The 132,050-nt window shown below is 49.6% G+C and overlaps 2 protein-coding genes across 7 annotated transcripts; one reads left to right on the forward strand and one right to left on the reverse strand.

Moving 5' to 3' along the window:
* The first annotated feature begins 7,716 nt into the window (after positions 1-7,716).
* SKP1 (S-phase kinase associated protein 1) lies at positions 7,717-23,742 on the forward strand. The gene is made up of 6 exons (XM_046667891.1): positions 7,717-7,870; positions 10,907-11,003; positions 16,499-16,572; positions 20,682-20,825; positions 22,620-22,760; positions 23,452-23,742. The coding sequence occupies exons 2-6, from the start codon at positions 10,907-10,909 to the stop codon at positions 23,485-23,487; spliced, it is 492 nt and encodes a 163-aa protein (XP_046523847.1). The 5' UTR covers positions 7,717-7,870; the 3' UTR covers positions 23,488-23,742.
* A 6,988-nt stretch (positions 23,743-30,730) lies between these two features.
* TCF7 (transcription factor 7) lies at positions 30,731-64,818 on the reverse strand. Of its 6 annotated transcripts, XM_046667884.1 has the most exons (12): positions 64,380-64,818; positions 64,169-64,235; positions 63,537-63,661; positions 41,209-41,320; positions 40,276-40,366; positions 38,696-38,788; positions 37,327-37,446; positions 36,696-36,858; positions 36,477-36,584; positions 35,895-35,943; positions 34,621-34,693; positions 33,291-33,354 (listed from the first exon to the last, which is right to left on the reverse strand). In XM_046667884.1, exons 1-12 carry the CDS (start codon positions 64,629-64,631, stop codon positions 33,351-33,353), a joined length of 1,257 nt encoding a protein of 418 aa, XP_046523840.1. In that variant the 5' UTR covers positions 64,632-64,818; the 3' UTR covers positions 33,291-33,350. The 6 variants fall into 6 exon arrangements, with proteins under 6 accessions (XP_046523839.1, XP_046523841.1, XP_046523842.1 ...); XM_046667883.1 differs by lacking the exon at positions 34,621-34,693 and having other exon boundaries at positions 30,731-33,331; positions 64,380-64,817; XM_046667885.1 differs by lacking the exon at positions 34,621-34,693 and having other exon boundaries at positions 30,731-33,354; positions 64,380-64,817.
* Between the last annotated feature and the right edge of the window lie 67,232 nt (positions 64,819-132,050).

Below are 132,050 nucleotides of genomic sequence, written 5' to 3' on the forward strand. Positions count from 1 at the left end.
CGTCCACTAACCTTTCTGCAGCTGTATCTATGTCAACCTCTGCAGTTAGATTATTCCCAGTAGCATAGAAACATGGCTCCAGTATCTTCAATCCTAAAAACAAACTCCTTTGAGCTCACAGCCCCCTTAAGTGTCTGCCTCTTTTCTGTGCTCCTCTTAGCAAAACTCCTTCAAAAAACTGTTATCTGTTCTCCGTCCATCTTCTCATATTACACTCTTCTCACACCATTCTACTGAAATAATTGGCTTTATCAAAGTTTTTATGTTGCCAAACATAGTAGATCTTTTTTACTTTATTAAATTCCAGTTTTTAGCATTTGAAGCAATTGGCCAAAACAATTTTCTGGAAATAATTTCTTTCCTTTTGTACCATTACACTAGATTTGCTTGTTTTCTTCCACTCCTTTTGACTGCTACTTCCTAAATCCCTTTGCTAATTCTTCCTGTCCTTTAAATGTTAGAGTGGCTCAGTGCTTAGGTCTCTCTCTACCTAGGTGATCTCATCTAGTCTCATCTACATGCCGAAGAGTCCCCAGTTTATATCCTTAGCCCAACTTCTCCCCTAAGCTCCAAAATTATTTATCCAACTGCCTCCTTGACGTGACTCACGTGTCTAACATGCATCTCAAACTGAATTCCTGATCTCCTCCCACCCGAACTCCTGGTGTTCTCTATTTCGGTAAATAGTACCACCGTTCACACGGTTAGCCTCCACATGTAGCCCATTAGCTAGACCTCCAAATACATCTTTCCCCTCATTTCCACTGCCCTTGCCCTAGTTCGAGCCTCCTAAAAGATTTTACTACTTCCCTCCCCCTCCAATCCATTCTCCACAGAGTGATCTTTCTAAACCGTACATCAGATAATGCCACTTGCTGCTTACCCTCCGTCCCCTGAGGTTGCTTAATGCAAATAGAATAAAATCCAGCGTTCTTAAGATGCCCCCCAAAAAGCTCTTCATGATTTGGTCCTTACCTTCATCTCTTTTCACTCTCCCCCCATTCGTTAAGCTCTAACGATGCTGGCCTTGCTCTTCCTGGAAGATTCCAAGTTCATTCTTACCTTAGAGCCTCTGCATGTGCTCTACTCGAACACTTCTCCCACTTTCCATGGCGGGTACTTCTTCAGCAGGTTTCTGCTTAAATGTATGGCTGCCCCTCGCCCCCGCTCCCTCCTTCACTTTCTAGATCAACTCTTATTTTCTTCACAGTACCTATCTACCTAAAATTCTCTCATTTGTGCTTATCACATTTAACCCACTAGAAGACAAACTCCCTGAGGGCAGAAGTCCTTTTTCTGTCTTGTTTACCACTTCCTACAACTAAGGAGGGCAGAGAGGGTACCAGATACATATTCATTGACTGCCTGGCGCTGTCCACACTGGCAGCTTTCTGGGCCTGTTAGTGAGTCATTGGCTGGGCCTGGACTCGAGATTCTCCTGGGGAAATCCTTGCCACTCAGTGGCCCCTTGGCAGACAGGCCTTCCTGACTGGGCATTAAGCAGTCACAAACGGGCACTTGGCTTGTAGGACATACTCAAGTCATATTTGCACTCAACTCACTCAGGTCTCCCTGAGTCTGGCTCCTGTAATGCTCAGCATCTCAGGGCCTATCCTGGAGCTCCATAGGCAGCCAGCTGGCAGGCCCAGCTGCGCTCTTTCAGACAGATTGCCCTCTCTGGTGATCTTTAACCCAGTGTGCTGGCTCCAGATGCCACGTTGGTACTGGGGTCCTTTGGAATCGCACAGGGGCAGATGGGTGGGAGGACATACCGGGAGATGGTAGGTCATGCCTGTCATGGCTTTGTTATCTGCAAAAGAGCCCTTGATGCACTGCACTGTCCTGCTCCTGACTGAGTCTACCCAGCCCCTGTTGCCAGGGCTTGCTGTGTGTGAACTCAATTTCACAGAAGGACATTGTGGCCCACGGGGCTGGAGGCTACTTCCAGGGTCACACTGTGGGTGTGTGATCAAGCTGCACTGGCATTCAGCCTTTGATGGCTAGACCAGGGATCTGGACAGGAGAGAGGGCAGCTTCTGGAGGCATCTCAGTGAGGGGGCAGGCCCACTGAAGATGCTCTCTTTGGATGGCCGTCTGGCTGTTTGGCACCATCTGCTGGCTGGAGCCGATCAGTGCTGGTAGTTCTTGGGGATTGGCCAGGACCAGACTGTAGCGCAACCCCATTCCTGTGCCTTCCTTTGCTGGGCCCACTGTGGCCACTCTGAGACCACAGAGGGCACCCACATATCCCCACAGACTTTCCCTCTGGGGAAGAGGGTGGAACAAAAGCTTTGACTCATCTGTGGTGAGTCAGCCAGACCTAGGTTCAAATTCCACCTCCCCATTTCCCTGCTGTGTGGCCCGGGGTAGGTTACATAACCTATCTCAGCCTCATGGCCAGGTCCTCTCTGACAACTCTCCACTCCAGCCTGGCGCCCTGGTTCTCTGATGGTGCTGGGTGCAGAATGGGTCAGGAAGTTTTCTCCTCTACCATTTGGGTGGGGATGCCACTTCTGCCTAAAGCTTCCATGGCAGCTTCCTGGGGAGGCACTGCACTGGCTGGCTGAGGTAGAAGCAAGGAAGCTGACAAGTGGCCCTTTCTGCAGCTTTGTCCAAGGCCTCATTTGGACTCTTGGGCCCCAGGCAGATAAGTCCTCCCTGGGCACAGGGGCCTTGCAACAATCCCCCACGTTTCCTCCCAACATCTTCCATTACTCCTCCAGGCTTGGCTGTGAAGGGTTGGGCAGCCATGTGAAGGAGAGGTACAGGGGCTCAAAGTTCCTTCAGGAATTGACACTGGCACCATGCTAAACATGCAACATACATTATCAAATTTTTCACCCCCCCCCTTTTTAAAATTGAATTATAACTTGCATGCAGTACACATATATAATTATAGCTCAGTGAATTTTTATATATGCATACACCGATGAAACTACCACCTGGATCAAGATAGAGAATTTCTGGCACCCTAGAAGCTTCTCTCATCAATACCTGCCTCCCTGCCAAAGGTAACTATTATTCTATCTTCTCTAATCGAGGTTAGTTTTTGCCTGTTTTTGGTCTTCATTTCAATAGACTTGTACAATTAAGTACTCTTGTTTTTCTTCTTCTTCTTCTCCCCAAAGCCTCCCCACCCCCCTGGTACAGAGTTGTATATTCTAGTTGTGAGTGCCTCGGTTGTGCTATGTGGGACGCTGCCTCAGCATGGCCTGACGAGCAGTACCACGTCGACACCCGCAATCCGAACCAGCGAAACCCTGGGCCGCTGAAGCGGAGCATGCAAACTTAACCACTCAGCCATGGGGCTGGCCCCACAATAAGTACTCTTGTGTCTGGCTTCTTTTGTTCAACATTATGCCTGTGAGATTCATCCATGTTATCCTTATGTCAGTAGTTTCTTTTTCATTGCTGTTTAGTATTCTACTGTATGAATACTATACGACAGTTTTATTTTGTTCACTTTACAGTTGATGGCTTTGTTATTTCTAGTTTAGTCTCATGAATAAAGTTGCTGTGAACATCCTTAAACATATCTTTTGGTGGACATAAGGATTTATTCCTGTTGGGTGTTTGTCCAGAATTGGAATTACTGAGCCATTGGGTATAGGTATGTTTAGGTTTAGTAGATTTTAGCCAATTTTCTGAAGTGTGCCAGTTTGAACTCCCACCAGCAATGTGCGAGAGTTCCAATTGTTCCACAGTCTTGTCAACACTTGATATTGTCATTCTCTTTTTTTTGTTTGTTTTTGGGTCGGGGGTGGTTTGAGGAAGATTAGCCCTGAGCTAACTACTGCCAAACCTCCTCTTTTTGCTGAGGAAGACTGGTCCTGAGCTCACATCCATGCCCATCTTCCTCTACTTTATATGTGGTACGCCTGCTACAGCATGGCTTGCCAAGCAGTGTCATGTCTGCACCCGGGATCCAAACTGGCGAACCCTGGGCCGCCGAAGCGGAACGTGCACACTTAACTGCTGCACCACCGGGCGGGCCCCTCTCATTCTCTTAAGTTTAGCCTTTCTGGTGACTAAAAAACTGATTTTCAGAAAAATCCTGTGAGGTCACAACTAGAAGGACCTGCAACTAAGATATGCAACTATGTACAGGGGGAATTTGGGGAGTAAAGCAGAAAAAAATAAAATCCTGTGAGGTAGGTACTGCTATAAGCACCATTCTAAAGACAAGGAGACTGAGGCTAGACAGAGGAAGTCATATATCCCACCCAGATCACACAGGATGTGAGGAGCAGCAAGTGGGCAGTTCTGCATGATTCCCATGCACCTGTGGCCATATGAAACTTTAAAGTTAGAAAACTTAGGTATGCCAAAATGATAGCTCACTTATTTTCTTAATTACTTTGTATAGTACCTATTTCCATTTGATAGCAGAAATATAATCTGGTCACTTCCTGGCAAATTCAGTCAAGTGACTGTATGATCACTCAGTCATTCCAGTCAAGTTGAGGGTTCTGTCCCTCTTCTGATATCCAGGGTCACAGCTACATTCTGCAGAGTTTATGTGGTCATGGCCTGGAGCGGGAGGTGAAGGGGCTCGAGGTTGTCTGGTCCTTAGTCATCATCCATCTTCCTCTACTGCTCAGGGAGGCAGGCAGACCTCACCCCTACCAGTTGTGAGCTGCCATCCTTGGTTTCTGCTGTGCCAAAAGATGTCTGCATTTGTGCCATGGTCTCTGGTTTGGACTGTCTAGGTTTATCTGCTTTAGTTCTCCCTTTATTACATCCCAGAAGCCTCTTTCTGGTCATCTGCCTCCCCTTTGAGCAAGATCCATTCTGTTTTAGGGCCTCAGAACATATTTTGATGCTCCTTGGGATCCTCACACATTAGGCACAAGCCCGAGATGCTCCCAGACCCACTACCCTAGGCCCCCTCAGCTGCTATTTCTACTACCACTGCTATAACTTCTCACCACGAGACTTTAGACCTTACTCTCAGACCAAGGCAGATTCTCTCCACTCTCAGAGACCCCATATCTTTCTGGGGGTCCTAATCTTTTCATATCCCTGGGTTGAGGGGATAGGAGGAGGGAGTGGGAGAGAGTTCCCTTCAGAGACCCGCCCCAGTAGCTAACTACAATGCTGTCTTCTCTGCCTCGATTTCATCCCCACTCCCAGCCTTTTGTAAAAGTGGCTCTGGCATCATCATACCTCTTCTTCCCAACTCTGCTGTTGCTGCTATAGATTTGAGTCCTTCAGCCTCTTGAGCTCTCAGTGCTTCACAAAACCTTCTTGTCTAAAAAGCTGTGGGTTTTAAGGGTCCATTTTGCAAGTCAAGATCCAAGAATTTGACTCTTTTTCCTTTGCATTCAGCACCCTCTCCTCTGGAGTAATATGGTGGTCTGATGTTAGGTGGAAGGCTTAGAGTTTGGCAAAAAGGAAGGAGGAGAGGCTAAGCAGAGGAAGGTGAGGTTCAGAGAGGTGAAATAACTTGCCCAAGATCACATAACAGAGCCGCTGTGCTTACCACTCTATCAGGGGAGCAAGAGAGCAGCGGAGTGCAGCCAGATCTCTGGCCACGGGACTGGATTACTTCTTAGCTTACATGCTGTCCTATGGGTTGGAACACACATTCAGAGTCCAGAGTCTGTCCCATGGGTAGGGTCCTGAGAAAGCTAGTGTGAACTGAATTCTGGGCTCCCAACTCTGTGGGAGCCAGTCCTTTCTGACCTGGGCTGGTGACTATGGATAAATAAGTGGAGATGAGTGACCCCAGCGTGCACCCCACCGTCCTGCAACTGCCTCGTCCCTCCTGAGTGGAGGGTTTGAGGAGGGTAGGGTTGATTCAGAAAGTGTAGAGCTAAACCAGTCACCTTTGACAGACACTGCCGGTCCCTTCTTAGCAGTGCTTCCTCACCGAGTCCCCACGACAGAGGTTTCTCAACTTTCCCTGGGCTTAAGCAGCTCTTGGAGAACTTGCTTAAAAGGCAGATTCCCCAGGAAATCTGATTCATTAGATCAAGAGTGGACCCTGGAATCTTCATTTTTCTTGACCTGAGGCCAAATTTATTTTTGAAGTAAAAAAATTTTGAATATGTAATACATTTATATGGACCGAAATCCAAAAGGTAGAAAAGGATATAAAGTGAAAAATCACCCAAACCTCTGTCCCCTAGTCATCTAATTTCCCCTCCCCTGAGGCAAATACAATACACAATTTCTTGTGTATCTTTCCTGAGATAACATGCATATAATAGCGCATATGAGTAAATGAAATACACATTTTAAAAACAAGCATCTCTAGGTGATTCCAATATTGTGGGTCCCCAGACATACTTGGAAAAACATACCCCTCCTTTATGACAGGCCCTGTGCTGGGTCCCCAGGCAAGATGTGCAACCTGGCACTGCCCAGTTCTGCTTAGGATGCTCAACAAGAGTTTACTGAGGTGCCACGCTGTATGCCGCAGGCAGGGGAGCAAAGGGGCTCCAGGGGGCCTTGCCTGGGAGACCTGAAGCTCGAGCTGCTGAGGGCAGGGCTGTGTTGTGGAGGAAAAGTATGAGACCTGTAGGTCCTTTCATCTTCCCGTCGTCGGCTGTGGCACCGGGCAGACACTGGATACCACAGCTTGTAGACAAAGCCCTGGTAACCCAAGGAGCTGCTTGGCCTCCCTGCCCAGTCTCATCCCAGAAGAGCTGTAGGCCTCTGATTTCTTTCGGTGGCCCTTTGTGGACGGGTCTTTTGTCTCCCTGGCGTCAAGAATACCATCCCGTGCCTGCTGGTTAGGTGAGCCTGGCGCCTTAGCCTCCTAGGGAGGGGTGGCAACGTTCCCCACTCAGAGCAGGGGAGGGCGGGCAAAGTCCCTGCCTGGGGGGTGGGGACGGGGGTTTCAGACTAGCCCTTTCCCTTTAGAGCTGACTTCTTCCAGGGGCACCTATCCCAGCCTTCAGGGAGCATCCCCTACAGGAGTTTGGTCCAGGCCGGCCCCTGGCTGCCTGGGTCACTGCCGAACCCCCAGCACTGTGACACACGCACACACACGGGCTCAATACACCTGCTGAACGAGTGGATATTCACTGCCAGAGAGAGGCCTCCTCTCAAGTCTTGGGGTTTCCCTGCAACAGCGGTTACTACTGGCCTGGAGGCCTCTTCAGAAATAACCGGTAGGAAATAAGGGTTAAGAGCACCAAACTGCGGCATAAGGTTCAAATCCCGGCTCTGCCACTCAACCGTTCTGAATCTGGTCCCTCACATACAAAGGAGAAAAAGGGGGGCAATATTTCACCTCCCGGGTTATGGTGGAGGGTGAGCTAACTCTTGCTGGCTTCAGGGGACACTGAGGCCCTGAGCAGAACCTCAGAACAGTGACGGTAAAGCCCATCCGCCCTCCTCCGAGCCCCCATTTTCCCAACATGAAGCGGGGAGCCGCCGCCCTGCTCAAACACCACCCTCCCAGCTCCACACACGCTGACAGCTTCTAGGCTTTTCAGGACTGGGGTCTTTAGCTCGGCTCAGCACAGCCGCTGCCTGAAGGACCCTTGCAGGCCGCGGAGCGCTCCATCCAGCCCCTCGTTCCCGCTTTGAGGCGGGCGAGTCGCGCCTTCGAGGGTGGGGGTGAGAATGAAGCCCCGCCCCGTCCCGCCGCGCCCGCTCGCCGCCGCAGCCGCCGCCGCCACCTCTCCGCCCGGCCCGGCCCCGCCGTCCTCCGCCTGCCGTCAGGCGATCTCGGCGGCCAGCTCCGTTGGCTCTGTGACGCCGCGGTCCGCGGGGTCCTCGGCGCCTGCGCCCGCCGTATAAAGGCCGACGCCGCGCCGCGCCGCTGTAGTGGCCTTGTTGTCCGCCTTTCTGTGGTGTGTGCTGACGCCGCCCAGCCCCCGTCAGCCTCCGGCCCGCTGTCTCCTTGAGACCTGACACCGTGAGTAGCCGCCGACCGATCTGGAAGGGGCGGTGGCGCCGCGGATTGCAGGTTGGGCGGCCGCACCGAGGCGGGAGGCAGCTGGGCCTGGCCTTCCCTTAGGCCCGGTGGGACCCGTTGTCGACCCCGTTCTCCCGGAGGTGCCGGCGAGCCCCCTTCTCCCGCCCCGCCCCTCCGCTCGGCGAGGCCTTGTCTGCTCGCGCGTCCTCACGACCCCGGGTGGGCGCCCGGGCGAGCGGGCGGGAGGCAGGAGGTGCGAGCCGAGCCCGGGATTGGGCCTTTTCTGCACCGAGCGAGCGTCCGCCGGCGCTGAGCTCGGCTGCAAGGCCCAGGCTGCGGCCTGGGGCCTCCCTTTTGCGTTGAGCCTACCGGCCCCGGTGACCCCGGGCGGAGCTGGCAGCGAGGCTTTTAGTGGAGGTCCCTTGGCTGCCGTGAGTGTGGGCCCGTGTGTGGTTTTGGTGTCCAGGGGGAGCGTGGCGGCGGTAGTCCGGGAGCGGTGGATTCTCGGCTCTCATCCTTTCTGCCCCCTGGGTCTGGCGTCACTAGTCGCCGGTCCTGGCTACCTGTGCTGGGGCCGAATCTTTGCAGATAACCGCCTGCTTCTCCTGAATAGTTCTCTCCATTATTTTGCCAAAGCTTGGAGTTGCTGAAACGACTGTGGTAGTAGCAGATACTATCGTCATAGTGGTGTGACTTTTAGGAGCCCTAACTCTGTAAAACTTAAGGTGTCTGGCTTTTAAAGGGATGGGACGTTCGCCTGCTTTGGTTCACTTTTTAGTGGAGACTTCAGGTTTGGGTTTTTGGGTCATGAAGTTTTCACTAGAGCGTCACAATATAAAGTCATAGAGTGTCGTAGAGTAATGCAGACTTTTCCACCCTTCCCTCTAAAAAGCGGTGTCAGGATTTCGGGTCACTTGAAACACAAGTCTTTTTCTTTATGATATTGATAGAACCCACTTCATGCCAGCCATGGAGGATGATTTAATTTCCAAGTACAGGAGCCTGAGGAATTGAAGAAATGGTCTTGAAAGCGTGTCACGTCAGAATTTCATCCGTTATGATCTGAAATTTTTGCACTGAATTCCAGCTGGATAACACTCAAAAAAGTTCTCTTTGAGTATTAAGTCTAGGATTGCAAAGTGCGTTGAATTACAGATTAACCGATTGCCTCCGTGCTATTTAATAAGATCTCACCTCCTTTAAGAGTAACCTAATACACGAATTTGACTATGACTAAGCATATCTTGCTATTTATTGAGAGTTATTTGAAACAAATATGAAATGGTCGTCTTGCTTAAAAGTAATTTTATCAGCTGCATTGCTAGACTCATGTTCCTGTAATGTTTATTCTGATGCTGTGGACTATAAAAAGAACATAGAATGTTTTGTAATTAGAAATTGGGCTCTATTGGGGATACCTTTTGTTGTTCCTTGTCACAGGGAAGGTCCTCTGCTCTGGGCCCTTCTCTATTGAGCAGGACAACTGCATTATTGGCAAGCACTAAACAACATGGAGAAGCAGACATATTAGTGAACTGAAAAGTGAAATCTGACTCTCTCCAACCATAGTGTAGTGAGAGCAGGATATTTCAATGGCTGGTTTGAAAACATAGCTTTACCGTTTTGCTTCCTTTCCTTACCAGCTTGTCTGTTGGGGGATGAAAACAATTGTCTGGGAAAAAATGAATGTTTTTTTGTCAGGTTTAATGGGTCTTAAGCCTTTGAACCTAAAATGGGTGCAATGAATATTTTAAATGCCACATTCTACCCTCTCAAGTTAATAGTGACATCACAGGATTATGAATACCTCAAAAGCATGGGTCTTCAAATGCTATGCTTAAAATTTGAAGAGGTCTTGAATTAATCTTTACGGTCAGATATTGCTGCCATTTCTCCCCTACCAAAGAATCTGAAGATGGTAAGAAGTTGCTGGCTTAGAATTCTTAATTTTAAAGAGATTTTGTTGTTTTTCTGGAACTGAAATTCTTTGAAGGTAGTTGCTTAGTTAACTTTTATGTAAGAAGTGTCTTTTTCCTAATGACTCATAATTAATTCGAGTTAATAAATACATTTTTGGAGCAAGTAATAGGTTATTACTATGAGGATTTTGGCAGAAGATCTCAAACTTGAATACCTTGGTCAGTAATGAAAGATAAGGACTCTGAAATTTTTGTTTGTTTTTTAAAGATTGGCTCTGAGCTAACATGTGTTGCCAATCTTTTTTTTTTTCTTCTTCCCTCCAAAGCCCCCCAGTACACAGTTGTATATTCTAGTTGTAGGTCCTTCTAATTCTACGATGTGGGACACTGTCTCAGCATGGCTTGATGAGTGTTGCTAGGTCCACGCCCAGGATCCAAACAGGTGAAACCCTGGGCCACTGAAGAGGAGCATGCAAGCTTGACTACTGGGCCACAGGATGGCCCAGGACTCTGAAATTTAAGTTTCTTATTTGATTTAGGGAATCAGATCAACATATGCTTATCCTTAAATCTTTTATTCTCTTATATATGGCCTTGCATTGATCCAAACATAAATAAGTATATCCTGATCTACTCTTTGGATCTGAATGCATTTTTCACTGGAAGGTCTCACAATGGGAAATTACTATCTTTTTTGGTGGCTTTGTTTATTTTGGACTGACCTTCCTCAGGTTTGCAGGTGGTTAATTCTGATAGTTAACTATTCAAATGGGAGTAGTCAGTATTCAGTGAGAGCAGAAAGTAAACAAGTCCATTTTAGATCTATTTTGCAGCAAAAGTGTAGAACTTAACCCTTAAATTGATACCAGTAATGAGTTTGGTAGGGCAGGCCTTAAGCTTCTGTTCCTAGCAGTTATTCTTTGAAAAAATTTTATAGAAACACTTGCATGCTAGCCTATGAATTACCACTTACAGTGTTTTACAGGATTCTGTACTACAAATCCTTAGGATTTTATACTTAATAAGTTAGAGGCCTTCTAACAGACTGAAGTTGATGAAATGTTGTATAGAACTAATATCTCTTAACTTTCAAATTCAATATAATACCTTTTTTTAGATGCCTTCAATTAAGTTGCAGAGTTCTGATGGAGAGATATTTGAAGTTGATGTAGAAATTGCCAAACAATCTGTGACTATCAAGACCATGTTGGAAGGTAAGTTTATGAGAACACCTGGGTCAGGGGAAAGGGGAAGAAATATGTAGTTTGAGATAACCTGTGAACATCAAATTTACATGAGTAACAGTCTGTCGTAACGTGCCAAAGAGTATGCAGTGGTGAAGTTTCCCTTTTTTTCTTTAAAGTATTAACTGCATTTTTCTGATATAGGTCATCCTTTCTGCATTGTCTGAACTAATGAGGTTTTTTTATTTTTTAAGTAGATAAGACCATAAGGTAATATTGAAATGATTTCCAACCTCAGACAATGGCCCATTTCTATTTTAGGTAAATTTGGATTCACAATTTCTAATGACAAAAATTAAAGCCTTTGGAAAAGGGATACTTTCCTATATGGTAGTTAAATAGAGCACCTTGTTTCAACAGAGGGAGTAAGCTGAGTAGATTGTAAACTGAGTAGATGTCTCTTGGCTTTTTTTAACCAAGTTTTCCCTTTTGTCTATTTTGGTCATTCTTCTGAAACTGCTACAAAGCATATATGCAGCATAGCCAAGTAGTAAGGCAGGAAGATGGGTCCTGAAACATTTTGAAACTTTTGCTAGTTAATGTAGGATCTCTTAGCATTACCTAAAATGGACTGGTGGACATTAATAGTATATGGAGACATACAAATCAGCATCTAGAATTGGTGAAAAAAACAACTTAGTAGTAATAAGAATGTTCTTAGTACTCAAATATAAAAGGTTTTTTATGTAGGGAAGATCTGTAGCTTATAGATACTTAAGAGTATGGGCCAAGCACTAGCTATCTGCTGATGAAAAGGAGGTGAGAAATGGTCTTTGTTTTTGGAAGAATTTATAAACTAGGAAGGGAGACAGACATCAAAAAAAGGCAAACTGTCATGTGGTATAATTAGTGGATTAATAAAGTTGTGTGCCAAGTGTTGCCTTGGGAACATGTTGGCTAATCTTATTCTTCAGGCTCGTGGAGAGACTTCAGTGTGTAGTACTAGTGAGGTGATGTTTCAGGTCTAGTAGAATTAGCATGTTTTGGGAGATCATTCTGAGTTTAGACAGAATTAGAGAAAAGTAAAATTGAGGTTTTTGGTTGGGGTTTATTGGAGTGGGATGAGATTGTGATACTTAGTTGGTAGAGCTGAAGAACGAGTTTGAGAGGAGTGGACAAGAAAATGGCTTAGAGTTTGAGCATGTTATGGATGTTTGTGATTCCTTCAAAAGGTCTTTGTAACAATCTAGTAGGCAGTTCTATGTGTAGATTTTGGTCTCTGAGTTGTAGATTGCTGAAGATAAATAGACTTACTTTGTGTAGTGGGTTATGGGAGTATCTGTCTATGGGAGTAAATAAGATAGGCAGGCAGGCAGCCATGTTGGGGCTGTTGGGGCGGCAGGGTGGGTGTTAAGATTTTAGAAGGCAGAAGTGGAGAATCAGTGGAGTAGGATTTGAGGAAGCCAAGGGAAAAAGGGGGGCGTTTTGACCAGAATGATTATTAAATTGGTGTACTGTAGACTGGTCAGTTAGGATTTCACTGTTACTGAGTTCTAACTTCTAGTAGCAGATATTAGGTGTGGTAGAGGCAGAAACTGAATTGCAGAGGATGTCTCTTCTGTTTTCTAAGCAGGACTTCTGTTTGCTGATAAAAGCTGAACATACAGGATTTTTTGGTAATTGATACCAATCATGTGGCACTTACAGTCCTGTATCCTGGTAACTTACATACAAAGATCACTTCTATTAAGTTGTGAACCCCTTGGTACATCCCACAGTCACTGTTCATCAAGTACCTATTGAATGAAGAACTTTGGTATGGTCACTAATAAAGAGTGAAAGCAATCCAAGGGTCCCTAAAGGCAGGTGAGTAAGGCTTTATCTAGAAGATTTAGAAAATGATACCAAAATTGCTGCCTGAATACTTGCTTTGGCAATGAAAGTGTTCTTTATTTCATCTCACTTGGTGCCTGGCACACTAATCTGACCTGTGTTGCTTCAAAGAAGCATTTGCTGCTGTAAGAACATAGGCCTCCTTGAAGGTTTTCTGTGCCAACTTTGGTCACTGAAGCAAGTGGACTGAAAGCAACAGTTAAATGATTCTTTCCCTCTCTAGCCTTTGGGCATCAGAGGTGAATGGCTTTATCTCAGTATCAGTGGTTTATGTAGAATTCTAGCCTCTTGAGGACTAGAGTCCATTGAATTCAGCAACTTAACTGCTTTCCTTATTTTGCATCTGCATTATCTCTGGTTATGGGTTTTTGTGACTTGGAAAACAAAAATAAAACCTAATCATAGGACAATCAAAGTGAAAATCTTGGCATGTGTACATGTGGATTGACTGATTTGTTCAGGTCCGGAGTGTGGTATCAGAATGCAGGTTTCTTTCAGAAGTCCTTGAAACTAAATAGCTTAAAGGAATGACTGTTGCTACTTGTGCATTCAGTTTAAAAAGCAAAAGCATTTCAAATCCTTAGTTTAAATGCTAGAGAAGTAATCCTTTACAACCATAAGGCCCTTATTTTTTATTTTTATTTTTCTTGAGGAAGATTAGCCCTGAGCTAACATCTGCTGCCAATCCTCCTCTTTTTGCTGAGAAAGACTGGCCCTGAGCTAGCATCTGTGCCCATCTTCCTCTACTTTACATATGGGGTGCCTGCCACAGCATGGCTTGCCAAGCAGTGGCATGTCTGCACCTGGGATCCGAACCGGTGAACCCCAAGCCGCCAGAGCGGAACATGCGCACTTCACTGCTGCACCACCGGCCTGGTCCCAAGGCTCTTATTTTTAATGTGACTTAAGTCTTCTTCCAAATAATGTTTGGATCTAAACAAGCTGTTCTTCTGTATTATGTTTCCTCTAATATCTTAATTCCCCAAATACAAATATGTTACATAGTGTAATTTCTTTCTCTCCCCTCTGATTAATAATATTTCACATTAATTTAGGAAAAGCATAAGTGACTTGATCCAAATGAGACCTGATCACTTTATAGTTTTACTCTATGCTGAGATGGAATCAGGGAAAGGCATTGGTGGGAAGGAGGAGAGGGGAGATAAGCAAATCCATCCATATAGGATAAGATACTATTCTTTTTGAATCTACTCTCATCTTTACCACCCCACTGGAACTGCTTGTTAAGCTCAGTGACCTGCATGTCGTCAGGTGCCTTGTCTGTTTCATTTCTCATCTAGACCTATTAACAGCATTTGACACTTGATCATTCCCTTTTACATTTGGCTTCCAGGCTGCTTGACTTACTAGTTACCTCACTCACAGCCTTCTGTCTCCCTATCTTTAAAGCCTGCAGTTCCCCAGGGCTTAATCATTAAATCTCTTCACTATATTTATACTCATTCATTCCCTCGGTCATCTCATCTAGTCTCATACACCAATTCCCAAATTTACCTACAGTTCTGATCTCTTCTCTTGATATTTAGACTTGCATATTCAACTGCTTGGTCTACCCTTGCATATCTTTTTGACAGCCTTCCCCATATCAATTAACGGCAACTCCATCCCTCTAGTTCCTCATGTGTCATAACCTTAGTCTTCCCTGACTCCTTTCACATCCTCCTTCCCATCTATTGGCAAATCCTATTGGCTTTACCTTCAAAATGCGTCCAGAATTGGAGCATTTCTTACTTCTTGATAGCTATAAACCTTGTACAAGCCACCATCTTGTGCCTAGATTATTGCCAGCTCCATAATTGGTTTCCCTCTTACCCACCTGCTCTCCACCATCTCTTCCAACACAGTATCCAAAATACACAAGGCCCTATTAATATCAGGCCCCTTCTTATTGATATCCTCTACTCCTTTCACCCTTGCTAATCCTGCGCTAGTAACACTAGATTCCTTAGTGTTTTTATTTTTTTATTTTTATTTTTTATTTTCTTCTGAGGAAGACTGGCCCTGAGCTAACATCTGTGCCCATCTTCCTCTACTTTATATGCGAGACACCTGCCACAGCATGGCTTGCGAAGCGGTGCCATGTCCACATCTGGGATCTGAACCGGCGAACCCTGGGCCACTGAAGTGGAACGTGTGAACTTAACTGCTGCGCAACCGGGCCGGCACCTCCTTAGTGTTTTTAGAACATGCCAGACACTCCTATCAGAAGGCATTTGCATTTGCCATTTCCTTTGCTTAGGTGTTCTCTCCTCCCTTAGGATTTTACTAAAATGTCAGCTTCTCAGTGAGGCATCCTGAGCAACTCTATCTAAAATTACAACAATTCCTCCCTCCTCCTGTTTTCATTGCTGACTCTCCACTGCCTCGGACAGCACCTGGTATATATCAGGGACTGAAATGTTTGACTCACCACTGGCCATGTCAACACTGCTGATCCTCTGCTACAATCAATGTAGTACTGTAGTAACTTTTGGTCTCTAATCTTGGTACTTGCTAACTGTTAAGTAACTTTCTTTGGCAGCTCTTTTTTAGTCATGTAGAAACTGAAGGACAGACCCATTTGGTTTGAAAAATATTCTTAGTTAAAATCTTTAAGTAACATGGATTTTAATTTTAAGTTTTTTCTTTGGAGTTCACCAACCACTTTGAGAATCTTGAAAGTTAGACCTTTTTTATCAGAGAAACATGTAGATTCAAAATTATAGGTAATATGTATGTGATAAAGAACACTAAAGGGTATACACTGGAATTAAGTCTTTCAACCCAGATACTTGTTAACTTCCCTAGACATAATATTGTTAACAGTTCCTTATGTATCTTTCTGGAGGAGATATTTTAAATATAAGTACACAAGTATATTCCCACTTTTATTCAGATAACATTTATCTTTTTTCTGGTGAGGAAGATTGGCCCTGAGCTAACATCTATGCCAGTCTTCCTCTATTTTGTTTGTGGGATGCCACCACAGTGTGGCTTGACGAGTGATGTGTAGGTCTGCTCCTGGGATCCAAACCTGCCAACCCTGGGCCACCAAAGCAGAGCGTGCACACTTAACCACTGGGCCAGCCCAACATTTATCTTTTTATACCTAGCTTTTAAAAACTTTAATCTTGAATTCATACCACCATGTATGGAGCTGCCTGCCTTATTTTTGTCAGTGGCTGCCTGACCTGTTGTGTGTGTGTTTATACATCTTTGGGCTTCAGATTTTTATAGATTGAGATTGTTGTTTGCAGTACTTTTCATTGTTTTATTTTTCTAAATGCAGTCTGAGAGTTTGGTATAAAGACTAAGGATAAGAGTCTGGCTTTAATTTTTTTCCAAATGAGTGCCCAGTCATCTCAACCCTACTTATTAAATCACTTTTCTTCCTAATTAAGAAATCTATAATATTCCTGTATTTGTCTACTCATACAACTTTATGCATTTTCGGGTGGTTCATGGGCTTCTTGTTAGGAATTGACAATTTTAAATGCTCTTAAGAGAACTATTCTTAGTAAGTCTTTTCAGACAATGTGTCTTGCAAGTTACTTGTTTTAGACATAGCTTGATTGGTGTAAATGTTATAATGGAATTAGGAAATACTGGCAACTCTCTTCTGGTTTTCTTAGATTTGGGAATGGATGATGAAGGAGATGATGACCCAGTTCCTCTACCAAATGTTAATGCAGCAATATTAAAAAAGGTAAGGTAGCAAATGGTACACTTTGTTACGTACTTTTCTTTTTTCATTTAACAGTATCCTGGTGATCTTTCAATAATGATAAATAGATAGCTTCCCTTTTTTAAAAAAAAACAAAACTCTACATAGTGTGATTATGACTGTAAATATTTGTTGCAGTTTATTTAACCAGGCCCTGTGAATATTTGAGTTGTCTAGTCTTTTTCACTAACACATTTAAATTACTGAACTACAACAGTATGTGCTTAGCAGAAAGGAAAATTTTTGTATTGTTTGTCCACTGAATGGGTATACCTCAAAGGAAGCTTGAGAACAAGAGATATGCTTTTGTTTTTGTTTTTTTGTTTTCAGTTGATCACCTTACCTTGTGTCTAAGCATAAGCAGCTCTTCACGTTGACTAGGATTTTAGTGTTTCAGGCAACATGGCTCTTTAGAAGAGCCAGCCATTTACTTGGATCCTTATCTAAAGAAACAGCAACCAGTTTCCACATTGCAGGGAAAACTGGCTAGGCTTAGAGATGGGAATAGTCCACACCGGTTGGCCCCATCCTAAGGGATTTTCAGAGGTTGTTGATCATATGCAATTTCATCTTATGCTTTCTCTTGACCCAGGCATGAGATGTAGCTGGACTGCATATTCTTCCATATTCTTACCATGATTGGCTATTACCTGTCTTTTTTTGTTGTTTTTTAAATTAATTAATTTTTTTTTTTGAGGAAGATTAGCCCTGAGCTAACATCTGCTGCCAATCCTCCTCTTTTTGCTGAGGAAGACTAGCCCTGAGCTAACATCTGTGTCTGTCTTCCTCTACTTTATGTGGGACACCTGCCACAGCATGGCTTGACAAGTGGTGCGCAGGTCTGCACGTGGGATCCAAACTGGCAAACCCCAGGCTGCCGAAGCGGAATGTGCAAACTTAACTGCTGTGCCACCAGGCTGGCCCCTACCAGTCTTTTTTTTTTTTTTGCTCTAGCATGTCATTTAATTTTAAGTTTCAAAAGGATTAGTTTGGAGGCTGGCCCCATGGCCAAGTGATTTGGTTCGCGCACTCTGCTTTTGTGGCCTGGGGTTTTGCCAGTTCAGGTCCTAGGCACGGACCTAGCACCGCTCATCAAGCCATGCTGAGGCGGCGTCCCACATGCCACAACTAGAAGGACCCACAACTAAAATACACAACTATGTACTGGGGGGCTTTGGGGAGAAGAAGGAAAAATAAAGTAAATAAAATCTTACAAAACCTACCAGTCTTTTTAATTGCCCTAGACTAGGTAAAAAGTGATTCTCTAAAGCTGAACATTTTTTACAGATGTTATTGGCCATTTGTGTTTTCTGCATTGTCTGTTTTCCTTTGCCCATCTTCTTAGTGGGCTTTTTTAAAAAATTGTGGTAAAATATACATAACGTAAACTTTACCATTTTAGCTTTTTTAAGTGTATAATTCAGTGGCATTAAGTATGTTTACATTGTTGTGCAATCATCACTACTAACCATCTCCAAAACCTTTTCATCGTCCCAAACTGAAACTGTACCCATTAAACAATAACTCCCCATTACCCTCTCTCTCCAGCCCCTTGTAACCACTATTCTGTTTTCTGTTTCTATGAATTTGACTCTTCCAGGTACCTCATATAAATAGGATCTTACAATATTTGTCCTTTTGTGTCTGGTTTATTTCACTTAGCATAGTATTTTCAAGGTTCATCCATTTTTAGTCTAATGGACTTTTTATAGGTGTTCTTTATGTAAAGTTTCTACTGGTTTGCTTGTCTTATGTCAATTCATAGTGTTTTATGATTTTAGTAGTTTTATGTTTTGTCTGGTTAGATCTCCAGTTTCTGACTTCTGGGTTTTGTCCTTCAGTTAACATTCTATTTTATACTAATGTAAAATGCTTCTAAAAAGGCTTTTGATTGCATTAATACAAATGCCAGGCATTTTTTAGATGTTGGAGGTACAGCAGTGAACCAAAGAGACAAAATCTCTGCCCTCTTGGAGTTTACATTCTAAAGGTGTGGGGAGAAACGTACAACATAGGAAATATGTCAGATGGAAAAGCTGTGGAGTATAAACAGGTTGGTAGGTGGAGAGTTAGCTATTTTTAAAATAAAGACGGTCAGGAAATGCCTTATTGAGAAGGTGATCTTCGAACAAAGAGCTGAATGTGTGGAGGAAGAGAATTTTGGGCAATGGGAACAAGTACGGTGACCCTAAGACAAGAGCATGCCCTACCTTTTGAGGAAAGGCAAGGAGTCTTAGTGTGGTGACTAGAGCATAGTGAACAAGCAAGGTGGTAGCAGAGAAGGTCAGAGTTGATGGGCTGGGTGATAAAGGGCCACTTCTGAGAAAAAGTTTTTTTTAAACCTATTTGCATTATTGCTTAGGAATATTTAAACTTAACTATATTGAGTAATAATCACATAATCCGAAAACTGTAAAAGTAGACAATAAAATCTCCCATCTTTGTCTGTCATCTGACCAGGAATCCACATAAGTAACAATCAGCATTAATTTCTTACATATCCTTTTAAGACTTTTAAAATAATTAATTAATTTTTTGTGGAAGATTAACCCTGAGCTAACATCTGCCACCAACATCTGCCATCTTCCTCCTCTTTGCTGAGGAAGACTGACCCTGAGCTAACATCCATGCCTACCTTCTACTTGATATGTGGGACACCTGCCACAGCATGGCTTGAGCAGTGGTGCATAGGTCCGCACCTGGGATCTGAACCAGCAAACCCTGGGCTGCTGAAGTGGAACGTGCAAACTTAACTGCTGTGCCACTGGGCCAGCCCCTAAGACTTTTAAAAAATACCTTTATAAGTTAATACAAATCGATTTTTTCTTGTACAACTGGAATACTGTTAAGCTTTTCTTTATTTCTGTAAAGCCCCTTATGCTTAGTATGGTTGGCTTTTCTTTCTAGAAATAGTTCTTTCCTTTTTTTGTATCCTGGCAGTATAATTTCTCAGCTTTGCAGTTTTCTCTCAGTGTTGTTCATTTCCCCAGCGTTATACTATGAAAAAATTTTAATCATATAGAAAAATTGAAATATACGGCAAAAACCCATTTACCCACCACCTAGATTCTACAGCTTAACACTTTCAGTGTTGATTTTGGTCTTGATGATGGTGTGCATGGTCTAGCTAATCACCTTCCTGCAACTCTAACTATAATGTGTTCATTCCCCTACTAAGGGAACATTTGGGCTTTCCCTACTTTGTTCTTAGACTGAGTAGTCTTGTGCACATGTCTTGCGTATTTAGAATTGCTTGGTGGTGATATGTGCACATATTCAGCTTCACTAGGTAGTACTAGGTTACTTTTCAAAGGGGTTATACCAGTTTACACTCTCAGAAGAAGAGCTCGTGTTTCCCTCACACTGTTGCCAATGATTAGTATCAAAATCTTGAGTGTTTTTTTTTTTTGGTCGGAGGGCAGTCTAACGTAGTATCTGACTGTAGTGTTAATTTTGCCTCTAACGAGGCTGAGTGTTTCCTTGTTTGACTATTCAGATTTCTTTTGTAAATTGCCTGTTCATATCTTTAGCCCATTTCTTAGTGGCGATTTTTAAGATTTTATATTCTGTAGGGTAATCCATTGCTGGTTGTACATGTTGCAGGTTGTTTTCTCGTCATTGTCTTATCTGACTTTATGCATCTTTTTGCATAGGAGCTTTTTATTTTTATTCTTATTTTTTTTTGAGGAAGATTGGCCCTGAGCTAACATCCGTGCCCATCTTCCTGTATTTTATCTGTGGGATGCCTGCCACAGTATGGCGTGATAAGCAGTGCATAGGTCTGCACCCAGGATTTGAACCGGTGAACCCCAGGCCGCCAAAGCGGAGCATGTGAACTTAGCCACTGAGCCTCTGGGCTGGCCCCTACAGGAGCTTGTTAATGTGGTCAAGTATAGTAACCTCTCTGTGTTGTTCATGGTTATCTAACATCTTCCACTGTCTAAGGTTGTGAAGATTTCTCAAGCTTCATTTTTACTTCCAAGTCAGCTTCTAGTTAGTTCTTGACCTAGTATAGGAATAACTTTTGCCCCAGAGTGAAATGAGTACCATGTGACAAAATGCCACAGAAGAATGAACTTTTGTTGTTGTAGGTCATTCAGTGGTGTACCCACCACAAGGATGACCCTCCTCCTCCTGAGGATGATGAGAACAAGGAAAAGCGGACAGATGATATCCCTGTTTGGGACCAAGAATTCCTGAAAGTTGACCAAGGAACACTTTTTGAACTTATTCTGGTATGTTTTTAAATACATACTGTAAGATATCTCTAGTTCAGAATCTTTAGCACTTATTATAGAGTTAAATTTGTTAAATTCATTGATACTAAGTTTTAACACTCTGAACTTAAATGCAATGCTATATTTAAATCCACATATCAATAATCACATTAAATGTAAATGGTCTAAACACCACAAGTAAAGGGTAGAGGTTGTCACATTGGATAAATAAAGCAAGACGTAGCTATGCTGTCTACAAAATATCACTTTAAATATAAAGACATAATTAAAGGATGGAAAAGGATATATTATGCTAACATTAATAAAAAAAAAACTGAATTGACTATATTAAAGTAGATTTCAGAGGAAAGAATATTACCAGGATTAAAGAGGGTCATTGCATAATGATGATAGGATCAGTTCATTATTAAGAGGACATAACAATCCAAAATGTTTATCTACCTAAAAGCAGAATTTCCAAAAAGTGAAAGAAAAACCAATAGAACTCAAAGGATAAATAGACAAATCCATTATCATAGTTATAGATGTCAACACCTGTCTCTAAATACTTGAAAAAACAAGCAGACAGAAAGTAAGGATGTATAAGACTTGAATAACACACCATCAACCAGCTTGTCTTTTTTTGTGTGTGTGAGGAAGATTTGCTGACCTAACATCCATTGCCAATCCTCCTCTTTGTTTTTGCTTGAGGAAGGTTAGCCCTGAGCTAACATCTGTGCCAGTCTTCCTCCGCTTTGTATGTGGGATGCCTATACAGCATGGCTGAAGAATGGAGTAGGTCTACGCCTGGGATCCGAAGCTGTGAACCTGGGCCACCAAAGTGGAGCACGCGGAACTTCAGCCACTTGGCAACGGCGCCAGCCCCACCAACTTGTCTTAATTGACATTTATAGAACATTACATCTAATGACAGCAAAATACGTATTCTTTTTAAGGTGTATACTACCAAGACAGACATGTTCTGGACCATAAATCAAGTCTCAAATTTAAAAGGATTCAAGTCATACAAAGTGTATTTGTTTTCTGATCACAGTAGAGTGAAATTAGAAATGAGTAACAGAAAACTATTGAAAAATTCACAAATACTTGAAAACTAACACACTTCTCAGTCACCCATGATTCAAAGAAAAAAATCAAAAATTGCAAAGTATTTTGAACTGAATGGAAATAAAAGACGACACATGAAAATCTGTGACATGCAGCTAAAGTAGTATTTAGGGGGAAATTGATAGCACTAAACACCTATATTGGAAAAGAAGAAAAGTCTCAAATCAGTTGTCTAAGCTTTTACCTTAAAAAACTAGTGAAAGATGAAATTAAACCCAAAGAAAAGGAGCAATCAAAAAAATAGAAAAGAGGAAAACAGTAGAGAAAAATCAAAGAAAGCGAAAGCTGATTCTTTCAGAAGATTGATAATATGTAGTGCTATAACTGCTTACATTTGAATTCTTTAAGTATTTCTGTCAAGATTTGACATGTGCTTGTGCACATGCACAATTCCCCCCCCGACACACACACACACACACACGTGTGTGCCACTAGTGGCTATTCTTTCATATTTGAGGTAGTATAGTTTACTGAAGGCAGCACAAGGACTCACTATTTTAGAGGTATAACAAAGAAGGGGACCTACAAACATCTTTGACAGAAGAATTTGATTTCTTCTTCTCCCTCGAATTTCTTAAAATCACTAGCATTTTAAGGTTAATTAAATATGGGTTGTCAGCCACTAACTTTGGGTTTAGTTTAACCATCAAGTATACTTTAATGAAAACAACAATCACTTTACAGGCTGCAAACTACTTAGACATCAAAGGTTTGCTTGATGTTACATGCAAGACTGTTGCCAATATGATCAAGGGGAAAACTCCTGAGGAAATTCGCAAGACCTTCAATATAAAAAATGACTTCACTGAAGAAGAGGAAGCCCAGGTAGGTAGCTCACAGCTTGTTCTTGATCACATGCTTTTTGAAAGAGACTAAAACTCATAATATGCCAGGAAAAGAGTTGCCTGTATCAAGGAATTTGACTTTACTTGAAGGATTATAGATACCTTCTGTGTCCTAAAAATATTCTTGTTTAGAGATTGATCTGTCTCTGTGAATCTAAACACTTAGATGATACAGCTCTTTTATAAACAGAACAGTTAGTTTTCAGCCAAAAGTGCTCTTTGATATTTATTCCTTAACAGTTACTAGTTTTGGTAACTGGAACCTTACCCGTTACCAATATTTGACTTCAGAAAAGCAGGCCCTTATGGATGGTTGTATGCTAGGGTACTCCAGAGAAACTTAGTGAATGGGGAAGAAATGAATGAATAGATCAGAGTGATTTCGTTGACACAGCTACAAACTGAAATGATTTGAATTATCCAAATTTGCTTTGTCAACTCTGGTGTAGTTGCCCATTGCCTTTGCTTTTTTGAAATTTCAGCAGGGCAGAATAAAAACCTGGGGAGGCAAAGAAGGGTAACCAGGAAGTGTACTCTTAACCTGGTGTTTTTCCAGTTTTCCATCTGTCCCTTTCTGACCTACTTCACAGGCTACTGATGAATCAATAGGTAGTGGTCTTAGGAAAGACTGCCTAAGTTAAGGTACTTCTTTTATCTATCTCTTTTTCTAGGTACGCAAAGAGAACCAGTGGTGTGAAGAGAAGTGAAATGTTGTGCCTGACACTGTAACACTGTAAGGATTGTTCCAAATACTAGTTGCACTGCTCTGTTTATAATTGTTAATATTAGACAAACAGTAGACAAATGCAGCAGCAGATCAATTGTATTAGCAGAATATTGTCCTCATTGCATGTGTAGTTTGAGTACAGATTCCAAACTTATGGCTGAGTTTCTTCTAGTATGTTCAGAAGTTTCTTTTTTCTTTGCTCTGAATAAAACTAAACTGTGGGTTCTCTATGGAACATGGCATTTTGGGCTTTCCTCTTTTTGTAAAGTGATTTCTGCCTAGTTTATTGTCCAGTTAACTTTAGTGATCTTTTAAATACAAGTTGGCATTGTAAATAAAACAGCTTGCAAAAAGTTTTCTGAAATAGAATAACAACGTATTATCTTTATTCATGAGTTGGAAACTGGAAAAAGGCTACTTGAGGTAAATGTTCTGAGTGGGGTTATTAGGATGTCTTCCAGCTTCCTGGAGTCGAGGAGTGCTACTGGTATTGATCAGCCTTTATGGAGCAGAGCTCCCTTAATTGGATCTGAGGACTTGTTTTTGCATTTTTAATCCTCTCAGCTTTGAATATTTTGGCTAGAGACTCAGTTACTACTCACTTTGTGGTTTTGGGGGGAATATAAATAGACATTTGTTAGCTTTGCAATTAAAAAAGACAACCCATATGGTACGTCATCTTTTTATAATCAGTGATCCCATGTGGGGAAAACTATTCACACTACTTGCATGTAAAAAATAATTTAACCTTTAGTATTAAAATGTGTGGCAAAACCTAGAAAACATCAGTCAAATGCAAGCTATTTTCAATAAAAAGTAAGTTACATGGTAGGTGGTAGATGGTTTGCTTTTGTGTATTTAAATGTGTCCCTTCACTTAATATTAAATGTTTATGTGCGGTTGTTTAGCTGGAGAAGACCTGTAGGTAGTTCACGTTCTAGCTCACTGGAGGCTACAACATAACAATAGGGTTTTGCTAGACTTCTGTCTCTTCTAATTGTCATTGATATATTTCGCTAGAGCCAGTGCCTCAGTTCTTAACTGGTGTACTTAGGCACACAAAACTGCACTGCTGTTGCTTCTCGCCTCCCCCTACAGTAGAATGAAGTTTTCTTGATGGTTTGAGATGGCTCAAAAATTTTTTTTTTTTTCTTTCCTCCTTAGGCTCCCTTTTCTTTCTTTCCCAGCTAGCGTCATCTGTATTCATATGCTTACTGTGTTCTCTTCATGTTTATTGTGAGCTATTGTGGCTCAGATTGTTACTTGACAGTAGTTTGCCTTTACTCCTTCATCTCTTATTTGTCCTAAATCTACCTTATTTAATGAAGTCCCATATGCTATCTTATATGAATTCCTATTTGTTGTCTGTACCAGAGATAGCAAACTACAACCTGTGCGGGGTGAAGTCCAGCCCACAGCCTGTTTTTGCAGTCTGTGAGTTAAAAATTGTTTTTACATAATTTTAAAGGATTGCTGAAAAATATACACACAGAGACTATTTGAACAAAAAGCCCCAAATATTTATTCTCTGGCCCTTTACAGAAAAAGTTTGCCAACCCCTGACTACTGCTGGATCCCTGATGCCCTTTACTTTCAGAAAGTGAACTTGTTTTCTATTTGTCCTGGTTTTAGTGGAGAAGGTAGCAGAGTTCAGTCCTACCTGGAGTGTCTCATCTGCTAATTCCAGCTATAATGGTCAACTCTTGGAAAAACTTATCCACCCCAAGTATATCCCTAGCAATATCATGACGAACACAAATCTTTACTGAAAGTCCAGGATTATTAGCATATGCTGTGTTTAGTTTGGATAAGAAATAGCACCTTCTAGGAAACAGGACCCTATTACTATTAGCTCTCAATCTGTATAACGCCCAAGAATTGTTAGATTACAGGACTAAATAACGTCGCCACTGATACTTAAAGGATACTGGGATCTTTCTTGATAGGTAAGATTGCGTGGACAGACAATATAGTAGTTTAAATTTTTGTTTCCTTCCTGACTTTCTGTAGACTATGGCTCTAGTCTTTAAACAAACAAAACGTCCTGATAATCTTAAACTCTCATCTTTAATAGAGATCTGACAGCTTATCCAAGAGAAAATAGGACATTTCTGGACATTATATACCCAAATAAATCATAGGCATGGTGTTAAGAGGCCCTTCAAGCTGGCTACAGCACTTTTTTCTCTCTTCTTTGCTATATGCTCACTATTTCTTTAATATGTCTACAGAGAATTTCCCAGGTTCTCATCTTATCCAGGGAAAGTGAGTGGCCCTTTCCCATTTTCATAGTAGCCAACCTGTCTTCAAAGATACACTCACCCCTGCCTACTCTCTCACTTCCCAATTATTCTAAATTTATACTGCGGCATGAGGTCATACTGTAAGGCTGGAGTCTTGCCTCTGCCCCTCAGTGCCTACATGGCCTTGGGCAAGATGGAAATAGTAGCTACTGTGGTTCACAGGTCTGGTACAGTCTGCTTTGTATTAAGTGTTCCAGTACTTAGAGGGCACTTGATGGCAGCACTTAACCTGTATTTAGCAGCACTGCTATATGAACTCTTGTATCAAGAACATAAGATCCTTGTAAAATGCATAGGGCATAATGAAAACAATAGCTATTTTAATGCATAGGAGGGGGAAACTGGTGATAACCTTGTTTTGGAAAGTGGTTACCGATGATGAATGATGAAGGCTCTCTCTAAGTACTGGCATAACTTAGGAGAGGGAAGGAAATCTTTGCTGATTAACCTCAGGGCTCAATTAGGAAAAGCCCTTTATATCTCTAGGAAGGAGAAGAGGAGGAAGGTGTTTCACAGGTTTGGGTGATTGCTGGCTAAGACTGAAGAATGTTTGTCACTTTCCTCTCTATACACAGAAAATGCATACCTGGTACCTGCAGTGTGATGCTGTTGGTGACGAAGATTCCTCTCTGACAGTTCTTTGGCTTCTCAGCTTTTCATTGACTATATCACTTGTGATTGAAAAGTAAACCAAACTTCATTTGAATGTTAGCTTATTACTTTCCCTCACATTATCATAGACTAAGGATGTGCCCCCTCAAACAAATTCTGATAATTCTTACATTGTAGAAGCAAGTTACCTCTTTTGAAGTGCTGTTGCATTTTATTTGCTCGCCTTTATAAGTCTACTTTAAGACACAAAGTAGGTTTTGCTTTACAATTTTTATATTTTTCCAAAGATTGACAAGGGCATCCCTTTAAGTTACAGATCTCTGAGTGGCATAATAGCTGTGATTTGTTTGTTCTACAACTGTTGGAATTAAGCAAGATCTATATTGTAATTTGGTGGGCTGCTAGGATTTCAGCCCTCTAACATGATGTCATGGTTCTGCTGAGCTTAGCCTGGAACTAGCTCAAGAGGGAGGAGAGTAGCAGTGAGTCACTATGGCACGTGACTCAGGGCAGGCAGATGCTCCAAACCACATGATCTCTTAATTTACCTCAAAACTGGCTAATCCTCTGGTCTGTTTTCTGATCCAAGGTAAATTAAGAAGAAATTAGATAGGTTGCCCAGGCTCTTAATAGGGCATTTTGAACAGGGATAGGAAGTGGCTTCCACCAGGAAAGAGAGAGCAGCAGACCTCTTGCTCTGAGCATTATTTACCTTATCCACAGCCATCAGAATCCAGTTACCTTTTGAAGCTTAACTTTTGCTTGCCACCACTTCCATTTGAAGATCTTTCTGATTTTCTTTTTCTAAAGCTCAGTATACATTCAGGTGGGAAGGAATCAAACAAATAAACGTTCTCCCTACAAAGTTGCTTGAGCTTTAAAAAGATGATAATCTGTATCTGGATTTGTGTGAAAACTGATTTCCAGCTTGGGAAGCAGTAGAGAACAAGGGAGAAGATTGCAAGTAAAAGGAAAGCATATGAATGGTTGAATTCCCTAAAGTGTAGCTCCTGACTTCTTTGTAGGAAATGTAAGACATGGTGGCCCTCTTGGCACCTTTTTGTGTAGTTAAGGAGGCAAGGCATAACGCTGCTGGGAGGGGATGAATAACTCTAATAAAAATGCTCCTGAACAGAACAAGATTAATGAGCAGATGGGGGCTACAGGGCTGGAAGGGTCTAGGAAAGGTTCCATGAGAAGAAACTAATGTGGTTTCAAAAGTCAAGTTGATTTGGTTGGGGGTGGAGGGATGCCCAAGGTGAGGGGGAAAGCAGTGCCCAGTCTGGAACTAGCAGCAGGAGCTTGGGTGTCAGTAGGTCTGCTTGGGACTATAGGCTGGCAAGAGACATTAGAGCCAGATTGGTTACAAAATTTTTGTGACACTCTAGGAAGAGTATTCATCAGACCCATGTTAGGCAGTGCAGTTTTTGAGTATTTGAACTAAAATTTTTTTTAATATTGAACTAAAGTATTCTGAAAATGGGGGGTTTTACAGCTAGAGTCCGGATAACTTTTTCTTGTTACTGTTATTTAAAATGACTACCTTGAAAAAGCAGAATGAGTAAGACAACTGGATGTGCATATTAAGACAAAGAATGGTGTTAGAAGTAGTTTAGAACATGTCCCTTGCCCCAAGATTGAGCCATTTGGATACCTAAGCAAGGTAGACTGAATGTCCATCCTGTTGAGCCGTCAGTGGAACCGAGCATTGTTGGTGGCATAAAGATGTTGGTGAAGGTGCCCTTGTTTGACAGATTTCCAATGTGGAACACTGTTTGAGTGATAGTCTCTTAACTTGTGGATGACATACTTGCTGCCTTGCAGTATTGTGCACTGTTGGCTACATCTGGTCTTTGTGCCAATACCAAGAGGCATTTTGTGGGAGGAATATAGTTGCTCACAACAACATCTGCTTCCACATCTCTAGTTCTCATTACCTTCCGACACTACTCAACTTAAAATTTTCAGCAAGTATTTACTGAGCACCTAACCTGCTATATGCCAACCTCTTCTTGCACACTCAGGATCGGCCTACTTCATAAAAGTGCTCACTTTCAGTACTTCTCACCTGTATGGTACAGGTTCATATTTGTCCTTTCTGTGCTGAATGTGCCATTTCACAGTCTTTGACTCTTATCTGCTTTAGATGTTTTGCAGATATTTCTGTCCCAGGACGCTTATAATAAGGAGGGGTGAGAATACAGAGGGCTACACTCAGAAAACTATATTGAAAGGAGTTTCCAGAGTGGCTTTTTGTGTGTGTGTGTGACTTAATTCCTCCTCTTCCATATCCCCCCAACACTGACTGCACATGCCTGAAAATACAAGACTTCAGATAAAGGAATGAGAGAACACCTGGAATGACAGAGGAAGACCTGGTCCAGAGCCCCTGGTGAATGTGAAAGAAATGTCAGCCTGAACTAGTAACTATCTCCCATATAATTCATAGCAGCTAAAATATACCTTTCTTTGTATTGCTAGTGACCTAACTCATGAGGACTGCTAGAGATAGGATAGTTCCTACCCCTGGGCAGAATTTGCCCTTTCCAGTTAACTCTATGCCCAGTCCCATGCTGTCCTTAACAACTTTAAAATCTCTCCTGACCTGAACTAGGCTTTTATTCTAGGGAACTGACTTAGGGAACATCCCCATCAGTCTTCACTGTTTTAAAACTCCCTGCTGGGGGCCGGCCTGGTGGCACAGTGGTTCACATGTTCTGCTTCAGCGGCCCAGAGTTCACCGGTTTGGATCCTGGGTGTGGACCTATGCACTGCTTGTCAAGCCATGCTGTGGCAGGCGTTCCACATATAAAATAGAGGAAGATGGGCACAGATGTTAGCTCAGGGCTAATCTTCCACCAAAAAAACCCAAAAAACTCCCTGCTGTGTGACTACATGAAGTTAGGGCTCCTCTCTGACCCCCACTGCCCACTGTGGACAGATAGACCAGTGGAAGTCTTAGCTGCTCCAGACTAGTAGAAAGCCCAGGAGCCTAAGGTAAAAAGAGGCCCGTGGTGATTTGAGATCTGAAACAGGTGGTGATTGGAATAGTTGGGATTGGGGAAGTTGACACAATCTGGGAACCAGGGTCTGCTTGGATGGCCAGCTCTGTTTCAAAGGACCCTTGGTGAACTCTTAAGGCTCTGAAGAGATCTGAAAAACAGTCATGCTAGGGCAGCCTTTCTAACCTCAAAGAAAAGCCAGTTTAGCCTTTTTTTTTTTTTTGAGGAAGATTAGCCCTGAGCTAACTACTGCCAGTCCTCCTCCTCTTTTTGCTGAGGAAGCCTGGCCCTGAGCTAAGATCTGTGCCCATCTTCCTCTACTTTGTACGTGGGACGCCTACCATAGCATGGCGTGCCAAGCGGTGCCATGTCCACACCCAGGATCTGAACCGGCGAACCCTGGGCCGCCGAGAAGCAGAATGTGCACACTTAACTGCTGCGCCACCGGGCTGGCCCCCAATTTAGCTTTTTTATGTAATGAATTAGTTTTGGGTCTCAAATCTTCTACTTTGATACATAGGCCTGGAAAGTCCTTGTTACCGTTGACCCTTCTGCACTTTTTTCTGCTTCTCTGCACTTGTGGCCTTCATAGCCAGGCTTCTTGTACACTGAATAGAGCTGGGCAGCAGTGCTTTTGAGCCATTCAAAAGATATTTACAGCTCAGAAGAGTCTAGCTGTGGGCTTCCTGTAAAAGGGGGGAAACACCTTCAAATTGGGAGACTTGGGAAGGCCCTGCTAGCGTGCTGTGCTGAGCCCTCACCAGTATCCTCTGAGCACAGGAGGGCAGGGGGAACAGCTGCAACAAAGGGTCAAGGTCTATATTTCAAGCACATCTGCCAGTTGTCTAAGAATGTGTAAGGGAGGTTGGGGTATCTTGTCTCAGAAAACAGGGCTGGTTCTTGGCTGCACTGAGGTAGTACTGGTGTGGTATTTGAAGTTGAATTTGGGGCTGCACCCCTAAGTCACCCTGTGGCCTCACAGGAATGTGCTGGTATAATCTGGGAGGATTTGAGTTTCTTCTTTGAAGTCATTTTTTTTTCAAAAGGCTGGTTTGATTTTAACAAAGTTGCCAAAGCCCCCCCTCTGCCCTCACATACACAAAGAGTACATTGTTCATGTACCCAGTGTACTCTAAATAAGACACCAAATCAGATGCAGCAACCCAGTCTTGCATAAGCCTTGGTTAGAATGTAGTTTTTTGAAACAACTAGGCCAGCAGCCAGAGAAGGATTCTTTCTTTAAAATGGGACAGATGTCCAGAGAATAGCTGTTCTCCTCTAGCACCCTTCCAGAAAAAAGCAAGTCTAGGATTACAGCTTCCAGTGGCCTACTTTAAATAGACACTACTCTGGAAGATGACTTTATTTATAAATATTTTTAAACATAAAATCCAAAAAATATAACTCAGTGAAGTGAAAATTACAATGCATGATGGTGGCCCAGTGGCTGGCTGTTGAGATACACTTCTCGCCCGACGTTTGTATCTAATGGTTGATTCACCTATTGAGGTGGCTTTATGACACCTTTTACATTCATGATGGCTTTCAGGAAGTTAACAGTATATTTTAACATGATGGAAACTGCTATGTAAAAAGGAGGTTGCAGATTTATCAAACTTCAGAGATTTTGTATAAAAATATGAAGACACTTTAAGCACCTTAAAAGACAGACAGTCTTTGGGAGGGAAGGGTGGTATTCAAATACCTTCTTGTGGGTTTTATGATGATACCAGGTTATAAAAGACCCTTGTTTGCTCTTGTTTTCCTCAAAACAGGATATGTACTTGTGGGTGTTTTCTCTCTCTGCCCTCAGAGGAAAATGGAGCCTGGTGGTCATGTGCACCTGTTCCTGGTTGGATTGTTCTAGGGTCTGTGGGTGGCAGTTTCCAACCCATTCTCATATGAGTACTAGGGGGCAGACTGGCCAGCACCTGCACCAGTTGTGAGGTCAGGATTGAGGGGTTAAGGGCAAGGCTTGGAATGGGAGTTTATACCCAGCATGAGCCCAGCTCTCAGGGTTGGGGCAGGGCTCAAGCCCCTTAAGGGGAGATAACAAGAATAATCTCTGGCTTCTATAGGTTGAAAATCTTGAGAACATGTGTACCATAATAGAGAATAAACCCCAAGTTTCATGGCTTTGGAGAAGAAAAGGAAAGGGTGTCATGCTGTTACTAAAACAGCTTATTCCTCAGGGTGAAGCTTTTGAAAAAGAAACCCAGTAAAAAGTATCTTTATTCTCATGTTAAAAAAGTTTCTATGATGATGCATTAACAATACAAAAATATTTTGAACACTACAATGGTCCTTTTTTCTCTCTTGACTTCCTGCAACACTATACTAGAATATGTGATCTTTGGATTCTGAGAAACCAGTGGCTGAAGTAGCAACTTAAAGGCTTTTGTTGAGGGGTGTGTGTGGGTACAGGGACGGCCCTTTTTCTTTGGATTCAGGCTATGTACAGTGAGGAGGAGGCAAAAAACAAAGTTAAATTAAAAAAAGATTTGTTTTTTAAGGCTCAGGATTGAAGCTTGGCTCAGAAATGGGTTAAAGTAGGCTGTGGTGGAAACTCACTCTTCACCACTAGAGGTTTTCTGGGCTCCTTGCTTTGGTTGTAATGGTCCTCCTTCCTGCAGCCCCATAGGGAAACTGAGTTGGCCTGGTTTCATGCTGGAAGATAGGCACTGGCTGTCATGAGGTTTGGTTTGCCCTCTCTTACAACTGCCCAAGAGCTGGCTAGACTGACGTGAGTAAGCTGGAAGTGGAGCTGTGACAAAGGCTCTCAGAATGGGCAAGGATATACACTGGATTTTGGGCCATGACTTTGAACTGTTGACCGCAGCCACTAGTGACTGGCCTGGGACTTTGGTATCAAGGCTTCTTAGGTGGTTGAATTTCTCAGGAAACATTTCCAAGTAATTTGAACTAAAGCCAGATACCCCACCACCACCCACACTTGCCTGATCAGGTAGTGTCAGGTTATTCATGTTGCCTAGGGTGATAGGCCTAAACTTAATCTACTCCATTCCCGCCTCTTCTTGCAAGCTGAGAATGTGGCAAGAGGCTTTCTCTTGTCCAGCTTATGAATAGCAGCTGGTTTTCTGTAAACAGGGCTTCTCCAGGCCCTTAAGAGAGAAGCACTGTCATCTTGAGTTTTGTGGTTGTGACCATGCTCGCATGTTGTTTGATAAACCAGCTCATTCTTGGTCCATGAAGTGTCTGGTGTGGGGAGGGCACGGCAGTGGTGGGGAAGCAGAGTAGGGAAAGCAGGTGGGCTCAGTCCAGCCCATCTCTGCCCTAAAACGGAAAAGCAAGAGAGGCAGGGGCATGTGGCTAGCAAGACAGATGGTGAAAAGAATGGACACAGCTGCCAGGGGCACAAAAGGTGCCCTTAATCAGATGGCGCAACACAGATCTCATTCCCACCACTCAGAGCAGTTTGAATTGATGGCCCCAGGTTCAGGCAGAAGTTGTGCAGCCTCTGAAATCTCCAGGGCCTGGACCCTCAGAAGAAGTTAGCAGGGCCCCTGATCGGTTTCCTCTCGCTTTGGGGCTCTGTCGCCTCCTTTCAGAGGGTGGGTCCCTGGAGGAGCTCGGGTGTCCTGTGCATGCTAGGCTGCCTGTCTCTGAGATTCCTGTTGTTGTACCTGTGTACTCTGCGGGGTGCTGTGGGGGGCCTGTGGGGGCCCAGGGAGTTGGGAGGCTGAGAGTGGCTGAGAGACCTGGTGATGTAGGTGCTGGCTCTGCGGGACTAGCAAGCAGTTCTGTGGGGAAGCCGGGCAGCAGGAGGTATGAGGGCGAGTCCTGGGGGGCTGGGGACTCGGGGCAGCCTAGAGCACTGTCATCGGAAGGAACGGGGCTGGGGCAGCGGCCTTCTCCGGGTAAGTACCGAATGCATTTCTTTTTCCTCCTAGGAATAGTGAAGAGAGTTATCTGTAAATAGAGGGTGAATTCATAGTCATACACCACAACCAAAAAATACCGTCCTTGCACAGGCCTAGTTGCCCTTCTTGTCCCCTCTCCCCATGACTTGCATTATTTGGCCATACCTTCAGACCTGAATTTCAGCACTGCAACTCTGCAGGGCCTGGCCCAGACCTGGACCAGGTGCAGTTCCCAGCACAGCCACAAGGTGGCACAGAGACCTTTTGTAGCTAGGTCTGTGGGCTGCCTCCTGTTTTCCAGGGGAGCCATCTCCTAATCTGGGCCTTTGAGCCTCTGCTTCGTGTTAGTGGGGCTCACCTATTCCTACCATCTTAGAGTTCTCTGAACCACAATTTGTCTCTGAGGAGTGTAGAATGGATGGAAGAGGACCTCCTCCGAGGACAGGGTTGCCTCCCATCATGTGTATATACACATACATACTCCCTGAATTCCTCTTTGCCCTTGGACTGGGAGCATGGTAGGCATTCTGAGGGGCTGGAAGAGTATTCGTTAGAGTCAGTGAACTTAAACTGGAGTAGCCTCAGCCTTAGCCCTACCAGGTCTGGCCTGAACTAAGCTAGGCAACTTTAGCTACTTGGTAGGTATACCACCTTTTTTTCACATACACAGGTATTTCTCTGTTGTATGGTAAAACACACAGGTTTAGTGCCACAGGGCCTTATGATAGCCCAGGAGTATTCCTGCTCCTCTCTCCCTACCTCTTCAGCCCTGGAGTCTCAGTAGGCAGAAGATAATGAGTCACATGGCCACCTGGCATCCACATTATTCAGGTTGATCTCTAATCACCTTGTTTTTCTTAGATTTAAGGGTTCAGGATGAAATAGGCAGGGATCCCAACTTGAAGAGGTGAGTGGGAGCTGGTGGGCCATGATCACGTTTAGGCCTTGGAACAGGGGTTCAGGCCACCTGAATGGTGTGTGTGAGATTTGTCTGCTGAGGACCTGTTAGCCCTAAATAGCACCCAACCATCATTACCAGAAGACCCTAGGCACCAGAACTATCTTCTTGAGACTGCCTTTCCCTTCCCTTCTAAAACATTCTGTCTTTCCCCTTCCTTCCACCTAGACCCAACTGATCTTCCCCAAAAGCTGTGTTCAGTGTTCACTCCCATTTTTAGGAGGCATGGCCTCCCCAATCTGTGGGTATGCCTGGGGGCTGAGGGGCCAAAGGAGGGCTGCAGGCCCAGCAGAACTTGTACAGGGAAGTCAGGGAAGCAGCTTGAAGCAGAGAGGATAGTGGTGGGGACAAACCCACCTGCACGGACCACACCAATCCGTCTGCTGGTTGAGGCCAAAGCGAGCACGGCATTTCTTAGGCGAGCCAGGGTCTACTCACAGCCATGCCAGAGGAGCAGAGCAGGGCAGAGGGTGAGCAGGCAGGCAGCAGGGCAGAGCAGGGCCCAGAAAGAAGAGGTAACATCAGTGTTAGCCAGTCACAGATACCCCGCAGCCCCCACAGGCAGAGTGAGCCTCTCCGTGGCACAGCCAGCCCCCGTGGGAGCCCTAGGGCCCAGAGCCAAGGTATCCGGAAAGGTGGGCACCCAGCTGGGCAGGAGAGGCAGTGGGAAGAATGGTGGGGTTGGGAAGGGAGGGGACCCTATCAGGCTGCTCTTCTCTGTGGCTTATGGGGCCGCTTGCAGCATGAGAACTGCAGGAGAGGAGCCCAGGGAGGCCCATGGGGATCCAGTGTCTTCTGCCTTAGGGCTACCCAACCCCCTGCCCATTTTATCCAGTTTTTAAAAATTATTGCCAGTGCCCAATCTGCCTGACCCATATCTTCTCATGCTGTAGTTTAAGCCTGTTCTACACATTTTTCCAGATGGAAGATAAAGGCCATTCTTCAACCTCAGAAAAAATGGCTGAGGACTCTGCCTTGCCCTAGTCCTAGCCTCTAGCTTCTCTGTGTGGTGGCAGCACACCTGAGAAAGTGCTTCATGGATGTGAAGTCTGAATTACCAGAGTTGGAGCAGGAATTCACCCACAGGAAGGAGACCTGTGGCAGGGTGTGGGCTCTCTGGATTCTTATGCAGAGCACTTTGCACTGAAAAACGGTTGGGGTGGTGGGGCAGTGACAGAGAAATTGCCGGGCATTAGCCATCAGGCTGTGAGACTACTGGGCCTAGGCATGGAGCCTGGCTCAGCCTTCAACTGGACAGCCTGCTGCCCACCTCAGCAGAACTAACCAGGATGCGGTGTTTGAGTTTAGTATTAAATCATATGCTCAGTTCCTCACTAGTTTCTCTGGCAAAGGCTAGCTATGAGCAGGGCTAGCAAAGGTGGCGGGGGTGCTGTGGGTCAACATACCACTGCTACATGAATTGGCTTCTGCTGGTCTTCCCTGGGACCTAGTATAGCTGTTCCTCACATGGGGGTTTGACTTGTGAGATGCAGGCCTTGTTTCTAGAGGGCCCAGGCCCTCAAGGTTTGTGGCTGAGTACTCTGCCCCTCCTCCCTCTTGGTCAGAGCAGGGCTGCTTGTCAAGTGGAGGCCTGGAAAGGAGTCTCCATCACTGCTGAGGGAAGGCCTCACCTGTGTTGGATTCTTGGTGCTTTTCCCTTGACCGCCTCTTCTTCTTCCCCTGCGGGGAACAAAAGGAGGGATGATCAGATCTGGGAGGCAGATGCCATAAACCTAGTAAGCGAGTGGCTAGGACACCTGCAGGCTTATCCCTAGCTTGGCTGCCACTGGGATTCCAAGCACGCAGTCCCCCACTACCTGGGGGCCTGGTGTTTCTTGATTGCAATTCTTGCTAGGTTACCATGGGGCAGTTAGGGGCTCCTCTCCTCCCTTTGCCATGCTGGTCTCCATTTTGAATGGAGATGGTGACTTCCAGGCCCCTTTCTCCCCTTCTGCTCATGTGGCCCAAATACTGGGTAACAGCCCTGAGTAGGGTTAGAAAACTGGACGTTGGCCTACTTTTAGGAGCAGCTCCCCTTGCTTGGCTCTCTTCTCCCAGCCATGGGAGGCCTTGGACTCTCCACTCCACCACCTTCGCTCCTTAACTGTGCCTTCAGAACAGTAGTCCTGCCTTCCCTGCTGAAACTGTGGCCTGGGGCATGACATCTTGAAGGTTCCCCTACTGGCCCCTACTGTATGTTGTTGGTCACTTACGTAGTTGTCCCGCGCTGACCAGCCTGGGTAAAGCTGCATGTGCAGCTGCCTCTCCTTGCGGGCCAGCTCATAATACTTGGCCTGCTCTTCCCGCGACAGCGCGTGCCACTGCAACGGGGAAGTGGGGGGCAGGTGTGGTGCATCAGGGAGTCAACAGGCTGCACCAGGGTCAAGATGGTCAGGAGCTGCCCCTGCCAGCCCACCTGCCCGTGGCCTTACCCTGCGGCCCAGAATCTGGTTGATAGCAGCGCTCTCCTTGAGTGTGCACTCTGCAATGACCTTGGCTCTCATCTCCTTCATGTACAGCATGAAGGCATTGAGTGGCTTCTTGATGGTTGGCTTCTTAGCCTCCTTCTCTGCCTTGGATTCGGCCTGTGTCTTCCTGAGAAACACATGTTCAGGTCACTCGGGAGCCCCCACAGTGTCCACCTAATGCTACCACCCTCCTCTAGTGTATGTGTAAGTGCATGGATACTAGGGTTTTGTAAATGGAATCCTTTTTTCTGAGCTGCCCCAAAATGGATGAGCAGAGCTAAGTAACTTCATTACAGAAATACTGCAGCTAAGTAAGAAAAGTACGTGTGAAGATTTCTCTGCCCTTCCCTTGCCTCGAACTAAATCCTTGTTCCCCACCTTACCCACTCCCTCTTGCTTCTGAGAATCAAAAAACAGTGGTCATTGGCAAGAGCCATGGACAACCTGACCAGAGGCCGCCTCTGGCAGTCCCTGGAGCTTCTAGGCAGCAGGCTTTGGGCCTGGTGGGAGGAATCCCAGCTGATGAATGAAGAGGAACCTGAGATCTGCACACCTATTCCCCGCCCTCCTCCCCACTGTGTGCCTTTTCACTCACAGGGTTCGGTCATAGGGCTGCAGCTCCTGCTTCCCTGAGGGGGGCACAATGGCTGGGTGGGGAATGGCTGCGGGGTGACCAGGTACGCCGGAGCCTAGCATCAGGGATGGGTGGGTGAACCTAGAAGCAGGAGGGGAGTTAACACTGAGCCAAGGTAGGTACAGGCCAGATGTTTGGACACAAGGAGGCCCCTCCACAGTACACGAAGACAGGTGAACAGATACCCCACCCCCATTAACCTGCACACAAGTACACAGAGATACGTACAAATACCTGCTCCCAACACGTTACACAGACACATTGTGAAATCTACACATACGTCATTCAGGTGGTTACTAAGTCCTAAATACCTTTTGAATCTGTCTCCTCACCTCTTGCCCTAACCAGTTCAGCTTCATGAGCCTGTGGCTGCCCTGGGGGCTTCCTCACTCTTCTGCTTGACCCCTCCAGGACTCCCTCCACACAACAGCCAGAGTGACCTTTTAAAAACACCTGAGTACTCCTGCTGAAATTCCTCCATTGACCACAGAATAAAACCCAGCCTCCTCCCTGGGGCCTGCACAGCCTTGCATTACCATCCGTGCTGACATTTCTAGCCCCATCTCTTCCCCTCTGTTTCCCATCACTCCCACCCCCAGCCATCCCCAACTACTGCTGTTCCCTTTGTCCCCCTCGCTCAGAAAATGTTACCCTTTTCACGAAGCTCTTCCTGACCCATCAAACCTGGCTGGGGTCTCCCTGGAGATTCCCCATCACCCAGATAGCTTATTCAACTGCTGGTGCTGTGTCACTACCTCCTGTCCTGGGCTGTGAGCTCTGGTACAGCTGGAAATGTCAGCTGAATTCTTTGTTCCATACTTGGCATGGGTGTGTCACTGAGAGAGTGACCTAAGTGAAGGGATACACATACACACACACCTCCCACTTCACTTTCTTGCTGTTCTCTAAATACCATTCTGCCCCTTGCTGCTTGCAAGGTGTGGTGTCCCTGAGCAGGCAGCCCCTAAGGGCCAGAGGTTGGAGACACATGTAAAAGGTGCTCCCTCAGCAGGGATGCAAAAGAGAGGTGAGTGCACATACATCTGCACACAGGCTGACTCACATACGCACAGAGGCAGGAGCACAAGCACATGTGTGCACGCACTGGCTGCTCTGTGGTGCTCTGCTGCACAGTATGGACTGGGTATAGGCCTCTTGCACTCCCGCTGGCTTTATTCTCAGGCACAGGGCAGCAGGGGGCTGCAGAATGACAGACAAACGGATGGACAAGCAACTAGCACAGGGCAAGCAATGGCCTGGGCATGGCCTCGTGGGCACTGAAGCCTGGGCAACAGGAAGCAGGAGCCCGGCTGCAGGATAGGGGACTCACCTGGGGTAGGGGGTGCCAGGGGCTGCAGTGGGGGCAGGGAAGTGCTGTCTATATCCGCAGGAAGGGGACAGGGGGTAGAGAGGAGGGCTGGGCCTGTGGTTGGGAAAGACAGCTGTTAGCAGTGTGGCTACTGGCCAGATGTGGGGAAGGACTTCCCCACCTTTCTTGGGCCTGACCCATAGTGTGAAGACCACTCCACCTTTGGGTTTTAAGCATCTGCCACCAGAGGGCACTGTGCTGCACCAGTTTCCTTCTACAGGCTTGTACTGGTGCTTAAGGTGTAAATGGCAGCATTTTCCTGGGACCCAGCTTGGCAGGACCCCAGGTCCCCTCCAGCCTTGCCTCCTGCAATTTCCTTGTCAATACAGGGTTGATACCTACACTAGGGCCTTTGCATCCACTGTTGACACTGCCAGGATTGTTCTTCTACCCCACTTTGCCTGCTTCAACTCCTGATCATCCTTCAGGTCTTGCTTGGCTAAATGACGCTTTCTCCTGAAAGCCCTTGAGATCCCAAGCTGAATGAGGCACACTTCTGGGCTCCTACAGTTTCCAGTCAAAGTACTGCTAACATTGCCATGTAATTGGCCTCTTGCCTGGGTTGCGCACTAGGTGGACTGAGTTCTGAGAGGACAGGGACCTGAGGATCAGCCAACTTCAGCAGTGCTTCTCTGGTACCCAGAAGCCTGCCTGGCACACCTGAATCCTGTAGCTACTGGTGGGCGTAGTCCTGATTTGTATTCAGAGTGGAGCTTTGTTCAAGGAGAATCTGGAAATGCAGGAGTGATCTGAACATGGATAAAGGGCAAGTGGAAAGGGGCACGCAGGCCCCAAGCTGGGCCTCTGGCCTGCCCTGCCTTCCTGGGAAGCCAGGCTTTCCTGCTGTTTGGTGACTGCCCCAGCCCAAAGGCTAAAGACCTGCTCAGGTCAAACTGCAGTTGATGAGCAGAGAGCCAAGTAGCCTGCTGAGGCCCAGCTCCAGTTGAAGACAGGCCCTTTGACCCACATTGGGCCCAGTGACTTGAGATCCAGGCTGGCTTTTCTTGGCCCAGCCGTAATAGACTCTCCAAGCAGGCTGGCCAGGGGCTTGGGCTCAGATGGTCACCAGAGGGGCAAGGAGGGACCCTGCCCCTCAAGCAGCTCAGCCAAGAAAGGGACCAGCCAGCAGCAGGCATTAGGGCAAGTGGAAAGTATCCCCCTGCCCACCAGGAGGCTGAGAAGCAGAACAGCCTCTCCTGTGGCCAAATCACGCTGTCACCTCCTTGCTCAGGCCTACCTTTTCTTCCTCTCATACTCATATAGCCCTGAGCAGCCCAGGGTTCCCCCATTCAAGTCTCTTAGACACTGAGGCAGAGTTCAAGTGTGACAGGGCTGGGACCAGGAGCCAGGTCTCCTGAGGCTTCCCAAAGGGAGTATGTCAGGCTACCTGGGGAATGAATAGAGCTGCCGGCCAGCCCCTCGGTACCTATATAGAGCTGGCAGCAGGGTGCTCAGCACAGAAGGATGGAGGAGGAAAATGGAAGGTTAGGTATGGGTCCAACCAGCACAAGATACCCCTTTCCCATTGGGCCCACACTCACCAGCTCACAGTGTGGGGGAGCTGTCCCATGCTGCCTGAGGTCAGGGAGTAGAAGCCAGAGAGGTCAGGAGTCTGTAGAGGTCTGTGAACTCCTACAGTGGAGAGAGGCTGAGTAAGTAAGCCAGCCTGACCCGGAGGTCCACTTCAGCTAGTTACTGCCTTCTAGAGCCTCCAGTGGGGCTTCTAAGAACCTACTCCCCTTTGCTAGAGGACCAGACACACTGGTTTGTTCAGGACTATCCCAATGTGATAATAGCACCCCTTTACAGGCTAGGGAACCAAGGGCAGAGGGGTTGGGTGACTTGCCTAAGGGCACTGGCTGGGCCGTCGGCAAAGTTGAAGTCATTCAGGATTGGGAGGCCAAGCCTTGCCACGCCCTGGTCCACTGTTGGTCTGCAATTGGAGCCTTTCTGCTGGTGGCTCTGGCCTGGCTTTCTGAGCAGGAGGCAGGCCCCCTGGGCTGGGGGAACCTGGCCTCTGGGGAACCAGGACCTACCCCTCCCCCCAAGGTTGAGTCAGCAGGTTTCCCATAGCCCACAATGGCTGATTTCAGAATGACTTTGCCTGAGGCTGAAGTGAATCAGCCATCACAACCACCACTTTCCATTTTCTCACTGTGGGGAGGGAAAGGCTACAAATTTTATAGTTATCAACTTTACACAAATGCCTGCTTCCATAATGGCGGTGGGGGGGTGGTCACTCAGGATTTAGGCTCCTACTTCAACTGGAAGCCTTCAAATTTTGACCTGACACCACCTCCCCCAGCCCTCTGGCGCCCTCAATCCATCTTCCTGGCAGTTTCTTTGGGCCCTGAGTTTACACAGCCCCAGGTACTCCAGGTGTAAAAAGGGGCCAGCCACCCGGTCTCAGAAGCTGGGGACTTGGCCCCCAGTCTCTGCATCTTGTTAGGCCCCTCCCCATCCCAGGCTCATACCTTGCTTCTGGCTGATGTCGGCTGGTGCAGGTGTGGGGTGTGGGCTGCTGAAATGTTCATAGAGAGGAGAGAGTTGGGGGACACCGTGGGCGGGCTGACTGGCCTTGTTGTGCTGAAAAATGAGAAGGAGGATGGGTGAAAGTGGGGAGACCTGAGGGATGGAGGCACAGGGCTGGAGGCAAACATATAGGCAGAGCCTCATTTAGCTGTGTACACGCAGCCCAACTGTCAAAGGAAAGTGTGGTGGTCAAAACCACAGGCCTCATGGGAGGGGGCTAGCCCTCAATCAACCCTGTGTCCAGTGGCCCTGCCCTCCTGCCCACTACCCCCTAGACTTTGCCCAAGCAGTCTCATCTCCTAGAGAGCTTCTCAGTCTTTCTGTGCATTTTCTGAGGTACATCTCCCCTGTCCAGGAAATTCTTCCTTCCTCCTGGTCTCATAGATACCACAGTTTCTCTGAGGCAGTATGGCTTGTCTGGGGGGCTGCTCACAGCCTCTGGCCCCAGACATCAGGGCATGGTCTGAGGACCTGGTGTACCTCAGGACAGCCTGAAGCTTTCTTTCCTTCTCCTCCAGCCCCCAGACTGGGGGTCCTAAGTCTGACCCTTTGTCCCATCTCAAGCTTAACAGGATTTGCTGACACAGGGAAGCGCCCCCCCCTCAGCCCTCTAACTCAGGGGAGGTGGGGCCAGGTGGGGCCTGGCTCTCTCCAGGGCCAACTTACCCAGCCCCCACACTTCCTGTTTCCTCAACACCGCAGGACTCTTACTTTTCACACTAGTCACATGGATCTGTCATGAGATGACTCAGTCAGGCTGGGAAGGGGGCTCCCCATGCAACCAAGCCACAGGGAGTTGCTGCTCAGGGCCAAGGCCCAGCTCTGCATATCCTCAGTGTTCACCTGCTCAGACAACTGGAGACATCACCTACAACTGAGGCTCAGCTTCCACTCAGAAAAGTCCATCTGTGGGGATGCTACAGGTTGGGAGCACAGATGAGTGACTTCTGACACATGACAGAAGAAACAGAGGACATCTTTGGAGTAAGACAGTAATGAGAGGCTGTGGCCTGGGCTCCTTCTCACCCTGTGGGTGAAATTTCCCACTGGGTGAATTTAGTTAGACTCTTTAATATCTCTGCACTTCAGTTTCCTCTCCTGTGTAATGGATGGGGTTCGTGATCCCTTCATTGCCAGGTCTGGGGAAGGTTAGGGTAGCTCAAGGTGAGGAGGCCTGGCACAGTTCCCTTGGCACTGGCTGTGAGGGATCCAGGGTGAAGCCAGAAGGAAGGCCCAGTATGAGCCACATCATAGCCAAGGCGTGAGGCTCCCAGGTGGGCACAGGCTCCCACAGCTCCCAGCACCAGACAGCCCTGGCCACCATCTTCCCCCATTGCTGCCTCCAGAGGAGCTTGAGGCAGGTGCTCACACTGCCAACTGTCAGTCCCCTGCCGTCTGCCTTCCATGAGGAGCCTTACACTCCAGGGCTAATCAGCCTTCCTTTTGTCCTCAGGCAGACAGGGGTTGATGTCCCAGTAGTGGTAGCTCCTTTGCAGCTGCATGGATTTGGCACCACAGCCCCTTCCTCAGCCTGATGCCTCACCTCTAACCAGAGCCCACCACGACGACCACCACCCGCCGCCGCCCCGACCCTGCCCGGCCTCCTCGGGCGGGGCAGGAGAGCCTCCTCCTGTCAGCCCCAGGGAGGGCGCTCCACTGTGAGCTTGAGGAAGAGTCGGCTGAACACGTTCAGATCCTGGCTCTAATGTGTAGCCTTCAAGAACTTAACTACGATATCTGAGCATCCGTTTCCTTGTCAAATGGAGATGGAGATGATCATAGGGTTATTGTGAGGATAAAGCCAGACAATACCTAAGAGCTCAATTACTCAGGTGTCAGGTAATGAGGAAGGGACATGTAGGAAACCCCTCATTCACCTTGAAGAGCCTTCACAGGTGCAAAGGAAATGCTACTCACAGTGCTTCCCTAGCCCTCTGGTGCTGGACCTCACATGGGCCAGATGCTTGGCTCTGATTATGCCAAAGGGGGTTTGCCTGGAGATGGCAAGCATGACTGGAAGCCCACTAGTAGCATCACCTGGGCAGGGCGCTGATGGGGCCATGCTGTCCCCAGGCCTTGAACACTGTGACTTTCCTGTGCTGTTCTAAGCCAGGCTTCCTGAGTAAGCTGGGGGAGGCTCATGCCACTCTCAGGCTTTCTTTTATCCCCAGCACTTACTCTAGACACACCTGTGACAGGTTGAGGGGTGTGTGAGAATGGAAGTTGGAATGTAGGATCCTCAGGCCTGCAGGTGGCTGGCAAGAAAAAGAGGAATGAGCCAGGACAGCTGCTAGGTGTGTGGATCCATGTGAAATCCTTCATGTACTGAGTATGTGCTACATGCCAGGTACTGTGCCAAGCACTTTGCAAGCCCAGTCTCATTCCCACCAGGGTACCAACAGACTTCCATTTCTCCCATCTGTAAATCCTCCCCCAGCTACCACCTCATGTCTCCCTCTCCTTTCCTACAAACCTCATCAGAGCCATTCGCTGCCTCTAGTTCTCAGCTCTTGTTCTCTCTTCAACCTAGCCATTGTGTTGCCTCATCACTTCACCAGATGACTCTTGTCAAAGTCACCATTGACTTCCATGCTGCGGAACTCAGTGGTCAATTCAAAGTCTTCATTTTACCTAACCTCCCGGCAGCACTGGACACAACTGATTTCTCCCCCCGACTTGAAATAGTTTCTTCACTTGGCTTCTAGAATGCCACACTCGCTTGATTTTCCTCCAGCCTCACAGGCCACTCTTTCTCAGCCTTGTTTCTGGCTCCTCATTCTCCTCCTGACTTGACCTGAGATTGGTCCTCAGCTCTCTATCTACCTTCACTCCCAGGGTGCTCTCATTCAGTCTCACAGCTTTAAAGGTCTTCATCTGATGACTCCACAATTCTATCTCTAGCCCCCACTTCTCCTAGGAACTCCACCTCCAAATGCCTACTCATTAGTTCTACTCAGAGGTCTAAAATGCTACCCAAACTCAACATGTCCAATTCAGAACCTTTGACTTCCTGCCCCAAACACTCCTCCCCATCTTAATGGCAATCCATTCTTCTAGGTATTCACATCGAAACACCTTGGAGTCATCCTTGACTCTTCTTGTTCTCTCACATCCCACATCCAATTTGTCAGCAAATCATAATGGCTCTACTTTCAAAATATATCTAGAATCCAACCACTCCTTCCTTCCTCCCTGTCTCCACCCAGTCCAAGCCACAGTCACTTCTCACCTGGATGACTACAGCAGCCTCATGCCCCCTCAGCCAGTCCTGAGTCCAACAGCCACATGGATAACATCACTCTTCTGCCTAGAGCCTCCAATAGCCTTACCCAGGCCTACAAAACTGTACATGATCAGGCCCCTACTCTCTCTCTGACCTCACCATTACCTTCCTCTCTCCTCCTTGCTCACTATGCCCAGGACTTCCCATGGGTGCTTCAGCCTCTGGCCTCCTTCTCTAGTTATTCCAGTGATAATTTTTAAGTGTGCCATGATGCGAAGTAGGTTAGGAAGCCCAGCTCTAGGCTCACTGACCTTTTCACAAGGCCAGTTTGCCCCTTGTAAAATGAGGATGGAATATCAGCCCTGCCTACCTCGTTGGTCAGATATGAAAATCTTGCTTTATTCCAGAATTTTTGGGGGCAGAAGCCAAGGGCCTATGAAGTTGGGAAGCATCCTGGAAACCTCTGGGGCCTTTTTATCCTGATGCGTTGCCAGGATAGTGGTAGCTAGACAACATCAGCCCTCATGGCAGGCAGGGAGACCGAGCCTCAGGGCCCATTCCCTCAGGAACCTGGGGCCTTGGTGAAGGCATCCCACCATTCACTGCCTAAGGGCACAAATGCCTGGAGTGATGGCCCAGCAGGTAGAGGGACCCACAAGTCCCTCCAAACCAGGGGGCTTTCGAGTCTAAGCTTCTCTTTCAGAGAAGGCCCTGCCATCCAGCCCTGGCTCTGGCTCTTTGGCCCTCAGGTTTGTAAGCCTGGCTGGTGGAGTGGGCAGCTCCGACCCTGGGAAGTCTTAGGAACAGAGCCTGGGGTCCAAGGTGCCACTCTAGGAAGACAGTCCTGGAGTCCCACCCTGCCAGGGGTGGGGTGGGGTGGGTCTCTGCTTCAAGGCAGGAGGGAGAAGGTGGTTCCACAGCAGGTTCCTCAGCAAACCACCCTCCCTGGGGAGGGCTAGCTTTGGCCAGGAAGCCCTGGAGAGCCCTCTCGCCTGAGGGAGAGCTAGAGCTGACAATCCTTGGCCAGGCTGGTTAAGTCCCAGATTGCACCACAGCTCAGGCTAGGCCTGGGAAACCTCAGAATTCAGCTCAGCCTACAGCCTCTGGCCTGGTACGTATGTGCGTGACAAGGGTAGTTGGGGGGCAGGGGGTGGGGGTTGCCTGGTGGGCAGAGGGCTCATCTTGTCAGCCAGCCTTCCCTTGGAATGGGGAAAAGCTTCATTAAACAGGAGTCTGAAGCCAACCACAGAAGAGGTGCCAGGTGGGCAGGGGTGGGGCAGAGAACCTGTTGGCAGCTAGAGGCCCTCAGGTGGCCAGGGCTCCAGGGCAGGGCATTGAGGGCCTGGCCAGTCCTTCCCACGTTCATGCAGGCTGCCTCTGAGCCTCACTTCCCAGCCGCCCTCCATGTGTGGTATTGGTAGGCAGGGGGAACCGTCTGGCACAAGGCCCTGGTGCCCCATGCCCCCTCAGCTGGTGGAACGTCCCGCTCCAGAGCCTCAGCACAAGGCTGTCCCAGGGCCAGGCTGCCCAGACAACAGGGTGGGATCGCCTGGGGCCTGGTGTTTGTATGGGGAGCCTAGTGACTGGAGTTCCCCTCCTCTCCTCCCGCTGATGGTGACTGTACCCAGCCTCTAGTGAAGGGAGACAGGCCTGGGTTGATTGTCCCTACCAGGCCCTGAGCATCTCCATGGCACAACCTCATCTCTCTTACCTCTGAGGGCAGTGCCAAGCACAGAGCTGGGCACTCAGTAAGTGCTCACAGCATGGTGGAATGTATAAGTGAGGGATAGACTCAACAGCAGTCCACACTCCTTGATCAGGACCGCTGTTCTTTGCCTTTGCTGCAGCCCCCTCCCCCGTCCTCTCTCCAGACCACAGCACTCCAGGATGAGTCCAGGATTTTTGTGTGTGTGTGAGAGGAAGATTGGCCCTGAGCTAACATCTGTTGCCAATCTTCCTCTTTTCTGCTTGAAGAAGATTGTCGCTGAGCTAACATCTATGGCATCTTCTTCCATTTTATGTGGGATGCCACCACAGCTGGCTTGATGAGCAGTGCTGGGTCTGTGCCTGGGATCCAAACCTGCAAAGCCCAGGCCACCAAAGCAGAGTGCATGAACTTAACCGTGCCACCGAGCTGGCCCCAAGTCCAGGATTCTGAGACCTTTGGGCTGGGAGGCCATGCCTGCTATAGTTTAGGCAGAGGTGCTCCCTTCTGCTACTGCATTGCCCTGACTGCTCTTCCCCACGCCAAAGTCTGTTGGCCCAAAGGTCGTCCTCATCCTTCTGAGATGTTTTTGTTAGCCCACGGCTGGAAATCCTCACTCTGGTACCCCAGTGTGCCCTCCTCTTGTTGAGCAGACTGGAGCCAGGAAGGGGCCCAAGGGCAGGGCCAGGCAGAAGGAGGTGGAAATGGGAGACTCCTGAGGTAGGTCTCCTCTGCTCTGAAGTCGAGCTTGGGCCTGGCTGGGCTGCCCCCGCCTCCCCTCCCCCTTCCCCCCCTCCCACTTCCTGCAGGCTCAGGTGAAAAATAAACACAGTCGGCATTTTCCCTGCAGACCGCAGCAGCGGTCCGCTCACAGGCTGTGTGCACCTTGAGAGCTCTTGCCACCGCCAGCAGAGAAACTCCCTCGCCTCTGACGGTTGACTCTGAAAACCCCCAAACGCTTGAGCCCCACAACACTTTCCCAGCGAAGAAAGTTGCCGCTTCCTCTGGCCTCAAACCTGGGGGTGGGGGAGCCTGTGAGGCCTGACCAGGCCCTCCCAAAAAGGCCTCCCCATGGCAGGGGACTGTGCCAGGAGAAGGAACTCCCCCACCCCAAGTATCCCACCTCCAAATACACCAGGATTCTCAGTTGATCACTATCAGCAGACACATTCAATCAGGATGTATTTACTGATCTCCTACCAGGCAAAGGAGTGTTTCAGGCTGAGAGAACAGCATCTGCTAATGACAGGTGAGTGTTTACCATGTGGTAGGCATAGTTCTGAGCGCCTTACAGAGATTAACTCATATACTCCTAAAATAAACCTATGATATAGGTATGATTATTATCCCCATTTGATAGATGAGGAAACTGAGGCACAGAGAGGTTATATAGCTTGCCCAAGGTCACACAGCTAGTAAGCAGCAGAGCTGGGACTCTACCCACTGTACTGCAAAGGGCTTATGGTTATCATGTACAGAACAAGGTAAGCAGGGGAGGGAGTCCCAGACCTAAATCCAGTCTGTCCCTTCTCCAACGTAGTTGTTTCGAGTTACCCAAGCCTGTGCTTCCCTGACTCTAACAATGCTCCAGCAGGTTCTGGGACTCTGGGGATTGGGGTTCTGGCCACACTCCTTGCCTGCCTACCTGCCAGGGCTGCTGGCGCCAGGAGCCTGCCTGATGGCGATAGTTGGACATGGCCCCAGGGCCCTAGCCCACATCTCCCCTGCTCACCATCGCACAGCCACACCCCAGCCATGCCCAGCGACGCAGGCCTGCTCCTCTCCTGCCCGGGCAACCAGCTCTTCTCTGCTTCACTGCCTTTACCTACCCCTTCCTCCCTTTCCATACATCCTCCTGCTTCCTCCATACTTTCACGACTTTCCATACTTCCTCCTGCTCTTTGCCAGCCTGGTTCCTTCTCATCCTGACCTCAGTCCAAGGGTCACTTCCTTGAAAAGGACTATGACCAGGGTGGGGTTCCACGAGCCCAGTAAGCAGAGATGCCCACTTGGTGCAGAGGTCAGCCTGGGGGTCCTGGAGGGCAGAACTGGCTTCTTAGCCATCTCTGCCTCTCCAGGTTCTGTACTTGGCATGCTCACTAAGCCTTGTTGAATGAAGGCCTCTAGAATCTCCAGTGCCTCAGAACTTCTGCCTGCCCTACCCACTCATCTGCTATGAGCTGACTTCAGTCTTTCAGCTCCTGGCTCCTGAGGGGTTGTTCCTGATACCTGCTCTAGAGCTGGGGAGAGGCCCTAGGGCAGAGGCTGACTAGATAGAAAGGTGGGTTATTGATACAGTTACTGTTCTCTCTGCCAAGTGCACAGAGGTGAAATTGAGTATTATAAGTGGCACATGTGACAGCCCATTCGAGGCAGGCATTATCCTTCCCATTTTACACATGAGGGAAGTGAGGTTCACAGAGGTTGAGAAAGTTGCCTATAGTTAAACAGCCCTCTATCAAGTCAGTGCCAAGGCCCCCTTTATGGGCTCTCAGGGTCTTCAGTGATGCCAGACAGCCACACTCTCATTTCTCCCCTCCTCTCTGTGCTCCAGCCACTGAGGGCTGCTCGTCCCCAGGACCATGCTGTTCCCTCTGCCTGGAGAACTCTTCCCCCAGCTTGGTTTGGCCAATTCCCATCCATTTTTCAGGCCTCATCATAAATGAAACTTCCTCCTGGAAGCCTTTCCTACCCTCCCCGTCTGGGTAAGGGTCCCCGGCTATGGCCTGCCAATTGCAGCACTGACCCCAGTACACCATAAGTGTCTGCTCACTTGTCCATCTTCATGCCCTCCCTGAGGTCTGAGATTGGGCCCTGCACTGTTTCCATTACATGAATTAAAGCTGGATCTCAAAGCTGGGTCTCTAGCAGTACAGGTGGGTGGGGCCCAGTGTGAACCAGTGTTTAGGGACAATTTGGGAGCACTGGACAAAGTATCCTGGCTGGGGCTAAGCACAAAGTCGCAGCAGCATATAAGAGGCTGGGAGGAGCTGGGGCCACTGCTTAGAGTCAGGGTCATCCTGCCAGTCCCAATACCCTGCACCTCCTCCTACCCCCGTTTCCTCCTGCCTGTGAAACTTTGGGAGTAGAATGACCAGACAGTCAAAGCCAAGGCCGCCACTAGTTCATATGGAGCCTTTGTGCTAATTAGAAAAGGTACCCCTTCCTCTGCACAGATACTCAGGCCCACACCAGGGCACATGGCTTGGGGAGTGTAGTGCAGGCTGGGCTGCAGGTTTCAGCTCCTTGGCCCAGTTCCCTGGCACAAGCCTACACAGTGGTCCTGCTCAAAAGGCCTTCTCCACTTCTCACTTCTCTTCCCCATATTGCCAGGAGCCAGGCTTGGCAGCGTCCAGCTAGGCTCCATCCAGCACCTGGCCCTGAGGAACTCTGGTCAGGCTCCTCTCCCAGATCCAGGGCCTATCAAGCAGCCCCACAGCTCTCCAGACCTCTTTGTCTAGAGCTGGGGATCCACTGTTTAGTACCAATGGTGCTTAAGTGCCAAGGAGTCTGACCAGTTGCTGTGTGGTAACCATAAGAATGAACTTGCCAGAAGGAAGCAAGGCCCCCAGACCTTCCAAAGAGGACTTGACTGCATTATCAACCAGACCTCAATTTGTGGGCTCCTGCAGACCCCACCTCTGCAGATATACCCCAGCTAGGCTCATGCCCTTTTATGCCCAGCCCCCGCTCTAGGCCCTGCTTCCCAGGACATGGTGCTCTCCGCCTACAGCATGCTGGACGCCTTGTGCCAGACACCCACCGCAGAGCATGGAGCCGTGGCCATGTGGCCAGCTGAGCTGGAGGACAGGGGGATGGCTGGGCCACACCCTTGTGGACCAGGAGCCTTCAATCCTGCCTTCCAGCACAGGGCTATTGCCATGGTTGCACAGAGCCCTGCCAGGTACATTTGCCCAGTCCACCAGCTGCCTGGCCTCGACATCAGATAACAGGGCTCTGCCACAGCAGAAGTGAGGACTGAAGTCCCTGTATGCAGCCTTGGCAAACCACAGGCCTGCTCTAGACCCAGCCCAGCCCTGGGCACCCTTGGAGCTAGCTGAACCTCCCTGAGCTGAGTGGCCTCACCCACCACCTCCAGTGGTTTCTATGCATTCGTTTACTTGTGTTTTCCTTCTTCCTCTTTGAGGTAAACGCCCCTCAGGACAGGATGTTTTTAGAGGAAAAAAAAGCTTCCGGGAGCTGCTGCAGCTGAGCTGCTAGTTGATGCTACTGACACACTGTTTGAGGACTATGCAGCGGCCCTGGGGCTGGGCATCCCCCCAGCCCAGGCAGTCACTCACCCAGCTCGTCCTCATTGCCCAGCTATCCAGGAGCCTACCGTGGGCTGAAGCAGGCCAGGGCACAAGCTGCAAACTCAGCCTGTCTTTGATAGTAGGTAAAGCAAGGCTCTGGGGAAGGAGGCATTTGAGGAGTTCAGAGTTTTGTTCCCATAGGAGCAAAGCCAAAAGGCTTTGCAGAAAAGGCAGGAAGAAAATGGCAGAGGTGCAGATTCAGAGATGGAAGTCCCCTCGAGTAACAGCCTTTTGTGTGCTCAATATCCTGCAGAGTTCTGCCCTTCATCAGAATCCCTACCAGTCTTCCCAACTACTCTGTGATGTGTGCACAGATAAGGAAAGGGAAGTCTGGGGAGGTTAAACAACTTGCCCAAGGTCTCACAGCAAGTAGTGGCAGATCTGGATTTGAATCCAGCCCCTTGGGATTCCTGGCCAGAGATCTTTATCACTCAGCTACAGGCCTCACAGGCCAGCTGGTAGCGTGCCTGTGGAGACCACACATGGAGGCCCAGGAGCCAGGTGGTTCCCAGATTCTCCCCTCCCCGATGCTAGGTCTCCCCACCTTCAGCCGACTAAGGACCTGGGATCACTGATTTTGCCAGCAACACCCTGCCAAGAACCGTTCTTGGAACAAACTGACTGGCATTGTAGCTCTGATCTCCACCTAGGCCTATGTGAAGGGTGCCTCATAGGAGGTGATTTCAGTTCTCAGTCGTAAATGACTAAAGGAAACAGGAGAGGTCATCCCTACCCCAGGGTCTGGCTTGTGCTCTCCCCCCACCCCTCCACGTTCGAAAAGGACAGATGAGATAGCCACTGGCAGTGGGGGTGGCTCTCCCCAAGGCTTGTCTAGAAGAATAAGCATGCTGCCTAAGAGAGAGAGCTGGGAGAGCTCCGGGAGGGCCCAGAAAGGCGGAAGCTGATGGTCAGCAATGGCTCAAGAGTGGGAGGAAGAAGAGACTTGGAGATCTCAGCCTTAGCACTGCATTCCTGCCCCGATTAATTCCAGCAGATTCTGAGAAGCAAAGACCAGACAGGGGTCTCTGAGTTCTGGTCTGTTCAGCTGCCTGCACCACCCTCAGGACAGTTCTGCCCTGGGAACAGTCAGGAAGCTCACTCTGACTGTGAGGGTCTAACCCTTACAGCTCCTGCCAGCTAAGGCCCTTGGGGCTCTGCCAGGACTCAGTCCGGTAGTTCATCCAAAGGGAAACAAGGCAAGGAGTGGAAAGGAGCTGCTGGAGGCTTCAGGCCCCTTCACGCTCCCACCCAGGCCCCTCACACTCAGTGTAAGCAGAGGGAGGAGGTCAGGGCTGCTCCAACTGCCACGGGGGCCCTCTTGAGGCAGAGCTCCCAAATGAGGTTGAGGTAGGGGGTTTCAAAAACCACACCAAACAGCTCTTACAGGTACACACCCGGCTCTAACAGTATAAAAATGTAGGGAAGAGGGCAAAATACCAAATTCCTTGGGGTGAGGAGTAGTAGGAAAGGATGGGACAGGGGGAGCCAAGGGGACCCAGCTGAGCTATAAAACCCATTTTTTCAAAAATGAGTGGATAGATATGTTGCCTAAGAGGCAAGGCAGTGTGGTGGTAAGGACAAGAAACAGAGGCAAACGCCTGGGTTCAAATCCCCACTCCAGCACTTGCAAGGTGCAAGTCTCCACGCCTCAGGTTCTCTATCTGTACGATGTTTGTAGCTCATGGGTTAATGTCAGGATTAAATGGGTTAATATTTGTTTCTGCTAGTATTTTTTAAATTAATGAAGAACAAAATAAAAGAAAAAAAATAAGACAAAAACAAGCCTGTCCCTAGACCATGGCTTTTCAGGAAAGCCGGCCTTTGTGCCAGGCTGGGGCTGCTGGCCCTCAATTTCCTTTGGACTGCTGCCTGATTGCTGCCTGATTGCTCACTGCTGGGCTCCCGACTGGCCTTCGATGACCAGAACCGGGGGGCAGGAGGCAGAGGAGGGCAGCAATAGAGGAAGAAACTGCGCTCAAAATGCCCTAGCAGGATTAGCAGGCAGCTCTGGTTCCCAAGCAGCTTTCCCATGGCGGGGTGGGTGAGGCACACCCATGCCCAGGGACACTCTTGGCCTCCGCAGTCCAGCCATTCCCAGAGACTCAGGGCCTAGGAAACCCTCTAGCCCAACCCGCGACCACACAGAGGAGGGCACCTGGCACAGAGAGGTCAAACAGTGAGCGCTGAGCTAAGCCAGGACCAAAAGTTAGAAAGAGGAAGGAATTCACTTACAGATCATTCTTAACTGTCCTTGAGTCATGCATCAAACCTGATTCAATCTTAAATGTCATTTATAAACACTTTTCCAGGTAACATTTATTCTGGAAGCCCTAGGCTCTTGCCTCCAACCAAGAAACACAACCCTTTCAGCCCTGGGAGCCCTGACCTTGCCAGGTGTCCAGGGAGGAAAGGGTCCAGCCCTGATCCAAGCCCAGAGCTATGAGGCCACACTCAGGAGGGGCAGTGAGGGCCAAGTCTGTCCTTGGGGAGAGACTAATCCAGCTGGATCCAGCTTGTGAACCCAACAGGAGTAGGGGTAATGCTCAGCTTCAAGACCTGCAATGCCCCCATCTCCTCACATCTGAGAGCAAAGGAGCACAGCAGCAAGGAGCAAGGAGGTAAAAGAGACTGAGTTCAGTCCTGTCTCTGCCAGGTACTAGCACGTTCTTAACCTCTGAGCCTTAGTTTCCCCATCTGTAAAATGAGAGCAATAATAATATCTACTTTCTCGGCTTCTTGTAAGGATCTTGATATTGGGATTAAAAGTCCATGGCACGGGCCTCGCACTGGAGGAGTTCTCGACACACAGTATTGTTGTGGTGGCTGTTATTCTCTCCACAGCTGTTTACTGAGCACTCACTGTGTTTCATGCCCTGTGCTGGGCACTAAGATTCCAGCAGGGAAGAGGACAGATGTGGCCCAGGCCCAGCCCTTTTTGATCCAAACCATCATTCCTGAAACCCCCACCTCAACATGGTCATCAAGCCTTGTGGCCTTGGCAGTCCCAGCTCCATCTGTCCCCACACCCTACGGACTGTGGTCACCCCCCTGCCCCACCCATGGGGTTGCCCACCACAGCTGGGCGGCTCCCAAGCTGCACCCTGCTTCAAAGCCTGCCAGCAAGCTCTGGGGTGGCTGCCGCAGCCCGGCATACACTTGGGGCCGCCCCGCCTGGACTCTGGCTGTACCCAGCAGAGACCTCACTGCTGCTGCCGCAGAGCTCTCCACAGGCTGCCTCTCAGCGTCCCCGAGGGCCCACCCACCCTCTGCCTGCCTGGCCACCAGGCCAGCCACAGAGCCATCTGATTTGAATGAAACTTCAAACTTAATGACTTTCATGCTGGTTATTTAAAACGCAATGTAATTTTCTTAAACACCCTATTATTTCCTTTGATAGCTACAAAGCTTCCCCCAATCCTATAAGCATGTTTATTTTTAGGGAAAAGAGTGGTTTGCAGTTGGTCATAGAGACCATAGGGAGAGGGAACCCACAGAAAGCAGGGCAAAGAGTCAACCCTAGCAGCCTGGAGCCCCACAGCCACCCTGCCTTCTGCTGGGGCAGGCTCTCCACCAACACCAAGGAGTCCTAGGCAGGCCCCTGCCCTGCTCACACAGCACATCAACCAGTGGCCCTCCTGTCCACCATCTGACAGTGGCCAGGTCCCCCTTCCTGTGCTCCCTCTCCACAGGGCCCCAGTGTCCTCATCTGTAAGATGGCTCCCCATGGACATTCCAGGCATGTAAGGGGCTGGGGAAAGTGTCGTGGGGCCATCGACCCCTAGCTGCCTCCTCTTGGCTCTTCCAGACCTTCTGCCCTGGGTAAGGCCTTGGGGTCCAAAGCTCTGACCAGCTGGATGAGATCTATGCCCAGATAAAGTGGCCCCAGGCAGTGGCTGCCCACACTGGGAGGGTGGGAAGGTGTGGCCCTGCCAGTTGGGCCTCCCTAGCAAGGGAGGTGGCCTGGTGGTGGGTGTGTGTGCAGAGGTCAGCTGAGCCCCGCCAATGCGGGGCGTCCTCTAGGAGTCGCTATTTTTAGATTCCAGGCTTTCATGTGGCCAAATGATGTGGAGTTTACAAAGCATTGGTAATGCGTTTCAAATGGAGGCCCAGCAGACTGGGAGGCTGGGCCTGCTGCCACCAGAGCCAGGTCAGAGTTAGTCAGAATACCCTCAGCCTGGACTCCCATCACCTGTCCCTCCCTCCCCACGATCTCTTCTTGCCTGATGGGGAGGCTGGCCCTGGAGCAGTCCTTGCATTGCCCAGTAAGCCCCACCTGAGGCCCACTGGAGCCACAGGCCTCTCCAACCAATACCTATGTGAATCTCAGAAATCCTCTATGGCCAGAGATCCCCATTCCCATTTTAGAAGAGGAAACAGATCTAGAAAGGTTAACATATTTACTTGAGGTCACACAGCCAGGGGAGGAGTGGCTCTGGTCCCCTGGTTTCCTTCCCCATCACAGCCCCTGCCCTCATGGGCAAACTGGGCTTTCTGAGAAGGGGCAATTTGCCAGCCTAGACGTTGTGGGGTGGGGCAGCCCTAACCACGCAAACCCCTAAAGCCCACTGTTCCCTAGGAACATCCCACATCCTGCCCACCCATGCCTGCAGCCTCAGTCGCATGCTTGTCATTTGGAAGCAGATAGTGTGTTCCCATCCCTGGAGAGAAAAGAAGTTGGTTGTTTTAATGGGAGGGGTGAGAGGGGTAGTGGGAGCTTATTTGGCAGAGCGTCTGCTTCCTCTGATCTCCAGAGAGCTCTGGCTGTGGAGTTAGCTCAAGTATGAAGGCTATGTGTCACCAGTCTCCCTCTGGGCTCTAAAGCTGTGTCTGCTGGCACAGCCCAGGCAGGCAGACTCCATGGGTGGGACAGACTACATGGGCAGGCACCCACAGGAGACAGCCAGACTCATGCCCATCTTGGCCCCACCCCAGGCCAGGGCCCCTATCCAGCAAGGGACAGTGCCTCCACCCACCAGGGGACTGAGCCAAGGGGAGTCCCATGTTCCAACAGGACCAGAAGAGGCCAAACCCTCTGACCAGGACAAACCCACCTGGGTTGCAGCTCGGAGACTACACATGCCAAGGCTGATGCGGGCCACACCTTTTTAAGGGAGGGAGGTGACACCCAGGTCCAAACTCCAAGCATCACAGGTCTGCGAGCTGAGGCAGCAAACTGCCTGAAGGAAAGAGCTAACAGTGTCCTGGGTTCTGAGAGACCTTCCCCAGACTCCTGGGGCCCTGGAGTCCTGCTAGAGACAGTGCTGGGGAGAGGCGCTCTCCAAACCCCAGCTGAATCACCAATGGGCCTCTGGGGTTCAGTTCCCCTCAGTAAACAAGGAGCCAAGACCCTGACTCATCACCCTGGAGAGAGACTGAGAGTCAATGAAACAACATGACTATGGAACTCTCCACCTCTGAGGCACTCCTGTCTCGCATGTGCCAGCACGCTTGGGTCACCCCTGCCCAAAGCCCACCCTCTCCCTTGACCCTGCTCACACTCCTCTAATCACCCCTGTGCCTCCCAGTGTCCACCCTGCCCCAGCTGCCAGCTCTGCCTCCTTCGCCCTCCATGTCCAACTCAAACCACCTGCCGGTGGACACCCCCCTGCCCTTCTTGCTGCCAACGTGCTGCATGTGCCCACCAGCCACTCCTAGGCTCAGGAACCAGTGCTGCCTGGACATCAAGGTCACACACCAGGGCCTCAGTGCCAGCCCTCCTCCAGCTTCCCCTCATGCCCCTCGCAGACCTTGGGCTTCGGGTCACCCTTCCAGTGACTAAGAACATACTAACTTCTGCCTCTCCTCCTCTGCTCATGCTGTCCCCGTGCCCTAGAACGTTCTCCCACTCTCACTTGCACAGGTTCTGGACCAGCTGGAACCCTCCTCTTTCAGGAAGCATTCTTGGCTGCCCCCACTGGCCTCTCTCTCTCCTCAGTACCCTTTATCCAACTCGGGCAGAACCTCAAAGCCGACTTGGAGCCCCTTTGTCTTGCCAGGACTGAGCTCTGGGAGGGCAGGGGCAGCCGCCTTCTCTGTGCTGAGCCAAGGCCAAGTATACGCGGGTGTGGGGGAGGCTCAGTAAATGCCAGGAGGGGTCTGGACCCAGGATTCTAGATAGAGCAGGCACTATGTCACCCACCAGCTGAGGGCCAGGTGGGCTGACTATCCTCTTTGTACTGCCCCAGGGGAGCTGGCTGCTGAGCTGAGGAAGGGAGAGCGTCACAGACTCCAGTCCAGCCTCAGCTTCAGGAGTACTCCACCTGCTTGGCCCAGCATCCTTTATAAGGGCCATTCACACACAGTGTGAACAGTCCCTCCTACAGTGGCTTCCACTCGTAAAGCACTTACTATGTGCCGGGGACTTCACATACACCATCTCATTCCATCCTACAGTAACCCAAGGAGGTAGTAATCCTCATTATCCTTGTTTTTAGATGAGGAAACTAAGGCCCAGAGGGGTTAAGTAACTTATGCAGGGCCACTCAACCAAGGAGTGGCAGACATGGTATTTGAGAGTGGATCTTCCAGACTCAATGCCTTCCCTTTCCACTCCTCTAAGGGGCCTTGGACAAGTCCCTTCCTTGACCTGGCCTTCCTGTCCCCACCTGCAGAAGGAGGGTTGTTACCCGAGGATCTGTGCACGGTACCGTTGGGGGAGGGGGAGCCCCTGTGACCTGATAAAACACCTGTTTCCTCCAACGGAGTCTTGTTTGTACACAGTGGCAGGAAGCAGCCAGTCACAAGGTAGGAGGGAGTGTGACTGCAGGGCTTCGGGACCGCAGCTGCCCAAGGGGCTCGGGGGGGGAGGCTGTGGCTCCGCTTGCCCTTCCATGCGGCTCTGTGCCCACCCTGATCCAACCTGACCTCAGCAGTTACGCGACTTGAAAGCAGTGCCCCTGGAGCCCATTCTTACAGCTCAGCTAAACCTCCCTTCCTACAGGTGGGGTGTGGTCTCAGGAGACCATGGGCTGCTGGCAGCCTCAGGAGGGGATCACAAGCCCTCTCCACCTTCACCCCTACTCACACCTGAGTCTCAGGGTACCTGGGGAGGTAGGCAGTGCTGGTATGAATATCCCCATTTGCTGGCTGTGGAAACTGGCTCTGTGACACCCCGGTAGGGCCAGGGGAAGAATATCGGGGTCCTGGCGACCAACCCAGGGCTCCCTGTCAGCCCCTCCACCCTGCTGAGCTAGAGGAGTGGGCAGACAGCCCTAAAACTGCAGCCTTAGGGGACAGGGTGGGGCTTGGGTCTGCAGAATAGGCCTCCTTCACGGTGCTTTCCTGAAAGCCGTCCAAGGGGCACCTCGAAAGCAAAGTTCCACCCTGGGGGCAGCAGAGGAGGGCTGCAGACTTCCCAAATACTGCAGCCAGGACCACACAGCCCTCCAAGTCGGGAAAGAACGCAGGTCCAAATAACCTTTAAGTCCTACTGCCCACCACGAACCTATTACATGAACAACAAAAAGAGAAAACTCTGTGTTAGCTGTGCTTGGGCCCTGCAAGGAACCGTAGGGAACTGGGGCCGCAGGGAAGCAGAACACCGGGATTCTCCCCACTTCTTCCCCCAACAATTCCCTTTGGATATATGTTCCAGGGAAATAATCAAAATGGAAACTAGGAGTGATTTGTATAGAACATCGTTCCCGCTGGCAAAGAAGGCAACCTGTGAACAAACTAGAAGCCACCTAGGGATAAACAAACAAGAAACATACAAAGATCTGACATGGGCACTGTCTGGAGGCCTGCGGACACGCACCCCCACACCAGGGGAAGCATCAGGGCAAGAACGAGGGGGTGCATGCCGGGGGTGACCATGTGAGAAAAGGTCTGAGAGTGGTTCAGGGGCTAATACCCATGTGAGTCTTTTCCCTTTTTTTCTTACAAAATAGCATAAGCCCCTAACATCTTGTGTAAAGGGCTTCTATATGGCTGGGGAAGGGGGGTCCCTTTCAGACAAATCTTTGGGGTGGTGAGAGAGGATTCTCAGGATGGAGTGAATGGCTATGGCCCCCATCCTGGCCCCAGGAATAGCACTTCCCCTCCCAAAAGTCCCTAGGTGAGGTAGGCCATCGAGGAGGGGTCTGTACACCTGAGTCCTGCCCCCAGGGTTCAGACCCCCAGACCCCTGTGGCCCAAAGTGGAGATATAGCCTTCCAGTTGGGAGTTCATGTGGGGCCGGCCTACCACTGAGCCACCACTGGCCCCAGAGGAGCCAGGACAACAAGGGAGGACAACAGGGGGCTAACCCACCACCCCCTGAGCCCAGGCACCCAGCACCTGGCACCTCCATTGCACTGCAGCCTCCAGTCCCCACTCCAAATCTGGGAGGAGGGCTCCCCACTCTCTTTGTGCAGATGAGGAAACTAAGGCTCAGAGATACTTCTGACAGGTGGGCTGTCTTTGGTCTAAGCATGGCAAGTCCCTCATAAACCAGCCAACCACCTTGGCCTGCAGAGCTGCCAGGGCGGACAAGGCAGCAGAGGCCCAGGGGGATGATGAAGGGTCCCACTTGGATGGCTAGAGGTCTCTCGAGGAGGTGACATTTGACTGATGACCAGAATGAGGAATAAGAAGGCGGCAGCTATGTGAAGAGCTGGGGAAGAGAATTCCAAGCTGAGGGAACAAGTGCAAATGTCCTGGGGTGGGAAAGAACCTGATGGTTGTAAAACATATCAAGACACTGAGGCGGCTGCTATTTGGAGAGAGAGAAAAAGTATGGTGCAGACGAGGAGGGGCAGGCAGCAGGGGCCAGCCACCCAGGCACTCAGGCTGTGGTAAGGTGTTCCGAGTTTACTCCAAGAGCAATGGGAAGCCACTGCAGGGTTAATCAGCCAAGAGATGGGATTGACTTATGTTTGGCTGCTTTGTGGAGCCTGGATTGGGGGTTAGGTTGGGAGCCGGGGTCGGGGCAGAAGGATCCTGGAGGAGGTAGTTATTGCCATCTGAGTGCTGGATGGCGAGGGCTTGGACTTGGGGGTGGTGACTGAGATGGAGACGTGGAAGATGTTTGGAGGGGAGCCCAGGTGCCTGCCAGTCCCCTCTTTGTCTTCATCTGTCAGACAACTCTGTACCTTCAGGAAGCTGCTCAGCAGACCCTCCTCCACAGCCTAGGCAGGGCCAGCTCTGCCCATGATGCCCCCAGGAGGGCCTTTTGTGATGGTACTCCTCCAGCCAGGGCCTGGTTCGGGTCTATTCATCTGTCTCCTCTGCTCAGCTAGGCACTCCCAGAGGCAGAGGCTGGTTCTGATCCATCTGGCGCACAAAACCTGGTGCCCAGCCTGGTGCCAGACTCCCTCCTAACAGGCTTCCCTCCAACCAGAGCTGGTGATCGATCATCACTAACCTCCCCAGCAAGGCCTTGCTGCTCGCTCTCTGATGGGTGTGGAGGGCTGGGTGGGTGCATCTCCGCAGAGCTCCCCCAGACAGGCTGGCCATGTGTTAGCAGCACTTCCTTCCTTTGCTCAGGTCTTGTTCATACCCTCACCTCCCGCTCCTCCAAGGCTCGTTCGCACAGCCCTCACCTGGACCTCAGACCTTGGAGTCAGGGAAGAGAAGCCCAATGGCCAGGAGCCCACGCATGAGTCCACTGCCTCAACTGGGCTGCTCCACACTGGAGCTGATGCCTGGCCTCCTGGCTTAGGGCACACCCAGGCACCAGGGTGGCTGTGGAGGTCAGGCACAGGGAAAGAGCCCCAAATCCCTTCAAGGGCTGAAAGACTCAGCTTTCTTTTGGATTGAGATGTGATTCACATACCATAAAATTCACCATTTTAAAATGTACAATTTAATGGCTTTTATACATTCACAAAGTTCTGCAACCACTCCCACTATCTAATTCCAGAATATATTCATCACCCCAAAAAGAAACCCCATACCCGTTAGCAGTCACTCCGCGTTCCCCTCTTCCCTCTGCCCCTGGCAACCACTCTACTTTCTGTCTCTATGGATTTGCCTATTCTGGACGTTTTATCTACACAGCAAAAGGCTAAGCAGCCTTCCAGGCTATAGGCTCCAAGTGGAGCCCATAGAAAGGGCCATGTGAGCGACACGGCCTCACATCCTTTTTGAGATGAGGATTTGCACCAGACTGTCGGTCCCCCGCACATCCAAGAGTCTAAGTTTCCCTAAGGAGTGATGCCTTACTCATCCCAGAATCTCCTCAAAGTCTGGCCCAGGACCAGCTCACTGGCCCTCCACTCCCCTCTGAATCTCAGAGCAGAGCAAAGAAAACAAAGCAAAAACAAGCAGTGGCTACTAGCCTAGGCTGCTAAGTGTCTGCAAGCCTACATGAGATGCCTGACAAACATCAGCCATGAAGTAAGCTTGACCTAATTCCCCCTTCCCCAAACTGTTTACAAGAATACCAAATACCAAATACCAAAAAGAAGCAAACTTTTTGGAAAAAACCTCCCTGTCCCCTTGCAGTTGGCTGTGAGATGGTCATTCGGCCCATTGCTCCTGGCAAAGTTTGAGCTCCCTGCTCTAAGGTGTCCAACATGGTGGCCACATGGGCATTCCATCCACACATGGGCAGAGGGGGTCCCTGGCATGGGTTTTCCCTGTCTGCGGAGGACAAGTGATTGGCCTTGAGCTCCTCAGCACAACTGCTAACCACCTGCATTCTCTCAGAGAGGGCTGGGCAAAGGGTGAGGGGGCCTAGTTCTAAGGCCCATGGGCAGGGCTGGCCAGCGTGTCATCTGTCCCCTGCATGGGTTCAAGAAAGCATGGCTTTGGAAAAAGTCTCCAAAGGCAGTTTCTCCTCAGGGTCCCTAGAAGGGGCTCCTGACCCACTTTAAGAGCATCTTTTCTGATTCCAGACACATGAACCTTCAATGATGTGATAAATACGCTCCCAAACCAGGGCTCAGTCAATTTTGCTTTTTAAAACCCAACCATATTTTAAATGTCTACACAACTCTTCGCGTAACACAAGCTAACTACTTGTACTTGCTATTTGTTTGTTAAATATCAAGTTTGCTTAAAAGAGGCTCTCCTACATTCACCGACATCTTCCTTACCAAGTGTCACCCCAACGTAGGCCCTCGCCTCTGTCCTTGTCCCCAGCCCCATGGAGCAGCTGGTGCCAGGGCAGAGAAAGTCAGTGCCTGAGCCATCCTCCTCCTCCTGTGTTCCCAGAAGCCAGGCAGTGGGAGGCTGCAGCTGAGTAGGGAGGAGGATAAGGGAATTTGCCTCTCCTATAGGAGAGGGTGTGACACACAGAAATGCATCTTCTGTAGCTTGAGAAAGATCCTGAAGTTGAAAAAAATAAATGATCCAGGCTGGGGAAGTGGTGGTGTGCCTGCCCCCACCCCTGCTCCTCCCTATCCTGACTGCTGGAGTCGGCCGCCTGCCCGCCTACTCTTTGACCAGTGTAAGCTAAAGGACACCAAATGGTCCCATCACCACACCCTCACAGAGAACGAGGCCCTCCCACTCCAGGCACTCTCCCACCACTTGCCCACTCTGTGAAAGGAACTCAGAAACACTGCCTTTTCCCTGCTCCGCTGTGGAATCACAAGAAGCTGGAGGGGAGCCTGCCCTGCTAGGACCATCTTGGGGGCTAGGCCTTTGTCCAGTCATGGTTATCACAGTGACCCCTGCCCTCATCCAAGCAACTCACCTGCTGGTGGTTTGGCAGCGGTGGGTTATGTCAACTTGGCCCAAAATGTAAGGGTGTACACCTTATAGGAGGCCCCAAAAGCATCCTTATTAAGCATCTGCTTGTGCAGGGCTATATCAGGTAGCAAGGTCAGAGGGCGAGCCCCTCCCCAACAGACTTGGGAGGAAGCAAACACCTCATGGACTGAGCCACTCCAGAACAGAGAGTCAGACAGACAGACCACTCAACCAACATGCTCATTTTACAGATGAGGCAATGGGGGTCCAAAAGGCAAGGAGCTCATTTCTCGAGTCAACCATCTACCAGGTTTTCCATCCTGGGTTTCTGGAGTGAAGCCTCAATCTGCCTTCTCATCTCCCACCAGCTTCAGCATGAAACAGCTCTCAGAACCAACCCTCCTCACTCTTGATTTTAAACAGCCCAGCAATCACCCTCCTCCCTCTGGGTGACCTCCACCACTAGCCACATGAGCCTCCCACCGGCACTGGGCCCTATGTGCACCCAACACCTGCCCATCAGAGTCCCCCAAACCTTGCACGTACTCTAGGAGCTCTGACCTCACCCCTGACTCGAGCCAACTGAGGACAACCTGAAACACTAATCTGATTTTTTTTCTAAGTGTAGCTTTACTGCTCCAAAGCATTCAGAACGGGTTCTTCACACTTTAGGCCATCTGCACCAATGGGCAGAAAAGCATGGTTTGTAAAGATCATGAAATCTTTGCAAAGCACTGGGTACTTAAACCCAGTACTCCTGTGTATTTGCAAATTCATTAAACAGGCCCTTTACCAACACTACTGATTTGAAACACCCTTGCAAACCCTTCCTGGTGCGTTTGAGACCAAGCCAGCTTCATAAAAACCCACTTTCCACACATCGTTTTCAGGGTCTTTCTCTGGCAAGGGTGCACTCGTACCAATAAGGAAAGAGCGAGGAGAGCGTGTTTCTCCTGCACAAACAGGAGATCTGAAGCAGACCAGCTTGTCTGCCCATTCCTCCAAGCAGAGAAGCTCGTGGGAGAGCTCCAAACGGCAGAGCTCACAGCTCAGACCACACTGCGAACACCACCCTCAGAAGGAGCGGCGGTGGTCTTGGCTGAAAAGCTCTCAGTAGACTCCACCCCAGCATCACCTAGCACCAGGTCAGGGCCTGCACATGCTTGTGAGCAAGCTAGGAAGACAACAGCCAACAGCTAGAGGGAAGGGGGCTGCCCAGAGCCGTCCCTTCTTCGTTCTGCAAAGTTCTCCTTCTGGTTCAGATCCCGCTGGGTGGATACGGAAAAAGAGACCAGAACAGAGTTCTCATGTATCTACTTTGTTGTAGGCAAAAGTCACTTCTCGCCCATGCCTCACATACGCGGTCAAGGAAGACACAGGCATAAGGCAGGCTGGGCTGCTGGGGCCACTTACCAGCGGGGGCTGCGGCTGGGGGTGCTGCCCTGCTCCGGAGGGGGGTGGGTAGTGCATGAGCAGATTGAAGGCGGAGTAGACGGTGTCTTTGTACATGCCGCTGGCGCACTCCGGGGCCTTCAGGCCTGGAAAAACCACAGCTGGGTCAGCCGCGCCAGCCCGGGCAGCTCGGGCTGAAGGCTGTCTGCTCTCCAGAGAAAAAATAAGAATTTCCAAGGGGTCGCCTTCAAGTTGGTGACTTGAGAAGGAACCGGCTGTGGGTGCCTGAAGTGCCAAGTTTTGACGAAGGACCCCTGGTCCAGGCCTCCCCTAGGCGGCCCCTACTTGACCCCCACCGGCCCTCGGGCCAAGGAACCTTGGCCACCGCTCCCTCCTCCAGACGAGGGGATTAGTCAGTCACCTGGGCAGGAGGGGAGGCGGAGATGGCGGGGGTCTGTTTACTCCTATAAAGGTCAGGGCACCGGAAGTGACTCGAGCCTGGCGGCGCCCGGGAAACCCGCCCCCCACTCCTCCCACCCCCTGGTTTTACCGCCTCCGGGAGCTGCAGCAGGGGGGAGGCACCCCCTCGGCGGCCCCTCTCCCCCGCGGAGGCCTTGGCGGGAGGAGGGGAGCCGGGCCGTGCAGAAACTCACCGTCCTCCAGAGACTCTGCAAGTTTGTCGGGGAAAAGTCTCTGCGAAGTGTGTTGCCGCCCGAGAGCCTGCGGGGAGATCCAGAGGGGCCGTGAGGGGCGCTGGGGCTCGGGGCCTGGGACGGGGGGGCTCTGAGGGATGGGGACCCCGAGGGCCACAGGAAGGAGCGGCGGGTCTGCACCAGCCGAGCCGAGCGCAGGGGCGGCACTCACCTCGGCCCCGACCTCGGCCTCGCCGCCGGCCCCGGCGCCGGCCCCCGGGACCCCCGCGCCGCCCGCCGCGACCTCGGACTCATTGACGAGCGACGACTTGAGCTCGGCCAGGTCGCGCTCGGGGCCCGCGGCGCTGTCGCGGCTCTTGTCGTCCTGCTCCTCGCCCTCGTCCTGGAAGGCCAGCAGCTCGTCCGGCGCGCCGAGGTCGTCGCCGCCGCCCGCGCCGCCCCCGCTCGAGTCCAGCTGCGGCATGATGCGCTCCGCCCGCGGGTGCGCGGGGCGCGGGAGTGCGGGGCGCGGAGCCGGCCCGGGAGGCGGCGAGCCCGGAGTCCGGACCTCGGAGTCCGGACCTCCGAGCCCGGAGCGCGGCGGGCGGAGCGCGGGCTGACTCCGCCTGGGCGGGCTGCGGGCGCGGGGCGCGGGCGCCAGGCTGAGCCGCTCCGGGAGCTGGCGGGTCCGAACATCAAAGGCGCCGCCGGCGGGGACGCCGGGGGCGGGCCCGGCCGAGGGGCGGGGCCAACGCGCCAGCCCCGCCCCTCTCCCGGGAGAGGCAGAGACGAGCCCAGTGGGCACAGTCTTAAAGGGCTCGCTCTCCGGGCGTGACGGGAGTGAGGCGTCAGACGAGCCTGGAAAGCATCACCCTTCTCCTGAAATGCGGGGACTCTAAAAGAGACTCCAGACCCCCGCTTCCTCACCTACAACGGGAGATTCCCACCCCGCGCCCAGGTTTCTCGCCCAGCTGCCAGGCCTTTAGAGAAACTCGAGCCAAGGTGTGAACTGAGTCGTGTGCCCTGGGCCCAGAATGTCCTGGGCTTGGACCTGGGGGTTCCTAGATCTTGGGGGCTGCTCGAGGCTGTGCTTGAACTCCAAGCCGGCAGGGTTAGAAGTCCAATTCTCTGCTGCGTCCTCCAGGCATAGGACAATCTGGGACCTCCTTCCAGGTCGCCCGCACACAGCGCAAACACGAGTATAAACCACGAGTGTATACCCCTTACACATTTATTGAGCTGCTGTTGCATACGGGGCTCATACATCACACATCTGTGATGGACCCCTTGGCCATGTGGCGGCTCCGAGGCACGAACACAGTCAGGAGGACAAGGAGGAAGTATCCCGCCTCCCGCATGCCGCCTCCGCATGCCGATCCTCCAGCAGACCCCCTACCCCCCACGACTCTCCCAACTCTATTCTACGCCTGGAACCTGGGGCCCGAGCATGCGAGGCTTTGGGTAGACACGTGGGCCGCGGGATTCTCACAAGGGCTTGGTTGTCCGAAGCAACTCAACCCAGGAAGTCGCGTTCCCGCAAAGCCCATTGACTCCGAACGTGGCGCGGGCGGGCCCTGGCAAGATCCAAGCTGCAGGGACAATATAGCCTGCGGAGCCCGGGAACCGGCGCCAGCTCCCACCACATCTACAAAGCACCCGGGGGCATGTCCACGCGGGCCTGCCCAGCACGCTTGGCCTCGGTTCAGCCACGGCATCGAGGAAAGATACCGGTCCTTTTGGATGGCGGTGCAGTAAGCCGTAGCCCTCAGCAGGTTTCTGTGCTGGATGCCGTGTAGACATTCCTACTTCTCCCGAAAGCAACGGAGGCAGAGGATATTTGGGAAGGGAAGGTGTCTTGGATCCCTCTGCGGCCCAGAGCCCCACAGGACCCCTGGCAGCGGCACAAAGCCGGGCAGAAGAGGGCCGCGCCGCCCCTCCGGGGCCAGGCCCAGCCTGGCTGGCTGCGAATCAAAGAGCCAGGGCCGTCCTTCTCCGCGTTCAGATCCTATCTGCGCCCGCCCAGCGGGGCGCCTCGGCCCCCGCCCCTCAGGGCTGGCGTGCCCGCTTTTCCTCCCTGCCAGGGGCTTGGGGGTGGGGTGGGCACTACTGTCAGCTTGGCGATGGAGATGTGGGGAGGACCCTGCCCCCGTTAGGTCTCCCCAGACTCCTTTCCTGAGTGTGAGCTTGCTGCCCAGCTTCGCCTCGTCGCCTCTGGAGATGCGCGGAAGGGCTCCTGCCTGAGGCAACCCGGTCCGAGCTGGAGCGAGGAGAGGCCCATGGCCTCCCCCACCTCAGCCCCTGAGGTTGTCGGGTCTGTCTCTGGGATGAGCCTCCTCTGGGAGAGCTGAATGGGAATACGGATCTGCCTAACCCAAAGGCTTTGGGGGTCCTCCTGCATTTGGGGGTGACCCTAGCTTAGCAGGAGCCTCCTCCAGGACAAAGGTCCCCAGATCCATCAGGTCCTAGTGCACAGAGGCCAGTGGGGGTTGAAGTTTTCTCCAGGCGGTGGAGAAAGGAGAGAAGTCAGGGCAACGGTGAGGTGGTTGGTTTGTTTTTCTCAAAAAGGTTAAATTTTTTTCAGCTTTGAGTATTAGCCTTTAATCAGAGATTATGAACTTTCTGCTTTAGTGGCATGAAAACAGCCTTTCTTTACTAAAATGATGGTGAGAAATGATTTTTTTTTAATGTCCTTATTTGACAACGAAAAACTTGGCTACTCTCTGTTCACTCTCCCACCTCCAAATTTCTCTGGATATTTTATAGGGCTGTGAATCCCAAAGTCTGGGGACCACTGCCCTATGGGGTCATGGCTCCAACCTCTTGCCCTGCTGGCTGGAACGAGGGGCGGGGGCGGGTGAGTAGGGAGAATAAGGGTGTGAGGAGGGGTAAGGAATGGAGAGACCACTGAGTCACAGACATCCAGAGCCATGCTGACATCAGCCTGAAGGCCTCCTGAGGGAGCGCTGCTGTGTACCTTACCCTGGGCTCAGGCCATGGAGAGGAAAGGAACCAGGGCAGGGTGGTGGGCGCTCCTGCTTTCTAGGAGGCGTTGGCTGCTTGAGAAGCTGAGAAATGATTAGAGCTGAGTTTGTTGCTGCGTTAGTCTTTGCAGATCTTGGCCAGAAGGGGCTCAGATATGTTGAGATCAATGTGGCTGTAGTTGTCAGATTGGCTTCCTGGAGGAAGCGGACTTCATCTGGGCCTGGAAGTCTCTATAGGGCTTGAAGAGGTAGAGAGGAAAAGGAGCTCAGGCTTGCCCCCAAAAGGCAGGTGCAGCCCTGCAGCAGGCCCTTGTCTGGTCAGCACTGATTCCACCACCATCATCATCTGTGCAATGACTTCATATTCCTGAGTTATTGCTATGTACCAGACATCATGTCAAGAGCTTCACTCACATTATCTCATTTAATCATCATACCAATCCTATGACCTAGGGACCATTATCCCCATTTATGGATGAGGAAACTGAAGCTCAGAGAGGTTGAATAAGTCACCCAAGTTCTCACAGCTTGGAAATGAGCGTCAGAATTCCAAACCCAGGCAGTCTGACTCCTGAGCCCACACCCTAACTACCACACTCCAGTGTTCCATTATGACCTCTAAAATTCAGAGGGGATCCTTGTCTGCTCTGTGGTCTTTGCAGACAAATGTTAATGAATGAGCTGTCGCTAATAGACTTTCTGGGTGGCTCATGTTGCATGGAGAGGCCACCAGGAGGACTGGCGACTCTCCCTGGTTAGTCTATAGGGTGACTCAAGCCCTTTGCTGGGTGAGAGGACCCAGAGGGTCTCTCTTGAGTCAGACAAACCTCAGTCTGTACCATCTCTCCCCTGGGCCCACCCTAGACTGCCGCTCCAGACACTGACTCAGATCCATACAGAGACAATAGGCCCTGGGGTTCTTCCACGGGCTGGTTAGGGGATCTGCTGTCGCTGCCCTCCTTGAGGTGACCAGGGAGTTTTGGAATCAGGGCCAGCTTCAAGGAGGCCCCAGAGTCTTCTGGACTCATGCAGCCCAGCTCAGAGCTGGAGATTTAATGAGCCTTCGTCTTCATGCAAATGAACCAGGTGGACATGTGCTGTCCTTAGATGCTGGATGCAGGACAACGTCAGAGCTCATGAGGGTTGAGGGTCAGAGCAAAAGAGCTCCAGCTTTGGATTTAGGCAGACCTGAGTCTCCGTCCTGGTCCTACCATTTACCAGCTGGGGAACCCCAGACAAATCACTGACCCTCTCTGAGCCTCAGCTTCCTCATGGGTAAAATGGATGTCACACCAAGCCTGCCTCACCCTGCAGGAGCGAGGATAAGATGAATTATGACTCCTAAGAAAGAGCTTAACACAACGCCTGGCACATCCCAAGCACTCTAATAAGTGGGTGCTCTTGAGCTAGATATTTTTCGGAAGTTGTTAGGCTAATTGGCTCTTCATGTAACGTCATGTAAATCATCTAAATGTTCTCATGGCCTGAGCCCACTTAATCACAGCTGAGGCTGAAAACACACATTTCCTTTCCTTTTCTTTCAAGTTCCTTTAAGATGAAAAGCCCGCGTGAACTCTCTGACCTTTTCTAACAGGGAGACCCTTGAAATGTGGCATTTGCAGAAGGCGACTCAAAGGAGCCCCAGATGGATTTGGTAAATTACAACGGGGAGAGGTTCAGAGTGGCGTCTCTTCCCGCCCGCCGGCCCGCCTGGCATCCTGTTGGGGCTTGCCCACCGCCGCCAGGAGGCTGGGCTGCCGGCTCCGGGCAGGGACACTTCCCGTGGAGCCTTCTGTCTCAGGGCAAAGCCTGGTCACACGTTCTAGAGTCAGACTGTGGTTTGTTACTAGAAACACAGTTTGCTCTCTGGAAACTCAGTAGTTTCCCTGCATGTTTGTGCTTGTGTGTCCATGTGTGTGCATGTGGGTAGTTGTGGCCTGCAGAATGGCACAGACACACAATTGCTGTGATGTAACTACCCTGGGTCAGGTACCAGGCAGCTGCCTTTAAAATGAGGCAAGAAGGGTTTGAGGTCTTTTCTTCCTTCTTTATAATCTTGTGTGGGTTCTCTCTCCCCACCCCCGGTTTTATGCAATAACCAAAAATTGCTCTTAAAATAAAAATTTAATAATAAAGCTAGAATTTACCTATTCCTGATGAAACCCCAAGGAAGTTTGGCCAAATTGGCTTGAGGGGTGTGGTGGTAAGATTACAAAGAACTGTCCCACAGGTTCAGAGGGCTTGTTAGGACAGTTTCCCATGGGCTAATTTCCCACACGGTGCCAGCCATTGTTCCCAGTGACTGGGGCTGGGAGTCATTCGCCAAGAGGAATAAATAGCCCTGGGTTTCCACAGGAAGGTGTCTGGAGTCTGAGGCACCAAGGTGTCAGCAGCAAAGGCAAGCTGGGAGTGGCTGCTGTCTGCCAAGCACCGTGTCACCAGGGCGCACTGGTCTCCTAAGAGCTTGGTGGTGGGAGGCCTGTGTTCCGGTCCCTGCTCCACCTGGGTGAACTGCCGGGGGAACTCAAGTAAGTCCTCTGCCTTCTCCGGGCCTAGTGCCCCTTACCTAGTTCCAAGGATGCAGGAGAAGCCCACAGCAATGAGACCAGACCAGGGATGAGAGACGAGAGGCATCGCAAGTGCAACAAGAAGTGGGGGATTCTGAGACCAAACATCCAGGTGGGAGTTGCCTGCAGCTTCACAGAGGAGTGTGGCCACATTAAGTCGTGTTTGGGGCGTGGAGACAGCCCCAGACACCTTGACACAGGAATGTCTTTCTGGGAGACTCCATTGGGTGTCTGTTTTTGAGACAGGGCTGTAAGGGCTTTGCTGCTTATCCCTAGGGCTTGACACAGAGCTAGCAAATGGCAGTGCTCACAAATGTTTGCATGGATAACTGAATAGATGGATGGATGGGTGGATAAATGGATGGATGGATGGATAGATGGATGCGTGAATAATTCACAGCAGTGATCACTTAGAGTCTGGGGAGGAAGTAGCAAGCCCAGTACCTGCTTTCAAGGAACTTGCCATCTTATGGAGGACATAAGGCCAAATAGAGCTTCTAGGAGCCAGGGGTTCAGAAACATGGCTGTTGTATGCACATCATGGCACACAACCTGGCAGTCAGGAAGGGCTTCCTGGAGGAAGAAGGTCAGCATAAGAGACAAGTAGGATTTGAGAGGATAGGGCGTTCATCAGGTGGGGTAGCAGCCATACTGTGCGTTATGGTGGATTTTGACCCCATAGGGTCTCTGGGGGCTAGGTGAGCCAGGATCCTGGGGAAGGGTTTGGCCATCTATTGAACCTTGCTCAGAATGGCACATCTTCATGTCCCAGTTCCCACCGTTCCCCCACCCCACCACCTGGGACAATTCCTCTCAAGTACCCATCCCCAGACACTGGCTCTCTCTGTTTTCACCCTCTCCTAGAACAGACTGCCTGGATGCGTAATCCACCATCTTGCTCTGGGCTTCAAGGCTTTCCTGGCTCAGTGCCCATGGAGAGTGCCCTGTCTTATTTCTAGAAGCTTGGGTGGCAGGGAGAGGAGCAACAGGACACGGTGGGCAGGGGGCACTTGAAGAGGACCTGTGCGAGCCCCAATGGACACACCAGTAAGGACTCTGAGAAGTCCTGCACCAGAGAAATCTTGTCTAGCTTCTTTTAGCCAAGTGTCTCCCAAACTTATTTGACCATAAAACTATTTTTCCATGTTATGATTTTCCAAAGAATATGGTTCCTCTGAAAGTCTTTTGGGGAATGCTGGTATCCCTGGTTTCAGAAGGCAGGGAGTGCCACTCCTTATCCAAAACATATTCCAATTTGTGTCCCTGATAGGAGGGAAATTGACAATAGTTGAACCCCCAGCTGGTCATCATAGCTCTCACTAGGCTTCACTGCTGCCCTACTGGATGCTCAGCTTCTCAGGATTGTAGATCCTTCATCTGTGCCCTTGTGGAGTGCTAACATAGACCAAGCATACTGTGGTGCTTAATAGATGCCTGCTGCCAATGGGATGGAGCTGTTGTGTGAAGGTCTAACCCAACTCAGTTCCTCAAGCGCCCGGGGCTATTCCCGTTGGTTTGTCAGTCGGGAATTCTGCAGTGTCTGAGATGCCTGGTTTTGGCAAGGCTCATCTCTGGCCTCTCCCTCATCCAGGAAGCCTTCCAGCCAACCATGTCCACAGGGATCTTTCTCCCTTCCAGACTTCCAGTGCCTTTGGAAGCCATTCAACTTCTCTTGAGCTGTTTTGTCTGTTTCCTGTGGATGAGTCTCCTCTCCCTCGACTGCTGTCATTGGCGTCTGGTGGTCCAGAGCTGGGCTTGAAACTCACAACCTGTGTGTGGACTAGGGCATCTCCACTTACTCCTTGTGGGCGGGATCTAGCGCGAGTCACCTCCCTCTTGGAGCCTTCGTTTCCGCATCTGTTAAGTGGGGGCAATAATAATACTTGTCTCAAAGAGCCGGGAAGATGGGATAAGTTTCTGCTTGTAAAGCGCTTAGCACAGTGTCTAGTGCACAGGGAGGTACTTGTTAAGTGGCGACCAGTGTCAATTATTATTATCATTCCCCACCAGCAGGGCTGAGTGGGAGACCAGGCTCTTCGAAGCGCCGAGCAGAGATGCTTAGCAGAGGCTCTCCCTGCAATCCTGCAGTCCTGCTAGTTGTGGGTGGAGAGCGGGGACCAGGGTAGGGAAGGCTCCAAGAACCCTGTCTTCTGAGGCCAGGTAGAGGCCACCGAGTGTTCAGCCTGAGTGCAGACTCCTCCTGCCAAGAGATGGCCATCTCCAGATGTCTGCAGGCTGGAGGGAGCTGGCTGGCCCGTGGGGCCTGAGGGCAGAGACAGGACTAATGGGAGGAAATTACACGGAGAGATTTCATCTCGGCTTGAGGAAGCTCATCTACCAGTCAGACCTGGCCAACCGTGGCTTGCCCGGGCTGCCGACAGAGGCAGTGAGCTCCCTGTTACCAGAGGTGTGCGAGCAGAGGCTGGGGGCTCCCAAGGGAGGGAAGCCGCTGAGGGGGAGTTTCTACCCTCCAGGTTCCTCCAAGGCCGTGGGCAGTCTCTCGTACTTCCTGTGTGGCTCTGCCCCTCACTTGGTCCAGTTGAGCCCGCTGCAGCCCGCTGAGCAACAGCAGGCTCTGAGGTGAGTGTGAGGGCAGAGGCTCAGACCCTCTGGCTCTGCATTGGGGCTGGAGGCTGGAGGGGAGCGGGGGTTGCTGTAACAGACTGACCTTAATGGGCTTTAGTAACAACAATCTTAGCTTTCTGGGGAGGCAGCTTAGTGCAGTGGCTGGCTGCATGAAGCCTGAGTCTGTTCTGTGCCCAGGCAGCCCCCTCGAGCCTGCTGGGGTCGAGGAGGACAGATTGGTGGTAGGAGGGGTCTTGTTCTTACATTAGCCTCCCCTCACTTGTTTCAATTTCTAAAACCAGGGGCTGGAAGATGAAAGATGAGAAGAAGCAGAAGAGGAGAGAGCCTGGGTTTCAAGTTTGGCTCTGCCACTTAGTAGCTCTGTGACTTTGAACAAGTCACTTAACCTCTCTGTGCTTCAGTTTTCTCATCTGTAAGATGGAATGATAATAATACCTATCTCACTGGGCTCTTGTGAAGATTAAGTGAATTATCGTTTGTGGTCCATAGGAAGCACCATATAAGTATTTGTTAAATAGATAAAAATTGAGCAACTGACCTATGCCTAGCTTAGTTCTATGTAAGGGGCTTTACCTCATCACCATGTTTAGTGATGGTGACAGCCTAAAGAGGTTGAAATACTGTTATTAGGGAAAGTGAATCAAGAAGGTCAAGTTCCTTGCCCAAGGTCACACAGCGAGTTGGAGGCAGAGCTGGGTTAAACTTAGGATGGTCTGTCTTCGGGATCTGGGCTCTTAACCCCTCAGCTCTGCTGGGGGGAGGTGGTTGGTGGCCTCTCCTGGGAGGTCAAGCGCCCACCGGAGTAGGGCAACAACAGATTAGCGGGCAGGAGAGGGCAGAGGGGGCTCCCCCACTCTTTCCGCCTTGCTGAGGTGGAAGGCCCCTCTCCTGGCTGCTGCCTGGGGGAGAGCTCTCTGACTAATTTGTGGAAATGTTGCTGGGTGATTCCGATTACAAACTGCAGCCCTGCTTCCTCCATCTGAGTAACCTCCCTCCTGGGGTCCTGGAAGCAACCAGAGTTCTGGGCTGGCTGTGTTTGCCTTGGCGGTGACACTGCTGAGGGTGCCAGGCCACCCCGGACAGCCTCCAGGGACAAAGGACAGGAGCTGGGAGACCTGGGTTCCCTACTCTCTGGATGTGGGTGGGGCTGTAGGTCCTGGGTGTCCTGCTCACTCCCATTTTCTCTTCCGTCCCAGCAGGACTTCTCTCTGTCTTGCTCCTGACTGTGTCCCCTGGGCTGAGCCAGGGCCTGGCAGAAAGTGGATGTCTAATAAATATTTGTCGGACTCAAGAATGCACTAGATACTGGACAGTGGACACTTGCACTGTACTTTACTGTCTACGAAACTCCTTTCCAGGGGCCAGCCCTATGGCAGAGTGGTTAAGTTCGCGCGCTCTGCTTCAGCCACCCAGGGTTTCGCTGGTTCGGATCCTGGGTGCGGACATGGCACCGCTCATCCATCCATGCTGAGGCGGCGTCCCGAATAGCACCACCAGAAGGACCTACAACTAGAATACACAACTATGTACTGGGGGGCTTTGGGGAAAAGAAAAAACAAAAAAGAAAACAGGGGAAAAAAACCCCAAAAACCTCCTTCCGTCTAGTCTGTAATCTCCTCTGATCCTCACAACAACCCAGAGAGGTAGGTCTTTTAACCCAGCTTTACTGATGCGGAAACTGGCACGTCGAGAGGAAGTGACTCGCCCAAGGTCACACAGCTCAAACTCGGGTCTCAGGGCTGCAAATCAACTCTAGCTCTGCAGCCTGCAGAGACGGCTCCTCCTTCCTTGTGTGAGGAGGGTTGGGGGGCAGAAGGAACCCCTAGTTGGTGGAGGCCCCCCATGGCCTCCTCTGGCACAGAAATGCTCCTCAGAAACCCTCAGGGGAGATGGTGTTATCGACTACCAGGGGGCCAGAGTCACAGCCTCCAGGGCTTCTGATGGGGGGGGGGTGGGGGGGTGGGGCTGGGCTCGCGGATGCTGAGGATCGTTTATTCACGTAGCAAGTTCTTCCTCAGCCCTCCTGGGTGCCAGGATAGACAGGCCTATGCCCTCGGGAGCTCTCTGCCAGGGAGGTGGGTCCAAGTCTCTGTCCCAAAGGTGGCACATGAGAGCTTTGCCTCATTTGGGGCAACAGCATTGCGTTTCCTGGAGAGAGAGCATCAGAGAACGGTTCAGGGTACCCCTCCTCACACCTCCAGCCTCTGGAGCTGCGCTGGGGTCTCAGGGTAGCGGGCCAGCTCCGCGGAGCCAGCCTCCACCCCGTGGGGTGAAAGTGTGCCGCCTTACCCTGGGTCATGGTGGCCCTCCGCTGACGGCTGCGGTTTTCCTCGTCAGCTTTGCTGTTTTTACTTTTTGCTCGCTGCTGTATTATTACTGACATCTTAAAGGGTTTCCCCTTCTGGTCAAGCATTGTCTTTTGTTTTTACAATTTTAGAACTTCTCTCAGCCCAGGGTTTTGGAAGATGCTGAAGCAGGAGGTAGGTGGGGGCTGGTTTAAAAGCAACTTCCCGCTCCATCCCTCATCTCCCTGCTCCTGCCCTGGCAAGCCTGAGGCGCTCCAGGGTGGACCCAGCCCTGAGGTCAGCATCTGAGGGAGAGGGTACCCTGTGAACTGGGATTCTCTTTCTTGTTCTAAGTGGGAGCTGTGGCACCTCCAGCCCTGCACATACATGCCTCCTTGTGCCGTGATTCATCCCTTCTTCCCTCCAACACTCTCCATCTCTCAGGGTTGCCGCACTGCTGAGGGAAGCTTCTAGAACAGCTGAGCCCACTGACTGCAAGCAAGTCACCAGATTTCTGGGGGCCTGCAGTGCCCTGGGAAAATAGGTGCAGGGCAGATCCTGACAAGACACAGGATGGGAAAAGGCTTTCGTGGGGCCCCTCTACTCATCCTGAGTCATTGTGGGACCACGTCTGTGGCCAAAAACTCCCCTTCTGAAATCCACAGCCTCTCCGGTTTGGGTGGGGTTTCTTCAGTTGCAGCAAACTGAGCCACAGTGACTGGCTCTTTGCAATGCATTCCCAGTTGCAGGACCCTGGGCTGGGATGGCCCTTCCATCCTGACTGTGGGACCACTGCTGGGCGCTTGGTTTCTGGGAGGGCAGGACTGCAGAGCTGAGAACTGCCAGGCTCTCAGAGAGTCACTTGAATTCTTGCCTCTGCCATGGCACCAGAGAAATGCTCCCTGCCTCCTGCTCAGCCCCACACTCAGGACCCCAAACTGGGGAGGGACAGAAGTCCCAAAGCTTTTGGCCCCAGCTCCTCCCTCTACAAAACAGTCAGGGTGGGACCTGGCTGGTGCCTGAACTTCTCCTCTGTGTGTGGCTGAGAGCTAACATTTCATTTTGTGCTCGAGGATGAGATTCAGATCTGCAGAGGAAAGCACTTCGACCTCGTTGATGACTGGGACTTGCACTTGAGACAGACCCGCAGCATGCCTGCACCCCAGTGTGGGAAATGCTGTCTTGGCCTTTGCTGGGTACCTACAGAAAGTCCCCAGGGAGCCCGGGCACCAGCTTGCAGGCTAGCGGGGAGCTGAGCTATGCTACCAGAGCTGGGAGGGCTGGGCCTGTCATGCTCACTGCCAGTGCCAGAGCCCCCAGAGAATGGGTGAGTGTCGAGGGGAAGTCAGAGACTTATGCTCTGTGGACCAGGGCCTAGCATCGTTAAGTGCCCTAGACGGCAGAATCTAGGCTGTGTAGGTCCTCAGAGAAGAGGAAAGAGTGAGGATCAGGGTGGTCAGGGAGGGTCCGTGGAGGAGGTGCCAGAACTACACACCAAAGAACATGGGAGACAGGAGACAGGGAGGTTGGAGGGTGATCCCCCCCACCCCCCATCCCACCTCAGGACCAGCCCAGAGCATGGAGGAAAGCCAGACCCCTAGAGCTCAGAGAGACTCAGATCACCGGGACTCCCAAACATGCGGACAGGGGAAACTGAGGCCCAGAGAGGCAGGGACCTGCCTGCGACTCAAAGCCTGTTTGAGTGCCTTCCTCTACTTCATAGCCCAAAGTATTTAGAAGCCATCTGCGCTAAGCTCAGGAAATCTCGAAACATGTAGCAAAACCAACCAAACAAACAAAAATCCAAAGGACCCATTTAGTCTATTGAGCATGAGTTGCTTTTGTAATAAAAAATAAACCGTTATAAACCATTACAAAAAATGCAGGTGGAAATACACACTTTGGGGTAAGGTGGGGCTTGGGAGCTTCCTCAGTCACAGGCAGTTCACTCCCTCACTCGCTGCCCTGCCTCCTTCCTGCGGAATCCGGACTGGCCATGATTCTGCTGCCCAGCGCTGGGACTGCGCACTGGCACCCCCTCGTGGCTGGCTCTGGAAGAGGCTGTGTCTGACCTGCAGGGGTGGGGCGTCAGGAGGGTGATGCTTGGACACTGGGTTCCTGCCTCCCCCGACCACCTACTACCACTGGATGCTACAGGATGGGCACTGGGTCTCACTGGCAGGACTCATCTCCCTCAGTCATCAGGGAGCTGCGACAGAGTTCTCACCTGGGCTCTGGAGCAGACCTGGTGGCCAGATGTGCTGGTTCAACTGAGCCTCAGAAGGGGGTCTTTCAGAGCAAAGTTGCTCCCATGGGGTGGGGGTGACAGGCTGTGTGAGAGCCTGGCAGCCTCCAGTCGTTCCTGATCCTTGTGCCTGAGCCCAGCCTTTGTGTTGGTGACAGAGCTGTGGCACACAGCTGGTGAGGCCCCACAGTGAGGGGCGGTACAAGGGGTCCCTGAGAGTGCCCCTAGGGCTCAGGAGTCCCAGCTCTACCCTGGCTCAGCTGCCCAGGCTGGCAGGACATTCACAAGGATGATGGCAGTAACAAGTTGTCTCAGGGTTACTGAGTGCCTCTTGTGCACCAGCACAGGCGAGCCACGGCTCCATGAGGCCCGTGGGCTTTTTTTAAATGAAAAAATCTCAAACAAAGATAGAGAGAATAGTATAATGATCCCACGTGTATCCCACCACCCCAATTTCACAATTGTTTCACTTCTCTCTCCCTCCTTCCTTCCCTTCTTCCTTCTTTCCTCCCTCCCACCTCCCTCTCTGTTTCTTCCTTCTCTCCCTCCCTCCTCCCCCTTCCTCTCTCCCTCCCTCCTTCCTTCCTACCATCCTTCCTACTTTCATTCCCTTCATTCGTCTTTCCTCCCTCCCTCTCTCTCTTTCTTACTTTTTCTAGCTCTCTCTTTTCTTTTTTTGGTGAGCAAGATTAACCCTGAGCTAACATCTGCTGCCAATCCTCCTCTTTTTCCTGAGGAAGACTGGCCCTGAGCTAACAGCCATGCCCATCTTCCTCTATTTTATTTCTGGGATGCCTGCCACAGAATGGCCCGATAAGCGGTGCGTAGGTCTGCACCAGGGATCGGAACCGGTGAATCCCCGGCCGCCGAAGTGTGGCCCGTGAACTTAACCGCTGTGCTACCAGGCGGGCCCCACATTCTCTCTTTTTAATTAACTATTGTAAAGCAAATCCCAGACATCATGTGATTTCATCCTTGCATGCTTTAGTGTGTATTTCTAAAACTATGAACATTTTCCTACAAAACCACAAAGCCATTATTGTATCCAAAAAAGTGAGTAATAATTCCTCGGTGTTATCTCATACCCAGCCCATGAGGCAGGTGCCCTTACTGCCCCCATTTTACAGATGAGGAAACAGAGATGCTGAGAAGACAAGTCACTTGGCCAGGGTCATGCAGCTTTTTAGTGATGGGGATGGGATTTGAGCCCAGAGAGTCCAACTTGGGAGCCTACCTTCTGGATGGCTCTCTCTGGGTCTCAGTTTCCCTCTCTGAAAAGTGGGGAATAATGACTGCTTTGCTATTTCACAGGGTAATGTGTGAGGGCACCATGTTATTCTTGCTTCTAACAATAACAATGAAAATAATAATAAAATAAAGTGATCAGAAGAATTGATAGAAAGTTGGTGTAATTGCAAAGAAATATGACAATTAAAGGAAATTAAGGTTTGCTGAGTCTCCGCTCATATGTCAGTTCTCCCTTATCTCATTTAATCTTTACTCCAATCCTATGTTTCTTAATTAGCAGCTTCATTTTACGGTTGAGAGAAGAAGGGGCCCAGAGGGAGGAAGTGCCTCCCCAAGGTCAGGCCACTGGTAGCTGACAAGTGGTTTGAACTTGGGGGTGGCAGAAAACCCAGGGCTGTGTCAGGAGCTGACGGTGGCCTTTGCTAAGGACTTCAGGGCATCCTGCCATGGTGAGGAATGCGCCAGATGGGATTAGATGCAAGCAACAGAAATCAGCTTTGGTGGTCTTGGGCAGAGCAGGAGTTTATTGGAAGGATGTGGGATGGCTCACAGAAGAGATTGGAAGGAGGGAGCCAGGCTGGGGAAAAAAAGAGCGTGGAGCAGCCCTGGGGCCTGAAAGACAGCAACTGCTCAGAGGCGTGAGCAGTTGGAGATAGGTAAGGAGGTTGGGGGCCCATGGGGTCCCACTCACCACCTTCCTCCCTACTTCTCTCGTTGGCTCATCCTTTCATCTGAACAGCTTGGCACAGCTAGGGTGGAGCAGGGCATCATGTCTGCAGAATCTCGGGGCTCTGCCATCTGTGAAACACCCCCACCCCCAGGATGAATTCATTTCTGCCTATTTTTCTTCTTTGACATACTTTCCGAGACCTAGATTCCCAAGAGAGAGCATCAGGGGACCCAGCCTGGGTGGCATGGCACCTGCCCACTATACCTGGGAGAGCATGGAACTTTCCTGGAGGGTTCCAGAGTCCTGGGCTGTGCCAGGGCCTTTTAAAGGAGTGAAACAGAGAGTGAGCTGGAGGGGATTCCCCAGAGAAGGCTCAGGCGGCTCTGGTTTTCACACTGTAATTTTGCTTCTGGTCCTAAGTGTGTGAGTCACATGTGAAAGTCTTGTTTTGTGAGACCTGTGTCTGCTGCTGTCACCACCTTCAGAGCAGCTGCCACCTTGAGGCAGGAGGCCCAGATCACGGGCAGGACCCCCTGTCTGCTGCCGGCTGCTGCAGCTATGGGAGGAAAGCATTAGGGACTGTAATCTTGGGGCCCAGTGTTGGGGGGGATTTTCCATCCTTTGCCTCACACACAAATAGAATGCAAATGATATGCAAATGAAAGGGTGCCCTCAAAGCCTAGCGCTGGGTAAGATGTGAAAGGGAGTTGGCTTTGGCTGGCCTGTGCCTGCCAGAAAATCCTCGACCCAGCTTGCACCAGGCAGATCCCTGAGCTCAAACAGATCCACTGCCACCCTCTCTTCCTCCTGGAATCCTGCCCCGCCTCTGCTAGGGTCTGTACCTCTGGACACTTAGTACTCCCCAGGGGCCTCGAATCCTTGTGAGAAGTGGGTGGGACATAAAATCTAAATTAACAAATAAAAAGCATCCTGCTTCTTCTGTTTTCTCCACCTATGGCCTAGGCTCAGGGCTGGGCACACAGAGCCTGCTAGATAGACCCAGGGCCAGCCAAGGAGCCAGGCTGTACTAGCAAGGCCTGGGAGATGAGGGACAGCCCCTTTCCCACTGGGCCTCAACCCCTGGGCCTGGATTCTGGTGAGAAAAGGAAGGTGGTTGGGAGAGGCTGTCTCTAGGGAGGGGATGGGGGCCTGTTTAGCAGCTGACAGAGCCCCTGAGACTCCATAGGCATGATGCCCTGCTCCACCTGGGCTGTGCCAGACTGTTCAGATGAGCTGATGGGGGAAGCGGGGAGAAAAGTGGTGAGAGGGACCTCATGTCCACCCCGCTCCAGCCTCCTGACCTATCCCCAAAGGGGGCCACCAGGGCCCTGGGAAGCAGGAGGGCTTTAACTTCTGGGAAGCTAAAGGGCCAGTCTCATCAAGGGGCAATTCTTGGCAACCAGAGGCCAGACCAGAACAGTCTCCCAAGTGAGGCCCTGACAGATGCTGGCTTTTTCCCGTGGCCCAGATTACAGTCCCCTGAAAAGCCCTCCTTCTGAGAGTCTGGGCTCAACCTGAAGCACATAAGCCCCGAGCCGGTAAGTTTCAACAAGGTCTCTCTTTCCTGCCCGTCTGCCTCCTCCACTCCCTGCCCTCCCACCTTCTCCTCTTCTCTTTGTCAGGCTCTGTCTCTGTTTCTCCTCTGCCTCAGAGCTTCACCCCCTCCCTGGGGCAGCCCCTGCAGTGCCTGACCTCCTTGCTCATCGTGCTGCAGTCTGGGCGCCTGGAGTCCGTCCTGTCTTGCCCGCTGCTCCTGAACAGACGTAGGCTCTGGAATCACAGGCCCTCAAACACAACTTTGAATCCTGTGCAGCCCAGCTGGGTTGTTTTCCTGTCCCTTATGGACTAAAACTTGGCCCCTTTGGACTTCGTTCCCTCCCCAGTGGCTCAGTCCCTCTGGGTGAGCCTCGAAGGATAAGGGTAGGCGCTGGGCTGGCCCTGGTCACCTCGACATTAACCCCCTCCTTGTGCAGGCTGCAGATAGCTCCAAGGACAAGCCCATGCAGGAAACCTCAAGAGCCTGAGGCCAAGGATCTTCATGTGACATATGATGAAGATGAGGCCGGTGGTCAGGGCCACACAGGGCACCACCACCTGTCTAGGCACAGAGGGTTGGACGGTGAGAGGGGAGCAGTGTCAGAGGCTGGCACAGGATTGGTCCAAGAAAAAAGAATCCTTGTGATGGCAAGACCTGTCCTGTGAGGGCCGCAGTGAGAAAGCCCCCAGGAACCTGAGCCACCGTTGCAGGGAAAATGAGACACCTGCCTCCTTCTTTGGCTGTCGGCCTCATTCTGGACATACACTGCTGCCCCTGTCCTCCCCAGGAGCTCAGAGGAGCACCAGGCCCTATCGCCAGCAGCCCTTCCAACATAGATGTACAGAGCAGGGGCCAAGCACCCTCGAGCCATTGGAATGACCTCTCCAGGGTGAGAAGAAGGGGGCCCTTGCTTCCAGGAAGAGGTGGCTGCCTTGTGCCCGTGCCCAGCTGTGACTGGAAACAACACCCTCACCTTTTCATCATCCGAAGATTTATTTAAAAGAGCTTTGTGTTGTGGCTGTCCTGGGTGAAGTTCTTGATGATCTGATTTTAAAAACCTCCCCCCTCCACAACCCTCAGTGAGTTGCCATAGAGATACTTCAGAGGCAAACAGCTAATGAGCTCGCTTAGGCCTTTTGTGTTCCTGAATGTTTTCCATTCTGAGTTCTTACCATGTAATTAGAGAGATTATTTAGCATGGACTTTTTCTTTTATTGTAAATTAATTTCAAAACCCATTTCTGAGGTTAACTAATGATTGTATTTGTTAATCAATCCAGCCTGGGTTTCCTTCCAAGAGAAAACAGGAGGCCACTGTCAAAATGTTGGGAACAGGATGTTTGAGTACTTGAGGGTTTCATTGATGGCAGCGAAGTTAAGGGTCCTGACAGTCAGTGCTAATCTGTGTGATGTCTTTTTATTAGACAGAGATGTGCCTTGGGTAGAGGTGAAAATGGTGATGCTGGTGAGACTGTATTCTGGGCACCATGAACCTCTAGCTGTGGGCTGGGTCCCAGGAAATTCACAGCTTCCTGAAAGCAGGCTGCCAGGCCTGTGGCCAGGCTTCTGTTTGCCTGCAGGAGAGCCATAAATGTCTATCTGAACATGGTGGGGAGGGTGAGAAGGGACTGCCGCTCAGGCCGTGGGACAGGCTAAATTGGCCTGCTGTGCCTCATGCCTCCTGACCACTGTCTCTCTGTTCGAGTAAGTGCTGATGTTTTTCTCAGAGTTTCTCAATCTTGGCGCTGTTGACCTTTTCAGCTGAATAATTCTTTGCTGTGGGGGGCTGTCCTGCGCAATGTAGGATGTTTAGCAACATCACTGACCTCTACCCACTAGATGCCAGTGGCATACACGCACCCCTGCCCCCACTGTTGTGACACCAAAAGTGACTCCAGATGTTCCCTCAGGGACAGAATTACCCCCAGTTGAGAACCACTGAGTTCAAACATAACATATATTCATTGTAGAAAATAAGATAAAATAATTATAATTCCAATATCCAGGGTTAAACCCTGTTAAGCTTTTGGTGTACTTCTTCCCAGACTTTCTTTTCTATGCACCTATACATTTTTGCTTTTTTATGAAACGGAGACTGCACAGTATGCTGTTTTGTGATTTGACAAGACATGGGCTGCACAGTGGATATTTTCCCTCACCGCCACATCTTCTCTCCCGCAGCTCTTTTCCAGCACCGTTGGAAGCAACCCTCTTCAGCAATGGCTGGTGCAGGGCCTGGAAGAGTGGTGTGAAGCTCACTCTGGCTCACACTCACACTGGTTCACTGCTTACAAACGAGTCACCCCAGACCCATGTCCTCCTGGTCCAGAGCCTGGGCTGTGCTCTGTGTGGGCTTGGGGTCTGGTGGTCAGGCCTGGCAGGGAGCCACCTTGCAAGGAGGGGGATACAGGATGGGCCAAGGCAACCAGAAGCTCTCAGGTACCTCTACCAGGTGGAGGAGGTTCTGAACTTGTGTTGGATTGTGGCTCCTCTGAGGATCCGATGAAAGTAGGAACCCTTTCTCAGGAAAGACATTCACATCTGCCCAGTTTTGCATCCAATTCCATAGACCCCAGGTTAGGAACTTCTGAGTGCAGGGATTTTCCTGAGGATTTGTGGTGACCTAGACACTTACCCCTCTCTCTTCTGGGAACATTTGTCAAGGGCCTGTGAAGGCTCTGACCTCAGCCCTTCCCTGTTGCACAGGACAGGGCCTGCTTCACAAACAGCATCGTCAGTCCCGGGCAGTAGATGGATGGGCGGATGGATGCACGGATGCATGGATCTGGAGAACTGGCGCTAAGATCTGAGCTTCTCCAGTGATAATGTTGATCGAAGCTAGCATTTGCTGAGCCTATACTATAGGCCAGGCTACTCACCCAACGTACTGTCCTTCAGAGAGGAAGTACCATTATTATAAGTGAGTCTCCATTTTACTGAGCTGGAAATAGCTTGAAACTTGTTCCGTGATATACAGCCCTGTCAACGGAGAGCCAGAATGTCCGTGCTCTCAGCCTCAAAGCTAGGCCGCCTCTGTGGAGAGCAGGATGGATTTGCCTGCGCTCCGAAGGACAGGTACGCGCTCTGCCAAGCCCCACTGGGAACTTTGGTCCGGGCCTGTCTTCCCAGAGGGGATCAAGAATGCGTTTGGCATTGAAGCAGAATAGAGAAAGGCGGTTGCCAAGGGCTGGAGGGCAGGGGAGGGTGAGTCAGTGTTCAGTGGGCACAGAGTTTCACAGGGGCAGAGAGTGTTGAAAGATGAAAAAGTCCTACAGATCTGTTGCACAACAATGTGAATAGACTTAATGTTACTGAACCGTACATTTCAAATGGTAAGCTTTATGTTGTGTGTTCTTAAATACCACAACTAAAAAAATGGGGGAACAAAAGTCAATTGTGGAAATCTGAATGCTGAAAGAAAAGGAGAAATGAATGCTCTGGCTTCTGGCCTTGCCTCTTTTCCCTGAAGGTGGGCAGCACCCCCTACTCCTCCACCTGATCCTGCAGCCAGCACCTTGAGTCTGTATGGGGACCTTGGAAAGACAGAGGCTGAGCTCCAGGGGGCTGGCTCCTTGTTATCTGCAAGGGCCTTCTGGGGTCAGAGAGAAACAAGCAATTTGGGCGAAATCTATAAGAGGGTAGAGCTTGGACCAGCCTGAGGGCAGGGAAATGGGAAATGGGTGTCTCAAGGGGGTTTATTATATTTCGTTTTATCCATCTTTTGAAAAGACTACATAGGTAACAGGACAAACTTGAAAAGGTACAAACAGGTATGCAGTGAGAATTAAGTTTCTTTTCTCCCCCTCCCTCATCCCTTCCCTGAGGCAGCCATTGCTGTTGCTTTCTTGTTTGTCTTCAGAGACACTCTGCGATTCTACAGGCATGTCTGCCGTCTTGTTGTTTTTCCTGCCACAAGTAGCATATTAAACATATTGTCCTGTACTTTGTTTTTTTCACTTAACAACATATCTTGGAGGTCACATCTTATCAGTATATGGAGATGGCTCTCAGTCTGCTTTAGCAGTGGCAGAGTATTCCATTGTGTGCATGAACCGTTCTGAAATAAATCAGTCCTCTTTTGATCATGACTTAGGTTGTTTCTGATATTTGTGGTGATAAACAGTGCTCCAATGAATGGTTTTGTACACTCACCATTTCAGACATGTGTAAGTGTGTCTGGAGGCCAGGTCAACAAGGAGGTGTGTTTGTAACTGTGACGGCAATAACCCAGTTGTCCTCTGTGGGGGTAGTTCCCACTTAGGGTGGTGCTGGGCTCCCCACAGCCTCACCAATACTTAGTGTTATAAAACGTGTTGGTCGTTTCCGTTCGGATAGGAGAGAAGATGGCATCATGTTGTATTTGCATTTCTCTCATTATACAGAAGGTGAGAGTCTTCTCATGTTTAAGAGCCATTTTTTTCAGTTCCTTATCTGTCACCTCTGTGTCCTTTGCCCATTTTTCCTTTGGGTAGTCAGACTTCTTATGAGTTTGTAGGAGTGCTTACAGAATGACAGGACTATGCCTATGGTTCAAATGGCTTTACAGAGAAACAGCCGAAGAGCTATGAGGCTCCAGGCCTCTGCACTGCCCCTTATCCTCTGCTAAAGGCCCTGTGTTGGCCTCATTGAGATGCTGGCTGAGGCCCAGAGGGAGGCCCTGGGACTGCTAATACAGCTGCTCCCGGGGAGAAAGGTCGAATATGCTGTCATGTAGTACAGACAGTGAGGCTTTCTCCTCAGGAGGTGCCACCCCATCAGCCAAGGCTGCTGCATGTGCCCACCTAGGCTTACATTCCACCACTCCGGGAGGCGTCATTTACATGGACTGTAATGGGAATGGTGCCCCCCAGAGTTATGTGACATGGTGGCCTTATTGGGGCCCAAATGGAACCAGCTATGGGCAGCTAGAACTGGTCTTTGCTTTCGTGTTATTGGGCAGGCCCTGTGACTTCCTGAGCACTCAGCTCTGGGCAGGGCCAGTCTACAGCCGTGTGTGCATTGACCTACATCTGGGCAGAACAGGACAGCCACATGGATTGTCTATATTGTTGTAGGCTTGGCGTCTTACAGAGATTAGCTTCCCAGCTCAGCCAGTTCACCTGGAGGGGAGGGCCCAGGTTCCGTTTTCCTGGGGCAGGGCAGATGACCCTGGGAGGGAAGGCTTAAGGGGAGCCTGGAGATCTGAGGATAGGCAAAAAGGGGCCTGAGTAGACCTGAGTAGATGTGGTGGCTGCTCTGGGCGTTGTGTGGGGCTCAAATCTCCAGGGACCTGAGAGGTAGGGGCATCTTGTCCAATACTCAGGTCCAAAGCATCAATCAGCAGAAGCCCAGTGGTGCCTGAGCCTATTCCCAGATGTGCCAAGGGGGCAGTGGGCAGGAGTTTTTGGCACTGCCTTGCTAGAGGCCAACCCCCAGACCAGTTCCCCAACCACCCAGCCTGACGGCCTCATAGCAGAACTGGCCTGAGCAGCAGTGAGTCTGGGGGTCCTTAGGGAAGCCAGACCACTTTTCTGCATTTCTCAGATAGCCAACATGGAGGGAGTCCTGTGGCATCTGCCTGGAAGAAGGCTGGAGCATGGGAGCAGAGTATCCTTGGTTGCCCGAATGAAGAGGAGACTGGGTGGTCCAAAAGTCCCCTACCCCGCCAGATTAGGGAATTGATAGTGCTGAGAGCCCTGGCAGAGCAGCTTCTGGAACCTGCCTAAAATCCCAGAGCTAAGGCTGCTCAGTCAAGCTGTAGGCTTGGAGCCTTGGCTGGGGCAGATGCCATGTTTTAGATGCCTTGTCACCTGGCATGGAGAGTGAGGGCACCTTGAGACTGGACTCCTCTGGGGAGCAGGGGCATGTGTGTGTGTGTGTGTGTGTGTGTGAGGTGGTGGGGAACGCAGGCCCTCCTTCCCCATTCAGCTCAGTGAGGGCTGGGGAAGGGCAGGGAACAAGAGTGTGGGAGTCAGGCCCTGGAGAGAGGAAGCGTGCCCCTCACTCTAGTCTCAGTGAAATGCCTCTGCTCCATTTGGGTAGAATCTGACTCAGGGGCTGGCGCCCCATGGCTGCTCAGGGCTCAAGGGAGGCTGGGTCTCAGATTCCCAGGCCTGGGCAGAATCCCAGAGCTGGTCTGGGATTTCCTAGAATTACTGTGTGGCTCTGGGCTTCTCTCCTAGGCTCTCTGAGACTCTCATCAGTGCTGTCCAATAGAACTCTCCGCAATGATGGAAATGTTCTCTGCGCTGTCCAATATGGTAGCTACCAGCCACATTTGCCTATTGAGCGCTTAAGCTGGGGCTAGTGTGACCAAGGAGCTGCATTTTAAATTAAATTAAATTTTAATTAATTTAAATTTGAATAGCCCCATGTGTGTTCCAGACAGCACAGCTCTAGTCCCTGTGCCTCGTCAGCCTCTCCCAGCTCCCTGGGGACCCTGGGGAGTCAGCAGCAGCATCAGGTATAGAAGCAGGCCCCCCAATGATTTCAATAAACCCTCATCTTGTGATAAAATCCATGAGAAAAAGGTCAGATTTAATCTGGGAAACAGATTACTCTGTCCTCTTGGATTTTTGAGATGCATGTTAGCATGCTAAATAAAGGCTCTGAGAGGTTCTGCTCCGAAGAAACCCATTTGGTTTTATTTAAGCTCAAATTTTCCAAATGTGTTTGACCACAGTACCTTTTTTCATGGTCCATCTCTCGGTGTTCCATGAACCCCTTTGAAATTCTGGGCAAGGAAGCTAGACTCCTGGAGGGACTAGTGCTCCCAGATGGGCTCCTGCCGGTTCGTGCAGCCTGTGTGTAGGAAACCCTGGAGCTCTTGGTTAAAACTGTAGAAGTCTCCTTGGGTTATTCCAGCCCTTCCCAGCCTGGGCAGAAACCCAGCAGTGGCCTTGGGAGGACCCGCCACCGTGTGCTCTGCCCTGGAAATGGCAGCTTTGCAGCCGAGGGCAGTTCTTCCCGGCTCTGTCCATTGGCCTTAGGGCATGGGGCCTTGGGCCTCTCGGTGGGGAACGCAGAGGCAGCTGCTCCGTCTCATGTCTCTCCAGTCTTCTACTGCTGTAACTGACCACAGAGTTCAGACTGGGAAACCTCTCTTGTTCCAGTACCTCATCTGGATCCTGATGAGAAGAGAGGAGAGCGGGGGTAGGTATCTGTCAGGTGCTCCCTCCATCTGCTCAGGTAGGCGGCCTGGAGGCCGAGGCCCAGAGCTGACTGGGACTTGCACCCCTGCACCCCGGCAGGCAGAATCCAAGAGCTCCACCTGGAAGTGGTGGTGCTTGCTGGGATGAGGCGGCGCTCAGCTCTGTCCACTTTGCATTAAGCCAAGCTGAGGCTGCAGCCCACGCACCACGCTGCCAGCCCCAACAGTCGGGGCTCACACAGCCCTGGCCTCTGGGGCACCTCAGTGGGGTTGGAGCTGCAGATGGCAGGAAAGTAACTGTTACTCTCAGGTGAGGAGGGGATTCCAGCTCGGGGACGTTCAGAAGTTTCCCACAGAGCTTCCCAGAATAGGGAATGGGATAGGAGAGGGGCTGCCGTGGCCACTTTCTATGTGTCTCCGGAGGGTTGTGGCCCAGCAGCCGTCTCTCCCTCAGGGGGGGGGGGGGGGCTCAGTCCTCTCTGGAGAGCAGGGGGGTGTGCCCCCCCTCCGCTTCCCCCGCCTCTCTGTGGGTGCAGGTCTCTGCCCTGCACAGAGGCCTCTTCTCTCTCACCCAGCCCACGGCTGTGAGCCTGATGTGAGGAGTGCGGACGGGAGATCTGGAGCACTGCCTTCTGCCGAGTCTGGGAAGTCTGAGGCCACATCTGAGAGGCCTGGTCAGGCCCTGTGAAAAGACGTCACCAGCCACCTGGGCCATTACAGGTCTGAAGGGCTTGGGCTGAGAGGGGATTCTCAGCTCCGCCTCCTGGAGGACAGCCTGCCCAGCCTGGACCTCCTGGCCCCTTTCCCTAGGGACACACTATACCCACGTGCAGGGCTGCCACGGCACAACTCTGGGGGCACTGCTCACATGGGACACGTGTGGCCAAGATGGGGACACACACGCACACGTGTCAGTCTTGTCACACACCTTCTTCACCATACCTCAGGACTCCCAATACGTGAAAATCCAACTTGATTAAAAGTGACAGGCAGCCATCTTACCCACCCTCAGAAGCTAAGGGCTCCTCCAGGGCGTTTGAAATGGGTTCCATTTACATCTAGCTTTTCAAGACCACATCCAGCTCTATCAAGCGAGGTGCACCTGTGCTTGCATGACTCACATGTACATTCAGGTTTGCAAAGGGCCTGGGCAGCTGCCGATGGCTAGTGGATTTATGACTCAGGGTCAGGAATCCATAAATCATCTTTATGCCCTGGAAGGGTGATTATGCGTTAGCTTGAAGCAGAAGCCTTGGCTGCAGGTGTCTTTGGCAAACCCTGGTCAAAGCTGTGAACCGCCAGACAAGGAAATTTCAGCAGTTCTGCTGGTCCCTGCTAGGTGGCAAGGGCTGCAACCAAGGAGAGGTAACTTGAATGGGAATCTGTGATGACCTAAGCTGGGCAGTGATTTTACTAAACTGTCCATCAGTGCTGTGGTACAGGACCTTAGCTCTTTCTGCATGGGGGCAACCGGCACGAATTGGGAGGATCTAGAATCAGTGTTGGAGATCACCCAGAGAAACCCGCACATCTTCCAGATAGGGAAATGGGTCCAGAAAGGTCAAGACAATATCCCAGATTTAATAGCACATGAGGGGCAAAGCCGGGACCCCATCCTCGGTCTTCCAAGCCTGGCCCCTGTCCTGGACCACCCCCCACCCGCCACAGTTCCCTCTCTAGAACAGAGAGAAGTCCAAGACAGTGACTCAGAGCCCCCTTGGCAGTTTTGCTGATAAATTTTTGGTTTTGAAGTGAGATGTTCTGCCCCTATTAAAGTCTTTAGGAAATTATAGTGATTTTGACTTTTTCAGACATGTTTGAATTACTCACAGTCTGGAATTCCCAGGCGGAGGAGAGACCCAGAGAGGCTGCAGAAAAGTTAGGGGTACAGGATTTGGGGTCAGATGGATCCACGTTCAAATTCCCAGTCTACCACTTACTAACTGTGTGAGGTAACCACTCTGAACCTTGGTGTCCTCATCTGGTTTTGGTAACTAACATCAGCCCTTCATTCAAGGGTTGCTGGTGGACTAAATGAGGTAGCGAGCAGAGAGTGGTTGGCCCATAGGAGGCCCAGATAAATGGGAATAACTGGGGTTACTCCCTGGGCACTCCTGACCAAGCAGGAAGACCAAGGTCTCGCTTAGGGAGCACAGAATTAGCCTGCATGGAGGCCTCAGGCAGAGCCTGCTGGGCTTATCTATCAGGAGCCGGGATGCCTGGGTTCAAATCCAGCTCTGTCACTGACCTGGGGCCAAAGGACACTTCCCCTCTCTGAGGCTCTGTTTTCTTGAAGGAAAAGTAAATGCGGATAGTGACAGCTTGGGTCTGTTGCAAGGACTCGCATGTTCGGTGCTTAGCATGGTGCCTGGCATACAGTAGGTGCTCATGGATGACCCTTTCGTCCCTTCCCTGTTCTTTCTGCCTGTACTTGTGTTTCCGGCAGGGCAGCAATAGCTCACATGTCTGCAAGGCTGGTGGGAGAGTTTCCATAGCTCTGTCTCTGCCAAATATGGTGTGGATTTGTGCTTTTGTTGTTCGGTGTGTGGCCGAGCCTTTGTTCACGTGCTCCCTTTGCCAGGAAATCCCTGACACCTCCATCCCCATCTCTCAGCATCCTGCCAAGGCCCAGCTCGCAAGGAAGGGAAGAATTTTCCTGGTCTCACCGGTCAGAAACATTCATCGAAAGTTCAGCAAACATTTATTGAGTGCCTCCTCTGCGCGAGCACCGTGTTGGCGTTAACCTCTCCGTTCTTTTTCCCCAGCCCATTTCTGTGCTCCAGCACTTATTTATTCAGCCTGATCCTGTAGCATTAATTTTCTCTCTAGAGTTTAGGCAGTAAAGGGCCTTACAAACTTGTATAGGGTTCCATGGCCAGTTTGTGCCCTAGCAGCCCCTCTGTCCTGGACTTTTCTCCTGGACGACAGACCTCTCCCCACAGAGGGCAGGACCAGCTGTGTCTGGCTCCCATCCTGGAGCCAACTGCAGATGGATCTGAGCATGCTCAGAAGGACCATGGGGGTGCCACCACCCTGTTGGGGGTTCAAAGCCCTTGAGAGGTAGCCCCCAAAGGAAGATGAAGGCTTTAAACTGTTATTGTAAGTGTGTCTTCTCCTCCATGGGTTGCATGGAGATCAAAGTCTGAAGGAAGTGGAAGGTTGCTCTCTGACAAAAACACCATATTTTTAGAAGCAGTCGGTGGTTTAGGATGTTTGCCCCAATGCTGCCTTTAAGTGGCAGGGGGTGGGGCTGGGGGTGTAGGCCAAGAACTGTGACCTCAACCTCGAGTTGAGGGTTGGTGGGAGTGGGTTTCCTGGCAGCAAAGGGCCTGAGGGTGGAGGCCAAGGGTGGAAGGATGGTCCATCATCACTAACCTTTACTGAAGACCAGAGCCCCCAGGTCATACACTTCGTGGCACAGGAGAACTGTCAGGGTCTGGCTCCATCTCCTTTTAGAGAAGGGGACGCTGAGCAGAGGCTTGGCCAATCTTCACCCCTACCCTGCCCCCACCCCCCGTCTGAGGATTTGGGACTTCCACATGTGAAGCTGTTAGAGAACAATGCAGGCATTCTGTAATCAGCACTAATTGCTGTGGTTCAGAGGAGGAGGAGGAATGCCAGGCGTTTGGGGCCAGAACACCGGTGGGTCTCTGAACCACTGCTCGGGAGGAGTCCATGGAGAGTTGGAATAGACCCTGGGATCTAAGTAGGGTGAAACCTGGGGAGGGGAGAGGATAGCCCAGTGGCATGGGCAAAGCTAGGAGGTCAGAGGTAGTGGGCCTGAACATGGGGAACGATGGGAGCCATGTGGCGGGGGCAGGAGACTGATGAGACAGGAGGTGACTTGTCCGTGCTCCCAGCACTTTGGAGCCTGCCTCACAAACTCCTCTTGAGCCTCATTTTCAAAGGCAACTGGGCCAAGGTGAACCGGCCACGCCCCGTACCCAGAGGGGAGCAGAGAGAGGCATGTCGGGGGGCTGCCCAGCCCTCCCCACCGCTCCCCAGTGCCTCTACCTTATAATCAGGGTGGCCCTTCCTTAATGTTTATGCCAAAATCCCAAACAGCCAGGGTGGTGAGCTATAATTTATATCATTTTTCATATGGGTTATAGGCTCCAAAGGCTCCGACTCCTTCAAATGGGAACCACATTGGAGAAGGGGTAAACCAAGAGGACGGAATGTTAAGAAAGCTGGTCTCAGGAAGCCACCTGCTTCTCATTTGGGATGTGCCTGAGTTCATTGTTTGTTTCCAGTGCCCAGCTGGTTTTCAGCGATGGCAGAGCAGCCATGGCTCACTACCCCTGCCAGGTGTCTGTGCTGAGGCTGGTGAGCCTCTGTTGTGAGTGCTCACAGCCCCATGCGAAGCTCTGCGGAGAAAGTTGGGACCACGCTGCTCTTCGCCCTCACTTGTCCCCATGGAGCAAGGCTGGCTGGAGACAATGTAGTCTGGACAAAGTCCCACAGCCTGGGGAGACCTGGTGCAAGGGAGCAAGGACCCTGGGCTCCCCCAGGCACTGCTTCTTGCAAACTGAGAGGCAGTGCCTCAAAGCAGGCCAGGAGGCAGGCTGCAGTGAATATGAATGAACCAAAGCTACACACAATGTGGATGGATCTTAACATGCGGGTGTTGAGCGAAAGAAGCTGAAAGAATACCTGTGATCCATTCCGTTCGATTAAAGTTCAAAACTAGGCAGATCCATTCTGTGGTGTTAGGGGAGGTAAGCTTAGGGGATAAAACTGAGGTTGGAAGGGATTACCCTAAAAGTTGGGAGAGTGCTAACCTTTAGTGAGGAGGGAGGGGAAGGGACGCCAGGGGCCTGGGGAGTTTCCAGGGGGCAGGCCCCGTTCTAGTTCTTGATCCCGGAGGTGACGATGGCCGCGTTCACTCTCATAGTTAATTGAGCTGTACATTTATGTTTCGTGTACTTTTCTGAGTGTGTTATTTCTCACAGTGAAAAAAGGTTAAGAAAACAGAAACAGAGGAGCATCGAACGACCGAGCATGGCACTCACTGCCTCCCTGTCTGCCTCTTCTCTCCATCTCACTGTCACCCACAGGTCCCTGGAATGCTCTCTCCCTCCCCACCCCCACACCCATGGTCAGCCCCCTCCCACTTGTCCCACTCAGCCTGGCTCAGACCCAGGCCTTCTTTGGGGCTGATGGAGTCATAGGCTAGGAGACTTCCTGACCCCCTCAGGGGGCTGTGGGACCCCCTTCTCAGTAGCCTCTGGCCCCCTCTGGGCCTAGCCCAGCCTGGGCTCTGGGGACGAGTTTCCTGGCTCAGAGAGATTCTGAATTGTCCCTCCTCAGGTCAGGAATTGTCAGAGCTGCTTGGACTTCCTTGCCTGGGTTCCTGCAGGAACTGCCCACAGGCTGAGTAAGTGTGTCGGAGGACCTCTGTGGATGGCTGTTGGGTGGCTTCTGGCAGCGGGCCTGCCCTGGCAGTAGCAGCTCCCTCCGAGGGACACACTGGAGTACCTTTACTGTGTATGAACAGCACATCTTTAGATTACACCTAGTTTTTGAAAAAAAAATCTCTGATCTTCAAAGTTCTGTTTGCTCTTTTTATTTTCTTCAAGGAGAACTATTGATAGATGAAGGCAGGTATTGCCTCTTAATGGGTAAAAGGAATCCTGCAATGTTGATGCTAAAGAAACCATATGAGAAAATGAGCAGTGTGGGGTGGGGTTCCTAGGTGGGAGGGGGCCATGCGCTTCAGGGCTGGCTTCCTCCACACTCCTTGCTTCTGGGGGCAGATGAGGCTCCCCAGGCACCCAGGCCTCCTGGCTCTTCCACGGACCTTTCAGGTGAGAAACTTTCCATTGTTGCCTTATCTCGTGGCAATCCGCCTCGCCTCCTTGCAGCGACCACAGGTGTGCGCAGATCTGAGGCCCCGATCTGTTCCACTCTCTTTTGTGCCAAGCAGAGCAGGGGACGCGAACCCCGGCATGAAACGGCGCCCACAACCGCAAGGCCCGGTGTGCGCCCTCTGAAACTGTAGGTAAAGACAATTACCGGCAATTTCCATAGCATGGTTTGTTTTTTGTTCAAAGGCCATGGAGGCATTCTCAGCAGCAGGCCCAAAATATAGTATTCCCACCACATGCCGCCCTCATAAATGTGCGATAAAAGCTGTGGTCGCTTTGTCCCGGCTCTTCCTTTTAACAGTCAAACCTTCAAGTTTGATGTTGAAACTGCTTTTTTCTTAAAGTGTACTTTGATGGCTCAGATAACGCTCCATGATAAGAAACTGCTTCAAAACCACGCACTGTACCTTGTGCTCACCATTAGGATGCGCGTCACAAGGGAAAATCAGGCGCCCGAACTTATGAGAAGTGGGATAGGAATGTGCTGAGTCTGTGAAATTCTCCTCTCTGCTGCCTGCATTGGAGAACTTGCAAAAAAAAAAAAAAAAAAAAAGAACAAGGCACCGATCAGAAGGGGATTTTGTGAGAAGAGAAAATGGTGGGCAATGTTCTAGAAAGAGCCGTTTTCCCCTTGGCAAAACTTGCCGAGGATCTGAGCATTCCTGCCCATCTGTTTTCCTTAATCGCGAAGACTCTGGGAGGCTGATGTTGAGTGACCCAGAGAGCTCGAGGACATTGGCCTCTCCAGGGGAGGTCTCCAGTTTCCAAATTTATCAGGCTCTTTGTCTCCTGTGGGTGAGTTTAGGCTCTTCCCTTTGCTCATCAATATTTGGAATCTACCAAGGGCTGCCCACACTTGGAGTCATTACACAACGATAGGAACAGGCCCTCGTGTTGTGTAAGCGTTGGTTGGTTTTTCAAAGCACTTTCGAGTCCATTATCTCATCTCCCATCCTATAGAGCGGGTGATATCAGTCTGGCAGCCAGCACAAACCCTGGTAGTGCACATGCCCATTTTACAGATAAGGTAGGAGTGGCTAGACCAACAACCGCAGAAAATACCCCAAGGCCAAGGGAGGGGCTTTTCAGTGGATCTCCCGTAAATGTGTCTGCAGAGACCAGGCATTTTCAAAGACCTCTAAGATTTGGACTGAAACCAGAGGTTTCCCAAGTCTCTTAGGAGAGAGCTTCTTGGTGCTTGACTGCATTTTTAGCTTTGCTTTGTGCCCAGTGACCCCAGACATCCTGGCCTGTGAGGCAGACAGGTTAGAGCTGGCTTGGTTAAGACAGACTGAGGCTTGAATTTGGCTTATCAGCTGTGTGACTTTAGGTGAATTACTTTGCGTCTCTGGACCTCAGTTTCTTCATCAGGAAAATGCAGGTGTCACGGTGAAAGCTCTTTAGGATTCCTGCCAGGCGTGACAGTCCCCGATTCTGTGATTCTATGAACTACCTGGATTTGCATAAGTATACCATCTTATAGGTTTCGAAGCACTTTCACATACCTTTCAGCAGTTCATTTGATCTTGGCCACAGCTCTTTGGGGTGGGCAGGCAGGCAGGCCATATTTTCATATCCCCATTCAAGAGATAGAGAAATTGAGGTGCAGAAAGATTAAGTGGCTAGCCATAGGAACCCTGGCAAGCTGGTGGCTGGCGAGGACCTGAGCAGACGTGGGGATTTCTGGACCATCTTGTGGGCAACCCCTTCGGTTAGGGATCCTGGAGGGGACTGAGATGTGGGCCAGAGTTTCAGGATCTGGCTTGGAGTGCCTGGCCCTCTGGGCCTCCTTACTGTGTGCAGCTCCTGTTGCTGGGCCTTCAGTCCCCACAGAACACCTGGAAGCTTCTCAGGAGATGCTCTGCAAGGCAACTACCAAGGCCTTTCTGAGGCGAAGGCAGGAGAATCCGTGCTCCAGCCGACTCTTCCCCAGAGCCCCTTTCCTATGTTGGATCACCCAGGTTTCCCCTCCTGGGATCTCCTCGTTCTTCCTGCCCATCTAATTCCTAGCTATCCTTAAAGCCCAGACCAAAGAGCCCTCCTTTGAGACAAGTGCCCGCCATACATTTTCTTATTTAATCCTCTCTGCTTCCTCACCTGTAAATTGGGAACGGAAATATCCCCTGTAACATCATTTATCCCCCATTTTGCAGATGGAGAAACTGAGGCTCAGAAGGTTAAGCCACTTTCCTGAGGTCACACATCTGGTAAGGGCTGCAGCCAGGATTTGAACCTTATGACCTAAAAAGCCCAGGACCTTATGCACCACACACACTGACCTCTTTATCCCATTCCCAAAGCTCTTGGGGATCCTCCTCCCTTATCCAAGTACTCCCAGCCTCTGCTGAGTGTGTGTTCTGTGGGTCTCTCCTGTCTCCCTCTCTGGGCTCTGAGTCCTGCAGGTCAGAGGCTGCATCCTGTTCAGCGCCATCCACTCTACACACCTGCCTGGCAGAGTTGGTCTTGACAAAGCCCTGCTAGTTGAAGGCTCTGAGAACGAAGACATCTGCTATGCAGAGGGATGCCAAGGCCAGCTGGGACCTACGAGCCTGCGGGCTGCTTCTCCTTCCAGCTGGTCCCACAAGGCTGGGCTACTGAACATTCAGGGCTCTCTGGACTAGCACTTGGAGCACAGACGTGCAGTGGGATGATCCAGTCTGTTTTTTTCACACTGACCACAAACTTGGTCCTGACTCTTCCAACCATGTAGAATAATATGCTGTTTCAAAGCAAAGGGTCAGAATTGGACACCCTGTTCCCCATCCACTGTGTGACCGGGGCAAGTAACTTCATGTATTTCGTGAATCTAGGACTCCATCCATGAATCTAGGACTCCATCCATCGTAAGGTGTACCATATTTTATGTCCCACCAAGAAAGAAAAAACACTTCTGGCCAGTTAAACTATGCTAAGCCATCAATTATAATGTGCATCTCACTTCCAGAGATGTTAATATTTGTATAGACACTTCACAAAAGAAAATATATGAATGGCTGATAAACCCATGAAGAGGTGCTCAACATTATTAGTCATCAGGGAAATGCAAATTAAAACCACAATGAGATACCTCTATCATATCCATTAGAATGGCTAAAAAACTACTCCAAAACTAGCTAAACCAGGTGTTGGTGAGGATGTGAAGCAGTTGTATTGCTGATGGGAATGTAAAACCACTTCGGACAATAGTTTGGCAATTTTTCGAAAAGTTAAACATATAGCTGTTATATGACTGAGACATTCCTCACCTAGATATTTACCCAAAGGAAATGAAAACAGGTACACAATGACTTGTACACAAATGTTTATAGCAACTTATTTTGTAATAGCCAAAAACTGGAAACAGCCCAAATGGCTACTAAAAAGTGAATGGATGAACACATTGTGGTACATTCATACAATAGAATAGTGCTCAGCAATGAAAAGGAGTTAACTTTTGATATATGAAACAACATGGATAAATCTCACAATAATTATGTTGAATGAGAAAATCCAGACAAAAGAGAGTACATACTCTGTGATTTGACTTATGTGAAACTCTAGAAAATGTAAAGGAATCTATATTGATGGCGAGTAGATCAGTGGTTGCCTGGGCCTGGGGTGAAGGAGGGAGGAATAGATTACAAAGATGCATGAGGAAACTTTGGGGGTGATGGGCATGTTTGTTATGTTGATTGTGGTAATCATTTCATGGATGTACACATGTCACAACTTGTTAATTGTATACTTTAAATACACACAGTTTACGGGATCAAAACAACAAGACAACCCACCAATTAGGAGAAAACATTTGCAAATCATATATCCAACAAGGGGTTAATCTCCATAATATGTAAAGAACTCACACAACTGAAAAAAAACCCAAACAGCATGATCAAAAAATGGGCAGAAGATACTAACAGACATTTTTCCAAAGAAAATATACAGATGGCCAATAGGCACATGAAAAGATGTTCAACATCACTAATCATCAGGGAAATGCAAATCAAAACTACACTAAAATATCACCTTACACTTGTTAAAATGGCTAAAATCACTAAGACAAAAAACAACAAATGCTGGAGAGGTTATGGAGAAAAGGGAACCCTCATACACTGCTGGTGGGAATGCAAACTGGTGCAGCCACTCTGGAAAACAGTACGGAGATTCCTCAAAAAACTGAAAATAGAACTGCCATATGACCCAGCTCTCCCACTACTAAGCATCTATCCAAAGAACTTGAAATCAACAATTCAAAGAGGCTTATGCACCCCTATGTTCATTGCAGCATTATTCACAATAGCCAAGACATGGAAGCAACCCAAGTGCCCATCGACTGATGATAAAGAAGATGTGGTGTATATATACAATGGAATACTACTCAGCCATAGAAAAGAGAAAATCATCCCATTCACAACAACATGGATGGACCTGGAGGGTATTATGTTAAGCGAAATAAGCCAGACTGAGAAAGACAAAACACCAGATAATTTCACTTGTATGTGGAAGATAAACAAACACGTGGACAAAGAGAACAGTTGAGTGGTTACCAGGGGGAAGGGGGCAGGAGGGTGGGCACAGGGGGTGAAGGGGAGCACTTATGTGATGACAGACAAGAGATAATGTACACGTGAAATTTCACAATGATGTAAATTGTTATGAGCTCAATAAAAAGTTAAAATATATATATATGCAGTTTAGTATACTTCAATTATACCTCAGTAAAGTTGAAAAATAGGTACATTTTAGAATAGAACGGTTTCCTTGTCTGTGACCCAGGAATAACGTTGTGAGGCTTAAATAAGATAAAGCGTTAGCCTGGTGTCTGATTCTTTACCTCTGTGGATGGCTTGCAGGTTTTATTACAATATGAGATCCCATTATAGACAGGGGCCTGGGGCTGGGAGAGGCCAAGGGCCTTGTCCCAGGTCCCACAGGGAGTTGGTGCAGTACGGGCCAGCATTCCCAGTCCAGAGTGGGTCCCTGACCCTATGGCGTCTTGCACCAGCCCTACCCTAATCAAGGCAAAAGGGGACAGTCCCAGCCTCTGAGGGCCTGGGAATGGTCTGGCTGGTGGGGGCCAAGGCCACTGGGGACTGAGACTTGAGAAGCCCTGGACATCTGATGTTGGGTACTGATTGAGGGTGATTGACGGCAGTGAGCAGCGTGAATTGATGTCAACCAGCCTGCTGCCTGCCAGCAGGGATACAACAGTCAGTCCTTCTACATGGCCTGCCCTGGCCGGGCCCCAGGTCCCCTGCAAGGGAGTGATTCAAAGCCACTCTTCACAGCAAGTGTGAGAAGCCCCCACCGCAGGCCGCCTTCAGGGCAGGCCAAGGTTCGACATTACTCACAGCTTCCAGTACCTGCCTGAGTTCAAACAGGAAGCCCGGTTTTTCCTCTCGTGTCAACAACAGCCTTTATTTCTCTCTTTCTATTCTGGCCTCTGGGCTCTTGCAGAGTGGGTTTCTTGGGGTGAAGGTCTGAGGCGTCTGTGGCCCTCGGGGCCCCACTAGCAGATGCCTCGGCTAGACCCTCCTCACCTGGAAAGGCTGGGGAGGGGGCTTTGCGCCAGCAGGCTGTGAAAATGACCCAGCTCATCTAGGGCTTTGTAAACAAAGGGAGCATTGGGCTGGGCGCAGAGTGGCCTTTCAATACATAGCTGTTCAACTGATCTGGACTGATATGTCCCCAAACAAAGGCAGCTCCTCCTAGCTTCTTGGCTCAGCAAGGACGGCCTCCACCTGCTCCGCTGGGCCGGGTGTACTGGAGGCACCTCTCCAGCTTTTCCACTCCCTCGTTCCCCACCCAAGGTGGACACTAAGTCCATTTGTCCTTTGGTGTTTCCCCAATCCACCCCCTCCTCCCCACACTCTCTGTGACAGTCTTAGTCCAGGCCTCTGGCCCCCTTCCATGATACTGTCACTCTCCTCTGTCTCCTTGGCCCCATTCCACCCACACACACACAGCGGCCAGAGCCATCCTTCCTAGATGCTTGAGGACCACACCGCAGATGGACCTTCTTTGCTTACTATCCTTGCACCCCTGTGTGGCAAATCTAAAGTCCCTACTGTGGCCTCTAAGGCCCAGGGTGCCTTCCCGTCTCTCAGAACTCATGCCTGCTCCCCGAGTGTTCTCTGCGTGCTGAGGAAACCCAACCACTTGGGACTCCCTAGGTAAGCCTTCGTCTTCCTAGCCTTTCAGGCTTTGCATAATGCCCTGAATAGGCCCCTGCCTGCCCCTGGACCTCCGGGTGCAACCACTCTCCCCCTTCAGTGAATCCCCCGCCCTCTTCCCTTTGCCTTTCCCCAGAGATAGTCAGAGTTGACTTCCCTCCTGTGCATGTGTGTGCAGCTCCATTTTGCATGCATCACCTGTGTATATTTCCAGCTTCTGGGGTCAGGGGTCCAATTTGGCTCTGTTTCCACAGGCCAGCCCAGCCCTGTCCAGTCAAGGAGGGTCCAGCACGGAGAAGGAGCTTGGCAGGTGTGTGCTGGACAGCCGTCTTTCTGCGCCTTTCATAACCTCAGGGGATCTGACTCGGGTCTGGAAGCAGCTGGCATGTGACAGCGACTCCCCACTTCTCCCTGTCCCCTGGGCTCCCTGATGCAGCTTTCTTTATAAGGAACTTGTCCTGTGGTCTTGATGATTAGGGGACAGGGCCAAAGGGGAAGGGTCTCTTTCCAGGGGATTTTCTGTGAATGTCGAATGCCTTTGAAGTCCTTCTCTGGCTTTAGTGGGAGATCTGACCTGTGGCAAAGGCTGGCACACTCAGACAAACCACATTCCATTTCACTGAGCTCTGAAGAAAGTATTCCTGGGCTCCTGGAGAAATGGGCTCCCCTGGGTTGGATGGGTGCTGGGAAGGTCAAAGGGAGGCCTAGCTCTTCTCTGTGCCTCAGTTTCCTCATCTGTCCAATGGAGAGTACGTGCCTCATAAGGTTATTGTGAGAATTAAATGAGTGAATACGCATAAAGCTCTTAAACTGAGTTGGACACACAGTAAGTGCTGTATATGTTAGTCTTGTTGATGATGACGATGATGAAGTTCCATGGGCATCCCAGCGTGGCGGGAAGTGTACTGGTGACAGCGTGGGGAGGACAGGCTTCATGTACATGGGCTGAGCCCTGCATCACTCTCTCGTGTGGATAAGCTCTGTGAGGGTAGGGGCTGCATCCAGCACATGGTAGATGTTCAGGAAGAGACTGTTGAAAGGATTTAGAGTTTTCGATTTTTTGAACCAGGTTGAGGTGAAGTTTTTTTTCCCTGTGCTAGAGAAGGAAGACTCTGCCAGCCAATTGGGAGAGCAAGGAGGTTTAAGGATAAATGCTTCATCTCTCAAAAAGAAGAAACACTTTAAGTGCTTATTTTCATTTTAGTAATAATTATTATCTGGCCATTACGTCAGACCTCCTCCCAGAACTGTCAGGTACCTACAGAAACCCAAATTAGGCTCAGAGAGGGCAAACTGCCTTTCTTTAAAATAACTGATTCAGCTCCCGGAGAGCCGGTTGTTGTCTCTCCTGCCTCTTCAGCCTCCTGTACCTAATGGCCTTGGGTCTTTGGATGGGATGACTCCCTTGGGGCCATCTGGTCCAGCCTCCTGCCTCATGACAGATGCACCTGGCCACCAGGGAAGAAAGGCTGTGTCTTGGGCCCTTTGCAGGTTGCCGTGGCGTAAGAAGTCTCAGCCTGGGCTTGGAGTCCCTCCGCATACCACGGCTTCTCCTTGGGCCTGAATTCACTGCGTACCAGGCTGTGCTGGGTGCCAGGAGCAGCAAGCAAAGCTGACTCAGCCTTGCCCATGCAGGGCTCAGGGTCCAGGAAAAGAAATGGGGAAACAGACATTGCACAAATATTAGACACACATAAACATGTCTTTGCAGCATGTGCTACATACAAAGCAGATGTCCAAGAGGAAAATAAGGGCTGACCTCAGCAGGAAATGACCTGGTCTGGGAGACTCAGGCAGGTGTCCCCAAGAAGCGAGTGTTCTGCAGAGGTCTGAGGCATTCATAGGCGTTATCTTGGTGAGTGGTGGTATGGGGAGAGAGAGCATTGCAGGTCAAGGGGAAAGGGTGTGAAAGGCCCTGAGGCCTGTTGAAAGGAGTGGGAGGAGTTGCACTATTGAGGAAGGTTACAGGTGATCTGGAGCAGAGGTCAAGGACCCAGGTCCCGGTTCTGGGGACAGTCACCACGACACCCATGACTGTGCCACTTGCTCTGTCTAGGTTTCCCGGGGAAACAAGCCTCCGGCGGTGGACGTTTTCACAGCATACGCAAAGACCATCAAGTACCAAATCTCTGCTCATCAGCTTGGAGTTCCCTCCACCCGCACACAATTCCCTGCAGGGTAGGGTAAGCACCGTTCGTCTCCAGGTTTCTTTTTTAAACTCCAAGTGGGAGTTTAAAGTGGGAAAGAGAAGCCAACAGCCCTCCCACTGCTGAGTGATGAGGATGGGTTTGGGGGAACCAGGAGGGAAAGAGGCCCCGTAGGAGTAAGGCTGCGGCACACACCCTATGGGTTAGGTCCACCTGGCCTCACCAGCAGCCCCTCAGCCAACGAGACCTCCTGCCTTCCACCTGCTCTAGACAGCGCTTCCTCCCTCTTCCCAGCGTGACCTGGTGTTCATGAACCAGGGTCAGAACTCCGGAGCCTGACTCTCAGCTGGGCTCTGCGCCTGACACCTGGTTGCAGGATGCCCCCACCCCAGCAGGCCTGCTCCTTGGTTTAACTTCCTTTTTCAAATCAGATTTAATTTCAAAGTTTTTATTCATTCTTTAAAATCGACTTTTAATGATGTAAATAATTCAGATATTGGAAAAGAAAGTAAACAGCAGGCCTAAAGCTAGAGTTCTCCCATTCCAGTCCCCTACCTGGTGGGTGTCAGTTGGGTGGGTCCTCTTCTAGTCTTTGTCAGTGCATTTTCATTCATATGTATGTAGATACAAATATAGATCGTTTAGTTTGGTGTACAGTGTTTTTCTTTACATAAATATGAATTCTCTGTATTATTTAGCAACTTCCTTTTTCACTTAATGGTACATCTTGGAGATCTTTGCACATCAATGTATGTAAATCCACCTTGTTCCTTTTTTTGTGTGTGTGAGGAAGATTGGTCCTGAGCTAACATTTGTTGACAATCTTCTTCTTTTTGCTTGAGGAAGATTGGCCCTGAGCTAACATCTGTTCCAGTCTTCCTCTATTTTATGTGGGATGCTGCCACAGCACAGCCTGACGAGCAATCCTAGGTCTGCACCTGGGGTCCCAACCTGTGAATCCCAGGTCACCAAAGCAGAGCACGTGAAGTCAACCACTACACCACTGGGCTGGCCCCCACCGTGTTCTTTTTAATGACTGCCTAGTATTCCCAAGTGTGTATTCCCATAGGTTATTTACCCATTCTCTCACTGATGAACATTCATTCACATTGTTTCCAGATTGTCACCATCACAAGCAATACTGTAGCAAATATCCTTATATATGACTCTCAGCCTGGCTCAATTCAAGGATAGCTGTCATGGTTAGTGATGAGATCTCCATCAGAGGAAGTATTCAAGTGAAAGATGAAATAGTATGTCTTCCTCACCCCAGAACAGTGGTGCTTAAGCCTTATTGTGCATGAAAGTCATCTGGAGAGCTTTGTAAGATACAGATTGCTGGGCCAGACCCCTGGAATTTCTGACTCAGGGTATCTGCGGTGGGTCTGAGAATTTGCATTTCTAGCAAGTTCCCAAGTAAGCCTGGGACCTTACTGTGAGAATCACTGCCTCAGGGTGTTGGCTACTCAGCCTCCACCAGCTTAAAGAGTCACCTCACCCTTGGGAGACAATGTTCTGGGGAGAATTCATCCCGGGCCCCTCCCTCTGCTGAGAAGTGAGTGTTCTAACTGGCAGTGCCCTTCAGAGCACTGGTAATGGGTCCAGGGGTCTGGCTAGCAAGGCTGTCTGCTCAGATGTTCCAGCTGGGCTTGGAAGCCTGGGGCTTCTTGACTCTAGACACAGCCTGTGGGACCAGCCTTTCCTGGGCCCCAACCCCCCAGCCCTGCACTTCACCCCATTCTTCCCTGTGGAGCCTAATAGAGGGCTTTGAGGCTGGTGGTGAGCTGTTTACACAGTGTGATTGGGGAGAACTCTGGGGTTTTCATAAAAGAAACAACAGGAGACCACACCCCCAGAGAGGGTCTTCTAAAGATCTTGAGGTTTCAGGACCCTGAGGCAGGCTGTCTCTATTCCCAGCTGGACTGCAGGAGGTCACACTGAGGTTAGGGCAGAACTTTGCTGGAGTAGGGGTTAGGGAATCTGGAGCCTGGACCCTTGGAACTAAAAACATCCCCCCTGCCAGGCCTTCTTGGTGGCTTTGAGAGCGACGCTTCTGCACCTGAGGATGGTCAAGTTGCAGGCTGAGGGTCAGATCCCAAAGGGCATTTGGCGGGTGCCTCCACCCAGAGCTGAATTTTGACACCCTTGGCTCAACAGGCTCCTTGCCCCTTAACCCCCTTTGATGTCCATGAACATTAGCAACCTTGATCATCAGAAAGAAGCTTCCTCTGGGCCCCTGGCTCCTGTGTTTGTTGCAGGTATCGGAAGGGAGGAGGAAGGAAGCCTCAGCCATCCTGCCACAAACCCAGTGGGAGGGATGGGAGCTCCCTCCGTCCCCTGGAGGGTGGTCCCTGGTCCCTCTCTTTCAGTCGGGCAAAGTTTGGATCCGGGCGCAGGAGTGTTTGCAGTAGGCCTGTACCTGGGTTCCTCTCTCTTGGGTTATGTCTACAGTCTTGACTGTCTTACCTGATTTGTTCATGTTGTAGTCTCAGCACCTAGCCACCAGTAAGAGCCTAACAGACCCTTGTTGAATATGGGAACAAATGAATGTCTTACACCGTGTCTACGAGTCGGGCTCAGGCTGCACATTCCCGGGATGTGGGGGCTGGACCCTAGGGACAGCTACACAACTATTTGAGGCCTTCCTGCCCTGCCACAGCTGTAGCGGGGCTGGCTCCCACGGCCAGGAACAACCTCTGCGCAACTTCAGATGTGAAAGGGGCTCTTGGGAAAACTCTGCCTCTATGCAGGGGTTACCTTGGGACCGGCCTGGCCGCGAGGGGCGTGTAGAGAGGGGCCTGGCTTCTCCTTTCCCACGGCGGAGGGGATGGCGGGGATCTCTGGGCCGGGCCCAAGGTCTGGCGGCGCGCGCTCAGGGCACGGGCGTGCTGTGTCCAGGATTCCGTCACCCACCCATCCGCCCCCCTTCGCTCTCCAACTCTGCAGTAATACTGGAACTGAGAGGGGGATTTTAATCCTTTCAGACTCAAAACTTAACTTCTCGTTTCTTTCAACATACTCGCTGCTAACCCAAAAAGCGAAAGTCGAAAGTGGGGGAATTCTACACGGTGGAAAAGCTCAGAGTGTTACTTTTGGTCTGCGTGGGGCTGGTCTTCGGCGTTCGCGACCCGTGTTTCGGACCAAAAGTGCCCCAGGCTGGAGGCGCCGAGGGTCTGCAGGTCGGGTCCCTGGGTGGGCCTGAGTCGGAGGCCGCGGAGGAGGGCGTCCCCCCAAGGCTGGGCGAGAAGGATGTCCCCACCTACACAGCGCCGCACGGGCTGGCCACACGCGCCCCTTCCGGGGGCGCGGGGGAAGGGGCGCAGCCCGGAGAGGCTTCCCTTTGTGGGCCTCCGAGTCCGGCCTCTTCCTCTGCTTGCCCCAAACGGAGCGGCTTTGAAGTGGCCGCGTTCGCAGTCCCCCTCCCCAGAGCGGCGCCGCCCCCGCTGCGCCCGCACCCTGGCATTGGCCTATCGCTTTGCATGGGAATGCGCCCCGTGGCACCTGCTGCGCACTCTTTGTAAATTCAGCCCCGGGAAGGCCCGGCCGAGGGGCTGCTCCGGAGGAATTCGACTCCAGGGTCCCAGAGCCGAGGTTTGCAGGGTTAGCCCCCAAAACCTCTTTCATGATTGGGTACCTCCTCCAGACTTAGGGTGGGACAATCAGAGCCCCCACCCGCAGGTTCCCCTGGAGGAAGTGGGGCGGGGGGCGGGCTGCGCTAAGCACTGAGCAGTCGGCCGGGGTGGGGCACGCGGGGACGAGTTTTCAACGAAAACCCAATGGGCCGTTTTGGCAACATATTTGTATGAATACTTAAAAACCACGCAGACCTTTGATCCAGACGCGAATTTCATTGCTGCTAAGAAAATAATGACAGATAGGTACAAAGATGTCTGTACATACAACACATGGGAGCGTTGTTTAGAATTGGGAAATCTTGGAAATACTCAGCAGTAGAGACTGGTTTTGTCGTTAGCGCCTTCCACTGGATTCCAACTCCTAGCCGAGCCCTGCGTACAGAGGAGCTGAATCCTGCCTGGTCTTCTTGCGCCATCCTCTCCTAGTGCTTCCGTTGGCTAACCAATTTTTTTCCGGAAGTGGGTGGTCAGGTCCTTCTTCCTAATCTGTCTTAGTCTGGAAGCTCCAGTGAAACCTGTCCACCTTGAGTGACCTTGCTGGTATTTGAAACACCGGTGTCAAAGCTTTCAGCATCTCAGCAACAGTAGCCACCACAGTAGGACGACTGACAGACGGGTGGTGTGGTTCTCTGACGGGGAAATGAACCCAGGCCGGGTTGGTGAGAGCCCGAATCTTAAGCACTAGACCACCAGGGCTGGGTAGAGATTGGTTATATTCACTGATTAACCAGTTTACCACCAGCCAGTTACCCAGTGGAAAAATCCATGACTTCAAAGCATTAACCATGATGATACAGAGAAATATTTACTATCAAAAAATGCTCTTGGTATTAAATAAAAGCAACAACTATATATACCTGTTATAGAAAAAAGACCAGAGGGTATAGGATATCAAATTATTAATAGTAGTTTTATCTGGTTGCTGAAATAAAGGGTGACTATTATTTTCCTAGACTTTTCTGAAATTTTCCATACTTTATACCATAATCATGTATTTTAAAATAGATTTTATTTAGATAAAAATTCAGTTCTAAGAATATAAAACAAAATTTTGACAGGTTTCTCAATAATTTTTATGAATTTGAATAGCACCCCACAAAGACTTGCAACACTTTATTTTTCTCATGTTTCAAAACAGGCCTCCAGCCTGTTAAGTGGGCTGGGTGGGCAATTATTGCTATCCTCATTTCACAGAAGAGAATGCTGGCGCCTTGGGGCATGACGGATGGCTTGTAGGTCTGAGACGGAGTAGGGCAGGACACTGTCCTTCCGTAGCACATTGCTCCTTCCAGTTTGCAGAGCATGTATACAGTCGTGGAGTGGAAAATGGGAAGGGGATTGTATGCAGAGCAGAACCCTCCTGAGCAGGCTCCCTCGGGCTCTGCCTGCTGCTGGCTAGATGTCCCTTCAGGGTGTTGCAAGGACCCAGGCATTCTTGGCTTCTCTGCTACCATCAGCATGCAAACATCTCTATTGCAACCCAAAACCTCAAGAGCAGAGAAATGAGAAGTATTAGAAATGTTAGAAAGCAGGAACATGACCCTGGCCATAGTCCCATTTCTCAGATGTCCCGGGTCTGGTTTTTCCACCCTTCTCTTCTCTCTGATGCTGCTCAGGAGAACTGGGGTGATGGAGGGATCTTCTATAGGGCTTGGACTTGTCAAACGTTCAACTTTCTTCCTAAAAGGTGGTGATTACTAGCTGTGGGAGAGTCCCTCCACCTCTGCGTGGTCATCATCCCGCCACCCCCAATCCATTCATGGCTGGCCCCTCACAGGTTAAGAACCATCCTGAATTGTTAGGCACGGAGGGTAGGAGAGAAGTGTTAGGAGAGGTCTGTTGTCTTGGGATGTGTTCAGAGGGTTCGAGCCCAACTGAAATGGCTATCGTCACTGAAATGGGCCTCTCAGTCTTCACTATAAGGTTTAGAGAACACTAAAAAAATTTCCCTTTTCTCTAGTTAGTTTTGCTGATCTTTTGATGTTCTTGTCTCTAACTTGGCAGTTTACTACCCTAAGTCATTCTATGCTTCTGATTTCTTTAACATTCATCTTTGTTTTCTTTTGAAAGTACAGCAAAACCTAGGGGCTGGCTCTGTGGGCGGGAGTTTTGCTGGGGCCCCCCAAGCGTACTGCTACTAAGTAAAATTTGCTTTTACTAAAACACGCAAAAATTACCTCCTAGAGAACTTTTTTGCTGTTCTAAATTCACCTTAGATGAATATACCAGTTTAACATAGAGATCTTTAAAAGATTGAAAATAAATGAGTAATGGAGATCAAGATACACAGAGCATAGATAAGCAGGTCAAACATCTCTAATAAGGATTTCAGAAGACAGCAGAGCGAGTGGGAAAGAGGCAATATGCAAAGAGCTGACAGCGCCTATTTTTCAGAACGGATGGATACGTGAATCCTCAGATTGAAGTGGCACAGTGATTTCTGAGCAGAGAAAATACGAATCACTCTCTACCCTGCCACATTGTAGTGAAGCTTCGTGACACCAAAGACAGTGAGAAAATCCTAAAAGAAACCACAGAAAAAAGAAAAATTACCTACAAAGAAATGATAATTAAACAGCCTTCTCCTCAGCAACAAAGGAGATGAGAATACTCTCTTCAAAGTGCCCAGGGAAAAGAATTGTCATCCCCAAATTCTATCCTAAACCACATGTTGTTCAAGAATGAGGGCAAAATAAAGACGTTTCAGACAAAAAAGGAATGAGAGAGATGTTCACTTCCATGCCCTCATTGAAAGAACTGCCTGCAGATGTTCCTCAGAAAGAAAGACATTAAACCCTGAAGCAAAGAGTAGAATGAAAGAAGCAATGTTGAGGGAAAAAAGTATACGTATGGGTGAATCTAAACAAGCCCTGTAGATGAAAAGCAACAATTATAATGGCAACCGATTATGGAGGATTTAAAAACAAGAAAGGGAAAAGTACTAGGCAACAACAATGGATGAGATGGAACAGGATAGATAGAAAAAAACGTTCTAGGATCCTTCTGTTGTTTTGGAAAAGAGTAGAGCAGAAAGTGAATTTATTGTAAAGCTAAGGAAGCACAAGCTGCTGGACTCCTTTTTCTTAAAGAAGACTTCCAAACTGAATAAGCTTTAGGTTCCATAAAACCAAGATCTGCCTCTGAGGTATGGCTAATGTTTTATATTTAGATTTACATTTTATTAAAATAGTTATGTATGTTAAAAAATATAAAGACAACGACTAAAAGTATAAGAATCAAAATGCCAAATTTCTAACGTGGTAGGGAAAATAAAGATCAGAAAATTTGATCAAAGCAATCACAAGCAGGAAAAGAGGGGCAAAAGCAGCAAAGGAAACATTGTAGATAGAAACACAAACTAGAATGGCAGATGTGGCTGAGAGTATTACCTAACCCTTGATGTCTGTTCTCCCTTTCTCAAATGGTAAGAGAATTTTTAGCTAAGCAGATTTCAAGTTTGTATCATCTTTCATTTTGCCTTATATATAGATGTGGCAAATGATGTGTGACCAGAAGTGGTCCTGCAGCTTCTGGATTGCCGTTAAAAGGAAGGGAAATTCCCTTCTCTTTCTTCTTTTTCTCTTTTAGTTGGCTGGAGTTTAGACGTACTAGCAGGAGCTAGATCATCTATCTTGTACCATAAGATGCATATTGAGCATGACAGAGTAATAAGAAAGGAGACTGGCCCCTGATAATTTACGGACAGCCATCATATCAGCTAGGACTTTTATGTGAGAGATAAAAATTTTCATCTTGAGGCCGTCCTGGTGGCATAGTGGTTAAGTCTGCATGATGGCCTTTGGTGGCCTGGGGTTTGCAGGTTCAGATCCGGGGCATGGACCTAGCACTGCTTGTCAAGCCATGTTGTGGTGGCATCCCACATTAAAAATAGAAGAAGATTGACACAGATTTTAGCTCAGTGACAATCTTCCTCAAGCAAAAAGGGAAAAGAAGAAATCATAAAAGAAATTATAAAATCTTTGAAAATGGAGGACATCGAAACATATAAGAAAATTTATGGGAATCAGAGCAATTATTAAAGAGAAATCTATATCCTTTAAAAATATATTAGAAAAAGAAGAAGACTAAAAATTAATAAGCTGAGCTTCCAACTCAAGAATTAGCAAAAGAAAAACAGAATAACCTGAAGAAAGTAGTGAAAAGGGGGTAAGAATGGAAATGAACAAAATGAAAAACACAGAAGCAATAGAGAAATAAGCAAAAGTAAAAGTTGGTTCTTTGAAAAGACCAAGACAACCTCTGGCAAGATGGACCAACCGAAAAAAAAAAAGAGAGAGAAAACGAACAAGAAATACTATATTAATTTACTAAATGAATTAATTTAAAATAATTAAAGAGTGAATGTAATAAAAGATACAGTAGAGTTTTTTTAATTATGAGAAAATACTATAAGCAGCTTTGTGCCAATAAATTTGAAATTTCAAAATTAATGGATAATTTTCTAGAAACATGTAAATGTCCAAAACTGATTCAAGAAGTTATAGAAAAACAGAATAGTTCCATATACTTTCTAGCAGTTATCTATTGCTGAGTAACAAAATCTCCCTAAACATGGTGTCTTAAAACAACGACCACTTTATTGGCTCATGAGTGCATGGGTCAGCAGGTTAGCCAGGTATTATTGTGAGAATGAGTCTTCTGCTCGTCTCACCCTGGGTGGCTCTGGCAGTGGCAGACATCTGGTAGCTCTGCTGGGTCTGGATGGTCCAGGATGGCCTTCCTCACATGTCTGGCAGTTGATGCTGGCCATCAGCTGAGTCACACTTCTCCATAAGCTTAATTTGGGCTTCTCATGTTAGCAGAGGATTTCCAGCAAGCAGCAGAATGGGGCAAGCCCCAACGCACAAGTATTTTCAAGCTTCTGCTTGTGTTGCATTTTCCAATGTGTCACTGGCCAAATAATATCAAATCTTGGCCAAAGCAAGTCACTGAATCAACGTGGGAAGGATTATACATTGGTAAGAATACAGGGATTGGCCTTCACTGGGGGCCTGTTACTATAACGATCAACCAAAACTACAAAGTAAACATAAAAATTAACCTTCTGTAAATATAATGTGGGATTCCACATTGGATGCTGGAGCAGAGAAAGGATGTTGTGGAAAAACTGGTGAAATTCAAATAAAGTCTGGAGTTTAGTTAATAGTAATACACCAGTGTACATTACTACATTGTAACATGTAGTAATGATATATTATTTGACAAATGTACCATGGTTATGTACTCTTATACCAGTATTAGGGGAAACCAGGTGAAAGGTACAGGGGAGCCCTCTTTGCTATCTTTGCAAAACTTTTCTCAGTGGTTAAGTCATGCATGCTCCACTTTGATGGCCTGAGTTTGCGGGTTTGGATCTCGAGTGCACGCCTATACCACTTGCCAAGCCATGCTGTGGCAGTGACTCACATACAAAATAGAAGATTGGCACAGATGTTAGCTTAGGGCTAATCTTCTTCAAGCAAAAAAAGAGGAAGATTGGCGATGGATGTTAAATCAGAGCAAATCTTCCTCACCAAAAAAAAAAATGTATGTTCCAAAATTAAATGTTTATTAAAAAAAAAAGCAAGAACCCTCCAACATACTGAAAAACAACTGGCCCAGACAGTTTTATAGGTGATTTTGCCAAATTATTCAAGGAACAGATATCCTCCTTTTATTTAAACTGTTCCAGAAAGTTGAAAAAGAAGGAATGTCTCCTGATTAACTATATGAGGTTAATATAATCCTGATATGCAAGCTGGTCAAGGATGATATGGGAAAAGAAAACTATAGGTCAATTTCACTTATGAAGAGAAAGGCAAAAATCCTAAGTGAAATATTAGCAAACTGAGTATATACATAACTGATCCAGCAGAAATACAAGGACAGTTTAAAATTAGAAAACCCAAAGTAACTTACCAAATAAACAAAGTAAAAAAGAAAACCCATATAATCATCTCAATAGATGCAAATGGAAAAAAGCATTAGATAAAAATTTAACATCATTCGTTATAAAAACTCTTGACCAACTCAGAATTGAAGGGAAATTCCTGATAAAGGACATCTATCAAATACCAACAGCAAATGACATCCTTGATGGTGAAGTATTTGAGGCATTTCCTTCAAAATCAGACATGAGAGAAATCTACCTGCTATTGCTAATACCATTCAACAGTGTACTATGTGTTTTAGCTGGCAGAGTAAGACAAGAAAAAGAAATTAAAAAAATAAACATTACAATAGAAGAAAAAATTGCAATTTTATGTGCAGATGACATGATTGTCTACATAAAAATTCAAGGAAATCTACAGATAAACAGAACTAAGAGCTCAGTAAGATGGCTGGATATAAGGTCAACATACCAATGTGATATAAAAATCTTTTTTTTTTTAAAGATTTTATTTTTTTCCTTTTTCTCCCCAAAGCCCCCCAGAACATAGTTGTATATTCTTAGTTGTGGGTCCCTCCAGTTTTGGCATGTGGGACGCTGCCTCAGCGTGGTTTGATGAGCAGTGCCATGTCCGCGCCCAGGATTCGAACCAACGAAACACTGGGCCGCCTGCAGCGGAGCGTGTGAACTTAACCACTCGGCCACGGGGCCAGCCCCTAAAAATCTTAACTATTATCTCCAGGAGAGAAGATGGGGAACAGGATGGAGGACGAGCTTTAGCCAAATGTCTGAACGAGGAGATCTGAAGCAAATAAAATAAAATCTTATTAACAAATCTGGATGATAGGTAAAAATATGTTACGTTGTTTTCTTTAAAAAGATGTTTCTGTATGTGTACATAATACACATAGAATGATTTATGCAACATATATGTGATTTATGAAGGACAACTTAAAAATGAGCCCTGTGACCCCTCCGTTCACTACCTGTATCTTCCTTCTTCACCCTTTGTCTCTCAGCCCAGAGGTAAGCCCTACCCTGGATGTTGCATTCATAAATTCTTTGCTTTTTTTAAAAATGGAGTTTGATCTATCATATTATTTTGTGTACTTTTTTTATGTGTTTCAAATGCTTCAAAATTAAAAGAAAAAAATAAAGCAAAATATGTCTATTGACAATCTCCAAAAGGAAAATGATTATCAGAAAAGAAATGTTTGGGCAGAGTGCCTTGATTGAGTAGAGCTTCGATTTCCTTATCTGTGTCCTTCTCAATGCTCACTCAGCAATACTCCTGAGTGAGCACCTCCTGGTGCCAGGCCCTGGGTCAGGCACGGGGGTGCAAGCTCCTGGCACTGGGTGGGTGGTTGAGCACGGGCTGGAATAATGTGTGTGAGGCGCATCAACATGATGGCTGGAGCACTGATGCCACTCAATACATGGTGACCATTATTGCTGGTTCCTAAGAAATGGCACCAAGTTTACAGCTGCAAAGGTAAGGGATCTGTCTCTCATTAGCCCCGCCCTTGGCTTCAATGTGCCCAACACATGCTCATTAGAGTCTGTATTCAGCTTGTTCCATGCAGTTTTGGAGGGCCGCAGCCTAGTGTGTTAAAAAAAATGTTCATCCCCAGCAGAGGCTCTTAGTGGAGCAGCTCGGGCCCTGGAGGGTGTGTAGGGTGCAGGGAGGCCTGTAGATTTCACAGTCCGGAGAGTGAAGGATGGAGCCCTGGCGGGGGCGTGATTGCTCCTGAAGGAGACACACAGTCTCCCTGGGCCTCTGCCCGAGCCCGGCTTTGGCCCTCATTCCTTGCTGCTTGTGTCTTTCTGCGTCACCTTCAGCCACACAATCAAACATTTATAACAAGAGAAAACAAACAAGACATCAAACTTGGGTAGCATTTAAGTTTGTGTTGCTGAGAATCTGTTCTTGGACTAAAGGAATGTTGTAGGGGGCAGGGTTGGGTTGGGAGGGGGAGGGTGCATTTGGCTTCATTATTCTGGCACAGAAGACTCACCCAGTTCTCTGAGAGCTATGGAAGCCCTTGCTGCTGAAATGGCTCAGAGATGTGCCCATGCTCAGCAGGTCTGAAATGTCAGTTCCCATTGGTAGGGTGCCTTTGACCCTGGCCTCCTGCCCCTGCGAGCAAGGCTGCTCCAGGCCCTAGGAGTGTGGGGGGGACATCTTGGAGGGCAGGGGCATACCTCCCAGGGTCGAACACCCACTGCACATGGCAGGTGCCCTGGTTGGACTCTCCTCTAGTTTTGGTTGGAAGATGTGGGCTTTGAACCTCCACTGGGCTCTGACGCCAGCCAGTTTCCTCTTTGTCTGGAGCCCGGGAAGACGTGGGTTGGAGCATGTCCAAGCCTTCCTCCTGGGCTCACACCCCTGAAGCGGGGTCTTGGCTCTGTGGCCCTGGAGCCGTTGGCTGGCTTGGAGGGGAAGTGTAAGAGTGCCCAGTTTCCCACTTCTGTCCCGGCCTTGCTTTCCCCAGCGCCCGAAGCCTAGAGCTCTGCAGCTCCCTGCCAGTGTGGCCGCCCTGCAGGCTGGCAAAGCCTGCTCAGACGGAAGGCCTGTGTTCTGTGACTCCTGGCCCATTGCCGACCATGGCGGTGCTGAGTCACCCAGGCTCACCTGTTCTGTCCAGGAGTGCTGGGCCCAGACCCCGATAGACCCTGCAGGTGTGGGGAAGCCCACCCTGACTCCTTGGCTGAGCTGGCCTCTGCACATGGGGAGGGGCAAGGGGGGCCAGAGCCTCTGTGCTGGACCTGAAGCCCCCTGGAGAGTGGCTTTTCCAGAGGCCTTCAGAGCCCAGGCCAGTGTTGCTGTGTCGGGGGCCTCTGTCTCAGGAAGACCCTGCCTGCTTAGGTCCCCTCCGTCCCCATCAGCCCTGACTGGAACACGGGTGCGGTGGTGGTCTGCCCAAGGTCTCCCAGGAGGTCTTAAGAGCCAGGGCCCCAGGTCAGCCAGGGACAGCCAGGCTGCCAACTTGGGCCCTCCAGCCACTCATCAGCCTGCTTTCATTATTTACTTAGCAAACAAAGGCAGAAGTGAAAACAGTGAGCAGAGTCTTCTTCTTTTCTGCTCATCACATTGGCACAAAATTGAAGGGACTAATAACACCCAGTGCTGAAGAGAATGTAGGAAAACAGGTTCTATGGTACGAAAATGGCAGGGAGCAAGGGGCCCAGCCTGTTTCAGAAGGGCCACTTGGCGGCATCTGATAACTATTAAAAGACAGGTATCTTTTGATCCAGCAGTACGCTTCTGAGAACAATTCATATAGCAAAATGTACACAATGGTATAAAAAGTTTGCAGTTCTGAGCATTTGTATATAACACAAAAAGTTGTGTTCAAGAATGTTCACTGCAGCTTTGTTTGCAATTGTAAAAAAAAATGACAACAGCCTTAATGTCCATCAGCACAGGGATGCGTAAATCAACTAGAATCTGCTACTGAAAGCTCACAGCTGTTAAAGAGTGAGGTGGATCTGTATGAGCCGAATGATATGCACAGACGTTTGGGGTATGTCGTAAAGTGAAAATGAGTCACAGAACCACCTGTTTCCTATGACCCTATTAAACAAGCAAAGTCCTTTGTGTGTGTGCACATGCACACATGTGCACACACACATAGGAAAGGTCTAAAAGGCTGTTAATGGTGGTTTTCTCTGGGAGAGGACTGATAATTGAGATCATGGGCCACTTGCACTTTTTAACCTATGTGTTCCTGTATTGTGTGATGCTTTTACAAGTGTGTCTTTATTTTTAAATAAAAAGAAAACACAATGAAAAACAAATAAGCAATTATTCTTATGCATCATGAGGACCCAAATGTGTGTGTATACACACACACACACACACACACACACACACACGCACACATGCAAGGTGGGGGAAGTGTTCACCATTTCTCCTGCCTGCCCCAGGGCTGAAAACTCTTCCCATGGCCGGTCCTCCCTCAGGTCAAATCACCCAGTGGGTGCCACAGCCGGGTCTAACTCCTATTCCTGAGCAATTTCCCAGGCCTACCCTCCAACCCTCCCTGTGACTTCCATGGGGAGCCTCCCTGCCCCTGCCCCGTGCTCCCAGAGCCCCCTGCCTGTCTCCTCAGTGGCCACTTAACACTGGTTACCGCCACCGCCCCCCACTTGCAGCTACACCCTGGGCACCACCAAGGCAGGATCCTACCCCTCTTTGCTCTTCATTTATGTGCACAGAGAGGGGCCTCAATAATGTTTGGTGACTGACATAACAATGAATAATAAAGGAACCATCAGAGGGATGCTGAGCAGGAAGGGACCTCTCAGATCACCCAGCCCACTTTCCTACCCAGTGCCCAAATGCCCTCTGCTTGACACCTCTAGTGATGGGGCAGCCACTCCAGTCCAAGACAGCTCACCCCGTCTTCCTTTGGGGAGTAAGTGGCTTCCTTGGGTTGATCAGGAGGAGGGGCAGTGGCTGAGGCATTTCCCAGATAAATTTAAAGTCTGTGGTCAGTTCAGCAAGCGGTTTAGGACTTGACAGGGTGAAATGAAATCCCTCCATCTCTCCAGCCGGGAGAGAGTGCCCGCTGCATACTGTGCTGCCAGGGAGACCTCATCCAGTTCCAGCAGGTAAGCCCCACCCAAGCCACCATGTTGGCAGAGTAAATTAAGTATTAAAAACAAACTAATTAGTACTTCAGGGTAGCTTCATTCAGAAAATTACCGTACCGAGGAGCTGTCTCATTTAGAACTGACTTAATTAAAAGGCACTTGGTAAATTCCTGTAACAGATGAGGACAGCACTTTCCAGAAACACCATAATTGAAATGTTTTACTATGTATATCAAATGGTTATCCAATCTCTAATATCATAATTCCTTAATAATGCCATTGACAGTGACAAACAGCAACCCTGGAAACAAAGCAGCTAATTGTTCCCTCCTCTTGCCTCCGCAACCCACAGGAAGTCAGAACTTCTCTGTTGTACTTTGTTCTTCGAATTTTTAATGCGTGTGAGTAAATGCCAGCTCTGGGAGGAATCCACCATAAAGATAAAGAATGCGAAGAAGCCCTGTTTCTGACTGGTTGACCTGTGGTTCAGAAATAAAGCGTCTTTCCCAGGTGAGGCGACAGGGGCTGGTTCAATATCTGCCACAGTGGGTGGGCTGTGGTTTTTGGGGTAGCATAGAGATGCTGAGTGACTTGCCCAAGTTGCCCAGCAAAGTGGAGGTTGGAGAGAAAGCCCCGCCCAGGCAATGCGGCATGGGCTGGCCACTGCTGATGCCCTGGGAATGAGGCCTGAGGCAGGCAGATGGAGTGCCAACAACCTGTTCTGTCCCCAACCCCCTATTTGCCAGGCTTCCTCCCAGCCCAGCTCCCTGGACTGAGTTCATGTAGGCTGCCCTGTGTGCCTCTTCCTACAGGAAGGGTGCCAACCTTCTCCCGGGAGCACCTGGCCTTGGCATGGCTCAGGGGAGGAACCTAGACAATGGTGGAGAGTTGGGCAGTGCGTCCACTGAACCACAGGAAATTGACAAAATACAGAATCTCCCAGGCTTTGAGGGGATGGGGGGAGTTGAGAAGGCTTGTGAATAGAGAGGGAGCCTTCTCAGCCTCTAAAAAAAGTCATCTTTTTGCTAACTTGCTGGGTGGCTGGGCAAGTGGCATCCTCACTCCATGCTTCAGTTTCCTCACCTACAAAAGAGGTGGAAATTCTACGAGGGCCTATGGACCTTAGAACCATCTGAGTTGAAATCCTGCTTGGTTATATGTGGTATTGTGGAATTGGAGGCCCCTGTTCCTTAACCTTGCAAAATGGCAACTGCAGCATCCCTGGGGCATGGAGGTCAGGGTTCAATGAGTCAACAGGTAAAGCAGGAAGCATGGGAACTGCACATGGACAGTGCTCAATAAATTGATTGGTGTTGGGTTTATAGCAAGAGGGAAGAGAGATGGAACAGGTAGGATCACATCCATCTTGTGAGGATAGGGGGCCAGCTGACTTACTCAGCAAGGCTCAACCGAAGCCTTCAAAAGGGAGCTGCACGGAAAAAGCAATGCGGGAAGCTCTGACCCCGAACCAAGTGCACGTTACTCTGAAATAGCCCTTCTGCTGGAAGAATGTTGTTTGTTCTGGTTGCCCTAACCTGTGGAAGCTCCCAAGGGCGTATTCTCTCCAGCCCCAGCCGAGCACAGCAGTGATGCAGGAGCTGCTTATAGACTCTCAGAATAGACTCAGCATCAGAGCTGGAGTGGGCCATTGGAATTGGCTAGCCAACACTTCATCTTATAGATGGGAAAACTGAGGCACAGAGAGGGTAATTCGGGCTCCCATCCTGAAAGCCATGGCAGAGTTGGAATCAGGGTCCAGCCTCCTGGCTCCTGGTCCAGTGCTCCTTTTACAATTCACTGTTACAGTCCAGGCAACCACCAGCCCACTGGTGCCCGTGAGAGAATTAGAAGAAGGTGCTCCATCCTCTTAGCTGGAGGGTGTGGGCTGGATCCCTCGACCACGTGCCTTCGTGTAGGGCAGAACCCACTCACTACACGTGGCAGGCTATACCGCCCACTCTTCCCACAGCCAGGCTCATGTGCGCCTTCAAGAAGCACCCAGAGGCCTCTGCTATGAGAGGCCTTCTGTGGTGCTCCAGATGTGCCCTGTGACTCTTTGGCTGTGTGTGGGGTCTTTATCCACCTGGGTCACAGCCCCCATCCCTATTTTGATGCCACCACCCACTAGCCCAAAGCCAATTCACCAAAAACCAATTTGCCCAGCAACACCTTCACTCCCAATTTGACATATTTTTGTTAGTCCATTTGAAGAGTTTTTGCATACTTTGAGTTTTTCAAGGAATTTCTTAAGCCGGCTCTCATTAGGACAGTTCTGCCTTAACTCCAGGTCAAGCACTGCATTTTAGAGGCTTCTAAGGAGAAATGGAAGACCTTGAGAGAAAGTCATTCATGTGTAGAAGAAGGGGCAGTCATTCCCCTGCAATTAGGAAAACACCTGCCTCTGTATTTCACACTCTTCTTATTTCTCATTCTCTTTCATCTCAACCCCTGCCCAGAGGACAGAGGCAGGGCATTCCTGGGGGGCTTGGAAGTGTAAATGGGGGCCTCTCTTCAGCACAGGCCCCAAAGGATGTGCTGAAGAACGAAAGGATTGAATAATTTGAAAGCATACTGTACAATGACTAGAAAATAGAATTATTAACTTCCCTGGAAAGGGAGGGCATGTCAAAGCTGGAAACAGTGGACAACATTATAAAAGAAAAGGTGGTGGCTTTAATACATCTAAATTTCCATATGTAAAACAAAACAGGACAAAACAAAACATAATTGAATGAAAAACATCCCTCAGAATCTTTACAAGTACTTGCATCAGTTTGAACCAGGAATTCAATTTCTGGGGAGTCTTTGCTAACGAATAGCCCTTAAATGTGGAGTTCTGTTATGCATAAAGTTGTTTATTGTGGAATTATTTATGACAGTGGGGAAAAACCAGAAAATAACCTAAATTTGTAGTGACCGAGGAATGGATGTCTATTTAAAAGACTATTATGAAGTCATTTTAAACGCTGTTTCTAAAAATGTTCACTAAAAGGCAGTGATACATAGCATTAGGAATACAGCTTGGGATCAGCCAGACCTGGGTTAGAAACCCAGTGCTCAGGCCTGCCCGGTGGTATAGTGGTTAAGTTTGCATGCTCTGCTTTGGTGGCATGGGGTTTGCAGGCTCAGATCCTAGGCACAGAATTACACATCACCCATCAAGCCATGCTATGGCAGCATCCCACATACAAAATAGTGGAAGATTGGCATAGGTGTTAGCTCAGGGACAATCTTCCTCACCAAAAAAAAAAAAAAAGAAAGAAAGAAAGAAACCTAGTCCTACCCATATAACCCTGGGACTTAATCTCTCTGTGAACCTTAGTTTACATATCTGTAAAATGGGGATAACAGTACCTACCTCACACGGTTTTGTGAGCATCACATGAGATAATGTACATAAAATAGCACAAACTAAGCCCTTGATTGTCACATATTATGATTATTACTTTTGCATAATGTAGAAAAATTGTCTATGTTCATTAATTCATTTATTCAGCAAATACTTACTGAGGTCCTACTTGTGCCACATACTGCTCAAACTGCCAGAGCTCCAGCAGTAAATAAATTAGTGCTAAATGAAAAACCCCAGAAGGTATATATGCAGCATGAGCACAGATATGTTAAAAATAAGAGGTTTTCCCTGGCGGGCTGGCCTGGTGGCGCAGTGGTTAAATGCGCACGTTCTGCTTCTTGGCGGCCGGGGGTTCCCTGGTTCCGATCCTGGGTATGGACATGGCACCACTTGGCAAAAGCCATGCTGTGGTAGGTGTCCCATGTATAAAGTAGAGTAAGATGGGCACGGAGGTTAGCTCAGGGCCAGTCTTCCTCAGCAAAAACAGGAGGATTGGCAGCAGTTAGCTCAGGGCTAATCTCCCCCCCCCAAAAAAAAAAGAAAAAAAAAGTTTTCCCTGGAAAAAAGACTGGAAGGAAATAGACCAAGATATTAGCTGTGACTGTCTTTGGATGGTGAGGCCACTGAGTGGGCTGTTCTCATGACCCAATTTTCTTTATTGAGTATGAATTTCTTTTGTGAATAGTAATGAAGTTTCTATATATTTAAAAAGTCAGAGAAAAATGATGGTGCACGTCAGTTAGCCTTTTCTGATCCAGTTTCATGCTGTGATGTGGATGTTGTTAAAAGCAGGACACTGTGGTGAAGTGTGCCTCTGAGGCCTGGCACACATACCCCTTCACTCTCAAGCCAGCCTCGCTGCCCTGGGAGCAGCACCAGGTCACTTGCTAATTTGCTTTGCATATGTCCACACTGCACGAAAAGGTGTGCAGAATCAAAACAGAACATGGAAAAGCAAAAAAAAGGAAACACCCCAAAGACTGCAGCCGATTGCAGTCTGCAGTCCCATAAGCTGATCAAATACTTTTCGGCAATATGACGGTGAGGGGGCAGCATCCGTGGAGGCGCTGGCGAGGCCCTGCAGCCTCTGCTGGCCCTGAGTTTCCTCCTGTCGAGGCTGACTGGAGATCCTGTGGCTGGAGATGGACAGGAGAGCATCTTTTCTTTCTCCCACAGGAATGGTCCTCAGCGACCTGGCTCACGTCCCTGTCCTGGAAGCCTTCTTAGTTTCCCGGGAACCTCTCCTCATCCAGTCCCCACCTCCTGTTTGGAGAGGCCTTGGCAGCACCTTTGACATAGCCCCTCCCTCCAAGCTCTGGGGATACTCACCGAGTCTCTGTTGACTCTCTGTGGGCACCCCACCCCGTGGGGTACCCCATGGACCACCTGCCTGTGTGTCTGTAGTCACACAACACCCAAGCCTTTATTAACCAGAGTTTCTGCCCTGCACCAGCAGGCAGCTTTTCAGGCAAAAAGATCCCTTTGTTCTCTTTCTCCGACCCCCTTAGGTATCAAAGGCTTCATTCCCTGGGGAGTTTCCAGGAAAGCAGGCACCCCACTGCTCTGGGGAGGGGCACGAGAAGGGCTCCCAGGGTCAAGGTCACTATCTTGGTTACCAGCCCTGCTGGGTCCCTATGTGTGTCCCTTCCCTTGCCAGGTCCCCCCTTTTCTCATTTCTAAATGAGCAGGGGTGCGCTGAGGGGCGGCTGAGATCACTGCCACAGCTCCAACAGCAGCCAACACAGGCTCATTGCACCCTCAAATTAGACTATGTGGTGGCTCCTCATCATCACCCCTCTTCACGGATGAGAAGTCAGAGGCCCAGAGGCATTGAGCCACAGGCCCAAGGTCACCCCACGAGTAGGTGGTGGAGCTGGGATGCAAAGCAAACCAGGTGCTATTGACAACCTTGTGCATGGCGTATTTTAGGAGAACGGCTTAAGTTTGGGGGGAGGCCTCCTTTTCCTCTATCCTGAGGCTCTACCCAAAGGGACCCAAAGCTGGAGGACCTGCAGCCCGAGTTCTGGCCTTTGCTCAACTCCTTCAGACCTCAGGTCCTTGCATTTTTGGATGCGATGGGCAGAATAATATTTCCCACTTCCCTCAAATGTCCACGCTCTAATCCCCAGGACCTGTGAGTGTGTTCCTTTACGTGGCCAAAGGGACTTCACAGATGTGATTTCTTAAGGATCTTGCAACGGGATGATTTTCTGGATTATCCAGGTGGGGCCAATGCAATCACAAGGCTCCTTCAAGGGGGAGGCAGGAGAGCCAGTCGGAAGAGCCCTGCCACAAAAGCAGGGGTCTGGGGAGATCTGAAGATACTCCGCTGTGGCGCTGGAGTGGAAGAGGGAAGATGGGGTCATGAGCTAAGGAATGCAGGCAGCTTCTAGAAGCTGGAAAAGGCAAGGAAAAGATTCTCTCCTAGTGCTGCAGAAGGAATGCAGCTCTGCGCACACCTTGATTTCAGGACTCCTGAGCTCCGGAGCTGTAAGCTAATAAATGGCTGTTGTTTTGGCACTAAGTCTGTGGGGATTTGTTACAGCAGCAACAGGAAACGAACATACTGGCTTCGGCTGTCCCCTCTGTAAACAATGGGGTGGCTCCCAGATGGGCCGCACACGCTGTGTTTCTCCGCAGGCGTTCCAAGCTTAAGCTGGCAGGGCCTGGAATTGTTCGGGCTGATTTTGTGGACTTTCTTTGGGAATCTTGATCCCTAGCTGTTCTTCCTCCCCTGTGGCAGCGGTCGCTTTGTCTCCTGTGGCCCTGGGGGTTTGGCCTGTGATGAAGTCAGGGACGAAAAGAGTGGAGCTTTGCAGGGCCGGCCTCGTTGGGGGTTGCTGGGCCCCTGTGCTGGGCCCTGTCTTGGGACCAGCCAAAACTGCCCTCTGGCTCTAGTACGGCATTACAGCCCCTGCCCAGGCCTCTCTTCCTGAGAATGGCCAGGGTTGAGGGTGCCTCACATGTGGCTCGGTGCTCAAGAAATGTGGGGTGAAAGAATGAACATTAATTTTAATTTTATTTTTTTTAAAGATTTTATTTTTCCTTTCTCTCCCCAAAGCCCCCTGGTACATAGTTGTGTATTTTTTAGTTGTGGGTCCTTCTAGTTGTGGCATGTGGGATACTGCCTCAACATGGCTTGATGAGCGATGCCATGTCCGCGCCCAGGATCTAAACCTGTGAAACCCTGTGCTGCCGAAGCAGAGCGTGCGAACTTAACCACTCAGCCACGGGGTCAGCCCCAAGAATCAACATTTCAGTGACACACACACAGACACACAGCTTGGCACATCACACAATCATTTCTTCGCTGAGACACCTACCTCGATAGGCACCTGCATACAAATGCACACACGGATACACACCCACACAGGAATGTGCACACAGACACATAAAGATGTGCACACACACGTGCTGTTGAGCTCCTATTCTGAAGGAAGAGAGGATGCTTCGGTTGTATCGAGGGAGTTGAAAGGCCAGCTAGCTTAGCAGGGCCCTGGAAGGTCGTAGGAATCCATGGACGCTGGGGGCTTCCCTGTGGGGCCCAGCAGCTGAGGGGGACCCAAGCAGGAAGGATGGGGCAGATCTCCCGTTGATAGGAGGTGGGTACCAGATGTCGGCTGCCGTTGGTGGGTATACACACCTGCACATGTACGCTGGGGCTCTGCACAGATGTCTGAGTCTGCCTCCCTGCAAGGGGTGATGAGCCTCTGAAGTTTAGGCTCGAATCATAACCCAGGATCTCGGAACAGGCCCGACTTTTCAGCAGTTATAGCAACGAGGGGGCGCAAGCTAAAAATTCCAGTGGTAAAGAGGTAGGGGTGGGATGTGGGGGACTGAGCAGGAAAGAGCCTCTCTCTGGAGTCGGAAAGGCTTGGTTGAGCCCCAGTCTGCCACTTACCAGCTGTGTGACCTTTGGCTGGTTGATTATTGTCAGTTACATCACCTCTGAAATGGACTAGTGAAGACACCTACTTGTGAGGGCTGGAGGAGGATTAGATGAGAGAATAGGGTCAAGTGCTCAGCTTATTGTCAAAGAGCTAAAAACGGTAGCTTAAGAAAATGGAAGCACTCAATTCAAACTCTGTTCAACACATCCTAGGCCAGAATAACCAGGGAGGAGGTGAGGAGTCCTTTCCAGCCACCTCCCACCAGGCAGTCCCGCTGTCTAGAGTCTTGCTCTGAGTGGGTGACTCCTGGGAGGGGTATGGCCCAGGCCTGACATGGTGCTGGCTTGCTATGGGACCTTAAGTAAATTGCTTTGCCTCTCTGAACCCCAGCTGCCTCCTTCTCTCCAGCCTGGAGAGTTGTGAAGTTCAAATAAGACTGAGCACCTCAAACTCTTGGGATAAGAGCATCTCTGGCCATGTTTGGACAGTCGATATAGATGACATTGCTCTGCCAGTCCAGCTGACTCGCTGTTCAACCTGGAGTCTCTGACCTCTGTTCTCCTGCCACCTCTCTCACGGCTCATAGGTGTTCACTGAGACTGTTGATGGGCTCCAGCAGCACCAGCTTGGCCTCTGTGGGTCAGCCTTCAGATGCTCCATTCCCTCAGCCAAACTCAGGAAAGGGCCCAGGCAGAGTCCCCACTCACTATGTCTCCCAGGGCCCACACACCCTGAGTGCTGAGAAGGGAGTGCTCAGATGCCTGGAACATTCTGGTTTCTGCCCTACTGTGTGCTCCCTCCTGGAGGTGGAGGCCTGGGGAACCCAGTTTCATCAGGAAGCACAAGTCCAATAGGCAGGTGAGACAGTGCTCGGCCATAGCCCATGACAGCACCCAGTGCTAAGTGGGCCCCCGTTGTCTCACCTGCTGGCCAGGAGCTCCCATGGGGCAGGGCCCAGGTCTGCTTCATCTGGTCCTGGGTACCCTGCACGGGTCTGTGGGGTCAAGGGATGCTAAGAGGGAGGGTAGTCAGAGGCTATGAGGTCCAGAGTCACTGGGCTTGGTTTCCACTGCTGTGCCCCATCTTCTTCTCCCTCCTTGCCAGGGGGGCAGGTCTGGGCCTCTATCAGGGCTGGGTCCCCTGCCAAGTCCACACTGCCCAGGGTGAGTGTGGGGTGGCCATGGCCTTGAGCCCACTGCGGCGGCTGTCTGACCCTGAGCCACCAGCGCAGGGTCAGTGGGCGGCCTTGTTTCCGAGACTGCCACGCCCTCCCTTGACTCATTCCGAGACAGCATTGCCACGAGGGTTTCTGGCCTCTGAATTCACCTTTGGTTTGGTTTCTGCTCGGGCAGCTCAGAGTAGTTTTGTTTTTAAGTGCAAACCCACAGAGCTGCTTTCCCCTTTCTCTGATCCCCCAAAACAAACAAAGGATGTTAGTCTGTATTTTGGTTTGTTTTGAAGCTGAGAGGAAAGGAGGGAAACGGGTCACCTCAGGAGCATCGAGGGTGGCCAGGCCGTTAGGGAGTGTGAGGGTATCTGGGGAGGGGTGGCTGGTGGCCAGTGTGGCGCCTCACTCCCTCAGAGGACAGGCCAGCCAGCCCACCCTCGGTGGGCCCTGAGCCCATGGAGTTCCCCCCAACCAAGAAGGATGCTTGGAGCTGGGGACTCCTCACGGGGCCAGAGAAAGGGCCCCACATGGAAGGCAGAAGACCCAGGTTAGAGGCCCCTCGCTGTATGACATGAGGCAGGACCTACCCCTCTCTGAGCTTCAGTTTCCTCTCTGGTGAAATGAGGCACTGGGCTCTATTCCACCCTGTCTCTCCCACTCCCGCTGGCAGAGGGTGGATGAGACACCACTGAATCTGGTGCCACTCATGGCGCTGACTTCCAGGGCCACCCTGAACAGCCACTCCTGAGCCTATCGGAAAAGTACTTCACATCCTGTGGGACCTCAGCCATCGGGCGTGGTCTTCCCCAGCCCCAGCTCCCGTCCTCCATCTGCCCTCTGGTCTGGTAGAGGCCCCCACACTGCCTGGGCTCCATGATCCATGGATGTGCTCCCACTGGGCCTGTGACCCCTCCCATAGGGTATGCAGCCACCTGAAGCAGAAAAGATTAGTTCACAGAATTTTCAGCCCACAGCCAGAGAGGTCTCTTTTCTGATACCTTCCAAGGAAAAAAGTCACCTGAGCAAGGTGAGCTCCATCATGCCCAGAGCCTGCAGGTGACCCGAGATGTTCAGAAGGTGAGGGAGGGACAAAGGGCCGGCCAAATCCTTGAACCAGCAAGGGAAGGGGCTGGCAGTGTTTCCCTTCATGGGGGCCAGTGGCAGTGGGGTGAGCAAAGTGAGCACATTTATTCAGAATAAAGGAACTGGATCCCAAATATTTTAAATTTCTTTATTAAAGTCCCTCTCTTTTGACAGTTCTTAATCTTTTGTATTTTTGATCTTTCTAGTGAAAGCTATAGACACTCTCCTTGGTGAAAAAAACGCACACAGAATTTTGCACTAGATTTAAAGGGGTTCACAGCCCTTTGTGACGAACTCTTGGGAAGTTAAAGTAATTCCGGGAGCAATGACTTCCTGGGGTGGTCCTCCTTCCCACCTTGGGAGGGGGCACTACTGGGTAACTGGGTTTTTCTTCCAAGGGTGTTTTGGAGAGATGTGGAACCAATGCTTCCTATAAGGTGTGAGTGCTGCCTGCTTAGAGGTCTCTCTCTTGGTTGCCAAAAGCACAGGTAACTTTCTTGTGGATCCAGGGAAGTGAGGCCCCCGCAGCTCTGGGCCCTGAGAGGGGCCTGTTTTGGTGTTCCCGGAGCTCCTGCACCTGAAAAGGGGTGTGCTGGCACCAGTTCTGTTTTCTTAGTTGACCAGACCACAGGTACATGCGAATTTGCTCTGTATGGGGGTGGGAGGTGGGGGGCAATGCTTCTGGGACCCCCTGCAGCCTACTAAGGCCCACGGAGGCTCCAACCAGGAGAGGTAAGGAAATTTGGGGGAAACGCCTCTAGGCCCACATCGCACGCACACTCTTAGGGTGAAAAAAACCTTTAGTGGCAGGAGGCTAGGGCCCGCACCCCGAATTCCGAGGACTCTGCCTCCTCCCGGATACGCAGCAGGCTTTGGGAGCCGGGCAGCCGCCCGCCAGGCTTCTTCGGCCATCTTCTACCGCCACCTGGCGGCTAATTCTCTAAGAGCAACCAGGTCTTCCGGCCACCCAAGGTTCTCAGCCCCGGCTGCCCGCTGCCCGGTGGAATCACCAGACGGAGCTTTCAGAATACCGACGTCCCGGGCCATCCCAGACCCATTAAATCATCGTCTCTGGGGGAGGGCCCGGCGCCAGTGTCTTTAGAGCTCTCCTGGTGACACCGACGTGAAGCCCGGCTTTCGAATCACTGTAGCACCAAGAGGTTGGTTCTCTGGTCCTCTGCTAACCAACAAGGAAGGGAGGGTGGGGTGGGGAGGAGAAATTCCAGACGCTTTCTGAAGAGCATGCTTCATTTCCCTCGTGTGGACGCGCTCCAGTGCTCTGAAAATTCAGAGGCATGCAGATCAGCGAGTCGTGACCTCGACAGTGGAGAAGGTCGCAATAAACAACTGTGCCTAGATTGGGCCTTTACATTAGTGCCTGTGGCTTTTCCATGGGCGTTTGCTAATTTGTGTCTTATCTCAGTGATAATACCCAGAATCAATATGGACATGCCTTGCCTTACCTGGAGGGCTGTTAACTGACTCTCCCAAGGTTTTGGTCTCCCACGTAGCTTTGGGATTTACTATCATATTGATACCAAGCAGAACTACTTTAATTGTTATGGGCTAGTTAGCAAAGGGTGAAAGGACTTAATCCGTGAAGGAGGTGTTTGAACCAAGGGAAAGCTCAGAGAACATTCCAGAACATTCTACAAATGAAGGGTTTATAGCAGTTTGAACCAAGAAAAGGCTTGAGAGAATCAAGTCATCTTTTTGAAAATCTTTTCATGTTTTCAAGACAACACTAGTTATTTTGGACTCATAAGCATCTGCCCGTGCTCTCCCACACATATGCTGTGAGTGACGTTTGGTGGAGAGGAGTCATTGGCATTTGCACAAGAAATAAAGTTTCCAGTCCTGGCCATGGCGGGCAAAACCCTGCAGTGCAGGCTCTGGCCCTGCCTGCCTTCCAATCTCCTCTCTTACCACTCCATCCTCATTGGCTTCACTCCAGCCACACTCCACTTTTTGCTCATTCCTACCTCAGGGCTTTTGCACTTGCTGTTTGCTCTGCCTGGACCACTCTTCCCCCAGATAGTTATATGGTTTGCTCTCTGAGTGCTTTCAGTCCTCAGCTCTAAAGTCAGAGAGATCTTTCCTGACCACTCTTACTAAATTAGGACCCTCAGCTAATTCTTCTCCCCCTTTTGTGTTCTCCACTGCACTTTTCACTATTTGAAATGTATCATTTAAGTGTTTGTTTCCTTATTTGTTCGTGAACCACATGCATTATAACTCCTGGAAGGCAGAGGCCAAATCTAGCATTGACTACAATGCCCCCAGTCTCTGGAACACCCTCTGGCATGTAGATATGACTTAATAAACACTCTAGGGCTGGACTGGTGGCACAGTGGTTAAGTTCACATGCTCTGTTCTGGCAGCCTAGGGTTCACAGGTTTGGATCCTGGTCCCGGACCTAGCATGGCTTATCAGACCACACTGTGACAGCATCCCACATAAAATAGAGGAATATTGGCACAGATGTTAGCTCAGTGACAATCTTCCTAAAGCAAAAAAAAGGAAGAAGACTAGCAACAGATGTTAGTTCAGGGCCAATCTTCCTCACAAACATGCACAAAAAATACTCCAAAAAAAGCTCTTTTATTTTGAAATAATTTTAGTGTAAAAATACTACCGCATTCAGATATACTTTCACTCTGCTGACCCTAATGTCAATATAATTTATAACCATAGGAATTAACATTGATATAATATAATTCACTAATCTTTTTTTTTACTTTTTTAAATTTTATGTTTTTTAAGATTGGCCCTCAGCTAACATCTGTCACCAATCTTCTTCTTTTTTCTCTTCTTCTTCTTCCCTGGGTGCCCCAGTCCACAGTTGTGTATTCTAGTTCTAGGTCCTTCTGGTTGTGCTGTGTGGGATGCTGCCTCAGCATAGCCTGTGAGCGGGGCCATGTCTGCACCCAGGATTGGAACTGGTGAAACCCTGGGACGCCAAAGGGGAGTGCGCGAACTTAACCACTTGGCCACAGGGCCGGCCCCTACAATTCACTAATCTTTAGATCTTAATACAATTTCAGTTGCCCCATTAATGTCCTTTATTCTGGTTGAAGTTTCAATCCAGGGATTCTGTCTTGAATTTAGTTTCATGTCTCTTTAGTTTCTTCCAGTCTGGGACAACCCCCCAGTCTTTCATGACCTTGACACTTTGAAGAGTATTGGCTAGTTATTTTGTGGAAGTCCCCCAATTTGTGTGTGTTTGAAATGTTTGATGATTAGACTGAGGTTATGCATTTTGGCAGGAGTACCACACTAGTGATGCTGTGTTCTTCTAAGAGCAGGAGCTTAGGAGGCACACGTGTCTGTGAGTCTTGTTACTGCGGATGTTAACTTCCATCATGTGGGGAAGGTAGTGTCTGCCAGGTTTCTCCACTGTAAAGCTATGATGTTCTCTCTTTGTAATTAAAACATCTCTTGAGGAAATACATTGAGACTATGCAAATATTCTATTTCTTGTCATATTTTGGCTCACTAATTTTAGCATCCATTCATGATTCTTGCCTGCAACAGTTTCTGTGGTGTTTGACAAATGGTGATTTTCTGTTTTTATCAACTCTTTCTTTCTTTATTAGATTTATTTATTATTTATTTATGTAATAGATTTAATAGATTATTTATTTATATCAGTATAGATTCGTGGACATTTATTTTATTCTGGGAGTTATAATCCATTAATATCATGATTTATTTTGTTGTTCAAATTGTCCCATGTTTGGCAACTCTTTCATGTTGGCTCCTGTGGGCACCTATCCTTTTTTTTTCCTAGCAAATCTGTAATTTCTGGAACCACAAGATACACCAGGCTTATCTTATACTTTCTGTGCCTCAGCCCTGGGGGCAGCCATTTCTCCATGGGGCTCTGGTTCCTTCTGTCGGAGCATGGTGCTTAGAAACCAAGATCTGGATAGCAGAGCATGACTGCCTCTAGGCCCGCTCAGTGGACAGAGCTAGGAAACACACGTCCCTGTAGATGGGTACACACACATCTCAAGCTCGCTTTTTCTTAAAAAATCGTGAATTTGTACTGATACCTCCGATCCCAATTCAATACCACAGGGTTGATTTTAAGTTTTCCTCTTCTCTTATTTGTAACTTTGTCTTCAAAATTGAGAAACCTGGCCCTCATTATCCACAAATGTATATTTATTTGCTCAATCCCAATACACACATTGTATGTTTCCTAAGGTTACTGCAACTAATTACCACAAACCGGGCAGCTTAAAACAATAGAATTTTATTTTCTCGCGGTTCTGAAGACCAGTCATCCAAGATCAATGTGTCAGTAGGGTTGGTCCTTCTCAAGGCTCTGAGGGAGAATGGTTCCACACCTCTCTCCCGGCTTCGGGTGGTGCTGGCAGCCCTTGGGGTTCCTTGGCTTGTAGATGCATCATTCCATTCTCTGCCTGTTTTCACATGGCCTTCCTCCCTGTGTGTCTCTGTGTGTCTGATCTCCCTCTCTTCTATTTTTAAATATTTTTTTAAAGATTGGTATCTGAGCTAACAACTGTTGCCAATCTAATTTTTTTTTCTGCTTTTTCTCCCCAAATCCCCCCAGCACATAGTTGCATATTTTAGTTGTGGGTCCTTCTAGCTGTGGCATGTGGGACGCCACCTCAGCACAGCCTGATGAGCGGTGCCATGTCCGCTCCCAGGATCCAAACTGGTGAAACCCCATGCCGCCAAAGTGGAGTGCGAGAACTTAACCACGGCCACAGGGCCGGCCCTCCCTCTCCCTTCCCTTATAAGGACTCCAGTCATTGGATTGAGGGCCCACTCTCATCTCGAGATCTTTAACTTTATTCTGCAAAGACCCTATTTCCAAATAAGGTCACGTTCCCAGGTACCAAGGGTTAGGACCTGGACAAATCTTTTGGGGACACACTATTCAATCCACTACACACATAAAGTAGTTTTCGAATTGCTGACCCATACTCTTCTGAAGAAGAAATTACAAACTAAAATAGATGTGTATGGTGCTTTTTTGTCTTCTGTCTTACAATGTATGGTCAAAATAACGTTTTTAAAGTTACTTAGATTAGCTTTTTTCTTCCTCACTCCTTTGGTGTGGCTGGTTCTGTTATTTATTTCTAATATAGTTAAATTCATTTATTGCTATTTTTATTCCATTTGAGGCCTCCCCACATCCTGCTTGATTTTAATTAATTTTTTTTTTTGGTATGTGAAATTTTACCATGGTTTAAGACCCAGAACTATATAAAAAGATACACTCAGAGAAGTGGCGCTCCCCTGGCACTCCTTCTACCTTTCCGTCCCTCTTCCCACACCCCCTTCCCTCCCTCCCTGTAGGTAAGGAAGCTCATTAATTAATAGTTTCTCCTACCTGAATTACTTTGTGCACAATGAGCAGATACATGCATATTTTCTTAAATCTCCTTTTTTTTTTTTACCCCAAAAATAACATAAAATAGATACTCTTTTGCATTTTCTTCCACTTAATACCTCTTGGGAATCAATTTGTATTAGTTTCTTCATTTTGATTTACAGCTGCATGCTACTCCGTTATATGGTCATACCATAGTTTATTCAACTACTCTCCTATGCATAGACATTTATAGGCTTTTTTTTTTTTTTTTTGGTGAGGAGATCGGCCCTGAGCTAACATCTGTTGCCAATATTCCTGTTTTTTTTTCCCTCCCCAAAGCCCCAGTACATAGTTGTATATCCTAGCTGTAGGTCATTCTAGTTCCTCTATGTGGGATGTCGCCACACCATGGATTGGTGAGCAGTGTATAGGTCCGTGCCCAGGATCTGAACTGGCGACCCCAGGCCGCTGAAGCAGAGTGTGTGAATTTAAGCACTTGGCCATGGGGCAGGCCCCTGCATGGACATTTAGGTGGTTTCCATTATTTTGCAATTACAAACAATTCTGCAATGAATAACCTTGAGCATGCATATTTTGTACTGTTGGAGGTGTATATTTTGAGAAGTGGGTTGCTGGGTCAAAAAGTAAGTGTAGGTGTAGTTTTATTAGCCAATATATTAATTTCCTAATGCCGCTGTAACAAATTACCGCAAATTCCATGACTTAAAACAGCATGATTTATTGTCTTCCATTTCTGGAGGCCAGAAGTCTGAATGGTTTCACTGGACCAAAACCAAGGGATTGCCAGGCCCGTGCTCCCTCAAGGCCCTAGGACAGAGGCTGTTTCCTTGCCTTTTCCACCTTATAGAGCTACATTCTTTGGCTCATGGCCTCTTCCTCCATCTTCAAAGCCAGCAGTATAGCATCTTACTTCTTTCTTGCATTGCTTTCTCCTTCTGTATAAAATCTCCCTTTGCCTCTCGTAAAAACACTTGTGACTGCATTTAGGATCCATCCGGATAATCCAGGATAATCTCCCCATCTCAAGATCCTTAATTTAATTACCTCTGCAAAGTCCCTTTTGCCACATAGGATAACATTCACAGATTCTAGGGTTAGGACCTAGATATTTTTGGGGGAACATTATTCAGTCTACCACAGGTAATACATTTTTTTTAAGTGAAGTGAATTTAATCCCTATAGATTTACTCCAAGTCTTTATTTTCCCATCTATAAAAGGCAGAGATAAAACCAGGAGGACTGGAAGATTCCTCACTGTCTAAAATCCTATGCCTGGGTTTAGTTCTCTCTTGATCAGCTGGATTGGTCAGCAAATGGCTGCTTTTAAAGCTGACTTGATGCCCACCCAAGGTGGTCATCCAGGGTTGCCTGGGGGCAAAAGGTTGTGGTCTGTCTCATGAATGACAAGTGATGGTAATGGAGGTGGCAGCTGGACCATTTTTCTGTTGGGTCCCTTGGGCGCCCCGGGGAAGAGGCCTTGTTCCAGCAAATCTGGGCCTAATTCATGA

Source organism: Equus quagga, chromosome 7, assembly GCF_021613505.1.
Source record: "Equus quagga isolate Etosha38 chromosome 7, UCLA_HA_Equagga_1.0, whole genome shotgun sequence".
In the NCBI taxonomy this organism is placed as follows: Eukaryota; Metazoa; Chordata; class Mammalia; order Perissodactyla; family Equidae; genus Equus; species Equus quagga.

Coding starts and splice junctions, on each gene's coding strand:
- SKP1 (XM_046667891.1), top strand. CDS start 10,907: ATGCCTTCAATTAAGTTGCAGAGTTCTGATGGAGAGATATTTGAAGTT. Junction 11,004..16,498: donor TATCAAGACCATGTTGGAAG/GTAAGTTTATGA, acceptor TGGTTTTCTTAG/ATTTGGGAATGGATGATGAA. Junction 20,826..22,619: donor CACTTTTTGAACTTATTCTG/GTATGTTTTTAA, acceptor ATCACTTTACAG/GCTGCAAACTACTTAGACAT.
- TCF7 (XM_046667883.1), bottom strand. CDS start 64,631: ATGCCGCAGCTGGACTCGAGCGGGGGCGGCGCGGGCGGCGGCGACGAC. Junction 41,321..63,536: donor CCCAGCCGCAGCCCCCGCTG/GTAAGTGGCCCC, acceptor CTCATTTTTCAG/CACAACAAGGCCAGTCAGCC. Junction 37,447..38,695: donor CCTGGCACCCCCTACCCCAG/GTGAGTCCCCTA, acceptor TCCTGCTTCTAG/GTTCACCCACCCATCCCTGA.